This window comes from Phyllopteryx taeniolatus, chromosome 1 (assembly GCF_024500385.1).
Source record: "Phyllopteryx taeniolatus isolate TA_2022b chromosome 1, UOR_Ptae_1.2, whole genome shotgun sequence".
Lineage (NCBI taxonomy): Eukaryota > Metazoa > Chordata > Actinopteri > Syngnathiformes > Syngnathidae > Phyllopteryx > Phyllopteryx taeniolatus.
Window position 1 is genome coordinate 39,745,164 of NC_084502.1, and position 144,179 is coordinate 39,889,342.

General features: G+C 43.7%; 1 long non-coding RNA gene and 1 pseudogene across 1 annotated transcript; one reads left to right on the top strand and one right to left on the bottom strand.

Annotated features, from left to right (window-relative positions):
• Nucleotides 1-3,566: 3,566 nt before the first annotated feature.
• LOC133465503 (uncharacterized) lies at nucleotides 3,567-88,074 on the bottom strand (annotated as a pseudogene).
• A 6,093-nt stretch (nucleotides 88,075-94,167) lies between these two features.
• Nucleotides 94,168-101,150, top strand: LOC133487790 (uncharacterized). Its single transcript, XR_009791449.1, has 4 exons — nucleotides 94,168-94,204; nucleotides 94,448-94,618; nucleotides 94,717-100,516; nucleotides 100,613-101,150. It is a non-coding gene; the product is annotated as an uncharacterized LOC133487790 (long non-coding RNA).
• Nucleotides 101,151-144,179: the final 43,029 nt, after the last annotated feature.

Below are 144,179 nucleotides of genomic sequence, written 5' to 3' on the forward strand. Positions count from 1 at the left end.
CCTTGCTCCGGCGGCCCTCGTCCAGCGGCCGCCACCTGACCCTGCTCCGGCGGCGCTCGTCCAGCGGCCGCCACCTGACCCTGCTCCAACGGTGATCGTCCAGCGGCCGCCATCCGACCATGTTCCGGCGGCGCTCGTCCAGGGGACGCCACCCGTCCTTGCTCCAGCGGCGCTCGTCCAGCGGCCGCCACCCGTCCTTGCTCCGGCGGCGCTCTTCCAGCGGCCACCACCCGTCCTTGCTCCGGCGGCGCTCGTCCAGCGGCCGCCACCTGACCCTGCTCCGGCGGCGCTCGTCAAGCGGCCGCCACCTGACCCTGCTCCGGCGGCGCTCGTCCAGCGGCCGCCACCCGTCCTTGCTCTGGCGGCGCTCGTCCAGCGGCCGCCACCCGTCCTTGCTCTGGCGGCGCTCGTCCAGCGGCCGCCACCCGACCCTGCTCCGGCGGCGCTCGTCCAGCGGCCGCCACCCGTCCTTGCTCCGGCGGCGCTCGCCCAGCGGCCGCCACCTGACCCTGCTCCGGCGGCGCTCGTCCAGCGGCCGCCACCCGTCCTTGCTCCGGCGGCGCTCATCCAGCGGCCGCCACCCGTCCTTGCTCCGGCGGCGCTCGTCCAGCGGCCGCCACCTGACCCTGCTCCGGCGGCGCTCGTCCAGCGGCCGCCACCTGACCCTGCTCCGGCGGCGCTCGTCCAGCGGCCGCCACCCGTCCTTGCTCCGGCGGCACTCGTCCAGCGGCCGCCACCCGTCCTTGCTCCGGCGGCGCTCGTCCAGCGGCCGCCACCCGTCCTTGCTCCGGCGGCGCTCGTCCAGCGGCCGCCACCCGTCCTTGCTCCGGCGGCGCTCGTCCAGCGGCCGCCACCCGTCCTTGCTCCGGCGGCGCTCGTCCAGCGGCCGCCACCTGACCCTGCTCCGGCGGCGCTCGTCCAGCGGCCGCCACCTGACCCTGCTCCGGCGGCGCTCGTCCAGCGGCCGCCACCCGTCCTTGCTCCGGCGGCGCTCATCCAGCGGCCGCCATCCGACCACGTTCCGGTGGCGCTCGTCCAGCGGCCGCCACCAGACCACGCTCCGGCGGCGCTCATCCAGCGGCCGCCACCCAACCCTATTGCTTGGCCCCTGCATTACAATTGGGTTCGGCACCGTGGCCGTCCACCTGAATGGCCCTGTAAAGACCCTGGTGCTTGGCGTCCTGGACGACCTCCTGAACCGCTCAGCCAAGCACCTCACCTCGGGTGGCCTGGATGGCCACCAGACTGACCTGAGGGGTGGACTCTGTACCCTCCTCCAGGCCCCCTTCCGCCCACCCTGGGTTGATGACTTTTTGGTTGTTGTTTGGGGAACGTCTGGGATCCGTTCCTTTAGAGGGGGGGTACTGTCCTGGTCTGTGTTTTGGTTTGGGTTGTGTTTAGTTTTGTTCCATGTTTTCCTGTGTTCCATGTTTGTCGTGTGCTCATTAGGTTGTCGTGTCCACCTGTTCTCGTCTATTTTGTGTCGACCAATCAGCTCTCTCCAGCCACTCGTGTCTTGTCCAGGTGTTCCTCGTTGTCTCGTCAACTAGTTTGTATTTAGTTCCCTGGTTTCTTTCAGTCCTTGTCGGTTCATTGTCGTTGTCACATGTCTTGCCATGTCATAGTCGCCAGTTGTTTTATCATTGTGATTAAATATTATTATTTTGAGATTCCCGCACTCCTGCCTTGCCTCCCTGCTTCCCTGCAGTTGGGTCCACCATGTTCTTGCCTTGCGTTCCTCGCCGTCGCCCTAACCATGTTCATGACATTGGCAATACATTCTATAGAAAAACACTCAATTTGATACTTCTTAAATTTGAACTCTTTCTTTAAAATTAGATCAACTATTTAGTGTCAGAACACTTGACCCTGAAAATATATTGATGCTTTGCACCAATCTTAACTGTGGATAGATATTTATTTCTTAAAAGTGTGATCACAGTGTAATATTATATGTTTGCATGCTATTTGTTGGGTATTTTAAGTTTTGTTGCTCTAAAGAACAACATTAACCATAGCTGTTGTATAGCATTTCTGTAATAGTAAAAAAAAAAAAAAAAAAAAACATTAACTAAGTATATGGTTTTTGACATTTTAGGAAACTCTACGACGTAGCATATTGGAACGTCTTAAAGATAGACTACAGTGGCTACTTGGACAATCTTCACCTGACATTGACTGCTTGGAATATGTCTGCAATCAAGAATACATCTTAATCGATGCAGCGTCCCAAATTCTGGATATACCTTCCACCATAAGGCAGAGTCTTGGAGAATTACAGAGACTTGCACGTGTTGCTATTGAAGAGGATCAACGTCTAATTTTGTACACAGTTGTACAAGGAGAAATGGGACGCCCTGAATTTGAGTTCTCTGTTGATTTTCTTACAAGTCTTTTGGAAATACCTCTGCCAATAAAATGTGTAGCCAGCCTACTAGAATGAATGAAAATGGCATTTCAACAAAGACATTGTTTAGCTTTATACCTGATGAAGAACTGGACAACAAAGTTGCTAGTATTAAAGCCAGAATACCTCATGCAGGATACAGACTTGTCAAAGGACTCCTGCAATCTGAGGGCCATCACATACAGTGGCACAGAATTAAAAGTTGTATGCACAGAATTGAGTCTGTCACGATTGACACGCATGGGATGCACAGTGCGACAAACTTATTCTGTCAAGGGTCCACTGTCACTTGTCCATATAGACACTAATCACAAACTATTAAGGTTTGTGTGATTTCTGACTTAAATGGGTGGTAGTTATTTTGTATACAGTTGTTGTGTCTGCTGCTCACCAATGTATTTCCTGTAGTTTAGGATTACTCAGAGAATGTCTTAATATCAAATACAATCTTCAGTTTACATTTCAGTTTGCTTAAAATGTTTCTTTTTATGGTTTAAGGTACAACATTGTCATTTTTGGAGGTGTGGATGGCTACTCAAGAAAGGTGAGTAAATAATTGGTATTAGTCAATTTGTTCTTTCCTAAAGGCTCTAACACTGTGTAAAATGTGTGGTTAGATCATGTACCTGAATACTGCAAAGAACAACAAATCAGGCACAGCTCTCAACTTCTTCCTAGAAGCTGTTCAGCGGTTTGGCTGGCCATTGAGGTATGTTTTCCTACTTTAACAAAGCCTAAAAAGGTGCAAAATGTAGAAAATGTGGGTAATTATTGATAATCAACTTGTAAACATTAAAAAATAGACAGTGCAATCAAATGTTATATTTACAGATGCACAGACATTGGCTTATTTTACAATGTTGGCAGTCACCATTATACATTTGTTTTTCCTGAAGTACTAATATTTTATGGTCATAAACTATTGTAATTTGGAGTAATCTAAAATGGTGCTCCCTTATGAATATATTTTTGAGGTGCTCTAAAATGAAAGCATACATAATTGTCTTGAAAGATGCCTTCCATGGAAAATTTTATTTGAGCATTTAAACTCTACTTTTTCCAAAGTCTGGCGTACCAGAAAAACATATTGCAGTGTTCACTACAGCAAAATATGAATCACACATTAATAGTGTTATAATATTACTTCAAAGCTGATGTTGTTGTCATCTCATTGAACAACTTGCTTTTCTCTTAATACAGAGTAAGAGCAGAGGAAGGAGTTGAAAATATGTGAATAGCCCGCTGCATGTTCACAGTGCAAGGTACAGGGCGAGGCAGCTTCGTGTGAGGAAAGAGTATTCATAACCAGAGGTGTGTTGTCCTGTTTGTGGAGTGTCGTTGTGGATGGTGGTTTGAATGTTGTACAATACGTACATCACTTTCTGACAAGTGCCCAATGACTATTGTCAGTCACCGAATGCTTGCTGATGAAAACTCTCTGGGTTTTGAGAACACAAATCAGCATAAATGACATGAAATTCCAAATTTTGTCAAACTTTTTTGAACATTTACAGTACATATGAAACAAAATTCTCAGGTTTGAGACTGAAACATGAATGTAAGAACAGACGCGGTGCAACAGTTTAAACTCTGCCAAATGCATTTCTAACGCGTAGGGCCAGAGTTATCACATGTTTACAATCAGCATATGATTTCATGTGTGCAACTTGAAAGGTTATGGACCGAGCACAAGCACTGACAATTGGGAAACAAATGTCATGCATTTCTGGTTGGCAGTCATGTTTAAACTCAATGTGAATTTCAAAATTGTGTTTCTCATTTGGAAGTACTGGCTTGTGAGCCTGACCAGTTATCCATTGTAGGACTGCTTGAACACTCAGAGGCTTGGTGTTCAAAACTTCTTCAGGATCAGACTCTTTTGTTTCCTGTTGATCTGACTCAGATCCTAGTGAGATGAAATTTCAGAAATGTTTTCTGCTGGCATTATTAATAATAAAACTTATGTAACTCGAATGTGCTACGATAGATTTTTACCTTCATCTTCTCCAAGCCCCTGGAGAAAATCTTGGAAGTGGTTCAGGACATTTTGTTCCAGACTGTATCTTAAGGTACCCTTCTCACTCAAGTGGGGTTTGCAGCTTGCCATAATGAAGTTTGTGTCAGGCTAGAAAAGACAGAATTACCAACTGTAGTTATGTTTGCAATGCATTATACAGAATGTCTGTATAGCTGAAATACGGCTGCATGCATGTACCTTATTATCCCCAAGTGGCACAAACAAGGGTCGACAGAGGTCGATGTTTTCTTTCATTACATCTGAAGGTTGTACAGCTTGAAGCCTTTTCGCAGTTGCTCAAGCATGGGTAGTAGTGGAGTCAGGGAATGCAGAACAATTGTTCTGAGAGGCAAAATCAGTAGTATTTTTGTAGCATTTACACTTCCATAATAAAACTATATTATGCAGCTTGATAATTTAGTACACTGATTGAGATGTAATTACAAACCTTATCATTGAGTCCCTTTTGTCTGCCTTTATGACACCTGTATATCCACAGGCAAGTAGATCATCAGCAAGACTGTAGTTCTTCATCAGTGGCTCTTTTTACCCATAACATTTAACATATTAAATGCACATGATTTGATGGATACTCACTGAGTATAAGTGCGCAAATGTTATGCATGAATCTTAACTCTTAAATGAAGGTATTTACCTTTTCAATCAACTCAACTGCTTCTGTATGTGTGACATCTTCAGGGGTCACCACTAAACTGTCCATATCTCCTGTTGCAAGATAGGTGTAACACCAGTCCCGCATAAAGTCAGGTGTTGGACCTCCTTGTGCCAAGCTTACGGCAGTGATCTCCCCAAAGCTCCTGAAGATATTAGAAGATAAATGCATACATATATACAATAATTTGTTTCATATACATACAGCAAATTGTTATCTTAAGAGCAATGTTTGATGGATCCTGAAGTACTTTTCCCCCAGAGCACTCATTGAGTATATAGGATTCTTTCCTTTGTTGTCAGTACCAGGCTCAAAGTAGCGCACTTCAATTCCAGACTGCCAAAATGATACACTGCATATAACTAAAGCAGCATCATCATAGAATATCAGAAATAATAAGTGAAACAGCAAAATTACAAAATTGACTGTTACTGGTAAGGAACTCTTTCTTTAAGGCACCTGTATCTACACCTGCTTCACCCAAAAAACAAACACTGAGGGAGCATTTTGGAGTAGATGTCATTTGTCATTGCCATTGCTTCAAAGCAAGTTCGATTTCGTGACACAAACAGAAAATGTCTTCGAGTTATCCACTTCTTCTGCTAGGCTTTGCAATATATCATCAAGACTGAAAATTAGAACATACCACAAATTAGCCCGTTTATTTTCACACTTACAGTATCTACTTTTTTTATTAAGATCTGACCTTTTGAGTTTTGCAGCTTCTACATCACATAGAGTTAGGTTTCCCCGTTGTCTGCAAAAAAGTAATGACCACGCATTTGTATACTCTATTGTATCACATTGGATTATGAAGTACCAAATTTCAATGTATATACAGTATAATATTTTAGCCACTTACCTCTCACCGCATGTGCTTTCATGTACCTCTAGGACATTAAGAGCATGCTCAGCCTGGAAACATAATGTTCCATATAACCTAAACATTAACAGGTTATATAGGTTTTTCTCTTTAAAAAGTCAGTTAAAGTGAAAAAATACCTGTTTGGATGTTTCTGTAGGTGGGACAATTTCCACATCGGCATCACAGTCTTGCATATTCAACTAACAAAAAATAATCAATTAATAAGCACACATTTGAATTTGCAAGGATAAGAAAACCATGATCACAGGGTGACTTACTGCAATGCTTTTTGTTGTCATGCGTGGCATTTCTGGCGAACAAATCTTATCTTTCCCTGTAGCCCTTTTTAAAAAAAGCCTAGTAATGATCTGAAATAATAAAATAATTATCCATTTTCTGAGCCGCTTATCCTCACAAGGGTCGCGGGAGTGCCGGAGCCCATCCCAGCTATCTATGTACAGGAAGCGGGGTACACCCTGAACTGGTTGCCAACCAATCGCAGGAATAAAATAATTACTACATGTAAAATATGCATTACATTTTTGACAAGTTGTACAATAATTTATTAATTAGAAAACAAAATAGTACATTGTCATTTTTTTACTGTACTGGGGGCTGATGTTGGAGCTGTGGAGTGATACTGTGCCCATTTCCGTGTCTTTGGACTTGAGTCACAGGAGATTGCTGTTGATTACAGTTATAAGGTTTTGTGCAGATGCCACTATTTCCCTCATCGTGCCCTACGACAAATGAAAAGACAGTCAGTGTTGACATCACGCTGATCTGCACCAAACCCTTCTTTACCGTGAAGATTTCTGAAAGACATTTCGTGGATTTGATTGAGCCCATTTGACATTTCTTTCAATTATTTATAGTAATTGCCGAGGTGGAAAGAGTACAGAAATATGCTACTCAAGTAACTACTACTACTACTTTGATGAAATTTTAGTTATGTACAACTAAAAGCACTGGTCTAAATAAGTACTCAAGGAAAAGTAAAAAGTACCTTGTTTAAAACTTACTGAAGTGCTTTTTAAGAGGGTGAAGCAGTCACTTCAATTCAATTTGTTCATTGTCTATTTTGTTCTGTATTTTGTTCATTTTTTTGTTTGTTTTGTCTAGTTTGTTCCTTATTTTGCTATTTTTTTGCCTTTTTGATTTCTTATTTTGTTCCTCTTTGTCTATTTTGTTGCTTATTTTGTTCACTTTTGTGTACAGTCTGTAAAATGTGGTTTATGAATTATTTTTTAATTCAGGCCACCATAAACTCAGTAACAGATGTGATTGAAAAGGTAGTGTAGTACAATAAGTACACAAAAACATACTTAACTAAAAGTAAAAGTAAAATTGCACATTTTTTAAATAACCAAAAAGTACAAGTACACAAAAACCTGCTCAGTTACAGTGACGTGAGTTAATGTAATTTGTTACTTTCCACCTCCTAATTAACTTATGTGGCAGAATGTAAAAGAATCACTAACATATCTTTATAAGACACTTTTAGCAGCCAGTACAATGACTTGTCATTGACTGCTGATTGTTAGCTAAGTAATGCTACCAGTCTTTTAAGTATTTCAACACATACCTTAATGCCTCACTAAAATAGCAACGTTAGCCAAATTAAATAATAATCAATTAAAAAGGAGGACCTTGTGTCGCATTCATTGTACAAAAGCATTAATATTTGCTAGTTGACGGACTAAAAGCCTCAAATTATCTCCAGATGCCATGGCTCCACGTAGTGCTCATCGTCCAAATGTAAAGTTTGGCTCTGTTGAACCCAGCCCCCAGCTAGCGATTGGTGATCGTCTAGTCAAGTCTTAATCCGACGTCATCCCCTGTAAAATTGGAAGCAAGCGCAGCTCAGTGAAGACTCGAGCGCAAGGAGAAAATAAAACTGAGAGAGAAATCAGAATTGAGAGCAAAGAGAACGGAAGCGAGTGTGGAAATCAGAAAGTGAGAGGTGGTTTTGCAAAAGTGAGCAAGCATTTTAATTGCGTGCGCCCTCTCGATTTTTTTATGTCCCACAATAATAATTTTACACCCCACAATATTATTTTTACCTCTTCAGTTTCAGTTTTTACGCTCGTTTCTACGTAGTTTGAGCTCTCCTTTTATTGATAGCCACCTGACGCCATACTTGGCGCAGTTAGAGAAAGAGAGAGCATGACGACCCCACAAATATTTACCAATCAGATGCTGGCTCTCTCTAAAGCGAACAAAGACAGCGGCTGCCAATCAGTTCACTTCAAAGATCTGGATCTCAGAGCCATTTCGTTCGCGACCGACACATCACTACTGTCACGCCATTAGTTGAAGACATTGATATCGCAGTAGTAGTAAAGCAGTGAGCAGACAAACGGGAGCAAGGGAGACGAGAGTGCAAGAGAACACTGCTATACTCTGCCCAGGGGCGGCATGGCTTAGGGGGTAGAGTGGCCATCTCCTAACCTTAAGGTTGTTTGATCTTGAGCACCTGTGACCATGCCGAAGTGTCCTTGAGCAAGATGCTGAACCCCCAGTTGCTCCTGATGATACATCATCAATAGATGTATGAGGAGAAAGTGTTAAACGTTTTGAGTGCCTTGAAGGTTTCGGTAAAGGTGGAAAAGGACCATAAAAGAGAGAGCCCATTAGCCATTGCTGTATATACTGTATGTACAGTGGCTGTCTATTGCATCTGTTGCTGCTCCTTCAATACTTCAACAATACACAAAATGTTGCACTTTTTTTGATGGTCCTTTGTGTTTGTATTTCAGTTTATTTTAAGTAGCACTCTGAGTGTATATATATATATAATATAAATGCATTTCTAAAAAAAAAAATTTAAAGTCTTTCTTGACTCCACTTAACAATTTTATATACATACTGTATATAGATGTGTGTGTGTGCTGTGTTGAGATTATCAGAGAACACCACACAGTATGATCAAAACTGTTAGGATAAATCCCTGATTTTTGTATCTTCATGTTTGGGCTCTATAACAGATAAACAATAGTATGTGTGTACCAGGCCTTAAACAGTAACCAAACCACAAACAAAATGTTAACACAACTACCAATAAACAAAATACACGAACAGCAACTGAATCCTTAAACAAAGACATCAACAATCCTTTTTCACAGTACCTTATGACATAAAGGTAAAGTTAAAGAATAATGAATTGATTGATTGAGTGTTAGTGTATGCTTTTTAAGTGGCATACATGCATAAAGATTTTTTAACATCTTTTGGAAAATTGAAATACCCCACACATGAAGAAAAATATCCTCATATGAGTGCTAACTGCTCATGTCCGGTGTACGGTACACCAGATGACCAACGCAACACACATGATGTCCGTCGTTGTATGAAGACCAGTGAGCTTGGTGCGACCGGGCATCCAGACTGCTGGAACAGGCAAAGAAGAAAGAATTATTGAAGCCATGGTAACTGTTATCTTATCTGGTAGCTACACTGCAGCTGGTTGGCACATCTGCCTCACAGTTCTGAGGACCGGGGTTCAAATCCCGGCCCCGCTTGTGTGGAGTTTGCATTTCTCCCCGTGCCTGCGTGGGTTTTCTCCGGGTACTCCGGTTTCCTCCCACATCGCAAAAACATGCAGGGTAGGTTGATTGAAGACTCTAAATTGCCCGTAGGTGTGAATGTGAGTGCGAGTGGTTGTTTATTTCTGTGTGCCCTGCGATTGGCTGGCGACCAGTTCAGGGTGTACCCTGCTTCTCGCCCCAAGATAGCTGGGATAGGCTCCAGCACGCCCGCGACCCTAGTGAGGATAAGAATGGACTTGAGATGTGTTATTGGCTATAAACACTCGACACAACCAAGTTCTCCTCTATTTGTGTCTGGCAACCACGTGAGCTTCAGGTCATTCCTAATTGGCTATCGTTCTATTTCACGTCACGTTCATGGAGTCCATGCATTGGCCAAACTCTGTGTTAACCACACATGTAAACATTTGCATTGTAAATATTGAACACATTTAACATTTACAGTTGTCTGCTCCCATGTGTTTTCTGAGAAGCTCGGTGATCACTGTAAACACATACCACACCACAATATAATAAGCCTATCCATCTAGCATTAAAGGCCCACTGATTACTGGAAGGTACGTTATTCTGTTTTCTAAATTAAAGCTGAGTTATTGTTTGGGATGAGACATTTAGTTTACTGTGTTTATTGCTGACCTAGTATTAAAATCAACAGGACGAAAATTCATGCTAATAGGGCTTTACTGACTACTGCTGAGAGCAAGAATTCATATTTCAGTGGTTCAATTGCCATGGCTATCAAATTATGCTTTCAGGATGTTGCTTTCAAAAGCAGCGAAAAGGAAGCTCTGCAGAATTATGTCATACCTAAAGCTGATAGGTAAAATTGTTTGGATATACAGTATGTAATGTGCTCGTCATTTAAAAATCATTGAATGAATTGAAAAATGTAGAAAATTTCGAACGACATTTCTTTTGTTCCTAAACATGATTTGCTAATTAAAAATACCAAATAAATGCTTGTTATGTTTTATAATTTTTGTACATTAACTGTTGCTCAGCTCAATTGCCTTTAGTGTTCGTTGAGTCTAACATGGCTAATCACTGATCATGTTTCAAAGGTACTGACGGAATTTATTTCTCACTGGAGTGATGTTGTACAACTAGGTTGTGTATGTGTTCGCAGTACTACTCTGTCACCTTTGATGGCATTTGTTTGCATCTCAATGGTGCATGCCTACAACTAAAAGTTACCAGAGATGTGGCAGCACAAATGTTTCCTCATGATGTTTCCTAATTCACAGTTCAGTCTGTTTTGTAAACTTTCCATTGCCAAATGAGCCACCGATTAATTTAAGACAGGCTGAAGCCATATTTTCACTCAGCAGGCTCTTTGTATTAATTAGTACAGGCTTGCTGTTGCATTAAAAGATGCTTTGCGCGTGCTGAAGTCAAGACCAGTTTGCCTCTAACAGCTGGAGCTTTTGGACTGCGAGTGGCAGTATTTTGGCTGCAAGATTGGGTTTATCAGAAAGCAACAAAAATATCACGAAAAGCCTACTAGAACAGCTGTATTTGGGGTTAATCAGAGGCACTTGTTTTTTCAGGTGGCACGTGCTTGCTGACTCCCATTTAACATGAGTTTGAATGTGATTTGTTGATTCTAAACACATCCAAGTTATACAATATTTCTGTGTATTTTTACTTCCCTGCTCGAATGTTGTTGCTGTTGTTGTTTTATTCAACGGCGTTGTACAGGTTATAGGTCGGCGGCACGGTGGGCAACTGGTTAGCTCACAGTTCTGAGGTCCAAATCTGGCCTCCCTGTGTGAGGGCTGCATGTTCTCCTTGTGCCTGCGTGGGTTTTCTCCAGGTACTCCGGTTTCCTCCCACATTCCAAAAACATGCATGGTATGTTAATTAAAGACTCTAAATTGTCCGTAGGTGTGAATGTGATTGTGATTGTGACTGTTAATAGTTGTTTCTTTAAATGTGCCCTGCGATTGGCTGGCAACCACTTCAGGGTGTACCCTGCCTCTTGCCCAGAATCAGCTGAGGTATACCCACCACCCTAGTGAGAGGTTATAGGTCGCATTAACCTGAGGAAGTTTTGCAATTATTTATTTTGGTCTTATTTTTTATATTACAAAACCCTGAACAGAGGGGTGTTGACCTTTTATATTTACTGTACATATGAAATTATAAATATTGTTAAATAATGTTATAAAACAATATACTGTAAATACTTTCGTTACTGTTTTGGTACAGCTTGGCGGCATTTCTGATATTGGTAATTTCAGCTACCTCAAGAACTATGAATCATCATTGTCAGGCTCTCATTTAAAGAAACAATACATATAATTCACAGGGGCAATGGGGTAGCACAGTACACGAGTAGTTAGCACATCTGCCTCACAGCCGAGATGCCCAGGTGCAGATCTGCGTGTGGAATTTGTATGTTCTCCCCGTGCTTTTGTGGGTTTTCTTGTAGTATTCTTGCTTCCTCCCACATTACTAAAACATGCATGGTAAGTTAATTGAAGACTTCTTATGTTCTCCATTGGTGTGAATGTGAGTGTGGATGGTTATTTGTCTACATGTGCCCTACGATTGCTGGCAACCAGTCCAGGGGTTACCCTGCCTCTCGCTCCAAAGTAAGTTGGAATAGGCGTACCATATTTTCAAAACCATAAGGCGCACTTAAAAGTCGTGCGCCTATAAATGTTGTTGTGTGATGAGTGTTCCACTTGACTGACTGGGAGCATTTCCTGCCGACACGCTGCTTATACAGAGGAAAAGCGGACGTGGCTGAGGACAGCATGCGGACGTAAAGGGGGAAGGGTGCGCGTGAAGTAGGACGCTAAAGCCACGCCCCCAGTAGGTATATAGCGCCGGTATGTGCATTGTGCAAAACAACATCGGTTTGGCGAAGGACCCCTGAAAATGGCATCTACGAAGAGAGTTTATACTGCAAGCTGTCAGTTACGCGGAGAAACATGGGAATCGAGCAGCCGTGAGAGAATTCAAGATAAACGAATCTATGGTTCACAAGTGGAGGAATGGGAAAACGAGCTTCGCCAAGTCAAGAAGACGAAGCTGAGTTTCCGTGGAAACAAGTCGAGGTGGCCCGAGTTGGAAGACCAACTTGAGCAATGGATTAATGATCAAAGAACAGCCGGGAGAAGCGTCTCTACAGTCCCCATTCGACTGAGGGCAATAACGCTTGCAGAAGAAATGAAAATCGAACTTTTTCAAGGAGGTCCGTCTTGGTCCTTTCGTTTTATGAACGGCGCCATCTATCCATCCGCGCAAGGACTACCATGGCGCAACAACCTTCGGCAGATTACAAGGAAAAGCTGGCCATCTTCCGCTCCTACTGATGTAAAAAGATTGCCAACAAACACATCAAGCCCAAACACATCACCAACATGGACGAGGTGCCGCTCACATTCGACATCCCTGTGAACCACACTGAAGAGAAGAAGGGGACCAGCACGGTAGCGATACGTACAACGGGGCACGAGAAGTCTGCTTTTACTGTTGTCCGAGCTTTCGCGAAAGTCGGCATCATTGCTGAACAGCCCCCCGGCAATGAGACTGACTCTGACAATGACGAGAGGGAAAACGACGTGTTTGTTGCAGAACTTGCCGAGCTGTTCATTTCGGATACAGAAGATGAGGACTTTGATGGATTTGGGGATGAGGATTGATAAAAAAGAATAACGTGAGTACATTGTTAAATACTTCAATAAAGTAAAACCAAACTCAGTTTTGCTCCCGCTGCCTTTTTAAAAACATTGTTTTAGCGTGCATGCATGCTACCGTATGTTTTTAGCTAGCGTATGTTTTACCATGCCTGCGCCTTATCCATCCATCCATCCATTTTCTGAGCCGCTTCTCCTCACTAGGGTCGCGGGCGTGCTGGAGCCTATCCCAGCTGTCATCGGGCAGGAGGCGGGGTACACCCTGAACTGGTTGCCAGCCAATCGCAGGGCACATAGGAACAAACGACCATTCGCACTCACAGTCATGCCTACGGGCAATTTAGAGTCTCCAATTCATGCATGTTTTTGGGATGTGGGAGGAAACCGGAGTGCCCGGAGAAAACCCACGCAGGCACGGGGAGGACATGCAAACTCCACACAGGCGGGGCCGGGGATTGAACCCGGGTCCTCAGAACTGTGAGGCTGACGCTCTAACCAGTCGGCCACCGTGCCGCCGCCTGCGCCTTATGTATGTGTTAAATACAGAAATAGACCCCGTAACTGGGACTGCGCCTTATAATACGGTGTGCCTTATGGTCATGAAAATACGGTACTCGCGACAAGCAGTACAGCAAATGGATGGATGGGTGGATGGATGGATGGAGGAGTGAACTTTGTATAGAGACAGACATAGAGACAGAGCACAAACATACTGTATGTGTACAGTATATCCACAGATATTCAGACCACCAAAATATACATTTTTCACTCTTTCTTATATTGCTGCCATTTGCTAAAATCATTTAAGTTCATTTTCCCCTCATTAATGTACACACAGCACCCTATATTGACAGAAAAAAAAACAGAATTGTTGAAATCTTTGCAGATGTATTAAAAAAGAAAATCTGAAATATCACACACCCATAAATATTCAGACCCTTTGCTCAATATTTAGTAGAAGCACCCTTTTGAGCTAATACAGCCATGAGTCTTTTAATGAATGATGCAACAAGTTTTGCACACCTGGATTTGGGGATCCTCTGCCATTCCTCCTTGCAGATCAGGCTGGATGGTGAACGTTGGTGGAAAGGCATCTCTCCAGAGATGCTTAATTGGGTTTAAGTCAGGGCTCTGGCTGGGCCATTCAAGAACAGTCACGGAGTTGATCTGAAGCCACTCCTTCGTTATTTTAGCTGTGTTCTTAGGGTCATTGTCTTGTTGGAAGGTGAACCTTCGGCCCAGTCTGAGGTCCTGAGTATTCTAGAGAAGGGTTTTCGTCCAGGATATCTCTGTACTTGGATGCATTCATCTTTTCTTCGATTGCAACCAGTCCCCCTGTCCCTGCAGCTGAAAAACACCCCCACAGCATGATGCTGCCACCACCATGCTTCACTGTTGGGACTGTATTGGACAGGTGATGAGTAGTGCCTGGGTTTCTCCACACATACCGCTTAGAATTAAAGCCAAAAAGTTCTATCTTGGTCTCATCAGACCAGAGAATCTTATTTTTCACCATCTTGGAGTCCTTCGGGTGTTTTTTTTTTGTTTTGTTTTTTTTAGCAAACTCCATGCAGTTTTTCATGTGCCTTGCACTGGGGAAAGGCTTCCATCGGGCCTCTCTGCCATAAAGCCCTGAATGGTGGAGGGCTGCAGTGATGGTTGACTTTCTAGAACTTTCTCCCATCTCCCGACTGCATCTCTGGAGCTCAGCCACAGTGATCTTTGGGTTCTTCTCTACCTCTGTCACCAAGGCTCTTCTTCCCCGATTGCCCAGTTTGGCCGGACGGCCAGTTCTAGGAAGGGTTCTGGTTCTCCCAAACGTCTTCCATTTAAGGATTATTAAGTGCAGCAGAACTTTTTTTGTAACCTTGTCCAGGTCTGAATACTTATATTTCAGTTTTAGTTTTTTAATAAATCAGCAAAAATTTCAACAATTCTGTTTTTTTCTGTCAATATGGGGTGCTGTGTGTACCTTCATTCATTCATCTTCCGTTCCACTTATCCTCACTAGGGTCGCGCGCAGGCTGGAGCCTATCCCAGCCGACTCCGGGGGAGAGGTGGGTTACACCCTGAACTGGTCGCCAGCCAATCGCAGGGCACATATAAACAAACAACCATTCACACTCACATTCATACGAACGGGCAATTCAGAGTCTTCAATTAACCTACCCTGCATGTTTTGAGGGGAGAAACCCCACGCAGGCACGGGGAGAACCCCACAAACTCCACACAGGCGGGCTCGGGATTTGAACCCCGGTCCTCAGAACTGTGAGGCAGATGAGCTAACCAGTTGTTCACCATGCCGCCTGTGTGTACATTAATGAGGGAAAAAAATGAACTTTAATGATTTTAGCAAATGGCTGCAATATAACATCCATCCATTTTCTGAGCCGCTTCTCCTCACTAGGGTCGTGGGCGTGCTGGAGCCTATCCCAGCTATTATCAGGCAGGAGGCGGGGTACACCCTGAACTGGTTGCCAGCCATTGCAGGGCACATACAAACAAACAACCATTCACACTCACATTCACACCTACGGGCAATTTTGAGTTATCAATTAACCTACCATGCATGTTTTGGGATGTGGAAGGAAACCGGAGTGCCCGGAGAAAACCCACCCAGGCATCGGGAGAACATGCAAACTCCACACAGGCGGGACCGGGGATTGAACCCCACTCCTCAGAACTGTGAGGCAGACGCTCTAACCAGTCGTTCACCGTGCCGCCTGCAATATAACAAAGCCCCTTAAAAAATTTAAGGGGCTCTGAATACTTTCCGTACCCACTGTAGATGTCTATCCATAAGACCAGGGGTGTTACTAGGTTTTGACGTTTGGAGTGATTTTATTTATTTGGAACGGTATTCGTGGATTTTGCTGGGAGAGCAAGTTTGTTTTGAATTTATTGCAATTGTAGCTAACTGCAGCTGTCATCTTTTGGTTAAATGATGCACGAAAGTGAATATCCATCTTCTGCGATCTCAACCAAATAATGGCAGCATGATGCAAGCATTATAATGAAGGACTGATGAATCACTTTGGCTGAATGCCCAAATGCTACGAGAGGAGGTCACATTTTCAGAGCTCCCTTTTTGGCTTGGTTTTTTGCTTGACCACCACACAACTTTTTTGATTATGTCAGTGCTCTGTGTCGCATTCTATGAATACTTGACTCACCCATGACAACCCCAAGATGAAGAAACTGAACAATGCTGCACAATTAAACAGAAAATGATTCATTGAACATTAGCCATATAACGCTAAAAGAAATATCCTGCTGTGTATAGAAAGCCTACCATTATGTGACGGTACAAGCTTATTTATGAAAGAAAAATCATAGGGGGTTGAAACACTAAAGAACACAGCAAGAAATCACTTAGAACACAGTCTCCAGGTGGTACACACTGGGTTGAAAAATACCACAGCCATTAAAGCCCTCTGAACACTTTTGTGGCTCTCTCTTAAATTGAAACTGTCTGACACTGGGGAGCAGATGGGTGGAGGACAGGCATAAAGCTGAACAGACAGCTGCTTAGTGAAAAACTAGATGGGACAAAGGACAATAAAAGTAAAGACAAGCCATGTGTATTGGTAAAGAAGTCCCTTCTCCTGTAATGTTCCTTCGGTTTTTAAAAATGCCTTAAATGGAGTGCAGTGATATGAATAGTAAGCAACTTGTTAATGATTAAGTCTATCCATTTAAAGCTGCTATAAAACAAAAAGATGTTTCATTGATTTATCCATTCAAATGCAATGTTATTGTTTTATGTGTGTGTGAGCGTCCATATGTGTCTGCGTGTGTGCCTAAAAACGAAGATTGCTTGTCTCTGGTCTTCTGTTGATGCACGCAGAACAGGGTTAATTACTTTTCTGACCCTTTGCGGTGGCTAAAAGAAATATTTCAATCATAGCGGAAAAGATAGTGCTGAGTCAATGCAATGGCTGAACAGCGCAAAATAAAACAGTGCAACCTAATTTACCTTCAGTGCTTATAAGATGTTTCAACAAAACTGTTTGCAAATGTGATTTCATGTTTGAGAAATTACCTGTAACAGTAGCATGTTATGGTAGATAACCTGCAAGCAAATCCAGGCAGGAACAGTCTGCACTGGCTTAATATCTACAATATACTGTCTTCCTCAATATGTGAATGAAAGCAAGTGACACTGTAGGAGCTTTCCTGCTAAAACAATGGTAATTGAAATCACTGGAAACTGAAAAAAGTAAATTAGGTTGTTTTTTTTTATTGTGGTGTAAAAGAACTTTTAAAAAGACAAAGGAAATTTGCCAGTCACTATTAGGAGTTGCGGCAGGGACACTAACCAACTTTAAAAGGAATGAACAAATTAATATTCATGTGGTTTTGGTAACACAGTATTTGCAAGTAGAAAAGAAAAGCAAAAAAAAAATATTAACTATTAATTAAATAACCTCTGAATGAAGCTGTTACGATATGACAGTGTGAATGTCACAATTGCCAGGGTTTTACTGTATGTTACAAAGCAGCTGTCATGGGTGTGTGTTCCGGTTGTTGTTTTCCCCCTGCCTCGTACACACCTGCTCCTGAGAGCATCTTCACCACCTGTGCCTCGTTCACTCTAATTACCCCTTGGATTTAACCTCGTGTCTCATTCTTTCTTGTCGCCAGTTCGTTGTACCTTGTCGTCGCGTTACAGCATTCCTTCTTTCCACGTCACAGACTCACAGTAAGACTAGACCCTGTTCCGATTATCGACCTTGCCTTTTTGCCTCACGTTTTTGGATACTGTTGCCTTTTTTGGATTGCCTGCCTGTGTACCGACCTCTGCCCGTATATTAAACATCTCTTTTTGAAACTGTCCATTTGTTTTGGGTCCTATCCTCTCTTCCGTTCGTGACAGCAGCAGTCTGAAGAAAGTTTTGCTCAAGGGCCTTTTTATTTGTGCTGTGTAATTTACTTTTAAGCCATGATGGTAAATACTATGGTAAAAAGGTCAGGGGTTGGTAATTACTGCCAAGAGTGTCTCTTGAGCTCTAACCCCCCAAAGTCGCGCAACATTGACAGCTCTGCAACAAATTGATACCTGACTTTGATCAGCATGTTGATATTTGCTAATGAAAGATTTTAAGCACAATAATCGGTAGAGAATGGATAGATGGAACTTCACAGATTAATACCAACAATTGAGAACGATGACATGTGACTTGTGTATTGCAATGTTCCTGACTTACTGTGTCAGTGTCACTGTGTGTCACGATAATAAAATCACAGTGTTAGTTCAGGTTTCTAAAGTCTTACAACAAGGTAGGTGTGTTGTCGCATACTCACACTTTGTTGTCCATTGTAATTAAAGCTGTGTATTTATCTATGTTACCCAGAGTTGAGGGTGAGTGGGGGCAGCTTTTAGCAGTTGCATCTACCAGATGTGACATGCTGATCTTCCGTAGCAGAAAGTTACATACGCTGCTAGTCATCATGAAAAGGCCAATCAAAATAGTAGAAACACTCCTTTGGAAATAATTGCCCATTCAGGATGAGGTACACGCGCTCATGCTATTGGCCCGGTTAATAGCAATAATTATGGACCACATTTAAAGCATAATGGATGCAGTCCTATACCAATGCAGACCTCACATTTTGCTATTGAAACGTTACACTCCTATAGGTTTTAGTTGCATCAGATACCATATGGTTGTTGAACAATACCTGGTGCGAAGAAAGAGTTGGATTCATCACAAAACCCACAAACTTGGAGGTACACAATTGTCACAGAGAAGATCACATTTAGGCTTATATGACAACAAAACCTTTTCAGGGACACAAATATATAATCAGCAATGAATTAAACAAATTCTTAATAACAGAAATGGTGAAATACAAAGGCTAAAGAACAGACCATTGCAAATCTAATTTGTTCATTGGTTATACTGTACACCTAAAATGTGTCTGTGTTTTTTGTCCTTCATCTGTAGAAGAAAATACAATCCATCCATCCATTCTCTACGCTGGTTATCCTATTCAGGGTCACTGGGTGCTGGAGCTTATCCCAGCTTACTTTGGGCGAAAGGCATACTACACCCTGAACTGGTCGCCAGTCAGTCGCAGGGCACATACAGAGATAGACAATCATTCATACTCACATTCACACCATCCAGAGAGCAGACATTGAGCATATAAGTGGCGGTAGCACTGGACCTGCTTTTATCTGGCTCTGTCCTCGGTTCTGAGTTTATCCACGCAGTTTTCTCTCGCTAGGAAAAAAAAAAAAAAGATTAAACCACAGCCTTTGGGAGCAGCACTGAATACCCTTGCTTGTGTTGATAAAGAAAAAAATACAGAGCTGATTATGATTACCAGAATTTAACCCCATTATACAAAGAAAAAACATTGATCCCTCAGGCAGAGCGCATCATCACATCATGATCAATAAACACGGATTAAAGTACAAAGCATCTTGATGTTCCAGTGTTCAGAGGATAGCCAGCAGAGGCATCACATCCCCAAGCTGACTTTTGGAAAGACATCCATTTAACATCTCTCTGTTAACAATGCAGTCTGTGGGAGCCACAATACTCTTTCAATTTATGTAAAAGCCACATAGCCAGATATGATGTAATCATTCGCCAGCCACTGAATAAACTGCTGCATAATGGCCTCCTGAACTTTATACTCATTTAGTTCAGTTATACCCCCACAATCAATATTTCATTAGTATTCTTTTGCGTGCTAGATTAGTGTTTCCGTGGCGTGGTGCAGATGGTAAGAGTATGTCCTGCAACTGGAGGGTCGCTGCTTTATATCCTCACCCAAGTGCATGTCATCGCTGTGACCCTCGGCAAGACACTTGCCTACAAATGAATGTGGTTGGATGTTTGGTGGTCGTTGGAGGGGCCGTAAGTCACTCACCACCACCAGGGAATAATACATCAAATAGTAAAGCGTCTTTGAGCGCCTGTGAAAGTGCTAAGTAACTGTAATGCATTATTATTATTAGGGCACCTATTTTACACAAGAAATGTCTCACCGCACACCACCAAACTGAGTACTTAGCTAATGTCTCAATTCACCCACAAATTTAATTACTCAGTGTTATCTGGGCATGTGTAATTGAACACAAATCTGACATACTCGCATGAAGCCATGGGCGCTATATTCGGAGACTGTGCAACGTGCACCGGAGCGCAAATGGTGCGCATCTTGATATTTGTGCCAGTCCACGGCTTGCTGCGCGTGTTTGTCTTATTTGGTAGACCATTCTGCGCTAAGCTGGGTGGTCTCGCTGTGACATTTATGGTAACTGAGGGCTCAGTTTTCAGTGATACAACTTCATTTTCATGAAAGCGCAAGACTTGTTTTGGGGGGTGTCAGCGCAGCGAGGGTGTGCACTGCTTAACCACGCGACATAAAGTCCATCTAAACTTAGACCTGCTAGTACCACGTCTAAATTGTGGCACGGGGATCTTACGCGAATTTGGTGAATCTGATTGGTGTACATGCAGGCAGACAGACACGAGGTCCTTGGACACGTCTGAGATAAAAAAAAACCCGGTCTAACCCACCCCCTCACAGAGATATGCCAAACGCTGCGCCTGATTTGCTCTAGTCAGGAAAGCAGAGCCTTAAGACTTATTCTGTTGAATGAATGGCAATAAGTGGAGACACAGGCATAGGCCGATTGTAAATTCTGCCATCTAATGGAAAAACATTTATTTGTTCTTCCTTTCACGATATGTCGCTGGCATAGATAAAAAATATATATATTTGTAAATATTATGTAATACTTTTGGGACAAATTAAATGTAATTGGATAATTTCCCCTTTCCCTGACTAGCTCTCATGGTACACTTCGGTGCCACGGCACCTTAGTTGGGAATTATTGCACTAGATGACAAGAAAATTATTATACACATTTCCAGAAAACTGTACTCATGTTATGTTCATATGATGAGACCCTTTGACCTTTCATCCATCCATCCATCCATTTTCTGAGCCGCTTCTCCTCACTAGGGTCGCGGGCCCTTTGACCTTTCACCAATTTTAATTTTAAACCGTGTGTGTGTTTTTCTTAAATTGCCTCCGTCACTTTGCATCTATGTTTCTCAAAGTGTTTTGTCCTCAGGTCATCTTTGGAGGTTTTCACATGGCCACTGCTTCTCCTCACGGCACCTCCTCCCTTCATTTTGAGTGTCAGCTGGAGAGGCAGCCCTTACCCGCACCCCATCCCCAGAGGAGCTGCAAGATGAATCAGGGTTCAGCTGTGCCAAACCTCGCTAAATGCACTGGGATGGCTAACATCCGACAGGTTGGCCCATAGAGCCTGGGGGCAGGGAGGTGGGTACTGTCAGAGGATAAAACGCAGAAAGCCATATGACATGCCTTGGCAATATAGGTCATTAATGACAAATCAGATGGACAAAACAAATATAAATGCCGATTTAAGTCTGTTGTGCTCATTAAGGCACATGACTTTCATAGTTAAATCCTGTCATATCCAGCATTGAAGTAAAGCAATGTTCCTAAGATGAATACTTCTGTATTTAACCAAGTTGAACAAGCGAGAGGAAGTTCTATCAAACCCGACTTACGTGCATTAACTTATACGAACAAGTGAAAAATTAACGTAGTCATACAGAATCTGTGTCAGGCGCTGGAAAATCTTCATCAAGAAATTGATTTGTTTTGAAGGCGTCAAAATGTGACTGTATTTTCTTTGGAGCTCATTAGAAGATCAGAATAGAGGGAAATTATTTTGTTCCAAATTTACACGTCTCTCTATTTAAAGTATTCAATTTCAGGCACTTTTACCAGCTCTTGAGATTGACTTGCTCAGTAGGAAACCAATTTGTGGCACGCTGTAAAAATGATAACATGACAAGATTCATTTAAACTGTCATATCGCTCAATATTTTATACACAAGATTCTGTTATGGGCTGTAATTGTCATGATTGTGCAAACAATAGAATAGTGATTTTTAGATGAGAGAAAATGGTCTCCCTGTATGAAAATATATTTTCAACACTCACCATCATTTTATTCAAGATGAGAATACACATTTTGTTCATATGTTATAGAATACAAGCCTGAAGGTGTGTGAGTACACTGCAGGGGGTGTGCAAAATTAAAAGTATAACAACAGTCTTTTATTAAAAACATGGAAACGTTTACGTTTAATTCATGTGTGCAATTTCTTTCACAAAATGAAGTGGTTAAACATGAACATTTTCTCTAATTCAAAAAGTAACAATTTTACACAAAATATAAATAAGCGGTAGCCAAAATACACTTCAGCTACTCACAGTGGCCCTTTCGTCGTCTTTGATGGAAAATAAATCAAGTTACTTTTCACTACCACTGCATAACTTCTTGGCATGGCACTACAGGTATCGTGACATTTTGTATGTGCTTCAGGTGAATTTGCAGGTTTGAATGACAGGATTACTTTATTGGCTATAAACTGCTTTGTTGTTCCTGTTGTTGTTTACGATGCATGCAGAGGTTAAAGGGTACACCAACTCTGTCGTGATGTTGAAGAGGGTGCGCGGTGTACTGAGAAAAATAAAACAGGGTCTACTGCATGGGTCGGCAACTAAGTTTGGCCACAGGCCAATTTTTTTTCCTGACAATTCAATTACGGGTCGAAGTTACATTTTCATCAGCCAAACCCTGCTTTTCGTACTAAAAAACATTATCTCATTAATACTGTTATATCATGTACAAAAACATCATTGAACGAACTTATTAATTTAAAATAAATGAATTTGCTACAGGGTGTTATTACTGTGTTACTGCTCCAGATCCTCACAGTGTCGTGAAACAGATAGTAACCTGGCGATAATGAGGCAGCTGTCTTTAATCACTTACACACACTGTCTTTGAAGAAAAACGGTTAGATAATTGCCATTTTAAATAACAGACACTTCTCTAAGCCTAATTAATGTCTTAGCCATTTTAAATCACATTGAGGATGTAATGATTTGGCTATCCATTAGTAACGCTGCCTATTGTCACGTGATATCTTGATACTGTTGTTTCTTTGTTGGGGAGATGTGTGTGGCATTAGCTCAAGATCGCTAGCTCGCAAGCTAGCAAAATATCACCGTCGAAAGGGATGAAAAGAAGAGCTTATAGTGAATGAACAACCCCAATTCCAATGAATTGGGACGTTGTGTTAAACATAAATAAAAACAGAATACATTGATTTGCAAATCATGTTCAATCTATATTTAATTGAATACACTACAAAGACAAGATATTTAATGTTCAAACTGATAAACGTGATTGTTTTTAGCAAATAATCATTAACTTGGAATTTTATGGCTGTAACACGTTCCAAAAAAGCTGGGACAGGTGGCAAAAAAGACAGAAATTTGAGGAATGCTCATCAAACACCTGTTTGAAACATCCCACAGGTGAACAGGCTAATTGGGAACAGGTGGGTGCCATGATTGGGTATAAAAGGCGCTTCCCTGAATTGCTCAGTCATTCAAAAGCAAAGATGGGACAAGGGTCACCTTTTTGTGAACAAGTGCGTGAGAAAATAGTCGAACAGTTTAAGGACAATGTTCCTCAATGTACAATTGCAAGGAATTTAGGAATTTCATTCTACGGTCAATAATATCATCAAAAGGTTCAGAGAATCTGGAGAAATCACTGCATGTAAGCGGCAAGGCCGAAAATCAACATTGAATGCCCGTGATCTTCGATCCCTCGGGCGGCACTGCATCAAAATCCGACATCAATGTGTAAAGGATATCACCACATGGGCTCAGGAACACTTCAGAAAACCAATGTCAGTAAATACAGTTCGGCGCTACATCCGTAAGTGCAACTTGAAACTCTACTATTCAAAGTAAAAGCCATTTATCAACAACACCCAGAAATGCCACTGGCTTCTCTGGGCCCGAGCTCATCTAAGATGGACTGATGCAAAGTGTAAAAGTGTTCTGTGGTCCGACGAGTCCACATTTCAAATTGTTTTTGGAAATTGTGGCCATCGTGTCCTCCGGGCCAAAGTGGAAAAGAACCATCCAGACTGTTATGGACGCAAAGTTCAAAAGCCATGTGATGTGATGGTATGGGGCTGTGTTAGTGCCAATGGCATGGGTAACTTACACATCTGTGAAGGCACCATTAATGCTGAAAGGTTCATACAGGTTTTGGAGAAACATATGCTGCCATCCAAGCAATGTCTTTTTGATGGACGCCCCTGCTTATTTCAGCAAGAAAATGCCAAACCACATTCTGCACGTGTTACAACAGCGTGGCTTTGTAGTAAAAGAGACTAGACTAGACTGGCCTGCCTGCAATCCAGACCTGTTTCCCATTGAAAATGTGTGGCGCATTATGAAGCGTAAAATACGACAACGGAGACCCCGGACAGTTGAACAGCTGAAGCTGTACATCAAGTAAGAATGGGAAAGAATTCCACCTGCAAAGCTTCAACAATTAGTATCCTCAGTTCCCAAACGTTTATTGAATGTTGTTAAAAGAAAAGGTGATGTAACACATTGGTAAACATGACCCTGTCCCAGCTTTTTTGGAACGTGTTGCAGCCATAAAATTCCAAGATAATGATTAATTGCTAAAAACAATAAAGTTTATCAGTTTAAACATTAAATATATTGTATTTGTAGTGTATTCAATTAAATATAGGTTGAACATGATTTTCAAATGATTGTATTCTGTTTTTATTTATGTTTAACACAACGTCCCAACTTCATTGGAATTGGGGTTGTAGTAGGTATGTTACTAAAAGTTTCAAACCACATTGATATCAAAATAGATGATATCATTGGATAGAGATATTAAACATGAGTAAATCCATCCATCCATTTTATGAGCCGCTTCTCCTCACTAGGGTCGCGGGCGTGCTGGAGCCTATCCCAGCTCTCATCGGGCAGGAGGCGGGGTACACCCTGAACTGGTTGCCAGCCAATCGCAGAACATGAGTATAATGAGCTCTAATTTGTAAGAATCAGATAAGGATTAAGGATTTTAAGGCACTTTTCATCCATCCATCCATCCATTATCTGAGCCGCTTCTCCTCACTAGGGTCGCGGGCGTGCTGGAGCCTATCCCAGCTGTCATCGGGCAGGAGGCGGGGTACACCCTGAACTGGTTGCCAGCCAATCGCAGGGCACATAGAAACAAACAACCATTCGCACAGTCATGCCTACGGGCAATTTAGAGTCTCCAATTAATGCATGTTTTTGGGATGTGGGAGGAAACCGGAGTGCCCGGAGAAAACCCACGCAGGCACGGGGAGAACATGCAAACTCCACACAGGCGGGGACGGGGATTGAACCCTGCACCTCAGAACTGTGAGGCTGACGCTCTAACCAGTCGGCCACCGTGCCGCCGGCACTTTTCATGTTAATGCAAATCCATAGGAAATTTGTGAGCGAAACCTTGACTCTTTGGTAGAAAAATGCCTGCCTATTTCTTATTAGTTGAGATGAAAATGTGATGTTTAAACAGGACATTAACAGATTTTTTCAGTGCCGCCGTCCGCACCATGCTGAGAGCAAACTAATTGTCAGATTTACATCAAACTTCACAGGAAAAAAAAGATAAATGAGGCCCGAAAAAAATGCAATTCATTATTATTATTGTTATTATTATTACTATATTATCCCCTCCTAGAACCATGACCTTATCGTGGTGGAGGGGTTTGTGTGTCCCAATGATCCTAGGAGCTAAATTGTCTGGGGCATCACGCCTCTGGTAGGGTCACCCATGGCAAAGAGGTCATAAGTGAGGAACAGACCCCTCTGGAGTCAGGCCTGGAGTTGGGGCTCGAAGGCGAATGCCTGGTGGCCGAGCCTGCACTCATGGGGCCCTGCCGGGTACAGCCCGAAAGGGTAACGTGGGTCCCCCTTCCCATGGGCTCACCACCTGTGGGAGGGGCCAGAGTGGTCGGGTGCAGTATGAGTTGGTTGGTGGCCTAAGGTAAGGTCGGTGGGAGAATACTCCGTTTTAAGAAGGGGGACCGGAGGGTGTGTTCCAACTACAGGGGGATCACACTCCTCACCCTCCCTGGTAAGGTCTATCCAGGGGTGCTGGAGAGGAGGGTCCGTCGGGCAGTCAAATCTCAGATTCAGGAGGAGCAGTGTGGTTTTCGTTCTGGTCGTGGAACAGTGGACCAGCTCTATAACCTCGGCAGGGTCGTCGAGGGTGCATGGGAGTTTGCCCAACCAGTCTACTTGTGTTATGTGGACTTGGAGAAGGCATTCGACCGTGTCCCTCGGGGAGTCCTGTGGGGGGTTCTTCGGGGGTATGGGGTACCAAACCCCCTGATATGGGCTGTTCGGTCCCTGTAAGACCAGTGTCAGAGTTTGGTCCGCATTGCATCAAGGCTGCCCTTTCTCACCGATTCCGTTCATAACTTTTATGGTCAGAATTTCTAGGTGCAGCCGAGGCATAGAGGGGGACCGGTTTGGTGCCCTCAGTATTGCATCTCTGCTTTTTGCAGATGATGTGGTTCTGTTGGCTTCATCAAGCCGTGATCTCCAACTCTCATTGGAGTTGTTTGCAGCCGAGTGTGAAAAGGCTGGTATCAAAATAAGCACCTCCAAATCTGAGACCATGGTCCTCAGTCAGGAAAGGGTGGCTTGCGCTCTCCAGGTCGGGGATGAGATCCTGCCCTAAGTGGAGGAGTTCAAGTATCTTGGGGTCTTGTTCATTAGTGAGGGAAGCATGGAACGGGTGATCGACAGGTGGATCGGTGCAGCGTCTGCAGTGATGCGGACTTTGTATCGGTCCGTTGTGGTGAAGAAGAAGCTAAGCCGAAAGGCGAAGCTCTCAATTTAACCCCGGTCCTCAGAACTGTGAGGCAGACCCTCTAACCAGTCGTCCACTCTGCCGCCACATTAGTTGTCATCACTATATATATATATATATATATATATATATATATATATATATATATATATATATATATATCTTTTTTTTTTTTTTTTTTTTATTGGGCGATTGACGTACACCAGTTATGTAACCAGTTAACAGTCAGTGCAGCCGCCGTTTTGTAGACATTACTTCTGCATTGAATGGCGCATTTGAGTCACATTGTCAAGTCAGCCAGTCAGTGTATTTCTTGTGACGTCGTCACATGGGTTATGCGGCCAATCAGGTGCATAAATACGGTAACATTGAAGTGAACTGAGTGCTGTCGCAGCCTTTTTTTCCCCCATTGCACTGTAGCAGCCCGGCTCATTATTGTGTCTTGACAAACGTCATCTGGTGGGCCAGATATAATTGGCGGCGGGCCAATTATACCACCCTCTGGTCTAATGCTTTTCAATACTGTGGAAAGTCTCAATATGACACATTCAATGATTATGAACTTGCACAAAGTACAGTATATAAATCAGCAAGTGACTGTAATGTATTCTTCCAAAGAGTCACTATTTATGTTAACTATGTACAACCCCAATTCCAATGAAGTTGGGACATTGTATTAAACATAAATAAAAACAGAATACAATGATTTGCAAATCATGTTCAACCTATATTTAATTGAATGCACTACAAAGATATTTAATGTTCAAACTGATAAACATTATTATTTTTAGCAAATAATCATTAACTTAGAATTTTATGGCTGCAACACGTTCCAAAAAAGCTGGGACAGGTGGCAAAAAAAAACTGAGGAAGTTGAGGAATCCTCATCAAACACCTGTTTGGAACATCCCACAGGTGAACAGGCTAATTGGGAACAGGTGGGTCCATAATTGGGTATAAAAGGAGCTTCCCTGAATTGCTCAGTCATTCACAAGCAAAGATGGGGCGAGGTTCACCTCTTTGTGAATAAGTGCGTGAGAAAATAGTCGAACAGTTTAAGGACAATGTTCCTCAACGTACAATTGCAAGGAATTTAGGGATTTCATCATCTACGGTCCATAATATCACCAAAAGTTCAAAGAGTCTGGAGAAATGACTGCATGTAAGCGGCAAGGCCGAAAACCAACATTGAATGCCCGTGACCTTCGATGCCTCAGGTAGCACTGGATCAAACACCGACATCAATGTGTAAAGGATATCACCACATGGGCTCAGGAACACTTCAGAAAACCAACGTCAGTCAATACAGTTCGGCGCTACATCCGTAAGTGCAATTTGAAATTCTACTATGCAGAACAAAAGCCATTTATCAACAACTCCCAGAAACGCCGCCGGCTTCTTTGGCCAGAGCTCATCTAAGATCAAATAATACAAAGTGGAAAAGTGTTCCGTGGTTCGACGAGTTCACATTTCAAATTGTTTTTGGAAATTGTGGACATCGTGTCCTCCCGCCCAAAGAGGAAAAGAACTATCCGGAGAAGATATTTAATGATCAAACTGACAAACATTATTGTTTTTAGCAAATAATCATTAACTTGGAATTATCTATCTCTAAGGGAGAGCCCGAACACCCTGCAGAGGAAACTAATTTTGGCCGCTTGTATCCATGCTCTTGTTCGTTCGGTCACGTCCCACGGCTCGTGACCATAGGTGAGGGTAGGAACGTAGATCAACTGGTAATTTGAGAGCTTCGCCTTTCGGCTTAGCTCCTTCTTCACCACAATGGACCGATACAAAGTCTGCATCACTGCAGATGCTGCACCGATCCATTCTTCCCTCACTCGTGAACAAGACCACTCCACTGATTAAGCCAACAGAACCACATCGTCTGTAAAAAGCAGAGATGCAAAACTGAGGCCACCAAACCGGACACTTTCTACGCCTCGGCTGCGCCTAGAGACAAAGGCGGTGACAAAGGACAGCCTTGGCGGAGTCCAACCTTCACTGGAAACGAATCCGACTTACTGCTGGCAATGCAAACAGAGTTATAGTTTCCTAGTAATATTTTTTTTTAATTATGTACGGTATTCACATATGAACATATTCACTCCCATTTACGCACTGTCCCTTTTCACACAGCTATGACGCTGCCTGGCATGAATGGGTGATGTGACCGCACTGACTGGGTTGCCAAATACGGTGTTTTTCCCCCGACATACTGTATGAAGGCTCGTAAATAGTGTGTTCAGATGGGTTCGTCCTTGAAGTCCCTAACAAAACCTGGCACTCTTGAATGAAAATGAACTTTCGTTCAAAAACCGTTGAGTCCGGTCTCAATTACGTTTATCAAGCAGAAATTAACTAAGTTTAGTTTATATTTGCGCAAAATATGAACTAGTTCATTCATGAACTTTTGTTCATTAAACTTATTCAGGTATAACACTGGAAATATCTAACTTTTTCTAAAATCAAAATAAGCATACTGTACATGGCTCTCTAATGATTGGAAAACAAAGAAAATAAAGAAACAACAGCAAAAGATAACCTCAACAGCAACTACAACCAACTACAGACACTGCCCATATGGCCTACTGTATGACTCCCTAAATTTGATCCTGCCTACAAAGTATGAATGTACAAATATGATTCTTTAAAAACAATGGGGAACAGGTGGGGTGCGCAGGGGGAGGCAGGTGGCCACAACTCTGAGGTGTACCGAAGGCCAAACCACATTGGTGGTGGACAAGAAGGTTTATCAAGACACCCAAAATTAGGATTTTTGCATCCAGTCACACAAGCAAAATCTGTTTAGCCATTTTTTTCATTTGCTTCCCTGGGAGGACAGAAAGGAAGCAGCTTGATTTAAAAAAAATAAAAATAAAAAATTTCAGGATTTTCACATTCTTTTAATGTGAGTTTATGTTATAGGAGTGCAATACAAGAGATCTTGACAGTGAGTTATTTCGCTTTGGATTCAATAGTTTAAAAATAAGTTGAATCGCTTATCGCATAAGATGGACTCCTAAAACAATACACCACATAATCTTCTGCTTTTGTGTTTAACAAGTCTGACTTACTTTGTACTCTTCCTGTCATTTAAAATCAGTTACGCAGTCACCTAACAGCAGCACTTCCACCTGCAAACCATCTTGAAAAACTTCAGAGGCTCTATTATAAGAAACATGAGACTTACATTGTGCATAAACACCCCTCAAAAGTGGTTTCAGTTTTATTCAGTATTCATGTGGTCTTGTGCAGAATTAGTCTCCTGAAATGTAACAATAGCAGAAAAAGTCTGGTCTTCAGAATTACAGCGATAAATCTTGGGATGAAATGCGGCTGTGTCTGCCTTCTCTCATTCTTAATTACTTTCTAAAAAAATAAAAGGATCTGAAAATTTTTGTGTGAACTTTTCTTTCACTGAGATCTCTCCCGGGCCCATTAGCGGCATGTTAAAAGCCTGCTCTCAAATTTAAATCCACCTACTTCCCTCTCCTCCCAGAGTGATAGCGAACAGAGCACTTAGCCCAGTCAACAGTGGACTGACCTTGTACCAGCCACTGCTGGCACCTGGTGCCGACTGTCCTTGCAAGGCGGGCAGACCTTCACTCGCCTTAACGATCCCTTACACTCTCATAGTGTTGTAATGACTTACATGTATAGGCTAGTCCCCTGACATAAGAAGGCAGGCTGTTAGAGGAAGCTAGACTCTGACTTGATGTCAGCTTCAAAAGAAATCACAGCTGATCTCACAGGTTGAAAACTCTTTTACAGCATCTTTACAGCAGTAGCTGTTAAAGTATATTTAAATTACTTTTACCCCTGAACAATGTGTATGTTGTTGAAAGTCACCTCTGTTGTCTCATCTGGCTGCTTCGATTCTTAAATGGGAGGTAGTTGAGTTGATAAGAAAAGCATGCAGGATGTCCTTCCATGAAGAATTAAAAAATGTAGCAAAATCTGCATGACGGGTACTGTGAAAATGTGCTTGCTAAGAAGGCATTTATGTATATTAACCCTGTAAAGTAGCCTCTTTAAATTCAAGAGAATCAGCAAGTTTATTATCCATGTTCACTGCTCACCCCCCTTTTTCTCTATCCGAATAATCCCAGCCCACCCTTGACAACCACTCCAGGTTCTTGTTCTCGTCAGTAAATGGAAAAGTAGCACACTTATCTGCCAACTTTGTGTACACCTGTGTCGATAATACGCCAGTGCAAAGTCATAACATATTGTCTTTTGAGGTATATTTCCATGGATTTCATCCTCCGCATCTATCTATCTGACACGCTAGAGTACAGTTTTAACGATCCTTGTGGGTGTGCTGCTACGCTGATGATTACAAATTGTCACAAAGGTCAAGCTTGTTTGTGGACCTGAAATAATGAGCTACAACAACACAAGAATAAACACAAATACTGCTCTGACTTCTCCAGTGACATGAACAGTTGGCTCTGCCAGAGGCTTTTCCTCACACTGCTAATTAAAGTGATGTGACGTGAGTGGGATGCGGGGTCGCAACACGAAGACCTGATGTTATGTGTTCATCAAACTGTCCATCTATCTACACTGAACAAAAATATAAATGTAACACTTTGGTTTTTGCTCCTATTTTTCGTGAGCTGGATTCAAAGATCTAAAACTTTTTCTCCATACATTTCTCTCAAATATCGTTCACAAACCTGTTTAAATCTCTGTTAGTGAGCATTTCTCCTTTGTCGAGATAATCCATCCCATCTCACAGGTGTGGCATATCAAGATGCTGATAAAACAGCATGATTATTGCACAGGTGTGCTTTAGACTGGCCACAATAAAAGGCCATTCTGAAATGTGCAGTTTTGCTTTATTGTGGGGGTCTGGAGGGTCAGAAAACCAGTCAGTATCTGGTGTGACCACCATTTGCCTCACGCGGTGCAACACATCCCCTTCGCATAGAGTTCATCAGCTTTGTGATTGTGGCCTTAAGAATGTTGGTCCACTCCTCCTCAATGGCTGTGCGAAGTTGCTGGATATTGGCAGGAACTCAAGTCAGTTCCGACGACACGAACAGCAGTCAGGTCGAGACCCCGATGAGGACGATGAGCATGCAGATGAGCTTCCGTTTGTGCAGAAAGTCTTTGGTCATGCAAACCAATTGTTGCAGCAGCTGTCCGGGTGGCTGGTCTCAGACGATTTTGGAGGTGAACATGCTGGATGTGGAGGTCGCGCGCTGGTGTGGTTACACGTAGTCTGTGGTTGTGAGGCCGGTTGGATGAACAGCCAAAATGTCTGAAACGCCTTTGGAGATGGCTCATGGTAGAGAAATTAACATTCATTTCATGGGCTCTGGTGGGCATTCCTGCAGTCAGCATGGCAATTGCACACTCCCTCAGAACTTGTGACATATGTGGGATTGTGCTGTGTGATAAAACTGTGGCCTTTTATTGTGACCAGCCTGTGGCACACCTGTGCAATAGTCATGCTGTTGTAGCGTTTGTTATCCATCCATCCAGCCATCCATTTTCTACCACTTATCCGGGTCGGGTCGCGGGGGCAGTAGCTTTAGCAGGGACGCCCAGACTTCCCTCTCCCCAGCCACTTCATCCAGCTCTTCCGGGGTGATCCCGAGGCGTTCCCAGGCCAGCCGAAGGACATAGTCTCTCCAGCGTATCCTGGGTCGTCCCCAGGGTCTCCTCCCGGTGGGATGTGCCCGGAACACCTCACCAGGGAGGCGTCTGGGAGGCATTCGAATCAGATGCCCCAGCCACCTCATCTGGCTCCTCTCGATGTGGAGGAGCAGCGACTCTACTCTGAGATCCTCCCGGATGACCGAGCTTCTCACCCTATCGCTAAGGGAGAGCCCGGACACCCTGAGGAGGAAACTCATTTCGGCCGCTTGTATCCGGGATCTTGTTCTTTCGGTCACGACCCACAGCTCGTGACCATAGGTGAGGGTAGGAACGTAGATCGACCGGTAAATTGAGAGCTTCGCCTTTCGGCTTAGCTCCGATCACCGATCCGCCTGTCGATCTCCCGTTCCATTCTTCCCTCACTCATAAACAAGACCCCAAGATAATTGAACTCCTCCACTTGGGGCAGGATCTCATCCCCGACCTGGTAGGGCATGCCACCCTTTTTCCGACTGAGGACCATGGTCTCAGATTTGGAGGTGCTGATTCTCATCCAAGTCGCTTCACACTCGGCTGCGAACTGCTCCAGTGAGAGTTGAAGGTCACGGCTCGATGAAGCCAACAGAACCACATCGTCTGCAAAAAGCAGAGATGCAATACTGAGGCCACCAAACCGGACCCCCTCTACGCCTCGGCTGCGCCTAGAAATTCTGTCCATAAAAGTTATGAATAGAATTTGGTGACAAAGGGCAGCCTTGGCGGAGTCCAACCCTCATCGGGAACGAGTCCGACTTACTGCTGGATATGCGGACCAAACTCTGACTACAGTCATACAGGGACCGAACCCGTATAAGGGGGTTCGGTACCCCATACTCCCGAAGCACCCTCCAGGACTCCCCGAGGGACACAGTTGAACGGCTTCTCCAAGTCCACAAAACACATACAGGCTGGTTGGGCGAACTCCCATGCAGCCTCGAGGAAACTGCAGAGGGTGTAGAGCTGGTCCACTGTTCCACGGCCAGGACGAAAACCACACTGCTCCTCCTGAATCTGAGATTCGACTTCCCGACGGACCCTCCTCTCCAGCACCCTTGAATAGACCTTACTAGGGAGGCTGAGGAGTGTGATCCCCCTGTAGTTGGAACACACCCTCCGATCCCCCTTCTTAAAAAGGGGGACCACCACCCCAGTCTGCCAATCCAGAGGCACTGTCCCCGATGTCCATGCAATGTTGCAGAGGCGTGTCAACCAGGACAGCCCCACAACATCCAGAGCCTTTAGGAACTCCGGGCGAATCTCATCCACCCCTGGGGCCCTGAGAAGGCGTGTCGGTGGATTTGAGGAGGTCTTCGAAGTATTCTCCCCACCGACTCACAACGTCCCGAGTCGAGGTCAGCAGCACCCCGTCCCCACGATACACAGTGTTGGTGGTGCACTGCTTTCCTCTCCTGAGACGCAGGATGGTGGACCAGAATTTCCTCGAAGCCGTCCGGAGGTCTTTGCTTTGTCCAGAGTTTTTGCTTCAGCGACCACCAGAGCTGCATACCCATCAGCTGCCTCAGGAGCCCCACAAGCCAAAAAGGCCCGATAGGACTCCTTCTTCAGCTTGACGGCATCCCTCACCGTTAGTGTCCACCAACGGGTTCGGGGATTGCCCCCACGACAGGGACCGACCACCTTACGGCCACAGCTCCGGTTGGCCGCCTCAGACACGGTCCACTCGGACTCGATGTCCCCCGCCTCCCCCGGAACATGAGCAAAGTTCTGTTGGAGGTGGGAGTTGAAACTGACAGGGGATTCTGCCAGACCTTCCCAGCAGACCCTCACAATACGTTTGGCCTGCCACATCTTCCCCCACCATCAGAGCCAACTCACCACCAGGTGTGGAGGCAAGTCCGACTATATCTAGTCGGAATTTCTCGACCTCACACACCAGCTTGGCCTCCTTCCCTACCAGAGAGGTGGCATTCCATGTCCCTAGAGCCAGCTTCTGTAGCCGGGGATCGGATCGCCAAGGTCCCCGCTTTCGGCCACCACCCAGCTCACACTGCACCCGACCCCAATGGCCCCTCCCACAGGTGGTGAGCCCATGGGAAGGGGGACCCACGTTACCCTTTCGGGCTGTGCCCGGCCGAGCCCCATGGGTGCAGGCCCGGCCACCAGGCGCTCGCCTTCGAGCCCCACCACCAGGCCTGGCTCCAGTGGGGGGCCCCGGTGACCCGCGTCCGGACAAGGGAAAACGAAGTCCATTGTTTGTCGTGATAATAAGGGGTCTTTGAGCCGTGCTTTGTCTGCGTATATTTGTCAAATAAATATGTAATTAATTTAGGAGAAAAGAATAAGATGGGAGCGACGCCTGTGTTACTTCCAGTTTAACGTAATCGTTAAAATCAAACTAATTTTACCTATAAAAGGGTCACCACGTCACTTTTGATGTGGATAAAATCTAGGGAAAGTGACGAGAAACCTTTTTATCAGTCTCGTAATCTTCAGGTTGCTACACGTTATGAAATTTTGAGTTCTAGATGACAGAGGCTTACTTAAACTCAGAACCGAGTGGAATTCTGTACTATATTTAATGACATCTACAAGGGGTTCTAGAGGGAAAAACACAATGGGGTCGAACTAACAAAAGAAAATAACACTAATAATGATAAAAAGAAGGAAAATAGGTGTACGAAAAGGGAAATAGAACACCGTGTGTTGGACTAAAGTTGGAAACGTGAGCATTTGCTGTGTGCAGTGCGGATGGGAGAGAGAGAGAGAACAAAGTTGAGATTTTGTCTGAAGCTAGTAATTCCCCTGAAATTATTAGGCACTAATATTGTACAGTCTGGCAAAAGATTTGCTGCATCTACTCACGACCGCAGGCTCAAGCTGGTGGGTGGTAGTCTCTCTCTGGAAGTGGTTCCGGGAGCAAGGTGACAGATTTGGTTGCAGAAGAAGAAGATGCAGAAAAATAAAACCAAAAACGAAAGAGGTGGAACAAGAAAAATGGTTGGTTGTCACGCCTCATAGGGGGGAAATGATCGTGTCTCTTCCTGCCTTTTTTTTTTGTGGCTCACTGGCAATTTCAGAGAGATCAAGCTTGGCTGGAAGCATACCTGGTACCTCCGTAGTAGCTGCTCTGATCGCCTAGCGATGGCCCACATTGAGGCTGGGAAGCTAAGAAGCCAGCCAAAAACACGAGGAAAAAACACAAGAGCGCCAGGGTTAAGTACCCCAGGGGCGCGTCGAAGAGGAATGGAGAAGACCACACCCATCAGCTCGAATCTTGTCTACAAATTTGATAAAATGGGTTTAAAATCATTTATTAATATAAAATAACCTCAAATTGGTACTCTCTTTAGTCACAGGTCAAGCACATGGAATGTTTATACTTTAGTTTTGGTAAATCAACTGCTTATGATTCAAATCACATTTCATGCTGCTGGTAGTCAAATCAAGACAAACACTTCTCAAAATCTCACAGCTGCGTTTCTAAAGCTGACACAGTGACTCAGACATCAAGGCATACAGTTGGAATAGTTCTGCAGAGTTCGTGAAATATCAAAACAGACATTTTTCCTTGGTTAAACATCAAAGGAGAGTCCGCCTGGGTCGATTTTTCAGTTCCTCTTGACGCCTGCGGGTGTCGCCTTGTCCCAGGAATTGTTCCTATTCACAGACAGGTGGTCCGGTGGAAACATCTGGCCTTTGATGCTTGGGAGTTCAGAATTTGAGGGGAGATGTTAATTTGTTTTGGGCCCACGAGGCGTCTCCTTGGGGGCAGTCTCACAACAGGGCCGCTTAGAAGAATGCAGTTCATCAAGGTGGCGGGGAAGGTTCTGGCAACTGGGTCAGAGTCACTACACTGTCTAATCAGCATCTTGATATGCCACACCTGTGAGGTGGGATGGATTATCTCGACAAAGGAGAAATGCTCACTAACACAGATTTAAACAGATTTGTGAACAATATTTGAGGGAAATGGTCTTTTGTGTATATTAAAAAGGTTTTAGATCTTGGAGTCCAGCTCATGAAAAATGGGAGCAAAAACAAAAGTGTTGTGTTTATATTTTTGTTCAGTATATGTATCCATCTGTCCCACCATCCCACCATCCATCCAAGCTATGGAGGAAGGTCTTTTGTACGTTGTGTGCAGGAGCAAGTGTGCTGGAAGAAAGGTTCAGGTGACCTTCAGGGAATAAGTGTTGATGTCAGCATTTACTCTGTCACAGCACATTGAGCAGCGCTGTACAAACGCTCTCTCACGCACACATGCAGGCACGCACACACACACGTACAGACACTAAAAAGGAATGAGGTAAGTGGGGTTCAGAGAAAACTATGACAGAGTATGAGCAAGATGGAGGGCAAGCATCTAATATCATCAGAGGGTTCATGGAAGAGGAAGGGATGCTGAGAAAGCACGAGATGAGGTATGATCTCATATACACACACACACACACACACATGCATGCACAAGCAGTAGTAACAAGTAAAAAATAATACCAATAATTAGAATGCTTGTAATAATACTATAATAATAATATTTATAATATAATAATACAACTACTACTAATACTATAATAATAATACTATATATTATAAGTAAGTATAATACAATACAATAATTATGATTAAAAAAAAATAAACGACTGGAGAAACTGTTGCCGGTGTGGACAAAGGAATGTACTATACCATAAAGTGGCAGTATTAACTCATATGTATTGTAGCTGTCGGATAGAATCACCTCACCTCCAAAATGACAACTTTTCAGGGAAAAAAAAAAGATGATGAAACACTGTACATGCCCAGCACGACTGGAATGACTGGTTCCTTTTTTCAAAATCTGGCTGAAAATCAAATATTTTATCAGAAAACTAATCTAATATTACTACATAGTCTATTTGGTGGGGATTTTTTTCTGCAGACATCGTTTGTAAATCCAGAACTATGGAATAAATTCACTGGATTAGATAGGCCCTTTAAATGATCCAACTCTCAAACCACTGAAGAATAAGTGGCACCAATTGGTTGTAATATGAATACCTGCCCTTTTTAACTTTTGGTACTCACAGTAAGCAAAGAAAAACCTCTCACCTTCTACACAAATTGAGCAAAAGACAGCACCAAGAGCAGCTAAAGACCTTGACTGCAGATTAACAGGTAATAGATTCCCCAACCACGTCTTCATTATTTTGCGTGTTGGCTACGGGGGCTGTTTTACAGTCACTGCACAGCTGGCATATGGGCTGATGGAGCAAAGCATCTGTCTGACCTGTGCCTCACATGAATCTGACACCATGTTTCATCAGACTAAATTGCTTTCAATTTAAACCTCGAACATTCATCTGGACTCCTAATAGCAAGCAAACCAGTGTGGGTCAATAAAGACAGAACACCCTGTAATGGAGTCACAGAAAAATAGTGTGAACACTGGCAACCACCTACAGTATGTTCCTCACATTTCTACCAAACAGCATGATGGGGTGTGATCATGCATTTCTTGTGTAATGTCTGTTTGCATGTTGTTAAAGCTCTATGGTGTAAGCGAGGATGATACTTCTGTTTCCAGTAGTCACTTTTTTTCATCCCACTGACGACAGAAGGGCCTTCGCAAATCTGTTTAGAAACGGATGAACGGTTTGTAATCTTAGTTTAGAGCGCAGGGTAGAATGCTACACTTGCTAATGCAAGATGCTCTCATTTCTTAACTAGATTAAACACTGTAGCAAAATAAAATGCTTCAAGCAAGTGAACAACTTTGAAATGAGAATTTAATGCTGAAGGAAAGTCAGTAACTTTAGGGAAAAAATATATATATATTGCCCTTGATTTAAGACAATGTTGTTCAGTGGTTTCTATTTAACTCTAAAAGAGTGAAGAGAGTTCATGTTAAGGACAGTTACTCTGTTGTTTTTGCATTTATCCAATCACACTGGACGCATTATTGCTCTAAAGCTCTCAAGGACATACTGGCTTCAACTGGAGTCAAAAATGTGTTAATTAAACTCAAAACAATGCTTTGATATAAAATAATAACCTCAGGTATAAAATAATAACGGCGGCACAGTGGACGACTGGTTAGAGCGTCAGCCTCACAGTTCTGAGGAGCGGGGTTCAATCCCCGGCCCCGCCTGTGTGGAGTTTGCATGTTCTCCCCGTGCCTGCGTAGGTTTTCTCCGGGCACTCCGGTTTCCTCCCACATCCCAAAAACATGCATGGTAGGTTAATTGAAAACTCTAAATTGCCCGTAGGTGTGAATGTGAGTGTGAATGGTTGTTTGTTTGTATGTGCCCTGGGATTGGCTGGCAACCAGTTCAGGGTGTACCCCGCCTCCTGCCCGATGATAGCTGGTATAGGCTCCAGCACGCCCGCGACCCTTGTGAGGAGAAGCGGCTTAGAAAATGGATGGATGGATAAAATAATAACATCAGGTTTGTGAATTGTAGAGACCACTGCACTGACAAGAAAATGTAGCACTGTACTGATTTAACCTTTTTAGGTGGGGCTCATGGATCAAAGAATGTTAAGAAATGTGGCATGTGATAAGGCCATCCATATGCCTTAATTGGCATTGGAATGAGATCAATGTATTCGTTTGTTAGTGGCATCGGCTTGCTTTGGGTAAACAAGAGACCAAAAGACCTTTCATGGAGGACAGACCTTTCAAATATTTTTGCAGTGATGCTTTCGTGTGGGCAGATTCCCATCACTGACTTCTCTCCTTTTTAATTTAACATCATTTCTGAAGTAAAGGACAGAAGGGTGAATGATTAGGTGAAAAGAAAAACTGATGAAGAAGGAAAGGCCTTTGGATGTAAACTAATCTTAAGAGGAGACATCACTTCGGATCTGAAGCCCGATTACTGATACTCTATTGTGACGGTTTGTACAGTTCACCAATGTAGTCAGTAAAAGGCTGCTGTCATTTTTGACTTGTGTCTCAGGAGAATCAGCTTCAAAGAGACTGGGACCAACAACAGAGCGCTACAAAAAACTGAATTTGTGTTCTTTGGGATGTGCTTTGGATGTGTTCTTTGGGATGTGCTTTGCATGTCCCACAGTCACAGAGAGAGACTGTGGGACATGTCTCTCTCTGTGACTGTTGGACATGCAAAGCACATCCCACAGTCACAGAGAGAGACCTGATTAAGGGGAAGGCAGAGAACAAAATGGAGTGATACATTTTGATCTGTAACCAGAGGGGTGACGTTTTGAATACCAACAAATAAATAGTTGAAGACAAACGTAAAAAGAAGACTGTGAGTAACGTGCATCAGTGTGTAATAAAGATTTACGTGACCTCAGTGACCTCACCCATCACCCATCGTCTTCTATTGTTGTCGGTTTGAAGATGATTGGTTGAAAGGTGCTCCCCTTTATGCTGCTCACTATCGACATGAACCAATTGATCTAACCCCAACCTCTAACCAAGCACAATAATATTACCAAATTCTGACACAAAGCTTTGTTGGATCCTAAGGGTGTATACAGGGTGGATGTTATTTGATAAAGCTGAGAGACTGAACATTTACCGTATCCTTTTAATAATCTTTTCTGTGATAGAGTGAAAAGCACATTAATAGCAGTGTTACCTGCAACAAGCACTCACATCTGCATTCAGCATGACAAAACAAAGTAAAAATTACACCGAAGACATTTTAATCCTATTGTGTTTTGTAGCACTTCAGTGAATAGTCAAACGAAAGCAAAACTAAGCAGGGAAAATTAGATAAAGACAATGTTGAATTTCTGAATTGCTTACAGTTTTTTTTCCTCTACTGTTTTTTTTCTCTCTGAGAACACAAGATTCGGCAAGCAACTGCTACCAGCAAACAAAGCAAATAAATTACACAGTCAGACCTCATTGTGAAATGGCAATGATGGCTGATGATTCACCCTGAAACCACTGTAAGAAATATATATCTATTGAAAGTGTTGCTATTGCAAAAGAAAAAAGAACACTTGTTAAGTTTTCTTCAGTCATATATAAAAAAAACAATCTGAAAACAAACAACAATTTGTCACATTTCATTCCTATATTTGCTCTTCATTATTGGGGGAAATGAAGGAATCTGTTTTAGAGAGATGTAATTGTGTGAGATGTTAGTGGTATACTTTGGATATTTAGCTCTTTCTTTGTTCAGAGAAGGCTAATTTTAAGGACTTAAAAGAGGGTTATCCGGCCCAGCTGGCTTTGTAACGCCCTTGACATCGGTCAGTCCTAGACAGTCCCCTCCAAAAGTATTGGAACAGCAAGGTCAATTGCTTTGTTTTTGTTGTATACTGAAGACATTTGGGTTTCACATCAAAAGAGGTAAAAAGTGGAAGGTCTGAGACTGGCCAAGTCAATCACCGGACCTTAACCCAATAGAGCATGCATTTTACCTCCTGAAGAGGAGACTAAAGGGAGAAACAAACAAACAAGAACTGAAAGAGGCTGCAGTAAAGGCCTGGAAAAGCATTTCAAATGAAGAAGGCAACAGTCTGGTGAAGTCAATGTGTCGCAGGCTTGATGCAGTTATTGCACGTAAGGGTTATGAAATAAAAGCTGGAATTCTGAACTTCTGTCTGATATATTTTGATGTGAAACCCAAATGTCTTCAGTATCCCACAAAAACAAAGGAATTGACCTTGCGGCTCCAATAATTTTGGAGGGGACTGAATAAGCTTATGTTAATCATGTTCTGGAATTTCACCTTTTGAACTGTTTTCGTTCATCATCGAATGAGACTTTGAATGGGACCAACCTTTTTCTTTGCACTGATAATTTTGGAATGTTTTGGATTTCGTCTCAAAGGATCGTCTTGAAATATTTTATCTCATTTGTGAGTGAGTAGATGTTTCACATACAGTTCTAGTCAAACAGTTGAATTTTATTATTTTTGTTGTTACTGTTTGATGCTTATGCCCTTGCCAAATTCTCTTCATTAAAAAGCCTTTTTCTGAATACAGAAAAAGGTCTTTTTCTTCTATTCTAAGAATGATAGGCACTGTGTTGACAATATTGGCTGATTTAATAGCACTTTACCAACATTGTTTCTAATTTTTTTTACTCCTATTCCTGAAAGCTTATTTCGTCTAGACCATAAATTAATAACAGGTCCTGACTGTCGTATAAAGATCATCGAATAATCCTAGGTCAGTAATAAGTGCAAAAGATCATTAAGAGTGGGAGCAGCTTTAAAGAAGTGTGATTAGAGTTTCGCCCGAAACCTGCTAAGGTTACTCTATCGAGACGTGGCCTAACTGAAGCGGGGCAGGTGCTACATAGGCGGCTGTTTCTGCGAATCTTTCTTGACACCGGCTTAAGCAAGCTCCCAGAGCCGTTTACGGTCCACTGTGTAATATGCAGGGACAACGGAGAGCTTTAACCCTTTAAACGGAGAGCCGAGTCCATCCATCCATCCATTATCTGAGCCCCACAAGGGTCGCGGGAGCGCTGGAGCTTATCCCAGCTATCATCGGGCCAATCGCAGGGCACATATAAACAAACAACCATTCGCACTCACATTCACAACTACGGGCAATTTAGAGTCTTCAATCAACCTACCATGCATGTTTTTGGGATGTGGGAGGAAAACCCACGCAGGCACGGGGAGAACATGCAAACTCCACACAGGCGGGGCCGGGGATTGAACCCCAGTCCTCAGAACGATGAGGCAGACACTCTAACCAGTCGTTCACCGTGCCGCCGATAGCCAAGTCATGATCTTTTAAATATTATAACTGACTTCAGACGTCTGTGAATAGATTCTTCAGCAATTTTCTACCACTTTTCCTGCTGAGGGTCACGGGGAACATGGGGCCTATCCCAACGGAATTTTGGCAAGAGGCGAGCAACACCTTGGACTGGTTGCTAGTCAGTCACAAGGCACATATAGCAGAACCATTGACACTAACATTTAAATCAATGGCCAGTTTTAGAGTCTCTCATAACCCACCATTCATGTATTCAGACAAGCGATGAAAATGTGAATTCCACACAGAAGTGACAGAACTGAAATTCATAAACCAGAACCTTCTTTCTATGAAGCAAACATACTAGTAACATGCCAAACTCCTCGGCCCATAAATATACTATCAGGAAAAATGTTCTCTGTCAATAAAAGGATTTACAAGCAAGTTTTTAATGCCACACAGAGATAAAGTTTTCTGAATCCAAATTTGTTTCCTAAATCCTGTATGTCACCTTTTTGTCTCAATTATCAGTGATGCTATCATGGCCTAAGTCAGGGGTGTCAAACTCAAATTCACGGTGGGCCAAAATTAAAAAATGGGACCATGTCGCGGGCCAAACTCAATATTTCATGAAAAATCACTGCAATGTGCATGTTTCCCTCCAGAAATGTAGCGTTAAAGTTTATCATACAAACTTACATTTTGCTTAAACACTGAATCTGGAATAAACAAACTTTAATATTATAAACACGAGAAATCAACTGCGATAAAAGACATCAGTGGTATTCGTTTGTTGTTTTGTATTTAAATAGATAACATGAATTCTTGTTTCTCCATCTTCTACTTATCTATGTAAATCTTTTTTCAAAGGCCAACAACAAAACTTTGTTACAGCCACGTTGGTACGCACACGACAAACCGGTCTGTCTTTTACTTTAGTGAACAGACAATCTGCCTCCCACCTGTCTTGGAAGTTAACCGTTTTCCATCTTTCGTTTGGCCATTTTTGGGAAGGGGGAGTATAAATTTGCTCGAGGAGACTGGTAGCATTCTAACGACCGCAACAGAAAGGGAAGAGGCGCTCGCCGGTCTAGACTGATGGGCCAACACACTAGCAAAGCATTCTGGGATTTATAATTTTATATATATATATATATATATATATATATACCTAACTTTAAGGCCAATTTGGCCAGTAAGAATCCTGAAGTCAAGAAAAAAAAGTACTGTTTTAGTAAGTAATTAATTGCAGTACTTGTGGAAAGAAAACATGAAAAACAATAACCAAACAGCGGTTGCCATGACTTGTAGCCTCAACTCAAAAGCTCAACTTTTATGGTTTACCATAAAAAAAACATTAAACATATGGGTTACCATAACATATTCTTGGGTGCTACCACATTGTTGGCTCTATCTCACCCAACACTTATAAAAATAGACACAAAAGGAATGAAGACGCTGGTTTCTTTTGCTCATGAGGAGATTGTTCAGATTACAGCCTCTCATCACGCTCTAAAACAATCTCTCCCGTCGCTCTAAACAATCTCTCCCGTCGCTCCTGTATTTATTTGAAATAGGGAGGTTTCAGAGTTACAAGACATAACATACTAAGCTTACAAGACACAACACACTAAGGGGAGGGTTCCAAGGTGAAGTCATGAGACCAACACCTGCCACGTCCCCGGCTACGTCCTTGGTCATGGCGCCCTTCTATCGGATGATTCCTGCTGAGTCATCTTCTTGAAGGCGAGACATCTTCCTTTCTCAAAATACTAATGCAAGCTAAGCATATAAATGATAACTTCTACAATTTATTTAACATTTCCCTCCTGTTTGTCATGTATTTGCACAAATTCTCATATCATTTTACAGTCACTTCATTTCGATTTTTAACTGTAGAATATTTTTTTATGAAACAAATACATTTACACTCAGAGTAAACTTGTCATACATGAATGTTGTAGTTTAAACATCGTAATCACCTGGATCAGGAAACAAATCAGGTAAAACAACATCATCATCATCATCATCATCGTCATCATTATCAACCTCCAATAAAGGATACATCTGCTCCATACGGTTCCTCTATGGGGGTAATTGCTGTGGTAATTAATCTACTGATTAAAGCCCGAATGCATGGGATACAACAACATCCACACAATGTCAGAATGGCTGCAAAAACAGCAATTGATATCAATATTGGTGAAATTAGGTTTTGTATTTACCAAAAACGTCCATCCAGCTGTCCCACAAGGACTTGTCCATACCAGAGTGTTGATTGAGGGTTCGTAGACCATCGATGGCTCTGGTCAAGCTGCCATCTGAAGCAGTATTGTTTGGAATGTATGTACAACATTGTTCTCCAAACATACCGCAAACACCTCCCTCTCTTGCGAGGAGCATGTCGACAGCTATGCGGTTTTGGAACGTCATTAAAGAGGTAGCCTTGAGCTGCTCATGCACAGCTTCCAACCCACTCTGAGTCCAATTTCCTAATCTCTGTACATTGTAGTGGATATAGTTTATCCCATCAACATTTTTATTAATCGTAATTAATCAAATCCTCCTGCAACTTGGTCAGCTAATTTGTATTGATTAGGAACCCCACAAGGAACACCTATGGCATCGATGTATGTTTTATGTTGGATAATTTTGCCTCTGCCAGGATAAATCTCTTTTTTGTCTATGTTCTAGATTTGACAACAACATTGGTGCTTTTTCCATTAAATCTTGAACAGGCATAAGGTATGCAGTGATCCTAATTTCTTGCCTTTACTAATCATATTTATACAAGTAAAATTACTCGGTGCTACTAAAGTAGAAAACATTGGTTTGTGTTTGTCTGCTTTTGTTACACCACAACTGCTCTGACACAATGCGGTAATGCACACGTCACGCTGTCCATTTAGTCGAAAAATAAGCTATTGGTCTTAGCTTATCACCGTATTGTTGTGTAAGTACGGAGGTCATGTAATAGCTTTTACAATCTACCATTTGAATGAATGTTTTATCATAATTTGGAAGGGCCAGCGCAGTACTGGACACCAAATGTTGTTTAATGTCACAGAAGGCCTTTTCTGCCTCTGTATTCCATTGAACAGGTGATGTCATTTTAAAGTTGTCTTCATACATTAATTTTGACAATGGTGCAACAATTTCTGCATAGTTTGGAATCCATGCTCTACAATAATTTGTCAGACCTAAAAATTACATCATATGTTTCTTCGTCTGTGGTTTAGGGGCTTTTTAAGACTATAGCTTTCCTGTCTTCTAATATAGTCATTCCTCCTAAACTTAAATTATGGCCTAGTTATTTGACTTGCCTTTTACACCATTGCAATTTATTTTTGTTAACTTTATGTCCCTCTTCTGCTAGATGATGCAGTAAGGCCAATGAATCTTTGATGCATGTCTCTCCATCTGGAGATGCCAGGAGAACATCATCTACATATAGTCAAATTTGGCTCCCTCCTGGGGGAGTGAATTTAGACATGCGTGTTGTCATTACTTGTGAATAAATGGTTGGACTTTCACAGTAACCTTGTGGTAATCTAGTAAATGTATATTTTTTGCCCTCAAATGTAAATGCAAACCAAAATTGACTGTTCTTTTCTACTGGTACAGAAAAGAATGCATTACTTATGTCCACCACTGTAAACACAGTAGCGTCTGGTCTTAATGAATTTAACAATGTGTGTGGATCTGGTATGCATTCTACTCTCTGTATTAATGCAGAATTTACTGCCTGTAAGTCTTGTACCATTCTCCAACCCACTGAAGGTGGGGCCTTTTTTATGGGGAAAATGGGTGTGTTACATGGTGATTCTGGACACTCCACTATAACTCCTGCCTTAATCAGTGCTTCAATTACCGGTTTGATTCCTTCACGTGGATCTGGTTTTCATGGATATTGCCGAATGCATAGTCTATATTCTGTTTTGGGTCTAATTTGTACTGGTAAAATGATTCCTGCCGTGACTTTTGCTTCATTGTCTGAGTACAGATAATCTATAGTAATTTTAGCTGGTGTCGCATGTCGTAACCTTTTCTCATATCAATGTCTACTTTGTAGGGTGTGTTGCCAGCTATGGCCTTTTTCACATCCTCATTAGTCCAGGTCCTATAGACCAAAATAGTTTCTTTTTTTGTCCTCTTGGACGTTTGGATTTGCCACCTCAATCATTCTTTTCACACTTTTTTCTCAACCATCTTTTCCTCACTTACTCTTACCACTGGTCCTGTCTCGTCATTGTTCTGTCTTTGAAACAACATTTCTTTATCCCTACCTGCCAGCCTTTTCTGTTCACTTGCTAAGTCCTTCTTTTTCTTACTTTCTTTTTCTCTTTTAGACACCATGTTTAGCCAGAAGAATAAGTCGTCATATCCCTCTTTTTCTATTTTTGATATATTATTTTTGTGTCGACATTTTATTTCGTCTCGAAGTTGAACCAATTTTTGCGAATTTAGCTGTCCAGCGAAACCGTATTTGGTTATCCACGTGTTAAAATGTTTTATTTTGGAAGGGTTTTGGAGTTGAGTATATTTCCAGTCTTTACACGTTAAGCGTTCTTTTGGGTCCGTTTTACTGTTATTTCTTCCCATTTTGTGAATTTGGAAGTCAGTTTATTTGCACCTAAGATACCCAAGAAATTTGGATAGTCATAAGTTATTTGTCGCAATGAGTGAGTGGCCCCACACCTAGCAAATAAGTGCCAGGGGTGTGTGTGCGGACACATGCAAGGGAACTGATACCGTTTCGCATGCACAATGACCGTCAGTGTTCTGTAGTTGTTGTCTGCACCGCGGGAACTGAGGACCCCACCCACCCAATCGACAGGCGGGGTCGGGCCCACGAGTCCACCCGAGAGCGACCCAGTGGACGGGAAACATCCCACACTGAGGGATCTGGGGCAGTCCACCGGCCCCACATAGGCGCCCCAAAAAACGGCCATCCGGTGGAGGCCACAGAGACCCAATGCCAGCCCCTCAGGCACATAGCCAAATGCCCTCCACCCAAGACCCGCCGCTCCCCAGAGATGGGTGTATGTGGTGCATTAAAAAAGGAAGGGAATGAGTGTGTAATGCATTAAATGTTTTCTGGTAGTCTTTTGACACTGCCAAAATAGGCAGACTTACATCAGTGAAATACAAATATTTGGAGAGAACACAGGTTTTGAGTAACACAAATTATAAGCAACTGTGATTGGAATGTGATCATAAATGTGTGGTAAACTTTATCCAAGTTTTTTAAGTATTTTAGAACCATTGAATTAAGGTATTCTTCACCCAAAATATGTGATTTTAATTTACCCAATTAAAGTGGCTGCAAATTGTTCCACTAAATTTATTGGTTAAATTCTCTAGGGGCGGCACGGTGAATGACTGGTCAGCACATCCGCCTCACAGTTCTGAGGACCCAGGTTCAAATCCGGCCTTGCCTGTGTTCTCCCCATGCCTGCGTGGGTTTTCTCCGGGTACTCCGGTTTCCTACCACATCCCAAAAACATGCACGGTAGCTTAACTGGAGACTATAAATTGCCCGTAGGTATGAATGTTTGTTTGTTTAGATGTGCCCTGCGATTGGCTGGCGACCACTTTAGGGTGTACCCTGCCTCTCGCCCGAAGATAGCTGGGAAAGGTTCCAGCATGCCACCAACCCTGGTGAAGATAAGCGCTATGCAAAATGAATGAATGAATTAATTCTATCGGTTTTTTTTTTTACACTGTGACATTTCATTTATTTCAGATTCAGATATTGTCAGATTGCTGAAAGTCACAAATTTAATTGAAAAAAAAAACATTTTCGAGGAAGCCAAAGTCATTAGTCTGGGGGAAAAAAAGTGTTAGTCCTTGTTTTTAAGTTTTAATTTGCTCTGCGTATTGAAGCATCTGTAATTGCTTATTATACATATAAATTCCCCTATCCTACTACCCTTTATTAATAGATAGTTTTGGAAAATAACTCAAAGTTAGTTGTTTTCTCTGCACAATTAATTACAAAAGATGCAATTAAGGTGCTGAGTTGTATGTTCCTGTTTCATGTGTATCTTCTTGGGGAGGAAGCTTTGGCAGGTTTCGAGTGACAGTTGACAGCTTGACATCAAGCCTGTACAGGCCTGTGTGCAGCAAATCTCCATGTGTGTCTCTCCTCTCTCATCTGCAATCAGACATTTCTGACAAGGATCAAGCGGCTTCAACACTTCCCTCCCTGCCCCACCATCTCCCCTGCCCCCCAACACCACGAGAAAATCTCTAAATCACTCCTCCGCTCCCCTCCATCCTTCTAGTGATCTGCGGTTGCCTCTAAGCTAAACACGGGGCGAGTAACTACGTGGCTTGGCGACACATGACAAGTTCTTCAAGCTCTGATCCGTATTCTGTAAAGAATCATCATTAGCGGGAGAAAGCATAGCTGGGGTTCACATCGCTTCATCGTCTCGCTTGCCGGCTTCTTCTAAGGAGGAGGAGGCAAAACAAGGGAAGAGGTGCCTTTCCTCCAATTACTTTCTCATGCGCACTTTCTATTAACAATTTTTATTTCATTCTTTAATGAGCTTACCTTAACGAGCACTGACAGCATGTCTGGCATCTGGGCCTTCCCGTCACTGTTACCGCAGTGACCTCCTCCCATGTGACAAGCCGGCGTCTAAATGAGGATGTGAGAGGCTTCTGAGCTATGTTTAACTAGCAGAGCACCTACGAAGACAGCTCAGGTTCACTTTTTTCATGATGTTTGATTGTGGAGAGATTTGGGGGTACAAGATAAAAAGCTATGTTGACAAGCTGTCGGTTTGTCTGCTTGGAAGTTGAATAGGTGCTATCAAGAGGGAGTGGGGTGGGTGGGGAGAGTAGCAGAGCTCTTGTGATGTTGCAGACAATTGCACAGTTCCAGCGCTTTGTGTCATCTATCATGCTGTTTGTAAAGACTGTGCCACTCGTTTCCACTGAGAGAAAGGGAGCGTGATCAGCATGTGCTCCGTCACAACAATGTTTAAATGAATTGAAATAGGGTGCACTCACATTAAACATCTTGTACTGACCTTCAAAACACACAAGGTCAGTGCACCCATGACCTGGTGATAAACTGTCAATAAATTATCTTCCAGTGGAGTAATAACAAGGCTGGTGAAAGCATTCTGTAAACACAGCTGACTGAACTTCTCATATTCACAACAATCCAACAAGGCAAACACTAATAATCTCCATTATTTAATTTGCTTCTCATTCATCAGCGGTCCCCCCAATGTGTGTGTGCCTGTGTGTGTGTGCTTGTGTGTGTGTGTGTGTGTGTGTGTGTGTGTGTGCGTGTGTGTGAGTCGCTCCATTTGTTACGGTTTGTGACATGTTGGACGCCATAGCACTAACAGAGCATACAGATACTTTGTCTTTTTTTTTAACTAAAAAATAAACCTGTTCAGTACAAACAAAGCAAAAATTGGGAAACTAAAGACGCTACCTAACGGGTAAGAAAACAATAACTGAAAAATTATGGTGCAAACCAAAGCAACACAACAAAAAGCAGACTACAAAAACGTGAGGGAGCAAAGAGGGTCACCAGGATGACAATGGAAAACAACTACAAACAAAGGAAGTAGATGAAGCATCTAGCGTTATCTAGGTGTGTATGCAGCGCTTAAGACTGGGTACAGATATCCAAACGCTCCCAGTTGCGTGCCTCCTTGCTCACTCCACCTAGCTCACCACACACCCCTAAGGGAAACAAGATAAAACACAGGTAAGAGCCAGCTGACAACAAGAAACGAAACACAAATCAGAAAGAATGTAACACCACTGAGTGTTCACGGAGAAGGACCAAGCTTTCTCCCTCTGCTTTTTTCATGCAGCACTTTCAATGACTATAAAAATGTATAGTTCCCTGCTATTGTGTATGAGTTGTTCAATAGATTTGGCATGGCTAAGGTGATACTGAGTGTGTTTCAGTAGTTACTTCTCAAAAGTACAGTAGGGAGCTGTTTAACCCTATGAGGGACTGCTTTGAATAGTTATTAATTTTCAAAACACTAAATGCAATATAAAAGCTTGTGGAGCGTACCTTTACTTGTGCCTCATTGAGGTGGCAGGTTAGCTCGAAGCTATTCCAGCTGACTTTGAGCGAGTGACAGCGTAGTCCCTGGACTGGTCACCAATTAATCGCAGAGCACATATAAGCAAACCACATTTCACAGTCATCAAATCTGGACAAATAGTCTTCAATCAACCTAACATTTTATTTTTGGAATGTGGGCGGAAGCCGGAGTACCTGCAGATTATCTACGCAAACACGAGCCTGAGCCAAGATTTGAACCCAGAAAGAACCTCTCGACTATAAGGCAGATGCACTAATTACTACCCCACCAAGATGCCAACATCATTCTTAAATAATTATTAAATAGCCAATGTCTCGCCAAAAGCTAACATCCAACAAAACAAAAACACTTTACTTTTACTGCTTGGTGTTTACTATACTGACATAATTGCAACAAAAATTATATTGTACAACTCTGGGGGTATGGAATAACAAAATAATTCCTGACTTCTGCTTTAAAGTGAGCATTTATTTTCCACCAGCTTCCTCCATGAAGGAAATTTCATTCTCATTAATGAGATTCTAAAGCAGAATCTATCTGAGTGAAGATTATTAGTCTGATACAAAGAAAGTTTAAATTAAGTTGCTACGATATATAAATTCACTTCTATGAACTCTACTTGCTGACTCTGCTTTGCTTGTGTTACTGTCATTGTGCAGTTGAGTTTGTCACAGATGAACACCGAATCAGTTTAATTGGAACAAAACCAAGGCAAAGATAATGGGATTCAATGTGCCCAATGTGTCCTGTAATTGTCACTTTGGGCTATAGGAAAAGCCTTTCACAAATAAAGTTCAAATGTATTAATATAAGTTAGAAAGCACAATAAAACATATGCCTCCTAATCAAGATTCTGTTTTTTTGGGGAATATCCTCTAACTGCCAATTTAAATATTCAAGACCAAAACAATATGAAACATCAGGCATCAGGTCATGTCCTTCATAGTTTTCTTTAAGAATTGACATTTGCCCTAACTGTGTCATCATTTGCCTTCATATCTACTCTGACATCAGAGTTGCTCTTAAGCATTACTGAAGCTGGCAGTGCACTGCTTCCCCCTCCTGAGACGCCAGATGGTGGACCAGAATTTCCTCAAAGCCATCCGCAAGTCGTTCTCCATGGCTTCACCGAACTGCTCCCACACCTCAGTGACCACCAAAGCTGCGTTCCACTTGGCCAGCCAGTACCCATCAGCAGCCTCTGGAGCCCCACAGGCCAAAATGGCCTTCAAGAAGGAGCTGTCAAGCTCCTTCTTTAGCTTGACAGCATCCCTTACCGCTGGTGTCCATCAATGGGTTCGAGCATTACCGCCACGAGAGGCACCGACAACCTTACGGCCACATCTCCAGTCGGCCGCCTCAACAATGGAGGCACGGAACATGGTCCACTCGGACTCAATGTCCGCCCCTCTCTTCACCCAAGTATCCAGACATGTGGTCGCAAGTCCGATGATACGCCCACAAAGCCAATCATCGAACTGTGGCCTAGGGTGTCTTATCACTGAAAATGGTGTTCGTTCTTGGGAGGGGGGCGTTCCGCCTAATCCGCTCCTCCAGGTCTCACTGTCATTGCCCACGTGGGAGTTGAAGTCCCCCAGCAGAACGAGGGAGTCCCCAGTGGGAGCATTCACCAGCATACTCTCGAAGGACTCCAAAAAGGTGGGTACTCTGAACTGCTGTTTGGTGCATAGGCACAAACAACAGTCAGGAACCGTCTCCCCACCCGAAGGGAGGCTATCCTCCAGTCCACTGGGGTTAACCCCAACGTACAGGCACCAACTCGAGGGTAATAAGTATGCCCACACCTGCTTAGCGCCTCTCACTATGGGCAACTCCAGAGTGGAAAAGAGTCCAACCCCTCTCAAGAGGACTGGTACTGGAGCTGAAGCTGTGTGTGGAGGTGAGCCCAGGTATATCTAGTCAGAGCTTTTCATCCTCGGACACCAGCTCGGGCTCATTCCCTACCAGAGAGGTGACATTCCACATCCCGAGAGCCAGCTTCTGTAGCCAGGGATCAGACCGCCAAGGTCCCCGCCTTCAGCCGCCACAAGGTCACTACTCACCCAACCACTTTGGCTCCTCCCACAGCTGGTGAGCCCATGTGAAGGGGAACCCACGTTGCCTCTTCCGGCTGTGCCCGGCCAGGACACACAGAAGCAGGCCCGGCCACCTCACCTTCGAGTCCCACCTCCAGGCCTGGCTCCAGAGAGGGGCCCCGGTGACCCGCGTACGGGCAAGGGAAGCCTAAGTCCATGTGTGTTTATCATCATAAATGGTCTATGATTCTGGTCTTGTTGGATCTCAGTGCGGCTTTAGATACGGTAGATCATAATATATTGTTGAACAGGTTGGAAACGTGAGTAGGACTAAACGGAACAGTGCTTATATAGTTCAGGTCCTACCTGGAGGAAAGGAGTTGTTTCGTATCCAGTGGAAGTGTTCAATCCCATCGAATGGCAATGACCTATGTGGTCCCTTCAATTGTCAGCTCTTGGACCCCTCCTTTTCAGCCTGTGTACAGCGACTGAAATAATTATTTAACACGTCACCATTTTTCTCACTAGATATATTTCCAAAAGTGCTATTGACATGAAATTTTCACATGTTGGGAACAACCCAAGTAATCCATACACACAAAGAAAGTAGAACAAATAAGATCAGAAATTAAGTTATGTGTAATAATGTGAAATGACACAGGGAAAAAGTATTGAACACATGAAGAAAGGGAGGTGCAAAAAGACATGGAAACCCCAGACAAAACCTAAAATCTATCAATAATCAAACAGTAATCCAGCCCCTTGTCAGTGCAAATAAATACCAGCTGGTATAGTCCTAATTGATGGCCCACAAATTGATCTCATTGCCAAGGTGTGAGTCAAGACAGATCTCATGATGGGTAATTAATTCTTGCAAAACAAGGATGGCATTGGGTAAAGGCACATAGCTAAGCTTCTGAATGTTCCAGTGAGCACAGTTGGGGCCATAATACGTAAGTGGAAAGCCAATCATACCACCATTAATTTGCCTCAGGTGCTCCTCGCAAGATTTCTGACAGAGGAGTGCAAAGAAAATCAGAAGAGTTGTCCAAGAGCCAAGGACCACCTGTGGAGAGCTTCAAAAAGACCTGGAATTAGCAGGAACTGTTGTCAGAATGAAAACAGTGGGTAATGGCCTGTATGCATGTTCACCACGCAAGACCACATTGCTGAAAAAAAAAAACCATCTCAAACTCATTTAAAGTTTGCTGAACAACATTTGGACAAGCCATTTAAATACTGGGAGAATATAGTCTGGTCGGAAGAGTGCAAAAGTGAATTGTTTGGATGCCATAAGGCACACTAAGCTTGGAGGAAAAATGGCACTGCACATCACCCTTAAAAACACCATACCAACAGTGAATTTCGGAGGTGGAAACATGATGGTGTGCAGCTGCTTTTCAGCAAATGGTACTGGTACACTTCACATTATTGAAGGAAGGATGAATGGGAAAATGTACCGAGACATTCTTGTCAAAAATCTGCTGCTATCTATGAGGATGAAACAAGGGTGGACATTTCAGCGGGATAATGATCCAAAACACACTGCCAAGGCAACTCTCCACTGGTTACAAAAAAAAAAAAAAAAAATGCTAGAATGGCCCAGCCATTCACCTGACTTGAATCCAATCGAAAATCTAAGGAAAGAACTGAAACTCTTGGCCCATAAAAGAAGCCCATGGAACCTTCAAGATTTGAAGACTGCTTGTGTGAAGGATTGGGCCAAAATCACACCAGAGCAATGCATGAGACAACTTGAACCTGTCATTGCAAATGAAGGCTTTTGTACAAAGTATTAAATAAATAAAATTTGGCATGTTCAATACTTTTTTACCTGTGTCATTTCACATTATTATACATAACTTAATTTCCGAGTTTATTTCTTCAACTTTCTTTTTATGTATGGATTATTTGGGTTGTTCCCAACATCTGGTGGAATTTTCATGTCAATAGCACCTTTGCAAATATATTTGGTGAGATTAAATAATATTATTAATAGTATTAATTAATAACATTAAATACTTATTTCAGCCACTGTATGCTACCCTTGGGTCAAATTATTCAGAACCTTAACATTAACTATCGTAGCTATGCAGATGACACACAGCTGTATCTAGCAGTGTCTCCAGATGACTACAGTTCAGTTGAGGTGTTGTGTCACTGTCTAAAACAGATAAATAACTGGATGAGCCAAAACATTCTTCAATTAAACCACAACAAAACTGAGATAGTTTTTGGCAGTAAAGAAAAGAGAATTCCTGTTTGTAAATACCTGGAGTCACAATAAAAACAAAAACAAAGACCAAGTCCAAAACCCTGCTGTACTCACAGATTCCAACCTGGCTTGCAACAGTTATATCAAACAAATTACTAAAACAGCCTTTTACCAGTCGAAGAACCTATCTAGAGTGAAAGTTTGCATGTGCCAAGCAGACCAGGAGAAGCTCATCCATGTTTTTATCTGAAGAAGACTTCACTTCTGTAATGGTCTTCTGACTGGACTCCCCCGAAAGAGCATTAAACAGCTGCAGCTCAAGCAGAACGCTGTAGCTCGGGTTCTGACCAGAACAAAGAGGTCAGAAAATATTACTCCAGTTCTAAAGTCTCTACACTGACTCCCAGTCAGCTTTAGAATAAATTTTGAAGTCTGATACTAGTCTATAAATCACTAAATGGTTTAGGTCCTGAATACATGAAATACATGCTATTGGAATTTAAACCCAATAGGGTTATTAAGTCCAGGTTAAAAACTCTTTTCTTTTTTCTCATGCTTTTTAAAGCATTTCCACTTTTTATTGATCTTTCTTGCACTGTTTGCTGTTTTAATAGTATTTTTATTTTTCTCTTTGTTTTAAATGTTTCTCAGCAGTTTTTTTTTTTTTTTATCCATCCATTTTCTGTGCCGTTTATCCTCACTAGGGTCGCGGGCGTGTTGGAGCCTATCCCAGCTATCTTCGGGTGAGAGGCGGGATACACCCTGAAATGGTTGCCAGCCAATCGCAAGGTACATATGAACAAACAACCATTCACACTCACATTCACACCTATTGAGCTACCTTGTGTATGAAATGTGCTATATAAATAAATTTGCTTTGAGCCATACTTTGTCTGTTCCCTCACCTAGGACCTTTCTGCCATGGGTGACCCTACCAGGGGCGTAAAGCCCCAGACAAATTTGCTCCGAGGATCACCGTGACACACAAACCCCTCCACCACGATAAGATGACGGCTCAGGGAGGAGGTCATCAATAATCTGCTGAGGAAAAAGACCAAATTATCTGTGAAATTTCATGGTGATGACTAATTCATGTCCAGGAAGTCCTCGATTTACAAACGAGTTCCGTTCCTGCGCTGGCGACGTACACGAATTTCCTCGTAAGTCAGATTTCACCGTTAATGTCAAAATTTAAGGCGAAATACTTCTGTTACGGGTATTGTCCCACGTGATTGTGACAACAAGCTCAGTGTGTGTGGGTGTGTGCGTCAATGTGTGAGTGAGACGGGACTGCGCAGGCGTCGTCCGGTGGGACTGCGAAGGAGGAAGGAGTGTGTGGGAGTGTGTACAGTAGCAAGTGTAGTGACGGCGACCGGGGAAGAGTAGCGATTAGCAGAGTACCCGTTGACGTTGAATGTGCAGAGGAGCGAATAAAGCCATTAAAGCAGCAAATCCGTGCTTCGTGCCTTCATTGTTGCCGTCACCCAGTCAGCTGTGCAACGAGAGAAGGGAGTTAACCCTTGCGTCTCCCGAATGTCTAAAACGCCTTTGGAGATGGCTCATGGGAGAGAAATTAACATTCAATTCATGGGCTCTGGTGGACATTCCTGCATTCAGCATGGCAATTGCACGCTCCCTCAGAACTTGTGACATATGTGGCATTGTGCTGTGTAATAAAACTGCACATTTCAGAGTGACCAGCCTATGGCACACCTGTGCAATAATCATGCTGTTGTAGCGTTTGTTATCCATCCATCCATTTTCTACCGCTTATCCGGGTCGGGTCGCGGGGGCAGTAGCTTTAGCAGGGACGCCCAGACTTCCCTCTCCCCAGCCACTTCATCCAGCTCATCCGGGGGAATCCCGAGGCGTTCCCAGGCCAGCCGAATGATGTAGTCTGTCTAGCGTGTCCTGGGTCGTCCCCGGGGTCTCCTCCCGGTGGGACGTGCCCGGAACACCTCACCTCATCCGAATCAGATGCCCCAGCCACCTCATCTGGCTCCTCTCGATGTGGAGGAGCAGCGACTCTACTCTGAGATCCTCCCGGATGACCGAGCTTCTCACCCTATCTCTAAGGGAGAGCCCGGACACCCTGCGGAGGAAACTCATTTCGGCCGCTTGTATGCGTGATCTTGTTCTTTCGGTCACGACCCACAGCTCGTGACCATAGGTGAGGGTAGGAACGCAGATCGTCCGGTAAATTGAGAGCTTCGCCTTTTGGCTTAGCTCCTTCTTTACCACAACGGACCGATACAAAGTCCGCATCAATGCAGACGCTGCACCGATTTGCCTGTCGATCTCCCATTCCATTCTTCCCTCACTCGTGAACAAGACCCCAAGATACTTGAACTCCTCCACTTGGGGCAGGATCTCATCCCCGATCTGGAGAGGGCATGCCACCCTTATCCTACTGAGGACCATGGTCTCAGATTTGGAGGTGCTGATTCTCATCCCAGCCGCTTCACACTCGGCTGCGAACTGCTCCAGTGAGAGTTGGAGGTCACGGCTTGATGAAGCAAACAGAACCACATCATCTGCAAAAAGGAGAGATACAATACTGAGGCCACCAAACTAGACCCCCTCTACGCATCGGCTGCGCCTAGAAATTCTGTTCATAAACTGTTATGAACAGAATCGGTGACAAAGGGCAGCCTTGGCGGAGTCCAACCCTCACCGGAAAAGAGTCCGACTTACTGCCGGATATGCGGACCAAACACTGACTCTGGTCGTACAGGGACCGAACAGCCCGTATCAGGGGGTTTGGTACCCCATACTCCCGAAGCACCCTCCACAGGACTCCCCGAGAAACACGGTCAAATGCCTTCTCCAAGTCCACAAAACACATATAGACTGGTTGGGCGAACTCCCATGCACCCTTGAGGACCCTGCCGAGGGTGTAGAGCTGGTCCACTGTTCCACGGCCAATGGACAAGCCGTGACGAGCACAGAAGTCCAATAATAGAACACCGCTCGGGTTCTGATCAGGGGGCCGTTCCTCCCAATCACGCCCTTCCAGGTCTCACTGTCATTGCCCATGTGAGCATTGAAGTCCCCCAGCAGAACGATGGAGTCCCCAGCGGGAGCGCTCTCCAGCACCCCCTCCAAGGACTCCAAAAAGGTACTCTGAAATGCTGTTTGGTGCATAGGCACAAACAACAGTCAGGACCCGTACCCCCACCCGAAGGTGGAGTGAGGCTACCCTCTCGTCCACCGGGGTGAACCCCAACGTATAGGCGCCGAGCCGGCGGGCAATAAGTGTACGCACACCTGCTTGACGCCGCTCACCGTGGGCAACTCCAGAGAATCAGAATCATCTTTATTTGCCAATTATGTCCAAAAAAACACACAAGGAATTTGTCTCCGATAGTTGGAGCCGCTCTAGTACGACAACAGACAGTCAATTGACAGAGAACACTTTTGAGACATAAAGACATTGACAAAAAACAGTCACTGAGCAATAAAGGGTTAATAGTTATCTGGTAATGCCGGTACATTTTTTATTTATTTTTTTTGACAAAAAAGATGCATAGTCCTCTAGCACTTAGATCAGTTCGAATGACTAATATTGCAATAGTCCGGTGCAATGACCACTGTGCAAAGGGCGCCGAGACTTCAAGGAGTGTATGCAGTTTAAAGTGACGAGTGGCGCGATAATCTGGGACAATGTTGATTGTGCAAATGTTGCAGATACTCCTCAGTCAGCAAATGGAGCAGATGCCACTCTGGCATGAGTGGTCAGTATTGGTCAACAACAGATATGCAAATAGTGCAGCGTGGCGAGACTACTACAGTGAGTGCGTGAGTAATATATAATTGGCCCCGCAGAAATGTGACAACGAACTCAAGTCAAAAAATTGCCAGCATGTTGTAATGGAATTTTAGGTTAGGTGTTTAAGAAGTTGATCGCAAGAGGGAAGAAGCTGTTGTCTGCTAGTTCTAGTTTGCATTGATCGGTAGCGCCTACCTGAGGGAAGGAGCTGGAAGAGCTGGTGACCGGGATGTGGAGGGTCCGAGAGGATTTTGCATGCTCTTGTCTTAGTTCTGGCAGCGTGCAAGTCCTCAAGGGCGGGTAGGGGGGTACCGACAATCCTTTCAGCAGTTTTGATTGTCCATTGCAGTCGGACTTTGTCCTTTTTTGCAGCAGCACCAAACCAGACTGTGATGGAAGAACACAGGACTGATTCGATGACCGCTGTGTCGAACTCCCTCAGCAGCTCCTGTGGCAGGCCGTGCTTTTTCAGAAGCCGAAGGAAGTACATCCTCTGCTGGGCCTTTTTGAGGACGGAGTTGATGTTGTTCGCCCACTTCAGGTCCTGAGAGACTGTAATTCCCAGGAACTTGAAGGTCTCAACGGTTGACACAAGTCAGCTGGACAACGTGAGGGGCAGCTGTGGCGAGGGATGCCTCCTGAAGTCCACGATCATCTCTACAGTCTTGAGCGTGTTCAGCTCCAGGTTGTGTCGGCCGCACCACATCCCCAGCCACTCCACTTCCTGTCGATATGCAGACTCGTCACCGTCCTTAATGAGGCTGATGACAGTGGTGTCATCTGCAAACTTGAGGAGTTTGACAGCCCGGTGCGCTGAGGTGCAGTCGTTCGTGTAGAGAGAGAAGAGCAGCGGAGAGAGGACACAACCTTGGGGCGCCCCAGTGCTAATGCTGCGTGTGGATGAGGTGGTCTCTCTAAGCCTCACCTGCTGTGTCCTGCCCGTCAGGAAGCTGTAAATCCACTGTCAGATGGCAGGTGAGACGCTGAGCTGGAGAAGCTTGGATGAAAGGAGTTCAGGGATGATGGTGTTGAACGCTGAGCTGAAGTCCACGAACAGGATCCTCATGTAGGTCCCTGCACTGTCGAGGTGTTCAAGGATGAAGTGCAGTCCCATGTTGACTGCATCATCCTCAGACCTGTTCGCTCGGTAGGCAAACTGCAGGGGGTCCAGCAGGAGACCTGTGACGCTCTTGAGGTGGTCCAGCATGAGACGTTCAAAGGACTTCATGACCACAGATGTCAAAGCGACAGGCCTGTAGTCATTTAGACCCGAGATTGCAGGTTTCTTGGGGACTGGAATGATGGTGGAGCGTTTGAAACAGGATGGTACTTCGCACAGTTCCAGAGATCTTATTGAAGATCTGAGTGAAGACTGGCGCGAGCTGGTCCGCGCAGACTTTGAGGCAAGATGGGGACACATGGTCTGGGCCTGCCGCTTTGTTCCACTCGTTGTCTCGTGGAAGACAGTCCAACCCCTCTCGAGAGGACTGGTACTAGAGCCCAAGCTGTGTGTGTTTTTCTTGTGATTTTGCACTCGTCAAATTTGAAAATGCTTACTGCTATTCTTGTTTTTCTGTCATTTGTAGTATCAACTCTAAGAACGTCTCGCCAACTGGTTATGCATCATATGCAGATGAGTAAGTTTGAACTAGAAAACTTTGATGAATGACAATTTGCAGTAAATCACAAGAATACGAAAAATGTCCATCAATTCCATTTTCCATACTGCTGATTCACATTAGGGTCGTAGGTGTGCTGAAGGCTATTCCATCTGACACAGGGTGAGAGATAGGGTACACCCTGTACTGGTCACCAGCCAATCGCAGTGCACATATAGACAAACAAACATTCATACTCACATTCACTGCTAAGGACAATTTAGAATCATTTAACTTTATATGCATTTTTGGAATGTGGGAGGAAACAGGACAAAACCCACGCAAGCACAGGGAGAACATGCAAACTTCACAGAGGAAGGCTGGAGCGTGGATTTGAACAGACAACTTCTGAACTATGAGGCAGATGTGCTAACAAGTCATCCACCATGGCCTCAAAGAGGAATTTAAAATAAAAAATCTGAAAAAAAACACGTATCAATGTGAAACTTAAACATTATTTGAGTTCTTCAATCTAAGAAAGGTTTAAGATCAGTTGAATTTGTGACCTGTATAGCGGTGACAGATCTTTGACCTCAGTTATTAAGTTAGTTAGCTTGTACAAGGTTTTATGAGACACGAATTCGATGCCTAACAACATGTACAGTGAAGTAGGATGTAAGACAACAAAAGCAAAACATCCAAGAAGAAGAGTCCACAGAGTGATTTAAACACCGCTAAAATGCGGAAACAAGGTGTTCACCGCGTTATTATTACCGGATTTTCACGACCATAAGGCGCACTTAAAAGTCTTACATTTTCTCCAAAATCTATAAATGTTGTGTGATGAGCGCTCCACTTGACTGACTGAGAGCGTTTCCTGCCGACACGCTGCTTTTATGGAGGAAAAGCGGACGTGGCTGAGGACAGCATGCGGCCGTTAAAGGGGGAAGGGTGCGCGTGAAGGAGGACGCTAAAGGCACGGCCCCAGTAGGTATACCGTGCCGGTATGTGCATTGTGCAAAACAACATCGGTTTGGCTAAGGACCCCCGAAAATGGCACCTACGGAGAGACACGCTTACGAAGCACAGTTTAAACTGAAAGCTGTCAGTTACCCGGAGGAACATGGGAATCCAGCAGCCATGAGAGAATTCAAGATCAACGAATCCATGGTTCGCAAGTGGAGGAAGCAGAAAAACAAGATTCGCCAAGTCAATAAGTCGAAGCTGAGTTTCCACGGAAACAAGGCCAGGTGGCCCGAGTTGGAAGACCAACTCGAGCAATGGATTAATGAGCAAAGAACAGACGGGAGAAGCGTCTCTCCAGTCACCATTCGACTGAGTGCAATAACTCGGAGCCTGCCATCATTCCGGGAGGATTGACGAAGGAGCTCCAACCGCTGGACATCGGTGTAAACAGGGCGTTCAACGTGAAGTTGCGAGCGGCGTGGGAGCGATGGATGACAGATGGCGAACACAGCTTTACTAAGACTAGGAGGCAGCGGGCGAGTTACGCCACAATTTGTGAATGGATTGTAGATTCTTAGGCTAACTTGTCTGCTTGCACTGTTGTTCGAGCTCTGGCGAAAGCCGGCATCATTGCTGAACAGCCCCGCGGCAACGAGACTGACTCCGACATTGACAAGAGGGAACCTAGCGTGTTTGATGGAGAACTTGCCCAGCTGTTCATTTCGGATACGGAAGATGAGGACCTTGATGGATTTGTGGATGAGGATTGATCCAAAAATAACGTGAATACATTGTTAAATACTTCATTAAAGTACAACCGAACTCAGTTTTCCTCCCGCTGCCTTTTTAAAAAGATTGTTTTAGCGTGCATGCACGCTACCGTATGTTTTAAGCTAGCGTATGTTTTACCATGCCTGCGCCTTTTAATACGGTGCGCCTTATGGTCGTGAAAATACGGTAAGTGAATGAGAATAGCCGTCTGTGGAACCCATAGCACTCTACTTCATAGAGCCAAGTCAACCTGACTCTCAGTCCACACCATCACTTCTTAATTTGCCTCCCAATTACTTGTGAAGGTGTGAGATCCGGGCAGTAGCTGCTTTCCATAAGATATAAGGGAAAACTGAGGACCATCTCAGGCTCTATAATTGAAAAATCACTCATTATAAGCACTGAACAATTCACAGGTGTTCGTTTGAGCTCTACACGTCACGTTGTTTTGACAGCTGTGTTCCACATGTTGTTGGAGAAATTGCACAACTTCAATCAAGATTGTTTTTGCTTTGTTACACTTGACATTTAGAAACAGCTCAGCCTCGGGGCCACTCTTGGAAACTGGCACAAAGCCAGGAGCCAGTTGATCTAAGTGTCTCCTCTGACTGACAAACAACATTTGATTGTATTCACACTCGCATGTAATACCCTACATCCATTTTTTTGAAGTCATGTGTTCCGACCAAGCCATTCTACACATTAAATAACTCTATCAAACTTTACCAATACTGCCAGGCTAGGAGGACACCTGTAGCAGTGGGGACAGGGTACTGTACAAGCAGGCCAGAAACCAGCTAACAAAGGTAATTAACATTTCCAAGTGAATCTATGCAGATAAGATGAAAAATAAATCATGCTAATCATGCTGTGGCAAGGCTTGAGAAACATCACAAGCTAAAGAGACCTTACCTCGATTGGAGTAAGACAATGGACTCGCTTATAATCTAAATCTGTTCTGTAGATTTGGACACACCCCACACACACCCTTCCCCACCACCCACGACCTCCATCAAACCTCTGATGGCTGCCATCTAACATTATACTCCCTCTTCTGTTACTGAACCTGCTTTCAGCATTCAAGAAATAATATAAATTGTCTCTTCAAGCAACAAATGATCAAAAAGCTTCCTGGCCTGAATGGTGACTCTACCTTCTGCCTGTAACTCTGTGCTGATCAGATGGCGCTAATCTTCACAGATATACAACCCCAATTCCAATTAAGTTGGGGCATTGTTAAACATAAATAAAAACAGAATACAGTGATTTGCAAATCATGTTCAAACTATGGCGGCACGTGGCCGACTGGTTAGAGCGTCAGCCTGACAGTTCTGAGGACCCGGGTTCAATCCCCGGCCCCACCTGTGTGGAGTTTGCATGTTCTCCCTGTGCCTGCGTGGGTTTTCTCCGGGCACTCCGGTTTCCTCCCACATCCCAAAAACATGCATTAATTGGAGACTCTAAATTGCCCGTAGTTGTGACTGTGAGTGCGAATGGTTGTTTGTTTGTATGTGCCCTACGATTGGCTGGCAACCAGTTCAGGGTGTACCCCGCCTCCTGCCCGATGATAGCTGCGATAGGCTCCAGCACGCCAGCGACCCTAGTGAGGAGAAGCGGCTCAGAAAATGGATGGATGGATGGATGTTCAAACTATATTTAATTGAATACACTACAAAGACAAGATATTTAATGTTCAAACTGATAAACTTTATTCCATCCATTTTCTGAGCCGCTTCTCCTCACTAGGGTCAATAAACAACTTTATTGTTTTAGAAAATAATCATTAACTTTGAATTTTATGGCTGCAACACGTTCCCAAAAAGCTGGGACAGGGTCATGTTTACCACTGTGTGACATCACCTTTTCTTTTAACAACATTCAAGAAACGTTTGGGATCTGAGGACAAGCAGGACACACCAGAAGAATCTGGGGGGAGGGGGAGCGACCTCATCCACCCGCACCATCGCCACTGCTCTTCTCACTATATACAGATGATTGCAATTCAACACACCTTGCTGTCAAACCCCTGAAGTTTGCAGACATCAAAGATGGGGATATTAACAGAAAGTGGAGCAGTTGGTGTCCTGGTGCCGCCAGCATGATACGGAGCTGAACATGCTCGACTGTAAAGATGTTGGTGGACTTCAGTAAACATCCTTCACCAAAGCTGCCCCTTACACTGTCCAACAGCCCTGTGTCAATTGTCCAGAGATTCAAGTTCCTCGGAATTACAGTCTCTCAGTACCTGAGGTGGGAGGCCGATGTTAAATCCATCCTCAAAAAGGCCTAGCAGAGGATATAATTCCTGTGGCTATTGAGGAAGCACGGCCTGCCACAGAAGCTGCTGAGGCAGTTCTACACAGCAGTCATGGAATGAGTTCTGTGTTCATCGATCACAGTCTGGTTTGGTGCAGCTTTAAAGAAGGAGAAAATCTGACCATTACTACCCCTGAGAAGATCATTGGTACCCCTCTACCCACTCTTGAGGAATTGTTCACTGCAAGAACTAAGATATGGCAGGAAAAATCCTCTTGAAATCTCCCGCACCGCCATTCCCTGCTCCCTCCCTCTGGTAAATGCTATCAAACAAAGCACACAAAAAACAGCAGACAGTCCAACAGCTTCTTTCCACTTTATTAAAAAGTTTACTCATAATTAAAAGTGGCACTTTAATAACATGATTATTACTGTTTTCATTGTTGTTACTCTGTTACTCAGCAACATTTGCGCAGTTGTTGTTGCTTAGTATTACCACACTTTTGGTGACTTTATATTACTTAATGACCACGCATTATTTGTACACTTCAGACATGCAAACACCAAAGGCATGAAAAAGGTGACAAAAAAAAAAACATTGTAGGGGGGGTCTGGCGGATCCCCTGGGTCCCGCAGATAATTTTATTTTAAATTTTAACATACATTAAGCAATCTGGAAGACTCAGAAGAGTACAATAAGGCAAAAAAACCAAAAAATCTTCACGCAGAAAAACTTATTTACACCGCTCAAGTACATATTGATGTACAAATTTAAGATTAAAATTATATTTGCTTCATTTCTTAGCTTTTTTGTTCTGGCCTCCAACTTCAGCCAGGCCCATCTCCATCTGCACCGTCAAGCTGTGCCACATGAATAGCATCCTCCTCTTTAAGCACTCATTCTGGATAAGAATTGACTAAAATCTGTTTCACTTCATTTTTCACTATTACGAACTTCAAAGGCTAATCCCAAATGCCTCCTCCAGGAAATCAGAATCAGAATCATCTTTAGTTGCCAAGTATGTCCAAAAAAAACACACATGGAATATGTCTCCGGTAGTTGGAGCCACTCTAGTACGACAACAGACAATCAATTGACAGAACACTTTTGAGACATAAAGACATTGAGAAAAACAGTCACTGAGCAATAAAGGGTTGCTAGTGATCTGGTAATGCCGGTACAATTTTTATTTTTTGACAATAGTGCAAAAAGTTGCAGAGTCCTCTACCACTTAGAGCAGTTCGAATGACTAATCTCGCAATAGTCCGGTGCAATGACCATTGTGCCCGAACATCGCTCTGTCGCTTAATACATTTAATATTAACATCCGTAAACTAATTAGATAATTGTAGGCGCGGTTCCTAATTAGTACAAAATGTACTACCGGATCAACTCTTGTTGCCCATGTTACGTGTGCTTCGCGGTTCCGCTGGGACCACAAACAGGGCCACGACCCGCAGCACCTCAACACGAAAATACAAAAGACCAGTGCAACAAATACGACACTGGATGATCTGATGAGCAAGAATATTGCTTAAACGTAAGAGTAGCAAGAGAGGATGTCCGCTGCAGAGGTGGGTAGAGTAGCCAAATATTGTACTCAAGTAAGAGTACTGTTACTTGACATTAATGTGACTCAAGTAGAAAGTAGTCCTCCAAAAAATTACTTGGAAAAAAAGTACACAGTGAAATAATTACTCAAGTTCTGAATAAATAATAGTGAGTAACTTCTGATTTTTTAACCACAGCATGAACATCGATTTAAAAAAAAAAAAATAAAATAAAATGGGAATGTGCCATTTCTGATTTTGCAGTATGTGCGTGTGTGTGCGTGTGTGTGTGTGTGTGTGCGTGTGTGTCAAAACATCTGCAACTTACTGCACGGTGTTTTCTAAAGTTATAAGGACAGTTTATGTTGCTTACTGACTCTGTGAACTTGGAATATTGGTGTCTCTGTCCTATGTCCTTACTGTACAATATACAGTATTTTTCTTCAGAGGCGGTGGAACCGGGGCGGCAGAATCACTTTCTACCCTATGTGCCCCTATATGTGAAGTCCCCCTTTGCTCGGCCACAATACCCTTTTGCAGAATGTAAAAATTGAATCAGGAAACCCCCCCCCCCAAAGTACTAAAAGTGCCCCCAGATGTACTGTGCCCCCCAAACACCCATCCAACCTACACGCGGGTGCGCCGCCCCTAATTTTGTTAGAGTGGATTTTTTGCTGTGGTACTAGGGAGGCTCCAACTACAAGAGACAAATTCCTTGTGTTTTTTAACATACTTGGCCAATAAGGCTGACTCTTATTCTGATGTATGGCTGTGCCATCCAGGAGGAGTTGCACTACCAGAGTGACTTCTGTCTGCTCGAGATACCACATACTATCATTAGCTGTGAGTGCACTGCAAAATGTCATGAATCAACAAGAAAGGAAGAAGAGACTTGCAAAGGTATACAACACACAATTTATACTTTGTTGTTTTAGGACAGGGCGGCACAGTGAAAGACTGGTTTGCACATCTGCCTCACAGTTCTGAGGGCCCGGATTCAAATCCGGCCTCGCCTGTGTGGAGTATGCATGTTCTCCCCGTGCCTGTGTGGGTTTTCTCCGGGTACTCCGGTTTCCTCCCATATCCCAAAAACTTGCATGGGAGTTAATTAAAAAACTCTAAATTGCCAATAGGTGTGAATGTGAGTGAGAATGGTTGTTTGTTTATACGTATGTACCCTGCCATTGGCTGGGGACCAGTTCAGGGTTTACCCCACCTCGCCTGAGTCAGCTGGGATTGGCGCCATCACGCCGGTGACTCAAGTGAGGATAAGCAGTGCGAAAAATGGATGGGTGGATTGATGTTATAGTACAAATGGGCAAAGACAAACGATGACGTTCACGTAAAAGCATATGACATAGGGATGAAAGAAGTTGTTGAGATAGTTTAGCATGTGTTGGGTGGCTTGTTCAGTCCTCTTTTTTTATCCCGTATTTCAAATGTTTCTTATTGCCCTGCAAAGAGGGACAACAGTAGTGTTGCTCCATCTTTTCTCCCCGAATGTGGCATCTGGCCACCAAGCTGTGAACGAGACATGGCTGTTGAGGTGCATGCTGGGAGACTCTACAGGCTTCCATTGAGAAGCATGCTGTGTGCTCTGTCCCGGTGCAAGAAACCCTCCTGTTTCTCTTTCATACAAGCAGAACCATGACATCCTGCAGAGATAATCGTTTGCCACAGAAGAGAAGTGGTCAGAGTAATGTCTCAGGTTTCTTTCCTGATGTAAACCTTTTCCTGGCTTAAGTTATAGCTGGGCGGCACAGTGTACGACTGGTTAGAGCGTCAGCCTCACAGTTCTGAGGTGCGGGGTTCAATCCCCGTCCCGCCTGTGTGGAGTTTGCATGTTCTCCCCGTGCCTGCGTGGGTTTTCTCCGGGCACTCCGGTTTCCTCCCACATCCCAAAAACATGCATTAATTGGTGACTCTAAATTGCCCGTAGGCATGACTGTGAGTGCGAATGGTTGTTTGTTTCTATGTGCCCTGCGATTGGCTGGCAACCAGTTCAGGGTGTACCCCGCCTCCTGCCCGATGACAGCTGGGATAGGCTCCAGCACGCCCGCGACCCTAGTGAGGAGAAGCGGCTCAGAAAATGGATGGATGGAAGTTATAGCTGAAAAATCTTGAACATGATCTAATTTAATCACCTTCAGTGTTCTAGGAGTGTTATAATATTTGTCTTGTTGTGCCATCTTTACTTTAAGAAATAAAACATTGCCAAAGTTTGCTCTTGCTTCCATATCCTTGTATTTATGACATAAAGGTTAATTACATTCAACAACCTACAGCGGAGTGATGGAGCCAAAAAAGGTGTGACAGTGGTATTGACATTTCCCTCAAGTGTAATATATCCCAAAATGTCACGAAGTTCCTCCACAGCAGAGGTGTTGAAAAAACTTTTATAGTGCCATATTGTCATTGTTTAATCTGCTAAGTGTCATTACAGTAAATCTGAATTATGTTTTAGAAATATATTTTAATTAAATCATCAAATATTAGACTTGCCAATGTGAAGGCAAACCATGTATTGGATTTGTCATTCCTCTTCCCAGAGATGACATTTACTACTAATTGACTTTAAGGTTTTTATGGTCTCCCACAGCTGCGTGAGGAAATGGGATTTAGCGTCACATTCTTATTCATGCTGCCCATTATCTATGACCACAAATTTGTCCTTGTGTCAAAACCCTAATGTGAGCGCAAACAGTGAAAACACTTATCTTCCCTTGATCCCCTGGTCCAAAATTCCACGGGTATTGCATTGCACAAAGTCAACCTTTTCATGACTTAACAGTCGGGTTGGGCATCGTTTGAATTTGAGCAATTCTGTACTCACGGAATGCGGCCCCTGAGGGGGAGGGATGAAAGTCACTCTCGTCACACCTTGTTGAATCTGCTCATATACTGTATCTTGAATTATAATAAAGAAAAGTCTTTCCCTCTTCTTTCCTCTTTTGTTTCCTAGGATGGCAAATATATACCCATAGCCATCAACGCTGTCAGCCCCTAAACTAAACAATGTAACCTAAAGTTTACCCCCAAAATCTCAGAGGCCTTACCCCACAGCCCTAAACACGTCACATGGAGGCAAAGTGGGATAATGCTCATTGATTTAAGGCGTCAGCACCATGGTTCTTTACAACCCCCCACGATGGACTAAAATATGTCCCTATCCCACTATTTATTCATTTCAATTCCCAAAATTGAAACAAAACCTATGTCAAACTACGCACTGGTAAATATGGACGTGTGGCAGTGTTTTACAAAGCAGGAAGATGCAGTCTCTTACAGTTAAGAGCTTAATAAATGCAGGTTTTGTCAGTTGCCAACTACAGCAAGAATTCTGAAGTTGAATGCAAACCAAGTTGATATTAATTTTTGCTTCCAATCTACAAAACAGCTCTGTTGGCATTTTAAAATGAACATTTGTTGCAGAGTATACTTTGTTATGTAAGTTTCAGAGAGGAGAGAATTACCCAGACAGAACAGTTGGGATATTGTTTTCGGCAATCTCAAGGGTTGATGAAAGTAAAATGGCAGATAAGTAGATGTAGAATAAATACAAGTTTAGAGATACAGTAATAACTAGGAGATATCCATCCATCCATCCATTTTCTGAGCCGCTTCTCCTCACTAGGGTCGCAGGCGTGATGGAGCCTATCCCAGCCATCATCGGGCAGGAGGCGGGGCACACCCTGAACTAGTTGCCAGCCAATCACAGGGCACATACAAACAAACAACCATCCGCACTCACACACACACCTACGGGCAATTTAGAGTTTCCAATTCATGCATGTTTTTGGGGTGTGGGAGGAAACCAGAGTGCCCGGAGAAAACCCACGCAGGCACGGGGAGAACATGCAAACTCCACACAGGTGGGGCCGGGGAATGAACCCCGGTCCTCAGAACTGTGAGGCTGACGCTCTAACCAGTCGGCCACCGTGCTGCCCTCGGGGGTAGAATACAATATAAATATATATTTAATATAAAGCCCACGCAGGCATGCGAAGAACATGCAAAATCAACACAGGGAGATTGGAGCCCAGATTTACACCCAGAAATGTCTGAACTGTGAGGCAGATGTGCTAACCAATAATCCACCGCCTAAGACATGTATCAATTCGAGATGTGACTAATTAATCCTCAGAGGTGGGTAGAGTTGCAAAATATTGTACTCAAGTAAGAGTATGGTTACTTGACAATAATGGGACTCAAGTAAAAGTAAAATGTAGTCCTCCAAAAAGTTACCTGAGTGGCAGTAAAAAGTACACAATGGAAAAACTACTCAAGTACTGAGTAAATGGTGAGTAACTTCTGAGTTTTTTAATCAGAGCATGAACTTCAATAAAACAAAAATAACAAAACAAAATGTAAATGTGAAAATTCACATATTTGTGTGTGTGTGTGTGTGCACGCGCGTGTACAGTGTGAGCGTGATTAGCACATACCCCAAGAGATGCATGTTTTACAGTTACCTGTGATAAAATAGGGCTAATGTGTGCTAATAGGCACAACCAAAACAACAACAAAACGTACAATTTACCGCAAGGTGTTTTCTCAAGTTAGAAGTAGGCTGAAATATCCACGTTTGGGCAGACAGTGCCAGACAAATACAGGAAGTCCTCGAGTTACGACGCACTCGACCTACGACGTTTCGACGCCCATGCCTCGTCCATTTTGTCCCAGCACCATAGTGTTTCTGCTTAGCTAGTGCATAGTGCTTGTCTTTGTTCGTGCGGCGGGAGTATCTTTGCCTTTTTCGCCCTCCTTTTTTCACACTCTCAGCAGTAATGGTAAGTACAGCATTTAATTTTTTTAATTTAATGTATTTTAGTTTCTTTATACAAAGTGTTAACCTTTCCTGCTACGGTCACCTGACCGTGGTCGGGAGACGCAGGGGTTAACTCCCTTCTCTCGTTGCACAGCTGAGCTTGGTGGCGGCAACAATAAAGGCACGAAGCACCGATTTGCTGCTTTAATGGCTTTATTAGCTCCTCTGCACATTCAACGTCAACGGGTACTCCGCTAATCGCTACTCTTCCCCGGTCGCCGTCACTACACTTGCTACTGTACACACTCCCACACACTCCTTCCTCCTTCGCAGTCCCGCCGGACGACGCCTGTGCAGTCCCGTCTCACTCACACATCGACTCACATGCCCACACACACTGAGCTTGCTGTCACAATCACGTGGGACAATACCCGTAACAGAAGTATTTCGCCGTAAATTTAACGGTGAAATCCGACTTACGCGGAAATTCGTGTTACGTCGTCAGTGTAGGAATCGAACTTGTTCGTAAATTGAGGACTTCCTGTACTACAATACATGAAACCTGTTGGTTTTCTTCCTCTAAATGTCAATACAAGTCACGCACAGTTGCCTTCAATGGTAATGATGACTTTTCCAACATAATCGCCACATTGGTACGTCGATTAGGCAGGCTGGTACGTTGTATAGCTAGTGACAATATCATTTCCGGGAAGCCCGATAGAAAACATTGTGTGACGTCATGTGACTTCCTTGTGTCGTTGACTGGTGAACTAGACTTAAACATCACTAGACCTTAAATTTGATTGGAGCAAAGAGCGTCCAATGCAGAAGTAGAAGTCGTCGTCTAAACAGATATGTTGCACATGAAATAGCTGATAAATAAACAATTGATAAATAAAAGTAGCGAGCGCCATTTGGATCATTGTAACTGTTTATTCTTAACATAAATACTCTTGTAAAACTAAAAAATATTCAGTATTACAACTACTTTGACAAGTACAATTTATGTAAAATGAGACTTCAGTAAATGTAACAGAGTAAATGTAACGTGTTACTACCCACCTCTGTTTATCCTTTTTGGCCATATTTATGCTGTATCAGCAATCAGTGTAGTTTTCTTTTACGCTGCAATTTTGTAACAATATGTTCGCAACTGAATGTGCTCATTTGAATTTTTCAGTTTCACTCGAGTTTGAGTATTCTTTTTTATTGGATGATGCATGAATAACACACTTTGAATTTGAATCCGGTTTTGAAGATACCTGAGTGAAAAGGAGCCAATAAACGGTTAATGACGCTACTCTTTATAGACACTGGCTACAAACTCGTTAACCTTAACTACAACAAGCAAATGGTAGCATCCATCTATTATGGTATGTTACATCTGTTTTGTTTATGGTTAGGATTTAGTACATTAAGCTGACCTGTTATTTGTTTTTTGTTATTATGTTATATTATGCAGTGCATTCGTAAAGCATTCACAGTGCTTGACTTTGTCCACATTTTATGTTACAGTCGTATTCCAAAATGGAATAAATGATTTCTTTCTGCTCATATTTCTACACACAACACATTGTCAGGGAGTGATGGAGCCAAAACAAAACATGTACTCAAGTATTCACAGCCTTTGCTCAATACTTGGTTGGCGCACCTTTGGCAGAAATTCCAGCCTCAAGTCTTTTTGAATATGATGCCACAATCATGGCACAATTATCTTTGGGCAGTTTTACCAATTCCTCTTTGCAGCACTTTTCAAGCTTCATCAGGTTAGATGGGGAGTGTTGGCGCAAAGCCATTTTCAGATCTCTCCAGAGATCTTGAATTGGATTCAAGCCTGGCTGGGTCACTCAAGGACGTACACAGTCGTCCTGAAGCCAATCCTTTGATATCTTGGCTGTGCGCTTAGGGCCGTTTTCCTGCTGAAAGATGAACTGTTGCCCCAGTCTGAGGTCAAGAGCGCTCTGGAGCACGTATTCATCCTTGATATCTCTGTACATTGTCTCATTCATCTTCCCCTCAACCCGGTCAAGTTTCCCAATTCCTGGTGCCAAAAACATCCCACAGCGTGAGGCTACCACCACCATGCTTCATTGTAGGGATGGTATTTGCCAGGTGATGAGTGGTGCCTGGTTTCCTCCATGAATCAGGTCTGACTCCTTTATAATACAGATATGATTGGTACATTGGTCCATAGATGGTTGTCCTTCTGGTAAGTCCTCTTTACCAGTTGTCATTAATTGCAACATTGTTACTCCGGTGCCAGATTCAGGGCCACCAAATGTAGCAATATTTTAATTGTACACGAGAAAGGACACCTCTTTAACTATTATGTCATTTCTGTGCAAAGTAACACATTAAACAGGCATGATAATACAATCAAACGTGATGATTGTGTCTACAGCAAAGCATGGTGAGAAACACCACCTCGTTTTCTTTTTGGAAGTAGGAAGAGGTAATGACACACAAAGTACAAATCTCATAATGCAGCGTAAGGATAGGTTGCCTGGAATCATTCTGTTGCTCTGTCTATTTGGAGCTTAATAGTTATCGACCTTTGGGAGCACAAATCTTTGTGGGGAGCTGTTCTCTGTGAGGAACATTATAAAAACATCACCTAACCAGATGAACACCTGCAGTACATACTGAGAATCTTTACAACATAGAACTTTACCACAAACATAAATGAACTTGTTCCCAAGAAAAGATACCAATTATCCAGCTCTGACAAAATGGCGTAAGAGTAAAATAACTTGAAAGTTTTGATTTAAAATTCATTTTATTTTCTATTTTCAGTTGTGGGTTTTTTTTTGGTTTTGCAATTTGAATCATTTTAACATATGCAGAAGAGTCTCTGCTAGGATGAAGGGCAAAGTTTATAAAATAGTGGTGAGGCCAGCCATGATGTACGGATTAGAGACAGTGGCACTGAAGAGACAACAGGAAGCAGAGCTGGAGGTGGCGGAAATGAAAATGTTGAGGTTCGCTCTTGGAGTGACCAGGTTGGATAAAATTAGAAATGAGCTCATCAGAGGGACAGCCAAGGTTCGATGTTTTGGAGACAAAGTTAGAGAGAGCAGACTTCAATGGTTTGGACACGTCCAGAGGAGAAATAGTGAGTATATTGGTAGAAGGATGATGAGGATGGAGCTGCCAGGCAAGAGAGCTAGAGGAAGACCAAAGAGAAGGTTGATGGATGTCGTGAGGGAAGACATGATGGCAGTTGGTGTTCGAGAGGAGGATGCAAGAGATAGGCTTACATGGAAAAGGATGACGCGCTGTGGCGACCCCTAACGGGACAAGCCGAAAGGAAAAGAAGAAGTTATGCAGAGCATATGCATAGTTTAAGATACTTTAAGGTTAAGTTGATTTATTTGGAAATAATATCACATCTTGTCCATTTCGATTCACATTTAAGTTCAAATCACAAAACGCAACTGGCTGGTGACCCAACCAGGGTATAGTCCGCCTTTTCGCCTCAGCTGGGCTAGGCTCAAGCTCCCTGCCACCCTGAATAGATGAATAGATGAAAAAATAGACAAATGGATTGATGGATTATGTTCAAAACATGATTTGTTTCCTGTTCAGCCCACAACCTATAGTGTGCTTTACGTTTTGCCCCCCTGTGCGGTCGAGTTTGATATATTGAAAGGTAATTTAAGCAAATTTGTTATTTCAGAAGTGTGTATAAAACTGGTAGCCTTTCACATTAATCAGTAGATTAGTACATTTCTCAATGAGCACCAGCCAAACAGATAGATGGGCTGTGCTGGATAAGACGATCAGGTGTTCTGCAAGTGGCCTGCGACATCATCTGACCTAACTCCTTGTAACATCTTTCTTTATAGAGCAACGTTTATGTACCCTCATTTCCTGCAACCCCGATGAGCTGAAAAATTGTACCACTGAAGCATTGCCCATGGGATATGCTGCAGAGAGTGGACAGAGGTAGACGATTGCATCGATGTTTGCAGAGTAACCAGAGGGCAGCACATAGAGTGTCTATAATGCTTGCCTTTACCACATGAAAGCAAAGGAGGCAGAACCTGGTGGGGGGGAGGTTGGGGCATGTGCCCCCCTTTTTTTACCCAATGTTTCCCTATGTGTGTGATGTGCCCATTTGCTTGGCCATAATACCCTTTTTCAGGAATGGACATTTTCTATCAGCACTTCACCCCCCGACGACGATCTGCATTGTACAATAAATGCACTAAAGCAAATTAGAACCACTTGAAACACTTAGGTCAGCGGGGCTTCAAGCGTTATTAAGATTCCTACATAGTTTCTAGGCAGGACATGCCCACTGCAACATGACTGGCTCCTGCGTCGCGGGAAGGGCAGGTTACACAGATGTAACGAGATGTCCATACCAAACATGTAACACATTTGTACGAAATAAAAACTAATATGTTTGTTATGGTTAGGTTTAGGGTTAGGGTTGGGTCTTAACGCGGTTTAGGATGGGTTAAGGTTAGGATTAAGGTGGGTTAGGGTTATTGGGAAACAAATAACGCCGACACACTTCAGGTACATCTTTTTCCTTCTGGAAGAAGTAGGACATGTTTTAGAGGGATAAAACAGCCAATTATAGTGCAGCGACATGTGTCCTGGAGTGAGAAATATTGGAGCAGCGCTTCTCCTGCCTAAAAAGACTATGTGGGAATCCTAATAACGCCTCCCTGAAACAAATGCTGTACCCCCTCAAAAAAAAACTGTGCGATCGCACTTGCTTCGTCTAGTCTCCTCCCCTTCGTGCTATGTATCGGCTATCTGATCTACTGTCTGCAGAGGGACTCTAGATTTGACCACACAAAGTAATTTATTGTTCAAGGAAATAGTTAAACTTTATAATTGAAGTGCCTTAAACATTTATTGCATGCATTTGTATAATGGTAGTGTTTGAGTAGTCTAATTTGCGCATAGACTGTGCTGTTGATAGTGAACCTGCTGCTGTTTGGCAATCATCAAGCTAGAGTCCGCCATCGAAAGTGGTGCAATTTTGAGTTTTAGATTAAGAGTGTCAACCGGAAGCGCTCTGTTGCTGCTTAAATATTTCTGGGTCCAATCCAACTCGGATTGGGACAGAATACTCAGGTCATGACAAACCCAGCGACTACCCAAGCGCTGAGGGAAGCGCTCCCCCACCAGGGCGCCCACATTTGCAGACAAGACAAAGCCCTCCGCGAAATCATGGACTCATTAAACACTCTCACACAACAAGTATCCCTCCTGTCTTCCCAGAGCCACTTCAGCAATCGACCTGTGAGTATTCTTCCCGAGAGCAAAACAACAACTCAAGGACGAACTCGCAACCAGGGACGAACCCACCTCCCTCGAGAATTTGATTTCCATAGCCATTCAACTTGACAACCCCCTCCGAGAGAGAGCTCGTGAGCGAGGAACAAGGACGCTCCACTCACGGAGGCTGCGCCTCCTACCGCTCCGCCGCACACTGAACCTCCGGACTCCTCCTCTTCACCCCTCACTGGACCAGAGGAGCCAATGCAATTAGGCAGGACCCGTTTAGACCTCCAGGAACGACAGCACCGCGTCACTCAGAAATTATGCATCTATTGTGGACAGCCTGGTCATTTTATTGCCACCTGCACACTCAAGCCAAAAGACCGGGCTCACCACGACCTGAGAGTGTCGTGCTGAGCCAAACCAACACGTCCCAAAGCGCTCCCTCCTGTATGACTGTTCCTGCATGCATTCTTGGTCCCGTTCACAACACACCAGTCTGTGCCCTTATTGACTCCGGCGCCGATGACAACTTCATCCATGAGGGCTTGGTGTGTCCGCTCCAGCTTCCCCTTGAGCCACACCGTTTTCCTATGAAGGTTACGGCCCTGGACGGGCCACTCATCTCCCCTGTCACCCACCAAACTGCACCATTCACCGCAAAACACTTAAATTAAGACGACACTTGTCCTCGGCATCCCGTGGCTCAAACAACACAACCCTGCCATAGATTGGACCCATCTGTCTATCACTGGTTGGAGTCACTTCTGTCATTCCCACTGTCTCTTTTCGGCCATCCCGTCCTCCACCACACCTAAGCCACTAGTAGCACCTACCGATCTCTCCCGGGTCCCAGAAGATTACCACGATCACTCCCCCGTATTCAGCAAGGACCTAGCCATCTCTCTCCCCCCCACCCCCCAGCACCCCTATGATTGCGCCATTGACCTCTTGCCAGGAGCCCCTCTTCCCTCCAGCCGCCTCATTAATCTCTCCCGTCCCGAAAAAGAGGTGATGGAAAGTTATATTATGTTATGACTCCCTTGCTTCTGGACTCATCCGGCCCGCTTCTTCCCCCGTGAGGGCGGGCTTCTTTTTCGTGAAAAAGAAAGATACCACTCTTCGCCCCTGCATTGATTTCCGAGGCCTCAATGACATCACGGTTAAAAACTAAGCACCACTGCCCCTTATTGACCCCTCTTTTGAACCCCTCTACGACACCCAAATTTTCAAAAAATTGGATTTACGCAACGCATACCATCTCATCCGCATCAGAGGAGGGGACGAATGGAAGTTGACTTTCAATACCCCCCTTGGACACTTCGAGTACCATGTCATGCCGTTTGGATTAACCAACGCCCCTGCCGTTTTTCAAACCTTCATCAATGACGTCCTCCGTGACATGCTGAACCGGTTCGTTTTGTCTATCTTGACGACATACTCATCTTCTCCCGCTCCCCTGAAGAACATCGCCAAAATGCTAATTCCCCCTCTCCTCCGTTCACTTCTTGGGATACGTCATTGCAAAAGGACAATTACAACCCGACCGAGCAAAGACCCAAGCAGTCATCAACTGGCCCATTTCCTCCACCCGCAAGGAGCTCCAACACTTTCTTGGTTTCGCAAATTTCTATCGACGTTTCATCCGTGACTACAGCAAGGTTGCCGTACCTGTCACCAGTCTCACCTCTACTAGCTCACCTTGCCACTGGACCCCTGCTGCATCGCAAGCATTCAAACGTCTCAAAGAACTGTTCCCCAGTGGTCCCATACTGCGACACCCTGACCCCTACCTCCAGTTCGTGGTGGAGGTTGATGCGTCTGACACGGGAGCCAGAGCCGTCCTCTCCCAGCAGGACCCAGGCTCCCGAACACTTCATTCTTGTGCCTTTTTCTCCCGTCGCCTGTCCACACCCGAGCGAAATTATGATGTCGGAAACCGTGAGCTGCTAGCCATCGTTTGGGCCCTAGAGGAGTGGAGACACTGGTTGGAGGGAACCGTTACACCCTTTATAATATGGACTGACCACAAGAACCTGGCTTATCTCCATTCCGCCAAGCGACTTAATCCCCGGCAAACTCGTTGGGCTTTATTTCTTAGGCAGTTCAATTTCTGCCTCTCCTTCCGCCCTGGTTCACGCAATGGCAAGCCTGATGCCCTCTCCCGGATGTATGCACACCCCTCCAGCCCAACTGAACCAGAACCCATCCTCCCTTCCTCGTGCTTCATTGGAGCGGCCATTTGGAAAATCGAACAGGTGGTGAAAGAAGCTGAGAAGACTCACCCAGATCCATAGACCGGGCCTCCCAACCGAATTTGTACCCGATTCCGCACGCTCTGACGTCCTTCAGTGGGCCCACAACTCCAAGGTCACCTGTCATCCCGGCATCACCAGCACCATCCATTTTACACTTCTGGTGGCCCAGTCTAGCCAAGGACACCTGTGAGTTTGTTCTAGCCTGCTACGTCTGTGCCTGAGGTAAGGCCTCACATCAACACCCAGCTGATCTGCTGCACCCCTTACCCATTCCGACCCACCCTTGGTCCCACATCTCCCTGGACTTACTTCCATCTTAAGGTAACACCATCATCCTCACCATTATTGACCGGTTCTCCAACTATGTTCACAATGTACCTCTTCCCAAATTTCCCTCTTGCCTTTGAGACTGCTAACCTTCTTGTCCTCCACGTGTTCAGACTTCATGGTATTCCGTTTGAGATAGTATTGGACTGGGGTCCTCAGTTTTCATCCCAGGTCTGGAAAGAGATCTGCAAGGCGGTGGGCGCAGCAGCCAGTTTGTCTTTCGGCTCCCATCCCCAAACCAACAGCCACACGGGGCGGGCAAATCAAAACATGGAATATGCTCTTGCTCTTTGTTGCGTTGCTGCTCGCCACCCTGCCTTCTGGTGCACCTTGCTCCCAGGGGTGGAATATGCCCACAACTCCCTCACCAGCTCTGCCACAGGTATGACTCCCTTTATGGCATGTTATGGTTTCCAACCTCCATTGTTGAAAGATCAGGAGCATACAGTGTTGGTTCCTGCGGTGAAGGAGCATCTTCAACGGGTCCAGTCGATGTGGAAGGACGTCAGGGCTGCTTTAACTCGGTCGATGGAGAAAAATAAGCAGCTGGCGGATCGTCATCGATCTCCTACTCCGGAATACAAGGTGGGTCAGACGGTTTGGCTCTCCTCCCGTGACCTTCCACTCCAAACAGAATCCCGTAAGTTTACTCCTCGCTGCATTGGTCCATTCCCTATCACCAAAATCATTAATGCCACTTTGGTTCAGTTAAAACTCCCTCAATCCCTCAAAATCCATCCATTCCACATGTCTATGTTTAAACCGGTGTCTCGCCACCGCCACGGTGCCGCGGCGCAGACAAGAGGTGAGGATTTCCTTTTCTATACCTATGACTCTATTATGGTTAGTATGCACTGGGGAGTAGGAAAAAAATACCCACACAGTACTTCTTCAGTAGTGTCGTCTGTACTTTTGTCTGTATGATAAGTCAACAGACAAAGCGAAGACTTGCTGTGCGGCGTGTTATAACGCTACTCGAGCGAGGGGCACACAATACTGCATACTATGGAAAAGCTTGTGCCGTGTCACTGAAACATATATGAATATATAATACGTAGAGTCGTGCTAAAAGATATTGGGTGATTGGACTTGATTAGGAAAGCCACACCCCTGTCTATGAGAATCATGAGCTCAGAGGCACAGATCTGGCCAAGGTTACAAAAAGAATTCTGCTGCACTTAAGTTTCCTAAGAGCAAAGTGGCCTCCATAATCCTTCAATGGAAGACGTTTGGGATGACCAGAACCCTTCCTAGAGCTGGCCGTCCGGCCAAACTGAGCAATCGGGGAGAAGAGCCTTGGTGAGAGAGGTAAAGAAGAACCCAAAGATCATTGTGGCTGAGCTCCAGAGATGCAATGGGAGAAAGTTCTAGAAATTCAACCATCACTGCAGCCCTCCACCAGTCGGGGCTTTATGGCAGAGAGGCACGACGGAAGCCTCTCCTTAGTGCAAGACACATGAATGCCTGCATGGAGTTTGCTAAAAAAAAACACCTGAAGGACTCCAAGATGGTGAGAAATAAGATTCTCTGGTCTGATGAGACCAAGATAGGATTTTTTGGCCTTAATCTTAAGCGTAATGTGTGGAAAAACCAGGCACTGCTCATCACCTATCCAATACAGTCCCAACAGTGAAGGATGGTGGTGGCAGCATCATGCTGTGGGGTGTTTTTCAGCTGCAGGGACAGGACCACTGGTTGCAATCGAAGGAAAGATGAATGTGGCCAAGTACAGGGATATCCTGGACGAAAACCTTCTCCAGAGTGCTCAAGACCTGAGACTGGGCCGAAGGTTCACCTTCCAACAAGGCAATGACCCTAAGCACACAGCTAAACTAACGAAGGAGTGGCTTCAGAACAACTCCGTGACTGTTCTTGAATGGACCAGCATGAGCCCTGACTTAAACCCAATTCAGCATCTCTGGAGAGACCTGAAAATGGCTGCCCACCAACGTTCACCATCCAACCTGACAGAACAGGAGACGATCTGCAAGGAGGCATGGCAGAGGATCCCCAAATTCAGGTGTGAAAAACTTTTTGCATCATTCCCAAAAAGACTCATGGCTGTATTAGCTCTAAATGGTGCTTCTACTAAATACTGAGCAAAGGCTCTGAATACTTATGGCTGTGTGATATTTCAGATTTTCTTTTTTTAACAAATCTGCTAAAATTTAAACAATTCCGTTTTTTTTTTCTGTCAATATGGGGTGCTGTGTCTATATTAATGAGTGGGTGGGGGGGGGGGGGGATTAACTCAAATGATTTTAGCAAATGGCTGCAATATAACAAAGAGTGAACAACTTAAGGGGTCTCAAAACCTTCTTTACCCACTGTAAAAACAATGCAAATATGAATTTGCACTGACCCCATAACATCTTTGTCATCTCACCTTTAACATTTGTCTGTGACTCACCGACTGACCCTCGTACTCCAAGGTTTTTTGTGGTATGACTGTAACCATCCTACGACCCTCGACTGTACTCACCCGATTGTGTTCTTTCCTTTCTCCAGTGTTCCTCCCGTGCATTTATCGCCTCGCTGCCTGCTCCAGCCGCGCCGCCAAGCCACTCCACCTGCTCACATTCCCGCTTCCTGCTCGCTCCTTATCCTGCCAGTCCACCACCCTACCTCGGATATCCCTACCCTGTTCAACCTGCAATAAACTATTCAAAATCTACTCCCTCCGCCTCAGTCTGCACTTGGTTCCAATCCAACTCGCATTGTGACAGAATAGAATAGAATAGAATGCCTTTTATTGTCACCAAACAAAGACAGCGTGTACTTACTGACCCTATGTGTCCTTGCCTATTTGGACTTTTTTTCTTCTTCTCTCTTAGACAACAACACCTACACAACTAAACACATATTTTATGCACGAAGAGACAGGTAGTGTATAAATGGAAAAAAACTGAAGGAGAAAAAGTCACACTAATTTTTAATTTGCAAGTATTTTCACGAGTGCCCTATAAAGGGTTAATCTATTTAATTTGGGAATTTTTTTTGTAGTTCTGTGTTTGTGTATTATTGTTATTCAGGCAGTCCAGTTCACGTGATTTGTGCATGGGTGGTAACGCCACAGTGGCTGGAGGAGCGAAACTTGAATGCAGTTGATAGAAGATCGTGTGTGTACACTGTACAGGATTGTAAATATGTTCGGCTCTGTGATTTAATGACAAGTAAGTAGCTACAAACAAGTACACATGTATAAGTGCCCTGTTAACAGTAGCCACGCCGTGTGTGTTATTAGTGTTTTACCCAACATTAAGTAGTGAAAGATGCCGTGTAGAAATCACTAAGTTAGCGGCCGAATAAATATATGTTAATAAATAAATATACCAAAGTAAAAAATATGCTGTCACATGATGCCATTTAACTTTTCTGCCTGCCCCCTCTAGTATGTATTCCTAGAACTGGGCCTGTCGGTCGCTAAATGAACCAAATGCTGATTTAAATTAACAAAAAAGAGACTTCTTCATGGAACCCTTCTCTCTTTCGCATTGTGCGACTTCTTTATGGGTTATATTTTTGTAACTTAGTCTCACAGTAAACATATACAATGATATAACATTTTAAAAAATGTATCTTACTTAATCCAAAGAATATTCAACTCCCATTGGAAGGAGCAATGTGTTTATAAAGCTTGCCTTCAACTGCTATCTCAAAAGACGAGGAAGCCTCCCTTTGCAGCAGCACCAGAGTCAATAAATTAGCTCAATGGAAGAGATGAAGGCATATGGTGTCTGCAGAGTTACTAGCTCTCTTTACAAGTCATCCATTTTCATTTAGAACGAACCACTGGAGTGAGACGCTCTCACAACCGACACATCTGCCTCAGTTATATTTCAAGAGGAGGCATGAAAACAGAATGATTTAGAAAAGAAATTACATTCTGACACATTCTGAGGGATGCATTGCACTACTTTGCCATCAACAGTCACTGATCTGTGATAAAAAGCCTAAACCAGGTCCAAAACTCCAAGAGTCCAGTTCATTCCCTGACAGAGAACCTTGCATCAAAACACCAGACAACAGATTACAAAAGATCCCTCTTTTTGTCCCTGGTCTTTTTTTGTTTTAATTTCAAGATCTGCATCCTTTACTACAGATCATCCTCACCCCTCCTTACCTATTTGGAGGGCACTAAGGGCATTCTACCTTGTGGTGCCACTGGGTCACCTTGCAGGTCCAGCTGAGGTATTAAGAGATTAAGGCGCAGCAGCTCACCCCCTGGAAAGTTCTAGTCTGTGGTGCATAGCCACATGCTCGCACCTTAATTGGCTGTGGTGCCAGTAAGTGTCCCGCCGTTACCAAGCCGTGGGCCGGTCAGGGGTCAGCTCTGTTGTGTCAACCCTCCTGTCAGCCTGAAGGTCAGCGCTGTAGACCAGGATGACAGGACGAGAAAAAGATCAGGCGCACAGTTTCAAGGTGGAGCAGGAAAGTAGAAAATAAAGGTTTGTGGCCTCCATTCTTCCATTCATCATGTTGGAGTTTCTTGTGGAGTCAGCAGTGCGATGGAGTCGCCATACTGGAACAAGAATGCAGGAGTTTTAGTGATTGAAATATGAGAGAAAAAGAAGATGGAAATACTGGCAGCTTTCAGCTGCATTGCATACTTTGGTGCAAAGATTGTATATAATGAGAGACAAAGAAGAAGAAATATCAAGGCCCACTGGGGACAAAAGAAACCCTCCCGAAAAGGCAAATCTTCCTCCACAAAGTTGCACATCTAAAACGGTAAAGAACTTACATTTTTCTCCCAGGTAGCTTGTGTCTGAGGCGGAGCGCAATGGTTGAGTTAAGCTGCTTTCTGCACGGATATAGACAGGTGGAAAACTGGAGGCGTTTTCTTGAATGAGATTTAATTTTGTTGGGTCAAGGCCTTTTCAAGATGTTAATTAAAATGTGATATCACACTCGAGCTTTCCCACCATCTTTAACAGAAACTAGTTTGGAAGCAGGGGTCAATGATGCTCTTACTTTGCTCATCAGTATGCTTTTAGCTCCCTTGATATTGTAGATGGTCTTTTCATTACACTGATGTTCTCCAAGGTGTGCAAGTGCTTCCAATTCTTAATGGATTCCACATTTTCTCCTGCAATCTTGTTTCAAGAATGTGGAACATTTGATGAGACCATGGTTATGTTTGCAGAGATGTCGATATTTTTGACACGGCCCCACTGAAGGCAGCACTAACAATGGACACAGCCTTCTGTATAGCATTTCTTATGGCTTCAATGCAAAGAGCTATATTGGGAATAAGAAACAAAAAGAATAAGACATGAACAGTATCTTTATTATTGTAATTATTGTATATACCGAAGGTTAGAATACAGTATATGTTTGAGTTAATACATATGCAAATGAGTAAGGATTACCGATAAAAAAGATGGATGATGGATATTCTGCTTGTCAATATTGATGATGATTTAAAAAATATTGAAATGCCCCTAATGCTAATACCCTTTATCATGAAATCTGAATTGTTGGAGGGATGCAGAATGTCGCAGAAGCATCAAGTATACATATATTTAGAATTTTTTTTTATCACTGTACTCTATATATCATCCGTCAACAGTTTGGGCAAGGAATTAAACATTAAGAAGCATATCCTTGTCAGTGATCACGATTGAGTTGACATTTGTGTAAATGTAACCTCACTGTACCACAAACATGCGCATGTTACTTTGAGGTGAGAAAGCTGTCAAACACTGAAGTGTGGCACAAATTGCACACGTAACTGCTTGAAACACTATTTGTTTGGATTGGCAAACTATGAATTTTAAAAGGTTTGAGCTCCAACATTAAAATATCTCTGTGAAAATGATGGGAAAAACTGCTCGCAGGAGAGTTAATGCCTTTTATCTGGAATAATATCACTGAACTGGGAAAAATATGATGGAAAAAAAAAATCTGCTACCACTACCAGCAGCTTCACATCCATCTTTACCCACACTAACAGATTGGATTACACTCTTTATACATGAGTAACAGCCTTTAATTAACGATTGAAATTAGCGCAAAATGTGTGATGTGCACACACAGCGTAAAGTGCAGCACAGTCAATTCACAATACCTGTCCCAACACTATCTTGCTAATTTGGTCGGGCTAGCATGTGCACACGGCAACATTAAATTTGCAAATTTTGGAGAGAAAATTTGACTGAACTCACCAGTCATATCTCTACTTGTCAATGCAAATAATAGTGTTAGCTTGCCTGGTTCGGATGGGCTTTCCAAAGTGCAATTGCTGTGGAATTCCTATTAGGCCGGGCAAAACCAAAATATTCCGTCAACTTTCCTCTAAGCCACACACTCTCATAGCGGTTACCACATCTGACTCACAGTTGAGGGTTCTAAAACATTTGACCCGTAGTTCTAATGGTGAAAAGTTTGAGAACACGCCCATTTTTTCCATCCATCAATCCATTTTCCATACGGCTTAGCCTCACTAGGGTTACGGGTGTGCTGGCGCCCAGCCCAGCTATCTTTGGGAGAGAGCCTGAACTGGTTGCCAGCCAATCGCAGGACTCATATAAACAAACAACTATCTGCACTCACATTCACACCTAAGGACAAGTTTTCGATGAACCTACCATGCATCTTTTTGGGATGTGGGAGGAAACTGCAGTACCCGGAGAAAAGCCATGCATCCATGGGGCCCGGCCGGGCACAGCTCGAAATGGTAATGTTGGGTCCCCCTTCCCATGGGCTCACCTCCTGTGGGAGGGGCCATAGGGGTCGGGTGCAGTGCGAGCTGGGTGGTGGCCAAAGGCGGGGACCTTGGCGATCCGACCCCCGGCTACAGAAGCTGGCTCTAGGGACGTGGAATGTCACCTCTCTGGCAGGGAATGAGCCCGAGCTGATGTGTGAGGTCGAGAAGATAGATATAGTCGGACTCGCCTCCACACACATAGCTTGGGCTCTGGTACCAGTCCTCTCGAGAGGGGTTGGACTCTCTTCCACTATGGAGTTGCCCACGGTGAGAGGTGCCAAGTAGGTGTGGGTATACTTATTGCCCCCCGGCTCGGCACCTGTAAGTCGGGGTTCACCCCGGTGGAGGAGAGGGTAGCCTCCCTCCTCCTTCGGGCGGGGGGACGGGTCCTGACTGTTGTTTGTGCCTCTGCACCAAACAGCATTTCAGAGTACCCACCCTTTTTTGAGTCCTTGGAGGGGGTGCTGGAGAGCCCGAGCGGTGTTCTGTTATTGGACTTCTGTGCTCATCACGGATTGTCCCTAACAAACACCATGCTAAAGCATAAGGGTGTCCACACGTGCACTTGACACCAGGACACCCTAGGTCGCAGAACCCCCTGATACGGGCTGTTCGGTCCTTGTACGACCGGAGTCAGAGTTTGGTCCGCATATCCGGCAGTAAGTCGAACTCGTTGGACTACGCCAACTGTTCATAACTTTTATGGACAGAATTCCAAGGTGGAGCCAAGGTATACAGGCGGTCCGGTTTGGTGGCCTCAGTATTGCATCTCTGCTTTTTGCAGATGATGTGGTTCTGTTGGCTTCATCAAGCCGTGAACTCCAACTCTCACTGGAGCAGTTCGCAGCTGAGTGTGAAGCGGCTGGGATGAGAATCAGCACCTTCAAATCTGAGACCATGGTCCTCAGTCGGAAAAGGGGGGCATGCCCTCTCCAGGTCGGGGATGAGATAATGCCCCAAGTGGAGGAGTTCAAGTAGCTTGGGGTCTTGTTCACGAGCGAGGGAAGAATGGAACGGGAGATCGACAGGAGGATCGGTGCAGCGTCTGCAGTGATGCGGACTTTGTATCGGTCCGTTGTGGTAAAGAAAGAGCTAAGCCGAAAGGCGAAGCTCTCAATTTACCGGTCGATCTACCTTCCTACCCTCACCTATAGTCACGAGCTGTGGGTCGTGACCGAAAGAACAAGATTCCGAATACAAGCGGCCGAAATGAGTTTCCTCCTCAGGGTGTCCGGGCTCTCCCTTAGAGATAGAGTGAGAAGATCGGTCATCCGGGAGGATCTCAGAGTAGAGCCGCTGTTCCTCCACATCGAGAGGAGTCAGATGAGGTGCCTGGGGCATCTGATTCGGATGCCTCCCGGACGCCAACCCGGTGAGGTGTTTCGGGGACGTACCACCAGGAGGAGACCCAGGGGATGACCCAGTACACGTTTGACAGACTACGTCTTTCAGTTGGACTGGGAACGCCTCGGGATCCCCCTGGAAGAGCTGGATGAAGTGGCTGGGGAGAGGCAAGTCTGGGCGTTCCCGCTAAAGCTACTGCCCCCGTGACCTGACCTCGGATAAGCGGTAGAAAATGGATGGATGGATGTATGGATGTTTTTTTTTTAACTTAAATAGTTCAAAGTCCAGTGAATAGCTATGCAGTTATGGGAACTGTTGGGAAGAACTTTCTGAAACATATTTGATTTCCAATTTAGAGATAATGCCACAAGTGTGTTCATCTGTTCTATCTGCCCAAGGCGGCTGCTTTAATGTGTCAAAAGTTTGGAATACATTTGGGTTTGTAAATTGATTCCATGATTTCTTTTGTAACCTGATTCCATTATTTATTTTGTAACCTGAATAGTTTATCTGTTCTGTGCTTTCATTTCACAGTGAAATGAGAAATTGAACTGCATAAATTTCAATTTAAAAAAAACTGAAAAAAATGCCTTGGTTCAATAAAGGTTAACTGTTGACAATTATATATGAATGAGCTCAGCTTTTGCATATAGTTCACTCGATGACCTTCATCTTTATTCTACTAGCAGTATTGATATATGCTTCTGGTCAGGTCCATAAATATTAGGACACAATTGTCATCTTTTTGGCTCCAACACCACCACAATGAATTTGAGATTAAATGAACAAGATATGCTTGCTGCAGACTTTTATCTTAAATTTGAGGGTATTTACATCCAAATTAGGTAAATGGTGTAGGAATTACAGTTCGTGTTTCTGTATCCCACTTTTTAAAGATAGCTTTCTACATCATGCTACCATTGCGTATGCTCGAGTGAAGCAAAATTTTAAGCAAAGTTGTAAAAACCCCTAAGTCAGTCACAAACATTATAGCGATATCACTTCCGTGGTACTTCTTGGAGATACTCGTTGCTCCACGAAAATCCTGTCGCGGTGTCTCGTGGAGTGTCCGCCTCTGTTGGCAGAGGAAGGAGGACCCAGGCGGTGGACTTTGTGGAATGATGGCTATGCAGTGTCATGAGCTGCCCTGCAGTACTATTGTTGGAGCGTGGGTGGCGCTTTGCACCCTGTCTCTCTCCCCTGCCCTCTTACTTTCCAGCACCTTCCTCAGCCGTGCACCTGTCACCAATCAGCACTCATTACCACCTGCATTAAAGCCGGCCTGATCCCGGAAATCCTCGCCAGAGTACTGCAGCTTCTTCAGTGGTACAACGGCTCCCCAGTCTCCAAGTAAGCTACGCAATTCCTTTTCCTTGTCCTCAGTGTTTCGTCTGTGTCCCTCGCCGCCAAGCCAGCTGCCAGTCCTCGTCACCACCTGCCACGCATTCTCTGCCTCAACAACCCGCCAGCGCATCTCAAGGACCATTCCCATTTCCCCTTTCAATAAAGTGTTCATCACAACCTCTCAGCCTCCGCCTGCTCTTGGGTCCACTCGCAATCCGTTCGTGACAGAATACTCTGGCCACCTACAGACCCAGCAACCTAAAACATGCACTTACCCTCCAAGGCACCCACATTGAGCGACAGGTTAAAGCTCTTCAAGAGATCATGGAATCCTTAACACTCCTTTACACAGAAAGTCTCCCTCCTTTCTTCAAAAATGCAATCCAACCACCCTTCCGAGCCCGCAGCCTTCGAGCCACCCCGCCTCCCGTACAAGGAACCTCATGACTGTCCGCCCGAGCCCTACTCCAGGGATTTAGGTGCATGTAGCCAGTTTCTACTTAATTGTTGAAAATTTAACAAATAGTCAAACGCACTCGAAAGACTCACCCTGACCCCAAGACCGGCCCTCCGAACCCTCTATTTGTACCAGATTCCGAAGGCTCTGACGTCCTTCAGTGGGCCCATAACTCCGAGCTCATGTGCCATCCCGGCATCACCCGCACTATCCAATTCATTCAGCAACATTTCTGGTGGCCCAGCCTGGTCAAAGACACCCGTAAATTCGTCCAAGTCTGCTCCGTCTGCACCTGAGGGAAGGAGTCACACCTGCCTCCAGCTGGTCTGCTGTGCCCATTACCCATCCTGAGCCGCCCTTGGTCCCACATCGCTTTGGACTTCATCATCGGCCTGCCCCCTTCTGAAGGTAACACTATCATTTTCACTGTTGTCAATCGATTTTCTAAATATGTCCATTACATACCCCTTTCCAAGCTAGCCTCTGCTTTTGAAACTGCTAACCTCCTTGTTCATCATGTCTTCAAACTCCACGGTATTCCCATCGACATCGACTCGGACCGGGGTCCCCAGTTCTCCTCCCTGGTTTAGAAATAATTCTGTAAAGCGGTGGGTGCAGCAGCCAGCTTGTCTTCAGGGTACCATCCACAGACCAACGGCCAGACAGAGCGGGCGAATCAATCTCTAGAATCAGCACTTCGTGGCGTTGCCGCACTCAACCCCACCTCCTGGAGCTCATTCCTTCCATGGATTGAATACGCCCACATCCCTCACCAACTGCGCTACTGGAATGACTCTGTTCATGGTCTGCTATGATTTCCAACCCCCATTATTTAAGAAATAGGAGCATGCGGTGGCTGTGAGGGATCATCTGAAAAGGGTCCAGTCCGTGTGGAAGGACATCAGGGTGGCCTTGGTCCGATCTGCGGAGAGGAATAAACGGCTCGCGGAACTTCGTCGTTGCCCTGCACCTGAGTACAAGGTGGGTCAGTCCGTTTGGCTTTCCTCCCGTGACCTCCCACTCCAACCGGAATCCCGCACACTCACTCCGCGCTTTATCGATCCATTTCCCATCATTAAAATAATCAATCCCACGTTCGTTCAACTTCAACTCCCGCAGTCTCTGAAAATTCACCCGACTTTCCACGTGTCATTGCTCAATCCAGTCTCCACCTGCGCTTTGAGCCCTCCGGCCGTACCCCCTCTGCCCCCCGTGTTATCGACAACCATCCGGCCGTCACGGTTTTGCGCATCCTTTATGTGAGGCCCAGGGGGAGTGGTTACCAGTACCTGGTGGAGTGGGAGGGGTATGATCCTGGATTTCCCGTAAGATGATCCTCGACTCCCTTCTGTCAGACTTTTATGCGGCTCACCCGGGGAAGCCTGGCAGGATGCCGGGACGCGTCCGTTGAGAGTGGTGTACTGTCATGAGCTACCCTGCAGTACTATTGTTGGAGCCTGGGTGGTGCTTTGCACCCTCTCTCTCTACCCTCCCCTCTCTTTTTCCAGCACCTTCTTCAGCCGCACACCTGTCACCAATCAGCCCTCGTTACCACCTGCATTTAACCCTGCCTGATCCCGGAAATCCTCCCCAGAGTATTGCAGCTTCTCTAGTGGTACAACGACTCCCCAGTCTCCAAGTAAGCTACGCAATTCCTTATCATCATTCTGACCTCTGTGATTTTCCTTGTCCTCAGTGTTTCCTCCGTGTCCTTCGCCAAGTGTATTTCTGCCACCTCGCCATCAAGCCAGCCACCAGTCCTCGTCACCACCTGGCACGCATTCTCTGCCTCAACAACCCGCCAGCGCATCTCAAGGACCATTCCCATTTTCCTTTTCAATAAACTGTTCATCACATCCTCTCAGCCTCCGCCTGCTCTTGGGTCCAGTCTCAATCTGTTTGTGACATGCAGGGCGGTATGTCTCGCTATGGAGCGGCCAAGGTGAGGAACCAGTGAATAAAATGCTACCCTATCCTATCTTGCATTGGACAGAAAGCCGCGGAAGCCTTGCAAAAACCTCTCGGACCCTCCGCATCCCGTTCACCAGCTCTTCCAGCTCCTTCCCTCAGGTAGGCGCTACCGATCAATGCAAACTAGAACTAGCAGACATTCCAACAGCTTCTTCCCTCTTGCGATCAACTTTTTAAACACCTAACCTACAATTCCATTACAACATGCTGGCAATTTTTTGACTTGAGTTCGTTGTCACATTTCTGTGGGGCCAATTATACATTACTCGTGCACTCACTGTAGTTGTCTCGGCACGCTGCACTATTTGCATATCTGTTGTTGACCAATACTGGCCACTCATGCCAGAGTAGCATCTGCTCCATTTTCACACAGATTGAGGAGTATCTGCAACATTTGCACAACCAACATTGTCCCAGATTATCGCACTACTCGTCATTATAAACCGCATACACTCCTGGAAGTCTCGGCGCCCTTTGCACAATGGTCATTGCACCGGACTATTGCAATATTAGTCATTCGAACTGCACTAAGTGCATCTTTTTGCACTATTGTCAAAATAAAAAATAAAAAATGTACCGGCATTACCAGATAACGAGCAACCCTTTACTGCTCAGTGAGGGGGGGTGGGGGGTGGGGTGGCACATGTTTTGAACTGAACGGAACACATGCGGACTGAACCGAAACAGTTGAACCGAACCGTTTTGACAGTTTTCAAAAACCATTTCATCCCCACCAGACATGATTCACACCTATTGGCTAAAGAAGCTAATTGCTCTCCATGAACGCCTGGGAGCATAAATGAATGAGCTCCTAACATCGGGGACCCACCCAGAATGGCTATCCCAAGGTCGGACAGTACTCATCATGGCGGAGCCCCAGAAGGGAACGACACTATCAAACTACAAATAAAGATGATTCTGATTCTGATTCTGAAGTACCATTGTAAGCTTACTGCTTCTTCGCATTGAAATTCTTCAAGAAATGCTTCTCCCGGTCGGTAGCTTCTCTCTCCGACGTAAGATCTTTGGTGACATGCCCCTATTGGCTGCTGCATCACTGGAGGTTATGATGCAGATAACATGTCCTCACTGCCATCTTGGATAACTTGCTACTGTGCTCTCGAGTGTACACACTCACTTCGTTGGTAAATGAGGGGGGGGTGGGGTGGCACATGTTTTGAACCGAACGGAACACATGCGGACTGAACCGAAACAGTTGAACCGAACCGTTTTGACAGTTTTCAAAAACCATTTCATCCCCACCAGACATGATTCACACCTATTGGCTAAAGAAGCTAATTGCTCTCCATGAACGCCTGGGAGCACAAATGAATGAGCTCCTAACATCGGGGACCCACCCAGAATGGCTATCCCAAGGTCGGACAGTACTCATCATGACGGAGCCCCAGAAGGGAACGACACTATCAAACTACCGGCCTATAACCTGCCTCAGTACCACATGGAAGCTCCTATCAGGCAACATTGCCCAAAATGAGTAGGCATATGGAGCAATACATGAGCAGAGCACAGAAAGACATTGGTAATAACACCAGTGGGACCAAACACCAGCTACTGGATGACAGGGTTATTGGCCAAGACTGTAAAACCAGAAGCACCAAACAGTGCACTGTCTGGATTGACTACAAGAAAGCCTACAGTCCTGCTCACCATTATTGCAGCCATGAAGTTTTAGTATTAAATGTGAAATATCTCCTTGAAGAAAATGAATGAAGTGAAACATTTTTCTGAAGAGAACTTGTGTTTGAAAAGAGCAAATGATAAACAACATTTTATGAACAGATAAAAACAGAGCTTTTTAGCAATGCACACAAACAATGTTTACAGACGGCGCAATGAAGCCTTCAAGAAAAAGAACACCCTGCCAACAGTTAAGCATGGTGAAGGAGCTACAATGCTGTGGGGCTGCTTTGTTTCATCTGGTACTGGAGGCCTTGACTGTGTAAGAAACCTCGGTTTGAGGCAGAGATCATGGGTCCTCCGGCAAGACACAGACCCAAAGCACACATCCAAAAGCACACAGGAATGGTTGAAAAGAAAAAAAATTGACTGTTTTAAAATGGCCAGTAATGAGTCTTGATCTCAATCCAATTGAAGATTTTGGGGGGAAGCTGAAATCTGCCATTGGGGAAAAGAACCCTGAAAATTGTTCAAGAGCTTGAACAAACTGCAAAGGAAGAGTGGGAGTAAATATCACTTGAGAGGTGCAAAAAGGGCGGCACGGTGGCCGACTGGTTAGAGCATCAGCCTCACAGTTCTGAGGACTGGGGTTCAATCCCCGGCCCTGCCTGTGTGGAGTTTGCATGTTCTCCCCGTGCCTGCGTGGGTTTTCTCCGGGCACTCCGGTTTCCTCCCACATTCCAAAAACATGCATTAATTGGAGACTCTAAATTGCCCGTAGGTGTGACTGTGAGTGCGAATGGTTGTTTGTTTGTATGTGCGCTGCGATTGGCTGGCAACCAGTTCAGGGTGTACCCCGCCTCCTGCCCGATGATAGCTGGGATAGGCTCCGGCACGCCCGTGACCCTAGTGAGGAGAAGTGGCTCAGAAAATGAATGGATGGAGGTGCAAAAAGCTTATAGATGGATACAACAAATGTTTGGAGGCTGTCATCGCTGTCAAAGGGTGTGCAACCAAATATTAAGGAGGGGTGCCAATATTGCTGCACATTCTGTTTTGTTTCTTTTTTTTCTTTGAAATCACTACATCTAAGTTGAAAAAAGTTAGTTAGTTAAATTACTTTGGACCTTTAATTAAAAGATCCTGATGATATAAGTTTGGTGTATTTCCATTTATTTCTGATTATACGGGTTATGTAAAAAATGAAGGGATGCCAATAATGGTGAGTAGGACTGTATGACTCCATGCTACATACATGGATACTGAAGTGCCTGGAACTAAGATCAACAGGATATTAAGAACATTCATCAAAAACTAATGAGGTTGTGGAAGACAACTCTGGAAGCCAACTCAAAGCCAGTTGCACAGGTGGACATCAAATGTGGCATATTCCAAGGAGATACTCTGTCCCCGGTCCCTTGGTTTTGTTATTATCATATCCCATAATAATGCAATTCCAACTTTGAATTCTATTGATCAGAGAAACAAGAAAAATGAAAAGAATAAATAATATAAAGCACAGATCCAGAGAACTAAAATCCAAAAGATTTTTAAGCGGTTCATAAAATAAACATTTTTTACTCTTCATGACAAATGTAAAACTCTGCCTCCCCTGCCTCCTCTGACCTCACGTCCCTAAGCGAGGAATATCATCCACTGTACAAATAGGTTTATTTTAAAATCTTTTGCATCCAATGCACTCTTAAACCTGCCACCCCAAAACCAAAGTAGTAAGAATTGACATTGTTTTGCTTTAAAAAAATATAAATAAATAAATAAATACATAATTTATGATAAAACTTTGTTGGGGTGGTTAAACCCTTGAAGCACCCTCTAATTATGCTGCAAGAGACTTGGACTGGCAGAATCCTTTCAATGAGGCAATGAGATCCAATTTCACCCCTCTCCCTCGCCATCTGTGCATTGTCATTAGCCACTGAGGCATGCAAATAAGTAGGCATCCTCTCTCTCTCCTGTTGCTCTCTGCAACCACAGCTCACGGTCACTGTACTTGTAGGCTGTCTACGGATCTGGGATCCCACAAAAGGCCAGCTGATAAAAGTACAATTGTTAGGTCTTAAACGTTAACACTTTTTGGGAACTTGTTGTTTTGCACTGGAACCTCGAAAGTGAAACATGCTAGTCTGCTTCAGAAAGGCTCTATTTACAAAAATATCCATCCATCCATTTTCTACACTGCTTATACGCGCAAAAACATTCTATTGCAATGTCAATAATTTATCCGGGCTCAAGCTACTTCCATCATAAAACCTTCATTAACTGTTTAACAATGTTTCAAGTAATGCCATACAAGTGTAAACAGGAATTGACCAGTGTATAATAGAAGGAAAATAAAACCACTCAATCAGAAGACACCTGACAAACATGTATTGGAGAGGAAACAGGGACGCTTGCAGAGCGTTAGTACCAGTGACGTGCGGTTAGGGTAGGCAAGTGAGGCAGATCCTTTCCACTGCATGTGAAAAAACCTTACGATTATGTAACCGGGTCAATCAGTGTGTTTAATGAAGTTTATATATAATTACACAAAATCTGCTACTGCCTGACAAGAAAATGCCTCCCGATCCAGTGTAAACTGTGTGTATGTAGCTCGGTGCTCCTCCTCCTGTAATTTCTTCTTCTGTGCTGCCCACTATAAATGTTTTCTGCGGCCCCGCCTCTGCCCTTTTGTACAATCTTCCTGTGGGAGAGGTGGGTGACCATATTTCCTTCAGTTGGTAATCCTGAACCATCCTAATGTTTCTCTTGGTTTATTATGCATCTTTAGTCTCAATGTTATTGTTATGTCTTTTCCTGTCACATAATGGGTACATGTCAGCGGAATGACATTTAAAAATAGTATTTGTAACAGTTGAAGACCGCTGGCTTAACGCTGTGACAAGCCGAACTGACTTCCGGGTTGCCGATGTCGTCATCTGTATTTTCTTTGTGTAGGAGCTCGAGTGGACAGTCCAATTTATACGGAGGTTCTGCTGTTGTTTATTCTGTCAGAATAAAAGGAGATCGTCTCCAAAAAGGTCCCGGTGTCACACCATTCTTCAAACCGACACAACGCAGAAGACCACCGGTCACAATTACATTAAATTGTTCTATTTTAGTTCTATGGTCCGTGCTTTACATTGATTTTCTTTTTCAATCCAATAATGTCAATGATTTCATCATTAAAATAGCTGATTTTCCATATTTCTTGTTCAAATGCACAGGAAGCGCAGCGACGAGTCACGTTGAGTCATCGCTCCCATGATGCTTCAAGAGACCACGCACACATCCATTCAGGCAGGCTGTGATTGGTCCGTGGCTTCACACAAGAGACGTGTTTCCTCATTACATCGCCAATAATATACGTTTTACCACACATGTACTGCACTTCCTGACGTTTAACAGACTCTCTAATATATTTAATGAAAGTGTGTCACATTTAGTCTTTCTTATCGACCAGAAAAGCCACTAAAAGTGCACAGTGAAGTCTGGTATGTACGGTGCCACAACCAGCATGTGGCAGTGTTGAGTGGAGCTTCATCAAGTTCCAGACTGACAGTCACGTGACGTAGTCAGTGCCTCACCAATCATGAACCTCACCGCATGTCACTGGTTAGTACCGCTTATGACATATTGCTGAGAGGAATGAGGCTTGCATACACCGATGGATAATCCTTTAGATGCTGAGTGATCTGAAGTTTCACCTGATTTGATAGAGGTGTTCAACTTTGGAGGTTCCACTGTACTTGAAAATTCAAAATGTCATCTCCTCATCTTTCATCTAATAATTCTTTTTTATGTATTTTCTTAAGAAATTATTTCATACTTCAGTCATCATAATGTATTATCGTATATCCATTCATCCATCCATTTTCGATGCCACTTTTCCTTGTTAGGGTCTCGGGTGAGTTGGAGCCTATCCCATCTGACTTTGGGCGCCAGCCAATTGCAGATTATGGGTTATCAATAAGATATAATTACAGTTTATATCATAGAGCATAAATCATTTTACCCGTGAGACTATTTGAGTTCCGGGATGCACATGTCATGGAAACAATGAGTTCCAACCTGGGAACAATGATTCCCTGCAGTTTATCATCACGGAATACATCCATCCATCCATCCATCCATCCATTTTCTGAGCCGCTTCTCCTCACTAGGGTCGCGAGCGTGCTGGAGCCTATCCCAGCTGTCACCGGGCAGGAGGCGGGGTACACCCTGAACTGGTTGCCAGCCAATCGCAGGGCACATACAAACAAACAACCATTCGCACTCACATTCACACCTACGGGGAATTTAGAGTCTTCAATTAACCTTCCACGCATGTTATTGGGATGTGGGAGGAAACCGGAGTGTCCGGAGAATACCCACGTAGGCACGGGGAGAACATCCAAATTCCACACAGGCGGGGACGGGGATTGAACCCCAGTCCTCAGAACAGTGAGGCAGACGCTCTAACCAGTCGCTCATCGTGCCGCCATCACGGAATACAGATACTGTAATCCTTCGTTATATCACGTTTTTTGCTTCGCAGTCCCACTATATTCCAGATTTTTATTGCAGTTGTTACTCTACTTTCTTATACTGTTTGTTCAATATTTTTGTGTTGTCCATTGCTCTTGCTCTCTCTCAATATATTACGTGTTTAGGCCTGTCACAATAGTGAATTCTTAAGGATGATATATATTCCCAAAAACTATGACCACAAATGATAATATCATTGATGTTTTCATGCCACTGATATAATGATATTAGAGCATAATAATGCAAAGGCATCCTTTTTAAGAATAATTCACTTTTAATTCTAATTCTAAGAATAATGAACACTGGCATTGTATACTAGAACATTAAATAAAATATCTTAGATAAAAAATGTAAATAAAACAGACTCGAGCTACGTCCACAAAAATTTGGCTCAGAGGTATAAACAGTCATTAATGCCTAAACAGGCATATTTACTGCCAATCAAGTTTCCAGGCGGTTAAGAAAAAGTGCCAAGTAGCAACATAAACAACAGCACAAAAAGTAGATCCAAGCAACCTGTTTTAATTCAAGATTTGTATTTCCTTTTAAAAGTCTGCAACCTTTCTTTAAACGCTGCTTTGTCAACATGTTCAATGGCTGCTTCTCCTGTATATAATGTGAGCATACATGCACCATATACGCTGTCCCGTTTGTATTTGCATTGTTGGGCAAGAATTTCCATTATTACAAGCTGACGAGATACAGGAAATGTCCCATTGTGTTTTTTTTTTTGTTCCCAGCTGAAGAAATTGGGAGGGGTGGTTGTGTTTAAAATGGATTTTGTCACTTTGAGGTTTTAAATGATGTTGTCTTTGATGATACTTCATACAAATTCAACACAACACCTCGTCGGTGTTAGCGCGATGCCTGCGTTCATCTGGCTTGAATCCAAAATGTTCCCACATCGTCAAGGTGGCGTTGGGCTTTGGAACTAATTCCATTAATTCCATTAACTGTGCAGCTTCCTGCTCGCCGTCAGAAAACTTAACTTTGTGTATGCGAGCGCCCGCATTTCCAAAGCACGCATGCACTCGCACACGCACCCTGCCCTTCACTATCTCTGATTGGTTTAGAGACCACGATGGGTTGCATGTGTGTGCTTTCAAGTCGCGGAAATATTTTTTTTCCCCTTCCTCAAATGACTAGGCACCTGTACCTCTTTTTTTGCCGCACCATTCAGAAATGACGGCGCATTTGTGACCAAATACTCCTGTCTCATAAAAAAAAATAATAATAATAATAAATCATATGCTGGATTTCCAGCACCACGACAGATTTCCAAGACATAGCTCTGCGTTCTAGATTGATTATACTTTATGCATTCCTGCTAATGTTTGTGCGTCTCAGACACTCGACGCACATCAAATGAGATCCCTGATATAGTATTTTAATTGGGATTATTTTTCTTGCAGCTAATTTGTTGGCTGAAGTAATGTGCGACTGCCTCATAGTGAGCAATGAGGGTTCCATATTCAAATCCCATTTGACATTTTTTGCTTTCTGTTATTGTTACTATGTCCGGTATTGAACAGATGTCACGTGTCGTCTAATACATGGATATTTAAAACTTTGGCTGCTTATAAACCATGTTTGTATAAACTTCCATCCATCCATTTTCTGAGCCGCTTCTCCTCACTAGGGTCGCGGGCGTGCTGGAGCCTATCCCAGCTGTCATCGGGCAGGAGGCGGGGTACACCCTGAACTGGTTGCCAGCCAATCGCAGGGCACATACAAACAGACAACCATTCGCACTCACAGTCACACCTACGGGCAATTTAGAGTCTCCAATTTATGCATGTTTTTGGGATGTGGGAGGAAACCGGAGTGCCCGGAGAAAACCCACGCAGGCACGGGGAGAACATGCAAACTTCACACAGTCGGGGCCGGGGATTGAACCCGAGTCCTCAGAACTGTGAGGTTGACGCTCTAACCAGTCGGCCACCGTGCCGCTTGTATAAATTTAGCATGCAAAAATGATTTTTAGACCTAGGTTTTGTTTGTTTATTATGTACATTTATGAACTTTCTTTTAAGGAAAATAACTTCATCCAATAGGTCGCAAAGTAAAGCAATATCTGTCTAGCAAAATCCCATGTCATGTTTTGAGGTTTGCCTTCAGGGTATATTGTTGTTGTTATTATCAATGTGAAAAGATCCATGCTTATAATTTCGCTCATTTTGAATAACAATGACTTGGCTATGACTATGATGAAAAGAAATTGGGGAGCAATTGTTCACTTGTTTGCAGTTAACAAAAGCACGTGCACTGTTTGCTAATTGCTAAATGAAGCCAATCTGATTCTGCTTTGGCCTAAGATGAAAATTATTTTCTCATCAATTGTTGCTGGAGCTCAAACACAGACTTTATAGCATTGACAAATGCACAAACAAAATCCATTGTCTCCCTAGCGATGTGATTGTGTGTGTTGCATGATGGGATGGGGATTGGCAGCATCTCAAGATGGCTCGGAGGCTTCGCTCACCGCCATGCTTTATAGTTAAGTAGCCAACAAATTGGAAAAGTGGCTTTATCTAATTAGAAAATACATTCCTTTAGCAAGCAGTCCCCCCCAGGCACACTCATGATTATTTAAACTGGCTGGCCTTGAGAGAAGCAGCAAGCGGCATTCAGATTCCCATCTTATATGCTCACCGAGGTTAAGATATGCAGTGGATATGCTCAGCTATAATGATTGGGTTGTTTTTCTCTTTCCTTTCTTTCTCTCTTTAAACGTAATGCTGTCTTTCTGCATAGTTTCCCCAGGCTCCCACATCCCTATTGTGTATTAAAAGGCTAAGTAATATTTATCATGGTGCCTTTTCATTAGACAATTTCCATGCTGTGCTGAAAATGTTCTTGCAGATTGTCTCAGTATGTTGTTACTGCATATTAACGTACGGGCATTGTTGCAATGGTTGCAATCCCAATCACCAGAGGAAATTGTTTTGAACCCCTTTAGGCTGAGCGGTTGTCTAGGATGTTATGAGTTGTAATTGTACATTATACACGTGATGTATTTTTTCTAATCAAATCTACAGCAGGTTTATAATACTAGGCTACAATTGATGCTCTGCTTAATGTGAGACATGGAATACCAAGGATCAAAAAGCGACTCGGAGCAGCATCTCACATCTGACAAAAATAAAACTGTAAGTTGTGATCTCAAAAAGATTGAAGTTGTGTTCCATATTTCAGTGTGTGTATGTGTGTGTGTGTGCGTGCACGTTTGCTCGTGTGTGTCTGTGTGTGTCTGTGTTTCTGGGCATCCACTGCTGTGTTTAAGTGTGTGCATGTGTCCACTTTGAGGCTTTTATTTGTCCACTTAATAGTCTCTTGCTGTCTTGGGCTACAGTGAGCTCTTGTCTCGCTCAGCACTGTTAATGAGGCCCCTGGGGATGGACCTGGAGGTGTGTGTCCACTCATATGTACTTTAAAGTTTTACAAACCTGAATGACTGTGTGTGTGTGTGTGTATGTGTGTACTTGCATGTGATTTTGGATCTGCTGTCATTTACAGTATTATATGTGTTTTGCTTTTATAATACTACAGACTGAATATATATGACTTAGCCATAGTTGCTACCCTCTGAGGCTGCAGCACTTAATAAACCCCGAAAAACAAAACCAGATTATCTCAGAGTTATATCTGACCTTAACTTCACCGATGATGCTGTGGTATTTGCAAAGTCGATGGGTGCCCTTGATTTCGCACTGGACAAAATATCAAGTTTGGATAAAAAAAAAACACAAAATCCAGCAAACAAAAATTTTGGGGGATACTGCTCCCAGCCTTGTATTTGTGGGTGGTACGAAATCATTCAGTTACCTGCACAGAGTCATCCACTCGTATGATACCTATGTTCATGAAGTCAGCAGGGTAAATGGAAAGAGCATGGCTAGTTTGTGGCTGCAGATATTGACATCAAAGGGCAAAGTTCCAGGTTTGCTGTTCTGATTTTGCTTAGTGTGCAAGGTGTTAAAAGTTATGCAAGCCACGATACAAAACTGGTGAGGTATAAATTACTTTTAAGCCACTGTACTAAATACAAATCTGTCAAATACTGTTCAAACACGGTGCTGGTGGCTGTCATTAAAAGATAAGCCTTTAGATTTTTTTTTAAAGGTGCATGGTTCCTACTATTACAACAACTACAGTCAGCGTAATGGAGTTAAATATTTGATTTATTTAAATTTTATTTTCTTCAATGCCGGATATCAAAATATGTCTATGTAATAAAGTCACTCAACCAGTCCATGGTCCAATGTAGGTTGGGCAGTGCTTATCCACAGAAGCACAAGCACAACCCCTTTTTTAATGATGGACCTCCAAACATACATTCAGTCATAAGCACAGTATAATAATTAAATTATTTGTATTTATTTTTTTATTTCCTACAGAATTTAAAAAAACAAAAAACAAAAAACATGCCCAGCACCAAAGTGTTCGTGTATTAGCCGGAGCAGTGCGCACTTCCAGACTGGTCACGACACCTGCGCTAAGGTATTTTTAAATAAAGTGTGCTCTTTTTTTTCCTCGTGGATTTCAATGACATTCCCAAGTCTCAAGAAAATTCCATGTACCATGATTTACATCCAGCTTCAGAATACGATGGACTTGGATACTCCACATCCTGGTCACCACCTCTTCCAGCTCCTTCCCTCAGGTAGGCGCTATCGAACAATGCAAACTAAAACTAGCAGACATTCCAACAGTTTCTGCCCTCTTGCCATTAACGTCTGAAATAGTTAACTTAAAATTCCATTGTAACATGCTGCCAATTTTGACTTGCGATTGTTGGCACATCTTTGTAGTACTCTCACCACTCTTCACTATTTGCATATCAGTGGTTGACCAATACTGGCCACTCATGCTTGAGAAGTACCGGTATCTGCGCAATTTGCAATGGTCACTGTACCAGATTATCGCTCTATTAGTCAATTCAAACTGCTCTAAATTGCTTGAGGACTGCATCATTTGCACAACTGTCCAAAAATAATAATAACTCTACCAGCATTACCACATTAACTTTAACCTTTCATTGCTCAGTGACTCCCCGTACTGTGTATTTATGTCTCAAATGTACTTTCTGTCAAATGGCTGGTGTTTGTTCTGTTGTCGTACTAGATCGGCTGCAACTACCGCAGACAATTTCCTTGTGTGTGTTTTTGACATACTTGGCAAATAAAGATGATTCTGATTCTGATTCTGGTCATGCCTCTCTGGTGTTTGTGCACTCATTCCCAGGTTCACACGCGGTGTGTTTATAAGAAGTATTTAAGCCTGGACACATAAAAAAGAAGTGAATGGGATGATATAGCATTTAGTCAACATGTGCTGAGTTAACCCGACCGACAAGGTATGCATGTTCAAAATACAAATAAAACCTGTGTTAAAAAAGGCCTGATTTACTACGATCCCAAATACTAACTAAAGTAGAAAAATCACAGATGTTTAAAGAAAAAAAAATCATACAGATAAAAAATATATATGTATACATTTCAAACATGAAATCAAATCCATCCATCTATTTTCCATACTGCTCATCCTCATTAGGGTTGCGGACGGGCTGGCGCCTCTCAGCTGATGCTGAGCGAGAGGCAGGGTACACCCTGAATTGGTCGCCAGCCAATCACAGGGCACATTTAGACAAACAACCATTCGTACTCACAGTCCTAGTCAATTTAGAGTCTTCAATTAACCTACCATGAAATGTTTTGGGGACGTGAGGGGAAACCGAGGAGAAACTCCACGCAGGCACAGGAGGAACATGCAAACTCCACACAGGAATGCCGGATTTGAACCTGGGACTTACCGCCTCCCTGCCTCGAGCCCCCATCCGCAATTTACATATGCTTACAAAACAAATTGAATCGTGTTTTATTTTAGTTTTTTCAACTATTGTCGTCAGTTTAGAACCTGTCACTGAGTTTAAAATGTAAATGTAAAATTTCAATACATTTGAAATTTCTAAACATTTTTATTAACTCTATCTGGACTGTTCTTTACTGCCAAAAAAATCATCCCCTGATGGGAGAAACAAGAAAAGTTGCAAGAACTTTACCTCTCTTCCTCCTGTTTTCTCTCCTTTTCCTTTTCTTTCTCCCTGTGCTCTGGACAGTGTCAGTCGTTTTGACATGTTTGCAAAGTTCTCTGGGTTCACATCACTATATTCACCCATGCTCCTACAGAGAGCGGGAAGGTACCAATCACGATCAGCCAGAGGAGTGGGTGGGACAGATGAAACTTGTTTGGTCATTCGATTTGTAGTAATATTATTGTAAATTGCTTTACATTTGAAATTATTTCACCTTTTCCGTTTTAGTTGTCAAGTTATTGTAAACGTGGAGCTTCCCCTTAAAAAAGATGGATTCATCCTACAAAGATTTCATCTAGATTTCACTCAGTAAATAAGCAACATTTTTCTTTTTTTATTCTCCTTTTATTTTGCCATTCAGTAGTTTAGTTTGACAGATGATGAGAAAGTTGCACTTCATCAGTTTGTCACTGAGCAAGGTGTATTAAGTGCATTGCGTTTGATTTAGATTTAGGATGAAATTTATGGGAAAATATGCTACCGGAAATAATCGTGCTCGGACTCGGGGTCTATATCCCCGTTCGCTATTTGTGAAGACGTGCACAAATGACTCGTGAATAAGATTCTAATTGTGACTTTCCTTTGGAACGGATGCAAACACATCATCTGCAAAAACAGAGGACAAGTCCTCCCCCTTTGCGGGTGATGCGCAGAAGGATTGCATTCTTGCACATGGAGGTAAACAAGTGTGGAATATTTTGTGGGGTTTTTTTCAGTAAATGCGGCTTGGCAACAGTTGGAGCTCTTGTCAGAATAAAGTGGTATGTTGTACTTTGATTCGTTGTGTTTCGAATTCAAAAATTATGATTCGGTGTTTGTTCAACACACACACACGCACACACCCACAGACACACACTCGTGAGTTGACACAACTCACTTATTTGTACCACTCGTAAATAACTGTAGGTAGGAAGAGAAACATAAATTTTAAATTACTATTACATCAACCACCAGCCTTAGATTTACTTGTTTCACATTTCTCTCCAATAAATATAAATATAGCCATCGCCGTTGTTCTAACATTGAATTATTCATGAATATCTATGTTTTTATTGCCCTTAATGTGAATATCCCACCCTCGGGCTGGGTGGACTCTGGATGCATCGTGGGGCCTGCAGGTTAGGGGGGCATCTTGCGCTCCTGGGCGTGGAGGGAGTGGGGGGTTGACTGGGGGGGGGCATTGGGTCCCTGTGGCCTCCCCCGGGTGGCCGGTTGTCGTGGCGCCTCGGTGGAGCCGGCGGACCGTCCTGGGTCCCTCGGTGTGGGATGTGTCCCATCCGCTGGGCTGCTCTCGGATGGACTCCCGTGCCCCATCCCGCCTCTCGATTGATTGAGTGGGGTCCTGAGCCACCGCGGTGCAGGCACAGCAATTACAGGACACTTCTGTCAGTCGTTGTGCATGCGAAACAGTGTCAATTCACGTGTCTGCAGGCACACACCCCTGGGACTTTTTCACTAGGTGTGGGGCCACTCAATTATTGGAACAAATAACTCATGAATATGCAAATTGCTTGGGTATCCCCTCACTCACACTCTCGTCTCGTCCACACTTCATTTGTACAGCCAGATTCACGACCCTTGTACTGCATGCTTCTTCTCCTGTCCTTGTCCTGTCCTATCTTGTATTGTCCTTCCCTCACAGGGTGTAGCAATATTGCCCCATACAAAACTCATATCTAAAGTGTCATTGTTCTAGATGTATAAGGATTTACTTTTCTTATCTTGTTTACAGTTAATGATTTGTCTTGTGTCTTCTTCTTCTCACTCCCCTGTAGAAACTTTGTTCTGTTTGACTGATCAACTCTGATTCTCAATAAATATCCATTATAATACTAAGAAACCACAGTGGCAGCTTACAACTCCACTGTGACACAATAAAACTCTTCCAGCATAAAAGGGATCCAGATTCTCCTTTCTGCTTGACCTAACAGCCGAACAGGACGAGGGAAAAAAAAAAGCAAATGGTACTGGTAAACTTATTATTGAAGGAAGGATGAATGGGTAAAAGTACCGAGACATTCTTGACAAAAATTTGCTCCCATCTACGAGGATGATGAAAATGAAACGAGGGTGGACATTTCAGCAGGATAATGATCCAAAACATACTGCCAAGGAAATTGGTTTCAAAGAAAAAAAAAATAAAGCTGCTAGAATGGGCCAGCCAATCATCTGACTTGAATCCAATCGAAAATCTATGGAAAGAACTGAACTTCAAGGTCCCTAAAAGAAGCCCATGGAAGCTTCAAGATTTGAAGACTGCTTGTGTGGAGGAATGGGCCAAAATCACATCAGAGCAATGCATGCGACTAGTTTGTCCATACAGGAGACGTCTTGAAGCTGTCATTGCAAACAAATGCTTTTGTACAAAGTATTAAATAAATACCGGTTGGATTGTTCAATACTTTACTGTGTCATTTCACATGATTACACACAACTTAATTTCTGAGGTTATTTGTTCTACTTTCTTTGTATGTATGGATTGGTGAAATTTTCATGTCAATAAGACCTTTGGAAATATATTTAATGAGAAAAATGGTGATGTGTTAAATACTTATTTCAGTATTCTGTATACAATATGACTAGATCCAGCCAACAGATGTTCCTCCAGTGCCTATGTGGTGGCCATGTTGAATGTGGAGACATTCCATCAAAGGCAATGCATTGACAGTTGGTGGCTATGTTTAATGTGGCATATTTCCGGACCATGCATTGATGTGACAACCATGATGGCAGGAGTTTTATCTATTTTTGCATTGAGCTCTGTGCAGAGAAACAGCAGCATGTCTGCCATGTTAACTTTAAGAGAAATACAACACACAAGAATCTGGAGTCTGGAACATGCTATTTTTAGTACAGTAAGTTTTTTTTATTATTTCTTGTCAAGCTGTTTGTCCATGGCAACAGATTTGGTACTAGGAAGCACTCTAATTCTCGCAGCTCATGATAGACTTGACTCGCCTATCAGTGCGTCAACAATGTCGCCTTCAAGCACACCGGAGTGGTAATTTTGGATAAAATGTAAAGCTTTTCAAACATTTTCAAGCTTTTTTATATTTATTGACAATAACTTTATACTGCACTGGTCGTTTTAGGCCACAAGAAAAAGTACAAAACAATAATTTTGTACTGTACAGCAGAGGTGGGACCAAGTCATCACTTTGCAAGTCACAAGTAAGTCTCAAGTCTTTTCCCTTAAGTCCCAGGTCGAGACAGGCAAGTCCGGAGTTAAGTCCCAAATTGAGACAAGCAAGTCCCGAGTCAAGTCACAAGTCCTACACTTTGAGATTGAAGTCCTTTCGAGTCATTTTACCAACAAAATAAATATATATATATATATATATTTTTTTTTTTTTTTTTTTTTAATTAATGTATATATTGTATGCTACATTCATATATTTATTTTAAAATCCATAATTATTTATCAAAATAAATTTGATAAGTGCATTGAACCTTTATAAGAAAACTAGCTGGCTGATCACAATTTTTGCACCTTCAAAGCCAATCGTCAAAGGGGGGGGCTCGGTTTATTGCCCCTTCAAAACGGATTGATAGTAGGTTTTCAGTTATTCTATGAAAGTGCCATGCTATTACTTATTTTTTCTCACTTTATTTCTGAAGTGACATTAAACAGAACCTATCACAAATAAAAATTTGCATCCAGTTGTGCTGTAATTAGTAATGGAGTATTCTACTGACAATTTTATCAGAATAATGTATAAGGATAGTATAAGTATCCAATATATTTTTGCTCGGTTAAAGAGCAGCGGTTAGGTTCCTCAGAGCTTTGATCCAAGTAGAAAGTCTTTTTACAGTAAGTCAATGGGTTGAAGTCCAAGTGAAGTCACGAGTCAGTCCTGTTCAAGTCCAAGTCGAGTTGCGAGTCTTTTAACATATTGTCGAGTCGAGTCTAAAGTCATCAAAATCATGACTCGAGTATGACACGAGTCCAAGTCATGTGACTCCACTCCACACCTCTGCTGTACAGGAATATGGCCACCAAAAAGTGCTTTAATATAGCGGACAATCGGTTATAACGAATGACCCCAACCCCCACGCTACTTTTAGTCCATTAAATCAAGGTTCCACTGTATATTAGTTTCAATTTACAACTTTTCCATTCCTTAAAGTTTAAATATTTTGACTTGAAATTAAGAGTTAATAGTAATAATTTGTTGTAATATAATTACTGTACTTTATATTAAAGATGATAATAATAATCATCATCATCATCATTTATTTTATGGGGCGCTTTTAAAGGCTACTCAAAGACACTTTACCTCCATCCATCCATCCATCCGTTTTCTGAGCCACTTATCCTCACAAGGGTCGCGGGATTGCTGGAGCCTATCCCAGCCATCATCGGGCAGGAGGCGGGGTACACCCTGAACTGGTTGCCAGTCAATCGCAGGGTCTTCTTCTTCTTATTATTATTATTACATCTATTTATCTATTTATCATGTCAGAAAAGCATTAACCTTTTGTAACAGTATGACTACAACATGAGTATATATATATATATATTGTCTTAGAGGAAAGGAATATTAAAAACATTTTGGCTAGTCACTAAGTGCACTTCTTTACATTGCATTCAGTTGAATACATTCAGTATCCTTGAGGATTTTGATCAATTCTTGTTCAATTTCTTAGTAGTCTGCTGCATGAAAGGTGCTTTTTACTTTGACTTTTTCTTCTCGATGGAAGAGTAACATTATTTACAGATGTACACACAACACGATGATGTCACCTCTTTTTGCCTCGCATAACAGATCTACAGCGTCACAAAGGTGATGAGGTCCTTGAAGGGCACTCCAGCAAGACACTTCGTACAGGAGGTTCGTGCATGGAATGTCTTGGTGTGGGAGTGGATGAATAGATCAATAGACGAATGCGTGGATGGTTGAAACCACAGGTGACATTTACTGATTTGCACTATGTTGACACTTTGTCCAGCACTGTCTTAGCTTTACATCTCTTGAGATGGACACACACGCAAACACATGCATTGGCAGAGCTCTTTGCAGGGGTTGTTAAGGGGTTTTTTGTTTTTGTTTTTTACCATGAAACAGATGCATTCCTGAAAGCCTTACGGTCATCATGTAGTTCCTTGTAAATATCCTTAAATATCCAACTGCTGCACTAAAAATGATCAGAAATGGTTCAACACAAAGGGTCTGATTCACCTGTGATTAGCTGTCGACAAGTTCGGGTTCTACGCGGCCTCTCGCTCGCCCGGAGCTGCTGAGATAGGCACCAGCACACCCGCGACCCTAATGAGGATAAGCGGTTAAGATAATGGATGGATGGATGGTCTGATTCATTCAAGGTTTGCACGTGCAAAAATGAATATAAACTGGATTGATCTTGAACAGTGCTTAAAAACAAATGATTCAATCGAAATGTATTGCACATAAATTTCTGCAAAAACTAAACCTAAACAAATGTTTTAAAACAAACGGTTCTTAATGCTTGAAGATCATTTGGCAAAATGTTATATTTGAGCCACTGTATCTGTATTTGTGTATTGTGTACGATAGCCCAATCATCGGGTTCCATGTTTGGATGTAATCCTGTGTTTACATCGGAAGTGAATTGAACTGAGGTGGATTTTTTCGCCTGTCACCCGGGAGAACCGCGGCTTCCGTTGGGCAGGGATGAATGAAGACTTCGAGACACTTGCCATTTGGGCTAATTCGATTCATTGAACAAGCCTTAGTGTCATAACAGGGGCTTACATTGCCAGAACAATGAAAAAGCCCCCCAAAACTCCTGGATCTCAGTTTATCAAGGTTTAATTCTCTGGGCGTGGAATTAGCCCCTCCCTGGGTACACCCGGAAGACGGCCGTTCCTCATGATCATATTTGGAATCACACCCGCCTGCTGGCGCCTCACATTCTAGCTAAACTCACACCCAGTACCCTTATCTTATAAGATGCAAAACTGTCCTCTTTGCAGACCGGGACGCCTGTTGTGAACCCAAGACATGTTACTGTCTGGGCGGAGAATGAAAACCCTAATAAACGTACAAATGGTTGAAGGAAGTCCTTTGATGTAGAACTTCAAAGAAAAGATGGTTTGCTTGAATACAGAGCTCCAAACATTTGGCCCCTGCAAAGGAACTCTGATTGTGGTACTATTGAAATATACTACAGAACCATTCATGTGACATGGATATATATAAAGTCAGGGCAGTTTGCGTGAATCGGCGTAAATCCATGCCTACTACAGTGGTGTAGGCGAGCTGTGAGGCAGAAGTGCTAACCAGTGCTAACTTGTTGCATCATTCCCAGAAAGACTCATGGCTGTATTAGCTCAAAAGGGTGCTTCTACTAAATACTGAGCAAAGTGTCTGAATACTTATGGCTGTGTGATATTTCAGTTTTTCTTTTTTAATAAATCTGCAAAAATTTCAACAATTCCCTTTTTTCTGTCAATTATGGTGTGCTGTGTGTACATTATTGAGGGGGAAAAAATAACTTAAAGGATTTTAGCAAATCTGCCGGCACGGTGGACAACTGGTTAGCACATCCGACAACTGGTTAGCACATCCAGGTTTTCTCCAGGTACTCCGGTTTCCTCCCACATCCCAAAAACATGCATGGTAGGTTGAGTGAAGACTCTAAATTGCCCGTAGGTGTGATTGTGAGTGCGAATTGTTGTTTGTTTCTGTGTGCCCTGCGATTGGCTGGGGACCGGTTCAGGGTGTACCCTGCCTCCCACCCGAAGATAGCTGGGATGGGCTCCAGCACACCCGCGGCCTTAGTGAGGATAAGCAGTAAAGGAAATGGATGGATGGATTTTAGCAAATGGCTGCAATATAACAGAGAGTGAAAATTTTAAGGGGGTTAGAATACTGTCCGTACCCACTGTATGTTAATCTTCAATACTTGGTTAGGAATCCCTTTGCTATAATCACTCATTCACGAGTGAGGGAAGAATGGAACAAGAGATCGACCTGCAGATAGGTGCAGCGTCTGCAGTGATGCAGACTTTGTATCGGTCCGTTGTGGTAAAGAAGGAGCTAAGCCAAAAGGCGAAGCTCTCAATTTACCAGGTAATCTACTTTCCTACCCTCACCCTTGGTCACGAGCTGTGGGTCATGACCAAAAGAAAAAGATCCCGGATACAAGCAGCCGAAATGAATTTCCTCCCCAGGGTATCCGAGCTCTCCCTTAGAGATAGGGTGAGAAGCTCGGTCATCCAGGAGGAACTCAGAGTAGAGCCGCTGCTCCTCCAAATTGAGAGGAGCCAGATGAGGTGGCTCGGGCATCTGATTCGGATGATTCCCAGATGCCACCCTGCTGAGGTGTTCCGGGCACGTCCCACCGGGAGGAGACCCAGGGGATAACCCAGGACACGCTGGAGAGACTATGTCTACCAGCTGGCCTCGGAGGGCCGTGGGATCCCCCCGTAAGTGCTGGATGAAGTGGCTGGGGAGAGGGAAGTCTGGGCGTCCCTGCTAAAGCTACTACCCCCGTGACCCGACCTTGGCTAAGTGGAAGAAAATGGATGGATGGATGGATGGATTTCGTGAGTTTTATGAGCTGGAAACCCAAATTATGTAAATATAAACAAATAAATAGTTGAAACCGTTTAAATTGTGGGCCCTGAATCGTTAATCTATGAAAGTATAATTTTTTGAATGGAATTATGGAAATAAATAAACTTTTCCATGAAATTAAAATTTTTGGAAAAGGCTCTATATTAGAATAAATATAAATATCCATCCATCCATTTTCTGAGCCGCTTCTCCTCACTAGGGTCGCAGGCGTGCTGGAGCCTATCCCAGCTGTCATTGGGCAGGAGGCGGGGTACACCCTGAACTGGTTGCCAGCCAATCGCAGGGCACATATAAACAAACAACCATTCGCGCTCACAGTCATGCCTACGGGCAATTTAGAGTCTCCAATTAATGCATGTTTTTGGGATGTGGGAGGAAACCGGAGTGCCTGGAGAAAACCCATGCAGGCACAGGGAGAACATGCAAACTCCACACAGGCGGGGCCGGGGATTGAACCCGGGTCCTCGGAACTGTGAGGCTGACGCTCTAACCAGTCGTCCACCGTGCCGCATATTATAAATAATTAATATATATTAATAATTTAATTAAGGTGTAATTGTAGGTCTACTTTTAATAGCGTTTAAGCCAGCAGAGAAGGCCCTCATGGGACCACTGTGTATATATATACTATATACTACATTGTATATGTATAAAGATAAATATAAGTATAAAATGTCATATATATATATATATATATATTATGTATCCACTGCAGGATGAAGGCATCTTCTTCACGCTTCCAACTACTACGACATAGTCCTCCATTTTGATATCTTTTTGTGGACAGTAACAATTGAACATGACCTTCGTTTTGCTTTTGTTATCTTATTTTTGGGACGCTCAATGTGCGAACGCTAAAGGACGATTCTCGATTAGAAGAGCTACAACATGAGCTAGAAGCCATCAAATGGGATATAATTGGACTTGGTGAAATACGTCGGAAAGATGAAGCTATGTTGACTCTCGATAATGGCCATCTATTTTATTACAGAGGATCAGTAAGTGGACCAATGGTGGAGTTGATTTCATTATTAATAAAAGTATCTCCAATTACGTTACCAGCGTCAAAAGTGTTTCCGATAGAATTGGCACATGTACCATCTCAATTAGAAAGCGTTACTCGCTTCAACTGATACAAATATATGCGCCGACCATCAGCCACACCGACGATGAGGTAGAAGCATTTTACGAGGATTTATCCCGTCTCTATAGTCAATCGAAGCACAAATTTTGAGTGGTCATGGGTGACTTTAACGCCAGGATTGGCAAATCAATATATATATATATATATATATATATATATATATATATATATACATATTGATTATTTTTCTAAGATGATGTGGTTCTCTTAGCGTCATCAAGCCGTGAATGCCAACTCTCACTGGAGCGATTCACAGCCAAGTGTGAAGCGGTTGGGATGAAAATGAGCAAATCCAAATCTGAGACCATGCTCCTCAGTTGGAAAAGGTTGGAGTGCCCTCTTTGGGTCGGGGATGATATCTTTCCCCAAGTGGAGGAGTTTAAGTATCTCGGGGTCTTGTTCATGAGTGATGGAAGAATGGAACGGGAGATCGACAGGTGGATCGGTGCAGCATCTGCAGTAATGCGGACTTTGTATCAGTTCGTTGCCAGTCGTGTGCTGGATAGATGGAAAGAAAAGTTTGAGGAGTTGATGAATGAGTAAAATGAGAGCGAAGGAAGAGTAGAAGAGGCAAGTGTGGCGGACCAGGAAGTGGCAATGATTCATCAGGGGAAGTTAGAAAGGCATTAAAGAGGATGAAAAATCGAAAGGCAGTTGGTCCTGATAACATACCTATGGAGGTATGGAAGCATTTAGGAGAGGTGGCTTTGGAGATTTTGACCAGTTTGTTTAATTGAATTCTAGCGGGTGAGAAGATGCCTGAGGAAAGGAGGAAAAGTGTGCTGGTTCCAATTTTTAAGAACAAGGGTGACATGCAGAGGTGTGGGAACTATTGAGGAATAAAGTTGATGAGCCAGACAATTAAGTTATGGGAAAGAGTAGTGGAGGCTAGACTCAGGACAGATGTGAGTATTAGCAAGCAACAGTATGGTTTCATGCCTAGAAAGAGTACCACAGATACATTCTGTCACAGTTTGTACCAAACGGTATTGGACTGGACCCAAAAGCAGACTGAGACTGAGGAAGCAGTTGGAAGGGGTTTCTTAGGGTGAAGCACAAGGTCAAGTATTCCAAGGCATGATGGTGGTCTGTAGGAGCAGGGAGCGTGCGGCAGACTGGAGCGTGAGCAGGTGAGTGAACTTGGCAGTGCGGTTAGAGCGAGCGTTGTGGCAGGAGACACAGGAGGGCACTAGAGGAGAAGGAAAAACATTGAGTAAGTTCAGGCATGGATATCATGGAATCTATTCTTACAATCGTGAGCAAAGAGTCGGCCGGTTTACCGCGTAGGAGCGAGAATACTCTGGCGCTGGAACACAGGAACAGGCAGGGTTAAGTCCAGGCTGTGATGAGTGCTGATTGGAACCAGGTGCGCAGGCAATGAGGTGATTAGTGCTGGAGAGAGAGAGGGGAAAAAGAGGCACAAGGCGCCACCACGCTTCGCAGAGGAACTACAGGGCACAGATAAGGACAGATTATTCGCCTTGAGGATGTTGATGGAAAAGTACAGAGAGGTTTCAGAAGGAGCTACATTGTGTCTTTGTAGATCTAGAGAAAGCCCATGACAGAGTACCCAGAGTGGAACTGTGGTACTGCATGCAGAAGTCTGGAGTGGCAGAGAAGTATGTTAGAATAATACAGGACATTTATGAGGTCAGCAGAACTTTGGTGAGGTGTGCTGTGGGTGTGACACAGGAATTTAAGGTGGAGGTGGGACTGCATCAGGGATCAGCCCTGAACCCCTTCCTGTTTGCAGTGGTGATGGATAGGCTGCCAGGTGAGGTTAGACTGGAATGGGCTATGATGTTTGCGGATAACATTTTGATCTGCGGTGAAAGCAGGGAGCAGGTGGAGGAACAGTTCGAAAGGTGGAGGCATGCGCTGGAAAGGAGAGGAATGAAGATTAGTCGAAGTCAGACAATATATGTGCATGAATGAGAGGGGTGGAGGGGAAGAGTGAGGCTACAGGGACAAGAGATAGCAAGGGTGGAGGACTTTAAATATTTTGGGTCAACAGTCCAGAGCAATTGTGAGTGTGGTAAGGAAGTGAAGAAACGGGTCCAAGCAGGTTGGAACGGGTGGAGGAAGGTGTCAGGTGTGTTATGTGACAGAAGAGTCTCTGCTAGGATGAAGGGCAGAGTTTATAAGACAGTGGTGAGGCCAGCTATGATGTACGGATGAGAGACAGTGGCACTGAAGAGACAACAGGAAGCAGAGCTGGAGGTGGCAGAAATGAAGATGTTGAGGTTCGCTATCGGAGTTACCAGGTTGGATAAAATTAGAAATGAGCTCATCAGAGGGACAGCCAAGCTTCAATGTTTTGGAGACAAAGTTAGAGAGAGCAGACTTCAATGGTTTGGACACGTCCAGAGGAGAGATAGTGAGTATATTGGTAGAAGGATGATGAGGATGGAGCTGCCAGGCAAGAGAGCTAGAGGAAGACCAAAGAGAAGGTTGATGGATGTCATGAGGGAAGACATGAGAGTAGATGGTGTTAGAGGATGCAGAAGACAGGCTTACATGGAAAAGGATGACACGCTGTAGCGGCCCCTAACGGGACAAGCCGAAAGGGAAAGAATAAGAAAGATTAAAGCAAATTCATCCATGTTAATACTTGAGTTCAATTTGGACCGATCGTCTAAATGCGTAGCTAGCATAGCTATTAATGTTAGCTCCCTAGAGCCCACTCGTTCTTTGGTCAGAGACGAACTGCACAATCATTGACATTTTACGTCTTATGTATTTTTGCCGCGGCACAGTGACTGACTGGTTAGAGCGTCAGCCTCACAGTTCTGAGGACCTGGGTTCAATCCCTGGCCCTGCCTGTGTGGAGTTTGCAAATTCTCCTCGTTGCTTTTTAATTTTCCCTATGATTTGCTAATCAGTGTCGTGCACTTCACAGCTGTCGTTCTCATGGGCTAATACTGTAGAAGCCTCACACAAAGGCACACATCAATGATCGACAGCAGTGTTTTTTGTTCACTGAAACTGTTTCATTTTACTTCGGGAGCATGCCGTAGTATTGACTGGCAGATAGTGTTTACTAACATCTAACCCTGACACCATGGCGACTGTGGGCCCTGGAAGTAATTACGGTGGCAGAAATATTTTGCCAGAGGTCCCACCCAGTCCTTGGCATATGCCCTATTAGAGCGGAGACTGAGAACCAGGCCTTCTCGTCCAACATCAGTGTGTAACCTCACAAATGCGCATCTGGAAAATTGTCATAAATTCCCATAAACACACTCCTAAACCTTATGGAAAGCCTTTCTAGAAGAGTTTAAGATGTTATAATTGCGATATCATATTAAACTCCGTGGATTAAGAATGGGATGTGACTTAAATTCATATCTGAGTTCAGGCAGCTGAGCGAATACTTCTATCTATCTATCTATCTATCTATCTATCTATCTATCTATCTATCTATCTATCTATCTATCTATCTATCTATCTATCTATCTATCTATCTATCTATCTATCTATCTATCTATCTATCTATCTATCTATCTATCTATCTATCTATCTATCTATCTATCTATCTATCTATCTATCGATCGATCAGTTTAAGAAGAAACACGTCGTAAGGCATGAGGACAGCCGTGAACACAGGGAGTGTTAGCTTCATTTCAAGGTTCATTGTTTCCGCTCAGACGTGAACTGCATGAACTTGTAGGTGCATTCATGGTCTAATTGGCAGTGAAGGATTGTGTTATTATTTATTTGTCTATTTATTTGCCGGCTTAGACTTCTGGGGTCAATGAAGCAGAAAATTGCTGTGCAAATATATATTACACGCCATACATGGGAGATTTGTCGTCACCATAGAAACCAGTTTCCATTTTCTGCTGCTCGTAAGTAACTACCAGACAATGTGGGCAATAAGAAACGTAAAAGAGTAAAACTCATGTTTGAATAAAAAGACGGCAAGTGGCAATGTCACGGGAAAGAGAATAACATGAATGTTTACACATACACAATAAGATGCAGCAGACTGTGTTTAAGTCAATGATCAGGAAAGCAATAAAGTAAAGACTAGCTGAGGAGGAGTTTAATCTCCAGCTGCTTTTCACTTGTATTTCATTTTACTGCATGTTAAGATGATGAGCAAAGCAAACTAAAATCTCAAATTCCTTCAAAAGCAGAAAATGGAATTTGAAGTTGAGTTCTCTAATCTTTTGAATGCCCACAAGTCGTTGGCAGACCAATCCACTTCATACACACTGTGGGGAGCCAGCCAACCAGCAGCACAAGTTTCATTTAACCTGATGGGGTTTTTATGTGCCCTGCGATTGGCTGGCGACCGGTTCAGTGTGTACTCCGCTTCCCACACGAAGATAGCTGGAATAGGCTGCAGCAGCCTGCGACCCTAGTGAGGATAAGCGGTAATGGATGGGATGGATGGATGGATGGATGGGAATAAAGTGTAGTTGACATTGTGTTGGACCATAATTCATAATCAATAATCAATAACCTTAAAACCCTAAAACTAAAAGTACAAACAAGGACAAAAGGATCACAATAGTGACTACCATCTACACATTCATGAGACTCAAGTCATAAGTCATTAGGTGAGAGGACTCACCGAAAAGCAGGTTAAAACAATAAGCTGCAATCACAAAACAAAACAAAACAAAACAAAAGTGTGACATATAAAAAGCAAAAACAAACCATTTGTGAAAAGCCGTGGCAAATACCTGCCTACAAAACTAAAAAAAAAGCTTAAGGTACCCAATTTTAATAGCTTAACCCTCTACAGGGCACTCATAAAAATACTTGAAAATTAAAAATTTGCATGACTTTTTCTCCTTCACTTCAGTTTTTTTCCTCTCTCCTCATGCATATTGTATGTTAAGTTGTGTGGCTGTGGTTTACTCAGATAGAATTACAAAAAATTACAAATAGGCAAGCACACGTAACATAGGATCAATAACTCCACTTTACAACGCAAATCTATCGAAATGATGCCAAGTCAGCACCATTCAAGTAACCAATATACCACTTCAGTGCTGCACTCTTATTTTGAAACTCAAAATTGCACAACTTCCAGAGACGGACTGACGCTAACTTGACGACCGCCACACTGCGCAAATCACGTACTGTAAATTAGACTCATTATACATATGCATACAAAATTAGCAAATGTTTAAGGTGCTTAAATTACAATGATTGAAAGGTAAAACATAAAGTTTTGTCCAGAAGAATTTGGACAGTGACTGCGTTTTTACAATTTTGCCTTTATGCAGCACCACAATTTCCTCCTATACATTTTTTTCTGCTTAATTTAGATGGTGGGTACAGCAGCTTAATCAGAGAAGCCCTGACTTCCTTCTCTCCAGGCACTTCGTCCAGTTCTTCCGGAGGGATCCCGAGGTGTTCCCAGAGAATTTTTTTGGGGGCGCAGGTCATTTGCGCCAACCTGGCAACAAGTCTGCATTCTTGTGCACTTGCCAGTGTGAAGTAGCCACCTGCATGAAAAAACGGAGCTCCAAAAGTAATAAAATTTGAATGCAAGGATTATGTTGTCGATGAAGTCTGCAAAAAGAGGCTGGCAACCTGCATGGTTTGCAACTCGTGCATTAAAGACACAACAACAGCGACATCAAACTTCACCCGTCACTACAAAACTCACAAAGACATGTAGGTTAATTTAACAGTTTTGCTACGTGGTCAAACATTAAGTTTCATAGACTCGTTTGGGACAGTTGAAACTAAAAGTGATGTGATTGTGAAAATTTTAGTACAGCTAAGTGACGTAACTAGGGGTGGGACAGTTTATGATAAATGTTGTAACCTTTCCTTTCATTTCATAGGCACGCAAAACTGTTTCTCTCTCTCTCGTTTACTAGTGAGGCGAAGCGGTGTGCACTCTAGAGCAGAAAGTAGCGCCTAAAATATCCTAACCGCTGATTGCAGAAGAAGTGAAGTGGCGTTGCTCGCAGTCAGATGGGGAGGGGAAAAAAAGGTGTGGAGATGTTTGCGGGCATGACTAAAGATATGGCTCTAGAAGATGCCAGGTGCGTTACAGGTTTGCTGAATTGGATCATTTTGCATTACGATCACAGCGATAAAAAAGTCACTGACAAAAGTGCGTTCCACCATTAGTAAGGACAGTACAAATGGTGAGTAGCAACATGTGAATATAATGTTCATCCTACTGAAGGTGTTTATTGAAGTGTCACCATTAAAATGTCATCTGTTGTTCCGGCTCTGTGATAAAGCTGTCTGCACTATGTTTTTAAAATTGAGACCACAGCATATGAAACATAACCTTTAATCAAATGACAATTGTCAATTGTCCAGAGTCAGTGCTTCTAAATAAATAAACCCAACTGAGTGATTTCATTAAAGTAGAGGACACAAGAGGAATGTAGATTTTGTTCACATAACTTTTTTTTTTTTTAAGGATGGCAAAATTCTTATGTCATGCATTATCCCCTTAATTGCGACTCTCTTTCATTCTCCATTGGCCCATTAGGTACACATCTAATTATATTTGACCAATAGAAAACAGTCTTGGCTTTTTTAATGGTGTTCTCTTCAGAACCGGAGGCTTTACAAGGCTGTCACTACAAAGTAAACATCATAGTTTGTTCAGAAATAAAGTTGTGTTAAATTGAGTTTGAAATACAACTTTAAAACAATTCATCCATCCATTTTCTGTTCCGCTTATCTTCACTAGGGTCGCAGGGGTGCTGGAGCCTATCCCAGCTATCTTCGAGCGAGAGGCGGGGTACACCCTGAACTGGTCACCAGCCAATCGCAGGGCACATCTAAACAAACAACCATTCCCACTCATGGGCAATTTAGAGTTGTCAATCAACCTACCACGCATATTTTTGGGATGTGGGGGGAATCCAGAGTACCCGAAGAAAACCCACACAGGCACAGGGAGAACATACAAACTCCACACAGGCGAGGCCGGATTTGAACCCGGGTCCTCAGAAGTGTGAGGCAGATGTGCCAACCAGTCGTCCACCGTGCCGCCTAAAACAATTCAGTGCAATAAATTCATTCACCCAGCCGTTTTCTGAGCCGCTTATCCTCACAAGGGTCGCGGGAGTGCTGGAGCCTATCCCAGCTATCTTCGGGCAGGAGGCGGGGTACAGCCTGAACTGGTTGCCAGCCAATCGCAGGGCACATACAAACAAAAAACCATTCGCACTCACATTCACACCTACGGGCAATTTAGAGTCTCCAATTAATGCATTATTTTTGGGATGTGGGAGGAAACCGGAGCGCCTGGAGAAAACCCACGCAGGCACGGAAAGAACATGCAAACTCCACGCAGGCGGGGCCGGATTTGAACCCGGGTCCTCAGAACTGCGAGGCAGATGTGCCAACCAGTCATCCACCATGCCGCCTAAAACAATTCAGTGCATTCATAAATTCAATCAATCATTGTTCATTTAACTTATATAAGGTGCAAATACTGGTGGCACGGTGGACGACTGGTTTGGGTGTCTGCCTCACAGTTCTGAGGACTGGGGTTCAATCCCCGGCTCCACTTGTGAGGAGTTTGCATGTTATGGTCATACAATGTACCTGTAAAACATGCATCTTTTTGGTACGTTCTCATCTCGCTCCCACACATACATACACACACACACACTGCACATTCACATTTTATTTACACTGAACAAAAACAAACGCAACACTTTTGTTTTTGCTCCCATTTTTCGTGAGCTGGACTCAAAGATTTAAAACTTTTTCTACATACACAAAAGGCTATTTCCCTCAAATATTGTTCACAAATCTGTCTAAATCTGTGTTACTGAGCATTTCTCCTTTGTCGAGATAATCCATCCCACCTCACAGGTGTGGCATATCAAGATGCTGATTAGACACCATGATTATTGCACAGGTGTGCCTTAGGCTGGCCACAATAAAAGGCCACTCTGAAATGTGCAGTTTTGCTTTATTGTGGAGGTCTGGGGGGGGGAGATCAGAAAACCAGTCAGGATCTCGTGTGACCACCATTTGCCTCATGCAGTGCAATACATCTCCTTCGCAACCCCACCACTACCATGGGCCACTCGAGCCACAACGTTGACATCAGCAAACCACTCACCCACACGACGCCACACACGCTGTCTGCCATCTGCCCTGAACAGTGAAAACTGGGATTCATCCATGAAGAGAACACCTCTCCAACGTGCCAGACGAGCATGCAGATGAGCTTCCCTGGATTCTGATAGTTTGTGCAGAAATTATTTGGTTATGCAAACCGATTGTTGCAGCAGCTGTCCGGCTGGCTGGTCTCAGATGAGCTTGGAGGTGAACATGCTGGATGTGCAGGTCCTGGGCTGGTGCGGTTACACGTGGTCTGTGGTTGTGAGGCCGGTTGGATGTACTGCCAAATTGTCTGAAACGCCTTTGGAGATGGCTTATTGTAGAGAAATGAACATTCCATTTAACGGGAACAGCTCTGGTGGACATTCCTGCAGTTAGCATGCCAATTGCACGCTCCCTCAGAACTTACGACATCTGTGGCATTGTGCTGTGTGATAAAACTGCACCCCCCCCCCCCCCCAAGACCTCCACAATAAAGCAAAACTGCACACTTCAGTGGCCTTTTATTGTGGCCAGCCTAAGGCACACCTGTGCAATAATCATGATGTCTAATCAGCATCTTGTTATCCTACACCTGTGAGGTGGGATGAATTATCTCGACAAAGGAGAAATGCTCACTAACACAGATTTAGACAGATTTGTGAACAATATTTGAGGGAAATGGCCTTTTGTGTATGTGGAAAAAGTTTTAGATCTTGGAGTCCAAAAATAAAAGTGTTGCATTTATATTTTTCAGTGTAGTTATTTGTAGTTTTCGTTTGACATTCATGCTCTGATTTTAAAATAAATCAATATTATTAGTATCAATTTACTATCTTCAGTGTTTCCTCAGAGGAAGCCCTCTCCACTGGGTGCTGTGAGGAGGCGTGTCCATGGACTTGCCTCACAGGTTCCTCAGTCGCTATGCGTGGCTTTCTTTTTCTTTGGCTCCCCTGCACTGGGGGCTCCGTGCTGATGACCTGTGGCCGCGGCCTGTTTATCAGGTCCTGGTGTACGAAGTGGTGTTGTTAGGCCTATCATAGGTGAGCTTCAGTCCCTCTAAAATGTTTTTAAGCCCCCTCAATGATTTGGTTGTTTAAAAAACATAGATTTTTGAACAGAAAAAGTACCAACAAATTTAATATAAAATGAGCAGAAAATGAGTTGGAATAAATAATTACCTAACTTATCATTATTCACTGAAATATGATCATAAATCTATAGGTTTCCCTTCACTTCATAGAGTAAGGTAGACAGTCCTTGTCGTGTGTTGTTATCCAGTCCATTCCGCTTGTTTATTTAGAGCATCGGTGTCAAACTCAAGGCCCGGGGCCAGATGCGGCCCGCCACATTATTTTATGTGGCCCGCGAAAGCAAATCATGGTCGTCAACTTCTGTGATATTTGCCAAAATCTGTAGCCAAATTCCAAATTGTCATCATAATAAACAATAATGTTGAGATATTGCATTTTTCTGTTACCAAACAATTCTTCTACAGTAACTTAAACAATACTTGAACAAACTATTATCCTTGTCTTCTGATTGCAAAAGTTGTTATCCCTCAATTTGTTGAGTAACGGTAATAATATGATTTGGTGATTAAACATTTATATGGTTTCACTGTTCTAACGGCCCTCTGAGGGGAATCATAATGACAATGCGGCCCGAGACAAAAATTAGTTTGACAACCCTGATATAGAGAATGTCCTTGTTACTGGAAATCTCACATCCACACCTACATACAGTTTATAGTCTTCAATCAACCTACCATGCATGTTTTTGGAATGTGGGAGGAAACCAGAGTACCCAAGCAGGCATGAGGAGAACATCCAAACTCCACACAGGCGAGGCTGAATTTGAACCCGGGACCTCAGAACTGTGAGGCAGATGCACTAACCACCATGCCGCCACAATAATAACAATGGACTAATAATAATCACCCCTCTACCCATATGGAACTAGGAATTAGGATGGATGAGTATAGAGCAGGGGTGTCAAACTCATTTTTGTCTCGGGCCGCATTGTAGTTATGATTTCCCTCAGAGGGTTCGTTAGAACAGTGAAATGTTTAATCACCAAATCATATTATTACCATTACACAACAAATTGAGGGATAACTAGTTTTGAAATCAGAAGACAAGGATAATAGTTTGTTCAAGTATTGTTTAAGCAATTGTAGAAGAAGGGTTTGGTAACAGAAAAATATCTCAACATTATTGTTTATTATTATGACAATTTGGAATTTGAGTGCAGATTTTTGCAAAAATCACAGAAGTTGACGAGCATGATTTGCTTACGTGGGCCACATAAAATGATGTGGTGGGCCGCATCTGGCCTCCGGGCCTTGAGTTTGACACCTATGGTATAGAGAGTAACAAAGGAGTGACATCTACTGGAAATGTGAGTCGAAAGAATTTCACAGAATAAAGCCATTTGTAATGCATTCGACGGAATCATATGGAAGTCAATATGGATATGAAATACGAAACATTTCAGTCAAGGTGCATCGTGTAAGACTTAACTTTAAATTTTATTTAGGAGCGTAATGATTAGAAAGTGGTGATTAGAAAGTGGCAAGATAAATATAAGTCAAATTAACCTGTCCCAGATATTTTCAAGACTAATATTACTTTATTAATTTAAAACTGATTGATTAATATTTTTCTCAAATCATTTTAGTCACTTATGCACCCAAACCACAATCTCTGTGACTTCAAAAGTATTTGGGAGCAAACAGTTATTGTGTTGTGAGCCAAGTCGCGTCATTAGCCTTTGTATTGATCAGGCATTAATAAAATGTGTTTCAATGTATCTTGAAGGGGGACAAATTCACAATTTTGCAGTAAAGTCAATTGAAAAAGACACACTTCAGCATTCACAACAGAGTGATTGCTTTCATTGATGCTTCCACCCACCAAGTAGTTCACAATTACAGCTGATAATTTGATTTTGATTACATTGTTAACCCCTCGAAGGGAAATTATTCTCTGTAATTTTAGCTAGTCGAAAATTATGAGCTTTGCTGACTTTGTGACAACACACCACTACCAACAACACACGGACCTTTTTTTTGCATACAGTCTTGTACTACACTATAACTATGTGTACATATTTTTTTTTTTTGTGTAGTTAATGCCATGAACGTACTTACTGTGTTTGTGTACTGTATTAAAAAACAGACTGAAATAACACTACAAATCCAACTGTGACTTTCATTTTTTACCCAGTATTGTATTGTTTTAAAATCTGTCCAAACGTAATTTTTCAGTGTTTGTTAACTGTTTGTGTAATTTTGTGCTTAGACACTACATTCGCTCCCACCTCTCTATCTGTCCTCCCATTCCCAATCCCTGTATCTGTATCTCCTGCGGGATAAACACCCCCCCCCCCCCCCCCCCCCCCCACCCACCCATCCATTAAACCAAGTGACGCCACTGTCCTCAGCTGCTGTGTTCCCAGCCTCAGGTCTTAAGGTCATTATTTTTAAACTGTATGTGTGCAGTCACTGAGGGTGTAGTGGTACACTCGCCTGACTTTGGTGCGGACAGCGTGGGTTCAGTTCCCACTCAGTGGCGGTATGAATATGAGTGCATAGGGTTGTTCGTGTCTATATGTGACTGACTGGTGACCAGTTCAGGGTGTTATCCGCCCTTCGCCTGAAGTCAGCTGGGATAGGCTCCGGTGCCCTGTGACCCTAACCAGGATAAGTGGTGTTGAAAATGGAACTGGATGTATGTGTGCATGTGCGTGTCTGTGTCCTTGTGGACGAGTGGCAGCAGTGGTTGAGTTTAATCATTGAAAGCACTTGAGTTGCATGTTATGTATGAAAAGTGCTGTATGAATAAAGTTTGATTGACAAATTGAATGACAACCCACTATCTCCAGAGTATTCTTGGCATATGTTGATGTTTGGAAGATTATCAACCCCCTCCCCCCAAAAAAATAAAAAACATTCTGTGCCATCTAATTTAGTTGCATTACTGCCAGTTTCTGAATAACTCTACTCAAGACTTTCTTTTTTAATACAGTGAACATTTTAAATGGCCAAGTAAGTGGCCTGATATCTCAAACAGGCATTTCACTTAATGAAGACAAAAAGGCAGTAAAACCCACAAACTAGCTGCAAGTGAAGATGGCTGCAATAAAGACCTGGAAAAGCATCTCCAGGAAGAAACTCAGAATTTGGTGATGTCAGTGGGCTCCAGGCATCAGCCAGTCATTTGTAACAAGGAATTTTCATCAATTATGTTAATTGTCCAACCATAATTGAGCCTGGGAAAAAGGAAGTAATCTCCATAAACTGGCTGTAACTCCTAAATGCTCTATATTTTGTGAGTCAAGTCCATATTTAAAACACAAGTGATTGTGATCAATTGTGGTAATGTACTGTATAATCATAATCATTGGCTGTTTCTCAACACGAGTCCTCACGTACTCATGAAACTATCCACCCATTTCCTATGCCGCTTATCCTTTTCAGGGTCACGGGAGCTAGATCATATCCCAGTTGTACTATGAGTGAAATTATGACTTCATTACTGAGTTCGTGATGGACTACATTGCATTTCAATTCACAAATTCAGATTACGTCGGTGATGTAGGAACAGAGCTCTGTCAAAAATAGAGGATCCCTTATACAGTAGATGGCAATAAATAACAGCCCTGTAAAGCAAAATTACTGAAATGTCAGATAAAATATAATGCTCTGAAACTTGTATTTTAGTGTAGGGCTTTTGACAAACATGGGTAGCCCTTTTTGTTGGGGGGGGCGGGGCGGGGGGGGGTGTCTCATTCACAACTGAAAGAAGAACAGACAGTCTAGTGATTTTTGTTTTTGTTGATGTTGCATGGCCAATGTTGCTAAACTGATAAAAAATAAATTTCTGATGGTTCAGACTGTGATTGACTGCCAATCTAGGGAGTACCCTGCCAAGCAAGCTGGGGTAGGCACCAGCTTGCCCCATGACCCTGAACGGGATAAGTGGTAGAAAATGGATGATGGGTCACAGAGTCAGAAATAGAAGACTGTTTTGGGTATACTGTACTGTATAGTGTTATAAAATCTTCATGGAGTTTTAACATAGATTTTTTTTTTTCCTGGACCTTATCACCATACAGGTAGGTACAGTAGCTCAAGTGTTTTTCTTAAGAGTCTTTACACATCCTGATGCTTTTTACTGCCCAGAATCCACAAAAGTCCCATATTATTGGATTGAATGTATGCTGTGTAAATCCTCCATAAACCTTAACCCTTGTGCAGAATAAAACAGACGGGTCAAAAATGAAATAGTGAATGAGGACTGATGATGAAACCCGGTCAGGGAATCAGCTCACAAGCTATTCATTTCCCAATCAGCCATCCTTCGCGCGCACTCAATCTCCCTCCATTACAGTCGATGTCTCCCCTTGTGCATGGCGCACCGGTGTCAAATGGCAAATCTGGAGCCACAAAGGAACTTTTTGTTCCACACGCCACAGGGAAAAGAGTGTCCTCTTTTTACTCACCTGGCTTTATTCAATGCAATCATTTGATGGGGTGTAGAACATTCTTGTTCACGCACCTATAGCCCTCAGACCTTGTCATTTCGCATTTGTTGAAGTTATTTTGGATTTTAGTGGAAATGAAAATGAAAACAGTTGGTTGTTTCCGTGGAAAAATATGCAGATGCAACATTGTGTTGCGTCTGAATTAAGTCTGTGAGGTGTGCTCATTTGCTGAAATGGAATGATCATTGATAGACAGGGATTGGAAATCATTCCCTGACTTTCCTTAAAAGGTCTGTAATCCATCCTAATTACGCTCTCGCTCCAGCAAGTGTTGTTTACTTTTATTTGCTGCACTTTATTTAGATATAGCATTCTTTCTTCATTACTACAAAAATAAACTCCTGTAAATACATTTGTCTCTATATCTTTTATGTACATGCTGTTTTTCATGGACTGTTTTTGTATGTTTGCACTTTTATGTGCAGTGCAAGTCTACACCAATATGGACTACAGCCACAATAATAAACACATTGTTAATGTAGTAGCTCCTTACAGTGTTATTATTATTTTGTAAAACTAGATGTTTTTCTTCCCTGCCAGAGAGGTGACATTCCACATCCCTAGAGCCAGCTTTGCAGCCGGGGATCGGATTACCAAGGTCCCCGCCTCCGGCCACCGCCCAGCTCACAGACCCCTATGGCCCCTCCCACAGGTGGTGAGCCCATGGGAAGGGGGGACCCACGTTACCCTTTCGGGTTGTGCCCGACCGAGCCCCATGGGTGCAGGCCCGGCCACCAGCCACCAGGCGCTCACCTTCGAGCCCCACCTCCAGGCCTGGCTCCAGAGGGGGGCCCCGGTGACCCGCGTCCGGGCAAGGGAAAACGTCTTCCTGAATTTTTTATCTTCATAGGGGTTTTTGGAGCTGTGCTTTGTCTGGTCCTTCACCTAGGACCTGTTTGCCATGGGTGACCCTGATGCTCTACAGCGCTCCTGCTGGAAACGCCATCGTTCTGCTGGGGGACTTCAATGCTCATGTGTGCAATGACAGTGAGATCTGGAAGGACGTGATTGGGAGGAACGGCCCACCCGGATAGAACCCGAGTGGTGTTCTGTTATTGGACTTCTGCGCTCATCACGGATTGTCCATAACGAACACCATGTTCAAGCTTAAGGGTTTCCATATGTGCACTTGGCACCACGGCACCCAAGGTAGCAGTTCAATGATCGACTTTGTGGTTGTGTCATCGGACTTGTGGCCGTATGTCTTGGGCACTCGGGTGAAGTGAGGGGCGGAGCTGTCAACTGATCATCAACTGCTGGTGAGTTGGCTCCGATGGTGGGGGAAGATGCCGGTCCGACCTGGCAGGGCCAAATTTATCGTGAGGGTCTGCTGGGAACGTCTGGCAGAATACCGTGTCAGAAGGAGTTTCAACTCCCACCAGAACTTAATCCACGTCTAAGGGGAGGCGTAGGACATTGAGTCCGAGTGGACCATGTTCCGCGCCTCTATTGCTGAGGCGGCCAACCAGAGCTGTGGCCGTAAGGTGGTCCGTGCCTGTCGTGCTTGACAGCATCCCTCACCGTTGGTTTCCACCAACGGGTTTGGGGATTGCTGCCAAGCTGAAGAAGGAGTCCTTTCGGGCCTTTTTGGCCTGTGGGACTCCTGAGGCAGCTGATGAGCCAAGCAGAATGCGATGGTCGCTGAAGCAAAAACTCGGGCGTGGGAGGAGTTTTGTGATGCCATGGAGACCGACTTCCGGGTGGCTTCGAGGAAATTCTGGTCCACCGTCTCAGGAGGGGGGAGCAGTGCACCATCAACACTGTGTACAGTGGGTATGGGGCAGTGCTGACCTCGACTCGGGACGTTGTGAGTCAGTGGGGAGAATACTTTGAAGACCTCCTCAATTCCACTGACATGCCTTCCCATGAGGAAGCAGAGTCTGGGGTCTCTGAGGCAGGCTCTCCGATCTCTGGGGTTGAGGTCACCGAGGTGGTTAAAAAGCTCCTCGGTGGCAAGGCCCCAGGGGTGGATGACATTCGTCCAGAGTTTCTAAAGGCTCTGGATGTTGTGGGGCTGTCCTGGTTGACACGCCTGTTCAGCCTATATATACTACTCTGGGGTCAAATTCTTCAGAACCTTAGTGTTGACTATCATAGCTATGTAGATGATACACAGTTATATCTATCAGTGTTTCCAGATGACTACAGTTCAAATAAGGTGTTGTGTCACTGTCTAAAACAGATTAATAACTGGATAAGCCAACACTTTCTTCAATTAAACCACAACAAAACTGAGATAATTGAGATAATGTTGGCAATAAAGAGGATTGCGGTTAGTAAATACCTGGAGTCACTTTATTGAAAAACCAAAGACCAAGTCCGAAACCTTGGTATACTGATAGATTCCGACCTGACTTTCAACAGTCATATCAAATAAATTACTAAGACTGCCTTCTACCAGCTGAAGAACATATCCAGAGTGAAAGCTTGCATGTGCCAAGCAGAGCAGGAGAAGCTCAGCCATGCTTTTATCTCACGCATACTTGACTATTGTAATGGTCTTCTGACTGAACTCCCCCAAAAGAGCATTAAACAGCTCCCACTCATTCAGAATGTTGCACCTCAGGTTCTGACCAGAACAAAGAGGTCAGAGCATATTACTCCAATTCTAACGTCTCTACACTGGCTCCCAGTCAGCTTTGGAATAGATTTTAAAGTTCTGCTACTAGTCTATAAATGGTTTAGGTCCTGAATACATGAAAGAATGTCATGAACGGAACACATATGACAAAGAAATGCTAATGGAATATAAAACCAATGGAGTAATTTTGCACTTTCAACAACAACAAGCCGTGGTTCACTGCCAAACTTAAGCAACTTGCCAAGCAAAGGAGGACGCATATCAAAGCGGGAAAAGGGCCCTCTATAATCGAGCTAGAAACCAGCTGACTAAAGAAATTAACATTGTAAAGAGGAACTATGCAGCAAAGTTGGAAAAATAGTTTAGCGCTAACGACTCTAAATCAGTCTTGCATGCATTCCAATCACTGACCAATTACAAGCGAGAATCCCCCCCAAGCTGAGAACAATAGCACACTATCCAACAACTTGAATACCTTCTACTGCAGATTTGAAAAGGATACCATCCTGTTTCAAACGCGCCACCATCATTCCAGTCCCCAAGAAACCTACAATCTCGGGTCTAAATGACTACAGGCCTGTCGCCTTGACATTTGTGGTCATGAAGTCCTTTAAACGTCTCGTGCTAGACCACCTCAAGAGCGTCACAGGTCCCCTGCTGGACCCCCTACATTTTGCCTATCGAGCGAACAGGTCTGCGGATGATGCAGTCAACATGGGACTGCACTTCTTCCTAGAACACCTCAACAGTGCAAGGACCTACGCGGGGATCCTGTTCGTGGACCTCAGCTCAGCGTTCAACACCATCCTCCCCGAACTCCTTTCCTCCAAGCTTCTCCAGCTCAGCGTCTCGCCTGCCATCTGCCAGTGGATTTACAGCTTCCTGACGGGCAGGACACAGCAGGTGAGGCTGTGGGAGGCCACCTCATCCAAACGCAGCATCAGCACTGGGGCGCCCCAAGGTTGTGTCCTCTCTCCCCTACTCTTCCTACAATTCCATTGCAACATGCTGCCAATTTTTTTGCCTGAGTTTGCTGTCACATTTCTGTCGGGCCAATTATATATTACTCGTGCACTCACTGTAGTAGTCTCACCACGCTGAACTATTTGCATATCTGTTGTTGACCAATACTGGCCACTCATGCCAAAGTAACATCTGCTCCATTTGCACACTGATTGAGGAGTATCTGCAACATTTGCACAATCAACATTGTCCCAGATTATCGCACTACTCGCTTGAAGTCTCGGCGCCCTTTGTACAATGGTCATTGCACCGGACTATTGCTATATTAGTCATTCAAACTGCTCTAACTGCTAGAGGACTCTGCATCTTTTTGCACAATTGTCATAAAAAAAAAAAAAATTGTACCGGCATTACCAGATAACTAGCAACCCTTTATTGCTCAGTGACTGTTTTTGTCAATGTCTTTATGTCTCAAAAGTGTTCTCTGTCAATTGAGTGTCTGTTGTCGTACTATTGCGGCTCTAATTACCGGAGACAAATTGCTTGTGTGTTTTTTTGGACATACTTGTCAAATAAAGATGATTCTGATTCTGATGTAGAAAGAATGTGTTGTAAAGAATAGTTTTTCTTTATGTTGGTGTTGAATATTTTCTGTCAGGCTCTGTCAAGACAGTGCATCATGAATGAATTCTGTCAAAGAGGGAGCTTGAAAGCCTCGAACATGGTATTTTCATAAGGCTGCCGTGCCCATGAAAATAAAGTTATGCTGATGGACATAAGCTAAAGGAAGTGTGGGCAGAAGAAACACAAGCTGTAGAGCTATCAAAGTTTCTAATTGACTGCTTCAAGTTGTTTGCTGTTGTTTGTTTTTTGCCAGGGTTTAATCTTATTTCATTAGCTAATAAAACATTTGTGGATAATCTCTCAATACTCTAATTCAGACTTGTATTGCTGCACACCATCTGTTGATCAACCTAAGTGACCACCTTAGGGCAACACAAGATAGTCAGCGCACTAAACAAAAACTAATTTGTCCAATACTTTGGTTTATGACCAAATAACTGAAGAACTAATCACTGTGCTTTTTGTTTAGTGCTAATTAGCAGATGTTTGCACAGTTGCTCACTTAAAGCCAGCAGAAGCCTGTGCATGAATGCAAAATCTGAAGCATGAGGTTTTGACTTTGTTGTCTGAGGAGTATTGACCAAACATGTCAGAGTGCAACTAAAACATGAGTAAAGAGCAAAACCTTTCACTTAAATGCAATGTTAAAATTACCTGGATCTGTAAACAAATTAGTGATGTAATTTATCAATAGGGCGGCACGATGAATGACTGGTTAGAGCGTCTGCCTCATAGTTCTGAGGACCGGGGTTCAATCCCTGGCCCCGCCACTGTGGAGTTTGCATGTTCTCCCCGTGCCTGCGTGGGTTTTATCCGGGTACTCCGGTTTCCTCCCACTTCCCAAAAACATGCATGGTAGGTTAATTGACAACTCTAAATTGCCCGTAGGTGTGAATGTGAGTGTGAATGGTTGTTTGTTTGTCTGTGCCCTGCGATTGGCTGGCAACCAGTTCAGGGTGTACCCTGCCTCCTGCCCGATGATAGCTGGGATAGGCTCCAGCACGCCCGCGACCCTAGTGAGGAGAAACGGCTCAGAAAATGGATGGATTGATGGAATTTATCAATATATAGGTTGGAGTACTGCTATGTGTAAATAATGTTATAATTTTAAGATAACGTCAAAATCATTTGAACAATATAATGACTTCTAATTTAGAGAATTGTGTCTCCATCATTGCTATGGTCACCCCAGATTACTTACTTTAGGGTTTTTAAATATTGGTAAATGTTTTATTTGTCAAGATGACAATTTCCACAGAATTCAGCAGCCCGTGTTCTAACAAAGAACAGAAGCCGGGAGCACATTACACCGATTGAAATCACTGCATTGGCTCCCCGTGTGTTTAAGGATTGCTTTTAAGGTTCTTTTATTGTTTTTTTAAATGTCTTCACGGTCTTGTACTTTCTTATCACTCATAACTACATTTACCTTACGAACAATCGTGGACTCTAAGGTCCTCTGGCTCTGGCTTTTTAGCTATTCTTAATGTCAGGACATGCACTCACGGTCAAGAGTCTGCTGGAGAATCTCAGGGCTGCAGAGAATGTTCTTTTTAAGAACAGGCTCAAGAACCACCTTTTCAATTTAGCTTTTAACTAATACTGTCTTTCTTACTTACTTTTATTTATCTTAGTTTTGTTTTAGTTCTATTATCATTCTCTTACAATATTTACCGTATTTTATCCTTATGCAATCTTATATCATATCTTCAGGTCAATTATTTATGCTTCTATGTTTTTATCATTTTAGTCTTTATATTTTAGGTTTGTCTTTTAGTGTATCTATCTATATCTTTTAGTAATTGTAAGTGGTTGACAGAGCAGGTTATGTCTTATTCCTGTTCCAGAAACTGTCCCAGAAACTGTATAAATAAAGAACATGTCATCACAAAACAAATTTTTGCCACATGCCGGTTTCACCACACAATAGCGTGTGTACCTGCGTCGCCATGTAGCGAGGAGGTTACGGGCGGGATGAAAGAGAAGAATAACAGCAATAATAATAACAAAAATAGCATGTTTGTTTGTTACTGAGTGCAGTTGGTTCAACGTCAGCTACTAGCTGCTCGGCTGTTGTTTAGAGGCTACACACGGGAGGAAGTTTTGCACGCAAAGTATGTGGCAGTTGGTGGCGTGTGTTTTGTTGCATTTAATGCTTGTGTAATGTACAACCCCAATTCCAATGAATTCGGGACGTTGTGTTAAACATAAATAAAAACAGAATATAATGATTTGCAAATCATGTTCAACCTATATTTAATTGAATACACTACAAAGACAATATATTTAATGTTTAAACTGATAAACTGTATTGTTTTTAGCAAATAATCATTAACTTAGAATTTTATGGCTGCAACACGTTCCAAAAAAGCTGGGACAGGTGGCAAAAAAGACTGAGAAAGTTGAGGGATGCTCATCAAACACCTGTTTGGAACATCCCACAGGTGAACAGGCTAATTGGGAACAGGTGGGTGCCATGATTGGGTATAAAAGGAGCTTCCCTGAATTGCTCAGTCATTCACAACCAAAGATGGGGCGAGGTTCACCTATTTGTGAACAAGTGCGTGAGAAAAATAGTCGAACAGTTTAACAACAATGTTCCTCAACGTACAATTGCAAGGAATTTAGGGATTTCATCATATACTGTCCATAATATCATCAAAAGGTTCTGAGAATCTGGAGAAATCACTGCATGTAAGCATGAAAACCAACATGGAATGCCGTGACCTTCGATCCCTCAGGCGGCACTGCATCAAAAACCGACATCAATGTGTAAAGGATATCACCACATGGGCTCAGGAACACTTCCAAAAACCAATGTCAGTAAATACACTTCGGCGCTACATCCGTAACTGCATTGCCGTCCGTGACAGAATATTCCGAGCAAAATGGATCCCACAGACTCAGACTCTTTTGACCACGCATTGGCAAGTCAGGGACATTTGGTAAGAAGACACGAGACATCATTACACGACCTCAGGGCGGGAATTACTGCGTTAACGACCCATCTCAGTACGCTGAGTTCTCGGGTTGATCAAGTGTGTGTACTTGGATCACCTCCGGTTCTGGCAGAAGCACCCGCCACCAACATGGTGGCCGCGGTGCCACCCGCCAGGGAAGCTTGTCTCCCAAATCCACCTCGTTATGCTGGGGAGCTCGGCGGCTGCGGTCAATTTATTTATCAATGTACCCTAGTATTTGACCAACAACCGGTCACGTATGCCCAGGATAAGCCGAAGGTTGCTTTTATAATGAGTCTACTTACGGGTCAGGCGGCATCGTGGGCGATGGCGGTCAGCAGCGCCAACCCAGCGTTACTTTCATCCTTCCCGGGATTCGAATCTGGACTGAGGAGAGTTTTTGTTCACCCAATCAAGGGCAAGGAGGCCAGTAGCCGGTTGTTGGACCATTCCCAGGGGGACTTGTCAGTAGCCGAATACTCCATTTCGTTCCGCATCCTGGCAGCAGAGAGTGGATTCGACGATGTTGCGCTGAGCGGCATTTTTCTTCGGTGACTGTCCTGCCATCAAAGATGAGTTGGCGGCCCAGGACGAGACCACTAATTTGGAGGAGTTTATCGGACTAGCCATTAGACTGGACAATCGACTGAGGCAACGGCAGCGCGAGTGGGTGGCTGAACGGCGCATTTTTTTGGGGTCCGCTTCCCCGGGACATTCTTCATCCACCAAGGAAGATGCCGCCTGTGTTCCCCCATCCACCTCGGCGTCGACGAGGGAGCCGGGCCTGGCCGTGGAGGAGCTGATGCAACTCGGCGGGGGGCGACTGAAGGAGACGGAACGTCGGAGACACATGAGGGCGGGGGCGTGTCTGTACTGCGGCCGACCAGGACACAAGGTATCCACCTGCATGGCGAGACCTTCGCGGGGAAGTGACGCTACGTGTTCCAAGCAGAGCGGCCAGGTGGTGGTGACGGCACCTTCTGCCTCCGGGAAGAACGTCTCATCGTGTGAGTATTTTGATGAGGACATGGTACCCAGTGAATTGAGAACTGGATCGAACAACAAGAGACTTCAATTGCCGGGCGAAGTATCGGGATTTGGCGGCAGTGTGAAGGTTTCCGCGTTAATTGACTCCGGAGCTGATGAGTGTTTTGAGACTCTAAATTGTTCACTGTACAGACTTAGTAAACCTAGAAAAGTACTTGATTTGGATGGGCGTCTCCTGGCGGTTACAACCCATATTACGGCTCCACTGTGTTTAAAGCTTTCGGGTAACCACATCGAATCGCGGCAATTTTTTGTATTACCCTGTCAATCTGCTCCAGTTGTGCTGGGATTAACGTGGTTAAAACTTCATAATCCAGATATTAATTGGGATCAACTACAGATTGTGAATTGGAGCCTATTTTGTCATTCTCATTGTCTGCAGTCTGCCATGTTGACTACTACCCCCCGTGTTCAAGACAAGCACATCGATTTGGCTAATGTACCAGCTGAGTACCATGATTTGCAACTAGTGTTCAGTAAGGATCGCGCCCAGTCTTTGCCTCTGCATCACCCATACAACTGTTCCATAGAGTTGATTCCCAAGGCTCCACTACCATGTGCGAGGCTATCAGATTTCCAAGCCAGAGCAAGAGGCATTCAAGAATTATATTTCGACTTCGCTAGCTGCCGGGTTGATTTGTCCTTCATCATCTTTACATCAAGGCTGAGAAGTATGAGTTCCATGCGGAGTCGGTACAGTTTTTGGGGTTCATCGTGGAGAAGGGCCAGCTTCGGGCCGATCCAGCCAAGATCCAGGCTGTGGTTGATTGTCCAACTCCAACATCTAGGAAGCAGTTGCAGAGGTTTTTGGGTTTTGCTAATTTTTATAGGCGATTTATACGTGATTACAGCCTTAGTCAGACCTCTGACTAGACTTACTTCCAATAAAATACCATTTGTATGGACCCCAAAGGCAGATTTGACTTTTGATCATATTAAACAATTGTTTGTGAAGGCTCCTGTGTTAAATCATCCTAATCCTGACCTTCCTTTTGTTGTCGAGGTGGAGGCATCTGATTGAGGTGTGGGGGCGGTCCTGTCCCAGAGGTCCCCGGTCAACCAGCGCCTGCGCCTTCTTCTCTAGGCGCCTGAGCCCAGCAGAGGCCAATTATGATGTGGGAAATAGAGAGCTGCTGGCCATTGTCCTGGCACTGCAGGAGTGGAGGCACTGGCTGGAGGGTACTAGGGAACCTTTTCAAGTTTTCACCGACCACAAGAACCTGTCTTACCTCCGGACTGCTAAGAGACTCAACCCCCGTCAAGCACGTTGGGCCCTGTTCCCAACCCGTTTCAATTTCATCATCACTTACCGCCCTGGGTTGAAGAACGGCAAACCTGACACCTTGTCTAGGCTGCATGGCCCGTCTGCTGTTCAGCCTGTTGTGGAGACCATTCTACCTGGGACCCGGGTGGTGGGAGCGCTTCAGTGGGAGGTTGAGAAGAAGGTGGTGGAGGTGGGGAGGGACGTCCAGGCTCCGGGAGGTGTTCCTGATGGCAAGTTGTTTGTTGCGGTCATTTTACGTCCATAGGTGTTGAGGTGGGGACACACTTCTAGAGTCGCTTGCCATCCTGGGTTCAGTCGGACATTTTTCCTCATTTCCCAACAGTTCTGGTGGCAGGGACTATGCAGGGACGTTAAGGAACATGTTTCGGCATGCTCAGTGTGTGCCCGTAGCAAGATGTCACATCGTCCTCCAGCTGGTCTTCTTCGTCCACTCCCCATTCCTTCCCGCTCCTGGTCCCACATCACCTTGGACTTCATCACGGGCCTTCCGCTGTCCGGAGGGAACTCGGTCATCCTGAGTGTTGTCGACAGATTCTCCAAGATGGCCCAGATCTGGTGTCTGACAGGGGGCCACAGTTCGTCTCTCGGGTCTGGAGGTTGTTCTGCAAAGCGCTGGGGGCTTCCTCCAGTCGTTCGTCCGTTTTCCACCCGCAGACCAACGGCCAGGCTGAGAGGGCGAATCAAGATGTGGAGGCTACTCTTCGCTGTGTTTGCCATCAGCACCCTCCTCGTGGTCTTCTCACCTGCCTTGGGTGGAATATGCGCATAACACCCTCGTTTGCTCTGCCACTGGACGGTCGCCGTTCATGACTGCATACAGTTATCAGCCGCCGTTGTTCCCTTCTCAGGAGAGGGAGGTGGTCGTCCTGTCTTTACAGGTCCATCTCCAAAGGGCTCATCGGGTGTGGCGGAATGCAAAGGCGGTCTTGTCCCGTACTGAGGCTCGCAACCGGCAGTTCGCTGATCGTCATTAGAACTCAGCTCCTTCCTACCGTCTTGGTGAGAAGGTCTGGTTGTCCACACAAGATTTTCATTTGGGCGGGGGTTCTAAAAAACTGGGTCCTCGGTATATTGGTCTTTTCGAAATTGACTCTGTTGTTAACCCAGTTAAACTTCGGCTCCCTCCCGCCATGAAAGTTCACTCTGTATTCCATGTCTCCTTGCTCAAACCGGTGTGCTCCAGCGGTGCCTCCTCCTCCTCCGCGGGTGGTTGATGGTGAGCCAGTGTACACGGTGGGTGAAATATTGGATTCCAGAAGAAGGGGCAGGGTGTGCAGTATTTGGTCGACTGGGAGGGTTACGGCCCTGAAGAGCGTTCCTGGGTTCCCCGCTCTTGGATCTTAGATCCGTCCCAGCTCCGGGCCTTCCACTCTCTCCACCCCCAGAAGCCGGGTGGTCCGCCAGGGGGCGTCCTTTGATGGGGGGGATACTGTCATGGCCCTGTGTTTCAAATAGTTTTTCTTTGTGTTGCAGTGTCTGGGTGAGCGAAGGTGCGTGTTGACGTCGGTGACGCACCTGTCATGCATTGTAATCATCAGCCTTTTTAGGGAGCACCGTGACAGTGTGTGAGCGTCGGAATATTCACTCGTTTTTGCCCCGTGTTTGCCGCTGTTCTGACCGCTGTCCAAATTTAGGTTCTATACGATTATACCACACGGACCATTTATCGTGTCTCCCTGCGTTATCTGTTTTTTTATTCTCTCTGGTTGTGAGTCCCTTTAGTTTCGTATGTCTCGCCATCACATGCTCTGTCATTGAATTAAAAATTTTCGGACCTCTTACCTAGAGTCTCTTTTTTGGGATCTGCCCTTACGGCATTGCTGTCCGTGACAGAAACTCTACTATGCAGAGCAAAAGCCATTTATCAACAACACCCAGAAACACCGCCGGCTTCTCTGGGCCCAAGCTCATATAAGATGGACTGATGCAAAGTGGAAAAGTGTTATGTGGTCCAACGAGTCCACATTTCAAATTGTTTTTGGAAATTGTGGACGTCGTGTCCTGCGGGCCAGAGGAAAAGAACCATCCGGACTGTTATGGACGCAAAGTTCAAAAGCCAGCATCGATGGTATGGGGCTGTGTTAGTGCCAATGGCATGGGTAACTTACACATCTGAACATTATTTGCAAATCATTGTATTCTGTTTTTATCTATGTTTAACACAGCGTCCCAACTTCATTGGAATTGGGGTTGTAATATTGATTGAATGGATTTATTAAATATGTATGACTTTTTACTGGGAAATTTATTAAGCATGAACTTTGCTTTGAGTTGAATAAAAAGATAATATTTGTATATAATTTTAAACCGTGCTCGAGAAAGAAGAATAAAGATTTTACACCAGTGGAATACAACGCAGTCACTGATGGTGTAGTGGTACACTCGCCTGACTTTGGTGCGGGCAGCGTGGGTTCAGTTCCCACTCAGTGACGGTGTGAATGTGAGTGCGAATGGTTGTCCGTGTCTATATGTGCCCTGCGACTGACTGGCGACCAGTTCAGGGTGTAGTCCGCCTTTTGCCCGAAGTCAGCTGGGATAGGCTCCAGCGTCCCGCGACCCTAACCAGGATAAGCGGTGTTGAAATGGATGGAATACAACGCTGTCTTATTGATGCCAAAGGCTGCTCCAGCAATATTTCACTATTTACAGTGTTTCCTCAGAGGGAGCCGTCGAGCAGCACTGCATTAAAAACTGACATCATTGTGTAAAGGATATTGCAACGTGGCTCAAGAACACTTCAGAAAACCATTGTCAGTTCACACAGTTTGTTGCATAATCTACAAATGCAAGTTAAAATGATCATGCAGAACAAAAGCCATATAACAACACCCAAAAAACGCTGCCAGGCGGCTTCTTTCGGCCCGAGCTCATCTGAGATGGACTGATGGAAAGTGGAAAAAAAGTGTGCTGCGGTCTGATGAGTCCACATTTCAAATTGTTTTTGGAAATCATGGACTTTGTGTCCTCCGGGCCAAAGAGGAAAAGGACTAGCCGGATTGTTATCAGGGCAAAGTTCAAAGGCCAGCATCTGTGATGGTATGGCAGTGTGTTAGTGTCCATGGCATGGGTAACTTACACATCTGTGAAGGTACCATTAATACTGAAAGGTGCATACAGGTTTTGCAGTAACATATGTTGCCATCTAAGCAATGTCTTTTTTAGGATGTCTCTGCTTATTTCAGCAAGACAATGCCAAGCCACATCCTGCACGTGTTACAACAGTGTGGCTTAGTAGTAAGTGTGTGATTAGACTGGCCTGCCAGCAGTCCAGACCCGTCTCCCATTGAAAATATGTGGCGCATTATGAAGTGCTGTTCCAGCTTTTTTGAGGAGCTGAGGAGAGGCTTCACTCTGCCATAAAGCCCCGACTGGTGGAGGGCTGCAGTGATGGCTGACTTTCTAGAACTTTCTCCCATCTCCCGACTGCATCTCTGGAGCTCAGCCACAGTGATCTTTGGGTTCTTCTTTACCTCTGTCACCAAGGCTCTTCTCCCCCGATTGCTCAGTTTGGCTGGACAGCCAGCTCTAGGAAGGGTTCTGGACATCCCAAACGTCTTACATTTCAGGATTATGGAGGCCACTGTGCTCTTAGGAACATTAAGTGCAGGAGAATTTTTTTTGTAACCTTGCCCACATCTGTACCTTGCCACAATTCTGTCTCTGAGCTCTTCAGGCAGTTCCTTTGACCTCATTTGCTCTGACATGCACTGTGAGCTGTCGTCTTGTTGTGTGGGGTGAAACATTTCATCCGATTCAGTTGACAACATATTTGACATCAGTCATTCAAATTTTGCAGAAATACAGTCACTAGTGGCATTCATTTAAAGTTCAGATGGGCAGGTGTCTCAGCTTTGATGCTCCTGGCTTTTAATTCACTTAGCGTCTGTGTGCGAAGTTGAATCTTGCATTTCCGTGGAGCGATAGTGATGCCGCTTGGGCTAGAGTTTTGGGGTCACGGTGCCATCAGGTGAGAGCATGTCCGTTACAAGTATAATCACAGCTGAACTCCAATGAAGGTGTCGAACCATCTCAACGATGATCAGAAATGGACAGCACCTGAGTTAAATACACGCCAAACAACTTCAGCAGTTTTTTTTTCACCCCCCCCCAAAAAAACTACATTAAAGTAGTTCATTTTTAAAACCATATTTATACCATGCACTGTTTTTAACTTACATTTTATTTTAAAACTAAATGTATTCAGGTACTTTTTTTAACTTAAATTATTTTATTTTGAAATTATACCCCACCTATCTTCAGTTTAATCTTAAAGTTATTTCATTTTAGAAGCTAATTTAATCCATATATTGTTTGGAACTTACATTTAATTCATTTTAAAATCATATTTTTGCTCCATGCATTGTACTGTTTGAAATTGAAATGTATCCCATTTTAAAAGCATTACTACTTCGTTCCCTCAATTGCGAACCGACAATTTTGAAGCATATTTATATGTGCCGTTGGAGTGAATGGCAGCAACCCTGAACTTTGGATCATATCAGAAACAGGTTAAGGAACTGATGAGTACCTGCTGGACAGGATGGGTCTTAAAATCATAAACAAAGTTCAATGTTGAAATCTCTTTTACATCACACTTTTATTGCCAAAAGTCAGAAAACTGGTCACTCCAGGCAACAATAAGATACATTCTTGTATGAGCGGTTGTGCTTCTCCGTAGAGGGTTTAACTGACTGACAGGCTAATCCTCCAGTTGTGTCATTTCCTGCATGCGGACGCATACTAATACGCATACATAACTACTGCGATTAACTTTATATATCATCTTCAAACCGAACAAATAAGATGAACAACAAGTTAAGTATTTCAAGTCATCACGTCTTAAAGGTTGTTTGACTCTCTCCCCTGTCATGACCCTCTATAGGAAAATTAGTGTTGAAAATGAATGCACATCCTACCAGTGACATGCGGTGAGGTTCATGGCTGGTGAGGCATTCTAATTTTTTGGAAAGGGTCTGTATGTGTAATTTTGATGATTATACGTCATATCAAATGAAACCCCCAAATTGATCATCTCTAAAAATGAGAATATGAAACCAAAATTTTTTTTTATTCGCAGGCTACTGTATATACTGGTCCATGGAGGATGTTGTTAGATGTTACGAAAGGATGGACGGTGCTATTAGGTTTCTAAGATGGATGACTGAAAGTAAGTACATGCATAATGTGCTGAATACAGTCTGAAAGTCGAGTGCTGCGAAAACTCCTGCAGCTTCAATAAGTGCATCATTCAGCTAATAGCTGATAGCCTTATCATTAGGCGCCACAGAAAGCTCACAGCCAAACGATGCATAACATGGGCTACCACTGTTGTTTTTCGAGAAAATAAGTGTCTGTGAAACCGTGCGACAGACAGACAGCCAGAGATAGTCTGTAATGAGTTTCCTTAAACCAATGTGTGCACAGGCATCACTGTAATTTGATGAATTCATCATAAAGGAGTGAGTAAATGTCACGGCTGCTGGTTGAAGGGCGGGGTGCTGTTTGAAATGAAAGGCAGAGGGTAAGAGAAGGAGGATGGGGAGAAGGAAATTGTAGGGCCTCTGGTGATGATATGGCCGATAACAGAAGCAAGTGTTGTGGGGGTAGGAGGTTACTCTGGCCATGTTGTAAAATAAAACATGACATTGATGTATGGGTCTGAAGTTGCAAAGGGTGAACACACACACATACGCACACACGCTATCATACTGCAGTTAAACCACAACAAACTTCACAGGTCAGCTTTTACCTTTTTTTTGGTATTCACAGCAATCTTCCTCCTCAACGAAAAGATCATTATAACAGCACAATAGATTATTGATATAATGATGAATGAATACATTTTTCAGTCAGGATGTGAAAATGACAATATATGTAAAGTGAGGTGTGGTATTCATTGAGGTCTGAATACAGAGAGCATCTCTGTATCTAAGTCTCTGTGCTCAGCCTTGAGGAAATGAACAATGAGCCAGTGCTCAATTATTTTGTCCTACTGACTCCATTAATCAACAAGTGTAATTAAGGTGAAAACCTTTTTATGGTCATGTACATTCACACATCAAGCTTGATGTTGTTGCAGCGACTTTCGACTTGTCCCACCAGTGGTTTCCACAGTTAAATACTCACATGATTTGTTTTGCACACACATCAGATCTCCTTCCTGCCGCAACCCACCCATGTTTTGTCCAGACTTGGGACCAGCTGTGGCTGGGTATTGTCACACTGGCCTGGAATTGAACCTACTCGGTCTGCATTAATGCCAGCAGTGGGAGTACCACATCACCATTGTGCACACATCAAGCTTGATCTGAACATTAAACCCATCACAGCCGTGAACGAAGCTAGCATGCAGTAGGGGAACAATTGGGTCAGTATATGCCAGGCAGGGTCTCTTTTGGTTAGAGACTCATTCCATGCAGCATGAGCTTGAGAACCCAGTGAATTTAAAGTCACCTAGGGGGGTAAAAGTGTCAAAACATCCATAGTTTTTTAATGAACAAATGTTGACTACTACTGGTGAAACTGCTTCCATATTATCACTGGATTGAACTGTGTGGACATTGCCGAGACAGAATAACTGCATAGACGTGTTCAGATTTACATAGCCACTCCCACCACACTTCAGTTGTACAGCCAGGTCGACTACTTCTGTCCTGCATGCTTCCCCTCTTCTCCGTGTCCTGTCCGGCCCCGTCCTATATTGTCCTGACCTTCCTTTACAGGATGAAAACTGGTTTGAAACTGTGCCCACAACAATACAACACTCAAATCTAATGTGTCATTGTACTAGGCTTTTAATGATTTACTTACCTTATCTTTCTTACAACTAGTGTCCTGTCTTTTGTTGTCTTCGATTCCTTTATTATTTAGTAATCTTTTCACTGTCTTTCCCTTTTGTTTTTACTGTCACTACCCTTTAAATCTTTGTTCTATCTGACTGAAATTGTCAATAAATATCCATCGGAATACAAAGAACCACAGTGGCAGCTTGAAAACTCTTCAGGCATAAAAGGGATACAGATCCTCCATTCTACTTTACCTAACAGCCGAGCAGGACAAAAAAAAAATTGTATCTCCGGGTGAGCAAAGAATGGAGCGCGAGATCGACAGGTGGATCAGTACAGCGTCTGCAGTGATGCTGACTTGTATTGGTCTGTCGTGGTGAAGAAAAAGCTGAGCCAAAAGGCAAAGCTCTCTATTTACCGGTCGATCTATGTTCCTATCCTCACCTATGGTCACGAGCTATGAATACAGGCGGCCGAAATGAGTTTTCCTCCACAGGGTTTCTCTCTTTTAGAGATAGGGTGAGAAGTTCGGTTATCTGAGAGGGGCTCAGTGTTGAGCCTCTGCTCCTCGGCATCAAGAGGAGCCAGATGAGGTGTTTCCGGCATCTGGTTAGGATCCCCCCCAGATGCCTCCCTGGTGAGGTGTTCCAGGCATGTCCCACTGGGAGGAGGCCCCTGGGACGACCCAGGATACGCTGGAGAGACTATGTCTCCCAGCTGGCCTGGGAACGCCTTGGGATTTCCCGGAAGAGCTGGATGAAGTGGCTGGGGAGAGGGAAGTCTGGGCTTCCCTGCTTAAATTGCTGTCCCCGGGCCCCGACCTTGGATAAGCGGAAGAAAAATGGATGGATGGATGGATGGATGGGTGGATGGATGGATGGATATTTTGACCCTAATTACAGAAACACCCCTAGGCAGCTTTAGGATGATCAGGTTGTTCATACACTCAAATGCAAGAAGAAATACTGTATCTGATTCTTGGCCAGTTTATAAGATATTTTGTGGACACATCACATTGGTGCAGAACCAACTCGCTTTGTATGGAGTATTTTTAGATTCATTATGTCTGCTTACGGCCTAAACCCAGCAGTACTTTGAAAAGCTCACTCTGCGAGCCATTAAATTAACCAAGGACCTTTTAAATGAAGCAAATCAAAAGAGCGAAACTAACAATTAATACAGCTCTGAGAATAGCATCGGCTGAGCAAAGACAAAATCAGGGCACAGACGAATGGGCCTTTAGGATGAAAAGTTTGGAGAAGTAAGAAAAAAAATCCCCAGAAACTTTATCAAACTAAAAGAAAGGAAGATTGTCTCTGCTATGTGGACATGGATAGTGGTTAAAATGCCCAAGGGGGTCTATGCAGACACATTGTTATAGATGTACAGACAGGTACATACTGCATGCATATTTACAGTCCATTATGTTTATATTCAGTATATTATTGAACAAGAAACCATTATAATAGCTGTTGTTTGCTTCTTGGTTGGTTTATGTTTCATCCTTTGATGAAACCATTTTTAAATGAACGTGAGGTATTTGAGGCCTTGAAAGGCATGTCTACCATGGGAGGCAAAAAAAAAAGCATGATAGCTGAAAACAAATAAAACAAAGCACTTAAGGTGTCACCATTTCGACAGACACTGGGAGGAATTAGCCTGAACAGTAACAGGGAACAAAAGCGAGTTGGATCTGTTATTTTAATGATCTGAAGGCTACAACAATAACTTTGACTCTTTTCCTGCAGTTTTCTTCTCGCAATTTCTTCTTTTCATTGATTGTACCAAAAAAAAAAACTGGCAGTTGGAAAACTGGTTTGAAACTGTGCCCACAAGAATGGCAGAGAGCCATGTAAAATCAGTAGGGTTGTTCATACACCCTGAATATTTGAAGATCGATGGATATACAACCCCAATTCCAATGAAGTTGGAACGTTGTGTTAAACAAATAAAAACAGAATACAATGATTTGCAAATCATGTTCGACCTATATTTAATTGAATACACTACAAAGACAAGATATTTAATGTTCAAACTAATAAACTTTATTGTTTTTAGCAAATAATCATTAACTTAGAATTTTATGGCTGTAACACGTTCCAAAAAAGCTGGGACAGGGTCATGTTTACCACTGTGTTACATCACCTTTTCTTTTAACAACATTCAATAAACGTTTGGGAACTGAGGACACTTATTGTTGAAGCTTTGTCGGTGGAATTCTTTCCCATTGTTGCTTGATGTACAGCTTCAGCTGTTCAACAGTCCGGGGTCTCCGTTGTCGTATTTTACGCTTCTAATGTGCCACACATTTTCAATGGGAGACAGGTCTGGACTGCAGGCAGGCCGGTCTAGTACCCACACTCTTTTACTACGAAGCCACGCTGTTGTAACACATGTAGAATGTGGTACGGCATTGTCTTGCTGAAATATGCAAGACGTTGCTTGGATGGCAGCATATGTTTCTCCAAAACCTGTATGTACCTTTCAGCATTAATGGTGCCTTCACAGATGTGTAAGTTACTCATGCCATTGGCACTAACACAGCCCCATATCATCACAGATGCTGGCTTTTGAACTTTGCGTCCATAACAGTTCCTCTTTGGCCCGGAGGACACGACGTCCACAATTTCCAAAAACAATTTGAAATGTGGACTCGTCGGACCAGAGAACATTTTTCCACTATGCATCAGTCCATCTTAGATGAGCTCAGGCCCAGAGAAGCCGGCGCCGTTTCTGGGTGTTGTCGATAAATGGCTTTTGCTTTGCATAGTAGAGTTTCAAGTTGCACTTACGGATGTAGCGCCGAAGTGTATTTACTGACATTGTTTTTCTGAAGTCTGCGATTGGCTGGCAACCAGTTCAGGGTGTACCCCGCGTCCTGCCCGATGATAGCTGGGATAGGTTGCAGCACACCCACGACCCTAGTGAGGAGAAGCGGCTCAGAAAATGGATGGATGGATGGTTTTCTGCAGTGTTTCTGAGCCCATGTGGTGATATCCTTTACACATTGATGTCAGTTTTTGAGGCAGTGCTGCCTGAGGGATCGAAGGTCACAGGCATTCAATGTTGGTTTTCGGCCATGCCGCTTACATGCAGTAATTTCTCCACATTCTCTGAACCTTTTGATGATATTATGGACCATAGATGATGAACTCCCTAAATTCCTAGCAATTGTACGTTGAGGAACATTGTCATTAAACTGTTCGACTATTTTCTCACGCACTTGTTCACAAAGAGGTGAACCTCGCCCCATCTTTGCTTGTGAATGACTGAGCAATTCAGGGAAACTCCTTTTATACCCAATCATGGGACCCATCTGTTCCCAATTAGCAATTCATTGGAATTGGGGTTGTACAACTACAAACTACAAAGAGAAAATAACCCTAATGGTAAAAGAAAGAAAGAAAATTAGGCGTACGAAAATGGAAAAGAGGACATCATGTGTTGGACTAAAGTTGGAAACGTGAGCATTTACTGCATCCAGTGCGGACGGGAGAGAGAGGACAAAGTTGAGATTTTGTCTGAAGC